We start from the raw sequence: 144179 nt of genomic DNA on the forward strand, positions 1-144179 counted from the left end.
TCAAGCCCATATGGTCACAGATGAAGACAGGTAGTGGAATCAAACATTACAACACCCTGCCTAAACAATTTGTGTGGGTTGATGATGTCAGGAAACTTGTAGATAGGTTGCTGGTGATAGCTGGGGAGGAAAATGCTGGCAACCACAATTTTTACAATGAAAAGGTTGGAATTATGGACATGATAAGCACCAAATTGTCTAATTTTATAGTGAATGACACTAAGGGCATTGGATATCTTATAAAAATTATTAATACTCTAAAGGTAAAGGTAAAAAAAAGGTAAAGTGTTCCCCTGTGCATAGCACCACGCCATGAAGGCGTATAGGGGGTGTGGGGGTAACGCCCTACACTTTCTTGATCCGGTCGTGAGTGGGGGTGATGTGATCAGCATCACGCCCCTGACCGCCTTTACCCCCCAGGGTTTCCCCCAGGTACCCATGTTATTCGACGCTGGGTAGGCGCCGGGGCCGCTTCCACCGTTAGAAAAGTTCCCGGATTTGAACCGGCCGGGGATCGAACCCGGGACCTTTAGCATGGTAGTCAGACGCGTTACCGACTGAGCCACCGCGGCCACTCTACCACCTAAATTTTGGAATATCTCTGAGGGTCGGGTGTTGGTTAATGACATCATAAACAAGCTGCCATTTGAACTACACATTCCAGGCTATCAGTATTGTGGTCCCGGTACAAAATTGGACCATAGATTAAACAGAGGGGACCCTGGTGTTAATCCCCTAGATGCTGCTTGTAGAGACCATGACATAGCATACAACACACATTCTGATCTTGACAAGAGACATGTTGCAGACAAGAAATTAGAAGAGGCTGCATTTGGTAGATTTGTAAGCAAAAATGCTTCTTTGAGTGAGAGAATAGCAGCATTGGGAACCACCATAGCTATGAACATCAAACAAAAACTGGGGTGGGGGCTGTGAATATGTATATAATAAACCTAGGATGAAGGCCAAGGGTGTTATGTATCAGATACCTTATGCAGGTCTTAAATCTCTTAAAACTATTGATAGTCTTTTAACCAAAATGCAGCGCAAGAAAAAAAATTCTTGTCTTGCCAAGGGCCATGGTATGAAATTGTTGCTTAGTACCCCCTAATTAAAAAAAATTACACCAATCTAGGAAAAAATCACATGTGGGTGGATTTATATTTACTATCCCGGCCATCTTAGCAGCACTTGGGGCTGTGGGGAGCTTGGCTGGGGGATCAGCTGCCATAGCAAAAACAGTAATAGATGCCAAGAAGAATAAGGCAGAATTAGATGAATTGAAGCGCCATAATCTGGCCATAGAGAAACAAGGCAAAGGTGTTAAGAGAGCCATGAATAAGTTTAAAAAAAACAAGAGCCGCTTACAAACCAAGATATTGAAGCTTTAATCAAGCCACTGGGCATCAAAAATTTTAGAGGTGTGTACATGTCTGATTCTTTACCAGAACAACCACTCAACAAAGAGTGTGGCATAGTTAATTTGGATAAGTACAAAAATCAGGGCACTCACTGGATCTGTTATCTTAAATATTTAAAAGATGAGGCATTTGTGTTTGATTCATTTGGAGGTGTTCCACCTGAAAATTTAGTAAAATATCTAAAATCAGCTAATCTTTATTACAATAATGCCCGTGTTCAAAATTTCAAAGATGTTAATTGTGGACATCTGTGTTTATCTGTTCTTAGACATATGTCTCAAATAAATAAACCATCAATTGAAGATTTTCAAAAAGCTCCGTGGTATCTGAAACATCATGGGGGTATTCCATCTCACCAGCCAAAATTCAATATTGAAACTTAGATTACATGATGATATAGTGTATCCCAAAACAATAGCTCTCAGAGCATTTTATGGCATGTACTTGATCCCTAATATTACACACCACAACAACACAATTGCAGTTGGTGATCAAAAAATTGTCATCACTCCAGGGCAGTATAATCTGTCTACTTTAAATGCTCAGTTACCCAGAGGTATAGTTTTAACTCAAAATTCTGTCACTCACAGAGTAGAGATTGTGTCTGCTACAGAAACAGTGGATCTGGGTACTATAGGAGAGCTGTTAGGCTTTGAGAACAACACAAAACTTGAACCAGCCATCAAACACACTGCTATTAATATACCTAAATTCTTAGCTATAGAAACTCTAAATATTCACTGTAATGTGGCCGAGGGTATGATCACCAAATCAAATGGCATAGGCACTCACAAACAAACTGGCATCATTGCAACATTCAAACCTAACTCTGAATTTATGGAGCCCATCATCTACACCCCATCACCAACATTATATTTTCCTGTGTGCCATAACAGAATAGATTACATTGAGTTGATGGTCACTAATGAAAAAGAAGAATTAGTTGATTTTGCTGGAGCCACAACAACTGCAATCATAGAAATTAATATTTAAATAAAAATACATACAAAAAAATTGGAAAATATTGAGAGTTATGAGCTACAATCATTCCCCCCAAACAGGAGGACCTTTGCAAATTTAAATCAACCCAACACAGAGATTGAGGTTGATCTTGATGTAGGGGATGGCTTTATACACCCCCACAGAGCAGATCTATACATCAAGTTTGATGTTGTAAAGCTCGATGGTACAGATTATCCGGCAAATTCAAATATAAGATTGGTGGACAATTTTGTGCCACATCTGTTCTCTGAAATTGAGATCAGAAAACATGGTGTTGTTATAAACAGAGTAGATTATCCCGGCATTACCTCTACAGCTTTGGCCACACTAAAATTATCCAAAACCGAGGCATCATACTACAAAATAGGTGGATTTGAGGCTGGTGATAAAATAATATCTAAAAGCCACACAGTATTGTTCCCCATGCGCCTGTTGCCAGGATTCTTCTCAGATTACAAAGATATTATGTGGAAGGGTGGTTTAAGAATTACATTTAGAAGAGCTGCAAATGATAATAATGCTTTGATGAGGTACAGTACATTAAACTCTACAGGAGAAGCTCTGCCTAATACCCTACCTGATGAAGGCAAGTGCATTATTCAGACTATGGAGCTAAGAATCCCGGTTGTTGAATATGAAGCCAGTTATGCTCTTAAATACAAAGCTGATATCCTAAAAAATCCACAGGTGCCTTTACAATTTTATACATATCAATGTGTACAGAAGCCTGCCACTGGTACCTATTATGAATTTGATGCTACAAACTCATTCTCCAGTATACAATATGACATGCCAAATTTTGTAGTGGTACTGTTTCAGACTGGAAGACACAATAATCAGGAAAAAATTCAAGTAAATTTGATAACTGCAACATCAAAAACATATATCTTAAAAATGGCAGAAATGAGGTATTTCCTAGAGAAAATTATAATTTAGACATGTCCAAGGATGATTTCCTCAAATTATATGAAGCATTTACAGCATACAAAAGGGTCACTACTGGCAATACTGACATGTATTACACACCAGATGAATTCAAAGCACAGAGACCCATGTTTGTCATCAACACTTCAAAAAGGAAACAAGTTGTGGTTAATGACAGGACAAACATTAAAATTATCTGTGAATTCCATGATACACTCCCTGATGACACTATATGTAGTGTTATTCTTATAGGTGAAAAATCATATGTTTATGATGTAAGAAATGAGAGAGTCACAGAGCAATTCTAGAAGATTTCTGCATATTACATTGTTTTAGTACTAGATATGCAAGTTGAGCCTGGTGCCCAATTGAACTTAAACCGGAAGTGGACCGGAAGTAAATATGTGTGGGTAGGTGTGGGTGGGTGTGGGTGTATGTGGGTGGGTGTGGGTGGCTTTTTGGCTTAGTTTTAAGTGTATCCAAAACAATATCAAGAGGGGCATATTTTTGACAAGCTTATGGACAACAATCTCACAGATGTAGCTTTTGTAAGTGTAGCCAAATCAATCTGAGGGGGTCATACTTTCACGGGAAATTCCCGAGGGCATTTTTACAAAAATCTTGGATTAGACAGGGTTCCACACTTGAGCAAAAAGATCATATGGGCATGTTGAGCTAGTTTTAAGTGTAGCCAAATCTGCCTGAGGGGGGCTCATACTTTCTCGTCCCAGTAGTACCACAAAACACACTACTTATATATCGTGTGGCCGATATATGGTGTCGGCGGTATATCGTCACAATATTTGGCTATATATATCGTGTCGCCGATATATCTTCACGATATTGGGCGAGATATATCGTGTCGCCGATATATCTTCACGATATTTGGCGATATATGTCGTGTCGCCGATATATCGTCACGATATTTGGCGATATATATCCTGTTGGCGGTATATCGTCACAATTTTTGGCGATATATCGTCACGATATTTGACGATATATATCGTGGAGAAGATATATCGTCGATAACACGATACTGAAAAATATCGTATCTTATCACCTTTGACGATATATATGGCGATATCAAATTTCCGATATCGTCCATCCCTAGTGGCTACCCACAATCATGAGGAAATTTGGGAGCTAGGAATGAGTAGCGAAACCCGGTCATGGAAACCTACAACAACGACTGGGGGTTCGTCGTGCTGCTCACATGTCACCCCGTAACTGGTTGGATGATCTTCCACCTCAGCAGGTGGGAGTGAGCTCGGTAGTCGGTAAGTAGGTTGTTGTGCCATTGCTTATTTATTTATTTTATGTAGTAATGTTACTTCAACAGAGTTACTCTTGGCGCACAGTAACTATAACTCAAGTTACCTTCCAAACACTGTTCTGAAGATTTCTATGAAAATACATAAATTGTGAAATGTACTATTTACCTTTCAACTCAGTGGGCGACATTCCTTCCAATGTAGCTTTCACATGAAAAGTTGTCAGAAGTAGCGTGAGAAGCACAAACAACATAGTCTAGCGCACAAAACAAACTCTCACCGAATCAGAACTAAACTGAAGGCTACTAATTGGGGTAATTTGTTTACTAGTATGATAAAGCATTCATCAAGGATTATCGCAGTAATTCTTACACAACTTGCCGCTTTTATCAACGGAGTCATGCCGTAGCCTCGTCCAACAGGTATAGGAAGACGTCTATCTCTCTCTGCAGGATAAATACCGTTAAGTGTTCTGACTATAGCTAGTGTTAAAACCACATGAAAATGTTTTGTTTCGATTCACTGTAACATGCTGTCGATTGTCAGATGTCAACAGTGTCTGGAATTTTCCTGATTCTCAAAGCCAGCACAAGAACTCCGGTCTATCTTCAACAGATAATAATGTGTTCTACTTCTGTATAATGGTTGTAAGCTTGTTTATACAAGCTGAGCCACGTCTGAGACATTCAACGTGGAAAATAGTACTATTGTAATTTTAACATTTAATAATTCATTGATTAATTTTGTGTTTTGAGTTCACTTTATGCACAGTAAGGCTAATCGGGACTGATCATACAGTTTAAAGTGGGATCCGAACCACTAAGGCTCCACCGTGTATGGAAACCTGTGCCCCTTCATTACAAGGCGACGACAAACATTTAATAATGAAACCACCTTCATGTACTAACCTGATTCCATAAATGATACTTTTATGTATAACATAATATCATTTTTATTATTTTTATTAAATTGACCTCTTTCAATGTTAGGATTTGGCTTCCTCGATGGCGCAGTGGTAGCGTCGTCGCATTGTAATCAAGGGGTCCCTGGTTCTATACCCGGTGGACGCACATAGTGGTACCGATCCCACTTTAAACTGTAGGTCCAGTCCCGATTAGCCTTACTGTGCATAAAGTGGACTTAAAACACAAAATTAATTAATCAATTCAATGTTAGGATTTGCTTGCTTTATATAATCACGTCATATTTCGATAGTAGGATATAGAAAGAAAGTTATGACGCATTAATCAGAGAAATAACAATAGTAATAAATCGCCTTTTTTCGAATGGGTTTGGGTTTTACAACACAAACATTTTATAGCCTAATGAATAACACGATGCCAACTAGATAATTGTTAGAAAACTGATATAAAATAAGACAAAGAATAATTCACAGAGCGTGAATGAAAGTGGTTGTCGAGGATTTCCCCTTGCCAGACCCATGCATCCATGGTAGCTATGGGCGTCCGGAAGGGGGGGGCAAGGGGGGCACCCCCCCGGAAAATAATCTGTACCTAAAATTATATAATTCAGACATAATTTCATTTCAATCACAGTAATTTATGTTAATTATTATAAATTCGTTGAAGAAACATGATAATTTCAGACTGAAACAGTGTTTTTGAGAGTGCATCACTATTTTGGAGGAAAATATGTGTCCTTTGCCCCCCCTGGAAAAAAATTACCTTGCTCGCCCCTCCCTGGAAAAAATCCTGCGGACGTCCATGATGGTAGCACAGACAAAATTTCATCCCTAATCCTTTCCCACCCTAAATATAATACATCTGTAACATCTATACTTTTATTCGATTTTACACTATAAACGATATACAAATAAAATCTTGTATTCATGACAAAGCACTCAGGTGGTCGAATTCTACAACAAAGGTCTACAATAGCTCGTATTTCGGAAACCCACAACAATGGTGTTAATGGTGGTCGAACTATAATATGCTCCCTCCCTTTTTTTTTAGCAACTTACCGAACAGAACGAACAACCAAAACTTACCGGTATTTTTCTCTATACTCCTAGTGCACACTTGGTATATTTATAGGGCAGACAATTCCATGATTCTGTACTGTGGGGCTGAATACATACATGTTAGATATACCGCTTTAGAGGACTCGTAGCGTCGAAACGACGCCTTACGGAGAAAAATGTTATCATATGAGTATATACATTCTGTTCGTGATATGTTCTCAGTGGTACATGAAGACATCATACTTACATATATACAGAGGGAATTCCGCCCTCTTGAAATTCAATTATGTTCATGAACCTTTCCGATTTCAAATTTCATCATTGAAAAGTACTAAAATCACTCACGAGTTTTGAGAAGCTACTTAGCGCATTAATTATTAATAATAGTGTACCGTTGCTCTATTATCTGTAATATTTTAATAAAAATGAATGCAGTACTTAAATACTCATGGCGGTTGAAATATGTAGTGCTTTACTAAGAGCGTACTCAGTGGCGTACTCAGGATTTTCGAAGGGGGGTTGGAGGATACGTATACATTTTGCTACCTTGCCTTTCTTTCTTTTAGGAATACTAGGCCAAAGGAGATGGATGTAGGGAGGGTTGTGACCCACACCAAACTCCCCATAGGCACTGCCAATTCAACGTTAAATTTAAAGAGACAGCACGAGGTTTCATAGAAACAGTTATACTTTGTATGAGCACCTGCTTAAAACAAATATTGATGGGGAAACACGAATCCAACATGTGGATAGACACATGATATAGGAAAGGGTTAAAACTTGTTAGGGTATGATAAAAACATGGCGGCAAACAAGGAGTGCAATTTGTTCTTTTAAATAAAAAGTGGTCATGTGACATATCCAAATGGACGAGAATTTTACGAGAAACACCGCATGTATTTTCTGGTGCTTCAATTTTTGATTATGTTATCCGAGAAGAAACTGGTGAACATCATTATGATTGTGTTGCGTTTTTGTAAAATAATCTAGACAACCAAATTGATTAAGAAGTTTCGAGAATTGGGTATCATCTATCAAGATACCAGTAACAATAAAATCTGTTTTCAAATAACATAGGTGATAGAGTTACCTTGAAATTAAGTATATTATTGTGATTCCTGCCTGTGAACGTTCATTTTTACGATTTGGTTCACAAGAGAGGGGGGTTGTGGCCCCATCAACCCCCCGGCCACGCCACTGGTTTACGGTATTACTTTCCTATATCATGTATCGGACCGTTGTATGTTTCTAAGCAGGCGTTTCAACACTCACGCACCACTAAAAACACCATCACTCCAACAGTATAAAAGCTAACGGTGTGTTGAAATGATGCATACCAATGTGTCTCTCGAGAAATTCTAAGCCATTTAGGTATTTTCCAAAACCTGCTTGCCATTTTAAAAAGTTGAATCCAGATTACGGGCTTCAAGATGGCCACCATGTTGCTAACATATCACACAAGCCCCCTATGTCATGTACCAGACTGTTCTAATTGTGTTTACCCAACCGCCTTTGTTTTAAAAAGATGTTAACGTACTTTTGGACCACCCTGTAACACCAACACCTCCAACACGTTGGTCTGTCGTTGAGAGTCTGGAAATAGTTCTGTGAGATCACGCGGAGGACGCCACCGAGCAGCAAAGGGCAGAGACACCTACGACAAAAGTGTATACTACGTGCAACTTGCGTTCTTTCAATCCTCTCACGAATACAACAATTTTGTACAGATGGCATTCCTCTTCAACAGAAAAAGAAATGATTAGCAGTTTTCATATTTCATTGTTGTAACAAAGCTAAAGTATTATGTGAAAAGGGCATTGTACTTCATATCATTTTACACAATATTCATGTATCTAATACGGTGAGCTCAGTGGCGGCTGGCAGCTAGTATGATGGGTAGTGCTAACGTGATCAAGAAATTGAAAATTTTCGCTAGCATATGTCATAGAAATCTAATGAAAGAGGTAATTTTAATGGAACTTTGTTTACTAAAATTGCAGACAAAAATTCAGAGTTCCTAAGATTGGTTTATTTTACTTCGCATTTGTACTACTTTTGGCTAATCGCGAAGATAAGGATGAGTAAACACTCACAAAGAACACCGATGCCCAGGCCGAGATTCGAACCCGCAATCCCTGGCGTCGAAGCATGCTGTGCGGAGGTCGGCCAGAGTTTCTAGGAAATAAATGCGACTATTAAAATTTCGACGCCTGTCACCTTTACCATTTTTTTGATATTTTTAAATATAATTGGTGTTTAAATCTGGCGTGGGACAGCCAAGTTGTTTAACTTTTAATTTAATATCGTATAGTTCCTTGGAAAACGGTGTATGTAATAATGCATTAATCTGACTCATCTTTACTAACTACCCTTCCTTTCACACACCACCGGACACTTTCACTTCACTAAAAAGAAAAACACTGAACAATTAGACACACCGAGTCGATCGGTATTCTCGCCTTGCTTTGTTTATAATTTGCAACCCCAGCACGGCAGACGGTACATCAACAATCGATGTTACTAACAATATGACTATCTGCTAAATGAACTGTAGATCTACATTTTTTAGAATTCAGTGCAAGAAATTGAATTATATCTCCAAGTGAAATTCTTATACTGATAGATTTTCGGTGTGATTTTTTACAAATATTAAAGTAAAAAATCTCCTGGTGATGCGAATTCCCTTTGATATTTAGGCAGTTCTTTTGTACAGAAAATGGCTTCAATGTTGTCAACGTCAGTTGCAACACATGAGTGTCTGTGTGTGTGAGAGCAAGGGAGTCTGGATGGCTCTTTAGACGCATCTATCTAAATGGTTATATAAATTTGGGGAAGATATTACGTTCGTTCTTGCCAAGTATGCAGGAAAGTATCTTTCTCGCGAATTACTTCTCCAACGAGTATTACAAATCGGTCAGGATTAGTGACTTCTCTGTGAAGTTTGCAACTATGTCAACACAATGCGATAGCTCTCGCGTCGTGCCACGACGCGACCTGGCACGGGTGATTGTCTTATGGCTGCCACTGGGCTACCACCCCACCTCCTCGCTCGTTGACTGCGGAGACTTTTTCATGCCTCCGCGCATGCCTCTGCGCACAGGCCAGAGCCTCGTCAGACTGCAAAGAATGCAGCCTCGGGTGGGCTTCCTGGACGAGAGGTTGATACTTGAGTGCCTTTAGATATGGTCATCAGTTAATTTTGCGTATTAGAGCCGCCGCTGCGCGAGCTGACGCTGTACTTGCGGTCATTGGCGTACGCAGGGGGGGGGGAATCTTAAGGGGCTACAGCCCCTCCCGAAATTTTGACAAGATCAAAATTTTCAAATGGAGCAGAAAATAAGTCAGAATAAAACGAAGTGGTAAATACAAACCTCTCCTTAAAATGACCTCACAATTACCACATTTGTCTAAGAACAACGTTTTTTAAAACGAAAGTTAAAAATGCTAATTACGAAATATTTAATTGTGCATTCCACATCATCTTTACAATTCCAGCCCCCCTAGTTTAAGAATAGTGCTTATCTTTTTTGACAGTCATTCTTATGTTAAAATGTAATTATAAATGCTAAATGTCCTACATGGATGTGTGTACGTGTATTACTGTTGTGTTTGATATTTAAGTCGCTTTTTTCAACGTTTGGCTAATCGCGAAGATACGGATGAACAGTGATAAGATGAGATGAGTGAAGGGAGACACAACCACACAAGCCCCACAGAGGGTTATCCTGGCTGTGGTCTAGGCGCCAGAGCCTCGTCAGACTGCAAAGAATGCAGCCCCGGGTGGGCTTCCTGCACGAGAGGTCGATACTTGAGTGCCTTTAGATAAGGTCATCACTTACTTTTGCGTATGTTATACACACGGGTGCAGGAATATAGATGAAACAAATGGAGAAATTAAATGAGATTGAAGAAATTATTGTGGAGAAATGATATTAAATTATACAATTAGAGCATAAAAGTATGTACAAGAAAAGTTTAAGTACAATCTGAGTGTATAACAGATTTTACACACATCATGTGCTCTCAGGGGTACGCGGGATTTCTTCGGAGGGAGTGCATTCTATTTCGTAATTACCATTTTTTAACCTTCGATTTGGAAATTGTTCACAGACAGAAATTATAATTGTGGTCATTTTAAGGGGGGGTTACCACCTTGGTTTTACCCGAGTTATTCGCTGATTTCATTTCAAAATTTTGATTTTCTCAATATTTCGGAGGGGAGGCTGCAACCTCATCCCCAAATGTGTACGCCACTGCTCTTGGGTCAGGGCCTCCCCTATGGCGCAGTGGTAGCGTCATTGCTTTGTAATCAAGGGGTCCCGGGTTCGATACCCGGTGGAGGCACAAGTGGTTCGGATCCCACTTTAAACTGTTGGTCCAGTCCCGATTAGCCTTACTGTGTATAAAGTGGACTTAAAACAACAACTCAACTCAAGCTCTTGGGTCAGATTTGGTTGGCTTGATTATTTCCACACTTTCGCAGTATTGTTTTGTGCCGTACGTAGAAGTTGTTGTTTTAAGTCCACTTTATGCAAGGATAGGCTAATCGGAACTGCAACTACGGTTAAAGTGGAATCTGAACCGCTATGGGCCTCCACCGAGTATCGAACCGAGGACCTCCTGATTACAATGCGACGGCGTTATCACTACGCCACCGGGGACCCCCGTCCGTAGAAGGATGCGGCTTGTGTTACAGTTGAGTGTGGAAAGTGAAACTCATGCTAATACGCCTGGGATTGGACAACATGCCCATGGGCGACTTGCAAGTTCGGATGTCAATGTCACGAGTTGCGTAACAGGTACAGTCGGTAATCAGCACAAACGTAATGATAATCAAAGACCCAGGGCCAAATCAGTGTTCCTTGACCTTGAAAGTTTCCGGTATGCTACGAATAAAAAAAAGTTAAATAACCCTTAAACGACCATTACACTACTAAGAAGCTAATAATACCAGCACGTACAAAATGACCTAATTTCTTACCTATGCATATTTTTTCTCATTTCTGTATGCACGTATCTAAAAGAAACACTTTCTCCTTCAAAAATTCCACATAGTAACCTTCAGCATGTGACGTGCACACATGCCGCGAGTTAACTGTGACTCCAGACCGCATGGGTGCCAAACCTGTCTTTTTTCTGGCCGTGCGTACATGTGTGAAAGCATACGTGCTTCAAGCAAATAAGTGCGCATATACTAACCATGTTACGAGTTTTTCTGGCGCTTCTGATAATTGGTGAGTGGCATTAATTTCTTACTTTACATTTATTTGTTGTCTCAAGGTGGATGCATGCAGGTAGGTCTATGGGGAATTTTCGTGTGACGTTAGTTGAATACTCGTCGTACGTTTGTACTAAATGATAATTATGCAAAAATACAGAATGAAAACTGAGCTGCTTATGTCAACTTCTTTCATTATAAATATTTGAATTGCATAGCGCTCATTTTCTTAGCGCACACACACACAGAATGTGCGAATTAACGGTGGGTTGCCGGGCATCTCCACCCCCCAAAAAAGTTATATCCCTGGCAAAATAAAATTATTTTTATCCTTGTCAAAGAAAATGAGATCAAACCATGTTGTCTTAAATTTGTAACAAAAGCAATAATTGAAAAATCATTCGTGTCCATTTAAAACTTCCTTGCCGGAAAGTATGCATCCTTGTTGATAACACGACACATTCTGAAACTGGTCAACTTTACCGAGCAGGCTGTTTTCCACTTAAATTTTCATGGCATAGTGCTGATATTTTACATATATTAAAGTGTTCACAAGAAACTTGTAGGTGGGTTACGTGGGCGATAAGTCAAACTTTCGGTTTTACTAGTTCAATAGCTCTGTTTGTGTACGTTTTCTTCAAATGTAAATGTACTAAATGTTTCTAAATTACGTGTAAATATTAAGATTTAATGACCTAGGCTAGAGTTACTGTTCTAAGGTACTTAAAACTGAAAGGCAATAGTTTAGTTCACTAACTCGTAACATAGAGCTACAAATTTGCATACTCAAAAAAAAAAAAAAAAAACTACTACTTTCCGAAATGAGATCACAAATACGTCATTGAATTGGCATCCCACCCCTCCCCAAAGCAAAAAGCTTAATTCGCACAATGCGCACACGAGATGATATCTGTAGAGGAAGATGAGAGGGATTTTCTCCCCTTAGATACTGCATCCCCCCCTATGGTTGCAAACATTTGACTCTTTTGGGGACCTTATGTAATTATAGCAGTTGTCCTCAACCATCGTGTGACCGCGGCCAGGTAAATTAGTTTTTCACATGACGACTGGCCGGTCTCAACATACTTTTCGTAAATACCTTTTCCACGTTTCAAAGTCCACACTAACATAAGTTTTAATAATTAATTGAGAAATAATCGAGAAAACCGTCAAATATAAAATTACATTTAATTAGTTTATAAATCAGTGGACTAATGCAGTAATGTTGCACATTGTAGCTAACCATTAAACTAATTTGTGCTGATTATTATCCATTTTTGATCAAAAATTTATAATATTATTCAGTGTAAAATTGATTATTTTATTATTAAATTGATTGATTGTAATTATGCACAGAAAGGTTAATCTAATCGGGAGTGGATCTAAAGTGTTTATCCGAACCACTATGTGCCTCTGTCTGGGTCCAAGGTTTTCGACACAATTACGAATATTATTCCTTCTCAGAATATTTCCAATGTTACATATTTATTCACAAAAAATGCTTAGAAAAATAAAATAATAAATTCCAGAACCTCTCGCGCCCCGGCGGCTGAGAAACACTGGTTCATAGAAGAATGGGCCTATTCTTGATTAAATTAGTATATTTTACGTCACCTTTCTTCCATGTTAAGGTAATCGCGGAGGTGCGGATGAATCAATGGTGATGAGATGGAGGAGGAGATACTCACAGATGCACATGTGGACATGAGAACACATTCTCTCCTCACCCCCCTTTACTCAGGGAATTTTATTTGTTTTGGGTCAAAGCACCAAACAATACCAGGGGACATAGAATCCAGTCACCTACTTTAAATATGAGCTTCTTAGATTGAAGTCTTTGTTAAGGGAAAATCGACAGTCACTTTGTTTTGACAGGACTGGTAAAATGAACATGTAAGCTTCTCAATAAAAGAGCATTTTTAAAATTTTATAGATCATTTCAGGACATTACTGCATTTTTTATAGAGTACTTTCGTATTTTAGTGTGCATTAAAATCGCAGTCTACGCTCTGTTGTAGAAATAATATAAGGCTTATCGCCTACCATCATGTTCCTTCACTTTGTCTTTATGCAGGGCGAAGTTCAAGAATATAATCAAACGCCAATTAAGTACACGACAATGTCTGTTCCAGCCTCGGTACGATAAGAGGAAAGGTGAACGAAACATAAACTCTTATCTTTGCCGTCTTATGGAAACTCGCTAACGGAACACATTTAACCTTTGCGAAGTAATATTTTCTCCTTAACTTTAATTTAATATTATTATAAAATAGTTAAAATAAAGTTCTAATTAGTAGAGAGTTGAGTACTTTCCGAAAACGTTACCCTGTATATTACACCCGATATTTAACTGAAATTGTCCAAATGCCTTGCATATTTGTTAATTTGCATCGCTATTCTGCTACTTTTGGCTAATCTCGAAAATGAGGATGAATGCATGCATAGGCAAGAGTTACTCGTTCACTTCAAATAATCCACATTCAAATTGAAGAGCATTCACATTCATTAGGTATGTTATTTTTCTGAGAAATGATTTTATCATTATCCAGAACTAAATATTCGCACTACAATCTTGATCTTGATTGTTCGAAGTAACGAATTATAGTATATACGTTTACAGAAAGAAGATGCAAATATTTAGCCTTTATTGTATTGTAAATACTCATGACGAATTGATTTGAGTATATTATGTACAAATTATTCTCTTACTTTATACGGTAACACTTTACTATACCGGAGACGGATTTCTTCAAATTTACAGGAGAAAGTACTTGCGCAAATCATTTTCTGTAGCGTTGTTGATGTTCAGGAATGTAGTTTTGATCCATTTTAATGCGAATACATGTGGTTTTCTACGAAAATCTATTTCCGATGCGCTATTGCTGCTGCCGCCATTTGCTTTCTGCACGAGAGCACAATACGCGATATTGCTTCTGCTACAAGCCGATGTTGTCCGTATATGCTAAACTGGACGAAAGGAGTGCTAATGGAACCTAACAGGCCTAACCTAACCTAGTAGGCATACCTCGTCCCCGTGATGGTTCGTGGGGCTATCGTGAATTTTTGGGCTAACATCAATGGTTTTTGGGGCTGCCCGTAGATGGTTTGTGGGAAATAAGGAACAACAGTAAGTACTCGTTAATGTAATAAATAGACATTATTTTCGTTAGAAAATCATTATTTCACCTAAAGAAATGTTCCGCAATGCAGAATAGTACGTTAGCAATGTAAAAAATTGCGAAATAAATCATTGATAGGTGTCTCCGGTATAGTAAAGTAGTTCCCTTTATACAATGGTGTATCTTTTTTTAGAAAAATTATTTATTAGTAATTCTTCCTAACATTCAACACCTGTGACGACACTAGTGACATCTATCAGCCGAAGTTAACCAACTCCACCTAGACGTGAAAAGAAAATAATTTGCAGAGCTGTTTTTTTGCGATATGGAGACAAGTTAAATAAAGAAAGTCTGGTGGAAACCTGTCATATTTATTTGCCTAGAAGGCGAACAAACTTTTCCTGCCAGATAACAAAAAAACAGCTGCTTTCCTAAATAATCATAAAAAGGGTTACTTTTGCGTAAACAGGCGCTAGAAAACATCGGTCTAATCGGCTGTAATAGAAAAGCGGATATGGAAGGAAGAATCGTACTTCTGGTTGCAATTTTTTGCAATTTCGCAGGTAAACAAGATATACTTTCAATCTTAATTGCGTAATCTATGTAGCTAGATGTGGGGTAGGGATGTGTAAAATAGGTTGCCAAATCTCGGTAATCCCCACACCAATGATCTTATCGTAAAATTTTATGAAAAAATCTCCTCTGTTTAAATAGATATACAGCGGACTCTTTCTTATTCGAACTCTAAGGGGACACGAAATAGTACGAATTATACAAAATTAGAATTAAATTAGCTAAGTATAAGCTTCTAGTTTTTGCCTCAAATGTACCACGTTAAGAATAATGCCTGGGTACCTGGGGGAAACCCTGGGGGGTAAATGCGGTCAGGGGCGTGATGCTGATCACATCACCCCCACTCATGACCGGATCAAGAAAGTGTGGGGCGTTACCCCCACACCCCCTATACGCCTTCATGGCGTTGTGCTAAGCACAGGGAAGCACTTTACCTTTTTTGCCTACTTTCCTTGATCTCTTGTATGTAAAATATTTAGTGAGGAAAGAAGGTCTCTATGTATGCATGTATTGTGTATTTTTCTTGTTTTGTTCCAATTAGATGCGTTAAATTGATGAAGGGGTACCCACAAAGAAGCGCTCGGAAATACTTAGCCTGACTGCAGCTATCATCCTTTATGGCCAAATTTATTAACACTACTTCGTTACACTTCAACTACTTTCAACGTAAATTATCACATACACTTATGTTTGATGATAAGTTGGATGAATTGATTTTGTGTTTTGAGTTCACTTTATGCACAGTAAGGTCAATTGGGACTGGACCTACAGCTTAACGTAAGACCCGAACCATTATGTGCCTCCACTGGGAATCGAACCTGGGGCTCTTTAGTTACAAGACGATGACGTCACCATTGCGCCATCGGGGAGGTTCATTTCATTGTGAAAATACAGTATGTAAGTTAATACCTATAATGTTATGTTTATATATAGATAATATTGTATATACCTTTTTTCATTGACTATAACATGCAAATTTCGATAGTATATATTATGTGATGTAACTGGTGTAAGGTAAATCAATCAATCACAAAGTATTTTACATGTTAGTCCGAAATCGGTTGACTGAAATCAATAATTAAAAAATCTTGCTGCAGGAAGTTTTCTTCTACATTTAATTTAAATAGTAGCGTTGTTAAAACTTCACAATGTGACTGGCTATAGCAGCGTTGCTACAAGTAGCACACTACTTAAGACCACTTGTTTTACAAAACACTCCCTTTTGGTTTCGTTCGGCATTTTCTCTCATTCTGTATTTCACTCGAATACTGCGCCTTTATGTAGACATTATATTTTCTCTTGCAGCGATTATATATCTGCTCGTTGATCAGCGCCAAGGTAAGATTGTGAACTGAATGTTTTAATCGGGTTGCACGGTTAAGTATGTCCCGTACTGGCTTGTGAACTTGACAGTCGAAACAGGGAGAATGTGCCTCATATTAAGAAATTCTAAACTCGAAACTGTTACTCGTGCGTGTTTAACGCTGTGTTCTTTGATTGTTGCTTTTTATTCGAACACTTAACGTCAATTTTGTGGTTCTTTTTAGTTCATTATGACGATGAGATGAAATAGGAACAAACACAATAAGATCAGTATTGAAACAAAGACATTAAATACGTCATATGTGTGCCATGGGCTGACGGGTAAGGTGACCCTCCCACCACATAATTCTACAAGAAATGTGTCATTTTGTACTTTTAGATGTTCTGTACAAAATAAAAATAAAGAGTCCTCACTGAAAATTTAGATCTAAATTGTCGAATACTTATAACAGTTGACTATGCTTGACGAAGTTTCAACTTGAAACTCAAGAACTGTAACAGAAAGAATTGCGAAAATCGGCACAACGTTAGACCATTTCAACACCAATGTAACGGCTTTCAGATCAACTTTCCAGGTGACCTGGGTTTTGCACACGGATCCCAAAATATGTCAATTGACGTCAATGTGCATAATTGTTTCGATTTGAGTGAAACATTAACTGCTTTATTGATTGATTTTTTTTTATTTTACCTACTTTTTTCTCCCACTTTGGGCTAAAGTGAAAGGGGATAAAAAGAAACTGTTGAAAGGACAGTCGCAAACATACATGGACAGAACACAGCGCAAGTTCCACAGAGGATTACACTGACTGCGAGTGTTGACATTTGATAAGATTATAGAGAGAAATATATCAAAGCAAGTTTGCAGGTGGGCACTTGCTCCTCCTGAGATATCTGAAGAAAAACTTCATGTAATTCGAGTGATGAGATTGCAGCTTGAAAACTTGGATGGTGGTTGCCATGAAACTCCCACGACATGACAGCAGAATAAGTGGTCTCTGTGCATCGTGAAAAAGTACAAAAAAAGCAAAGAACTGTTCATCAATAAATTGATAGATGTTTATGGAAATAAAGCAAGTCTAATCCAGTTTCTATTTAAATAGTGGACTCAACTCTGAACTTCAGAACAGCGTCAAAGGTATTTTCAATTCAATTTAATTTTTATGATTGGTGAAAAAATAATGAGACGTATAAGATGAGTTTTTATAACTGAAGGGCAGGCAGTTTGGAGAAAGGTGTGGAAGGAGACAACTTCCATAATTGACAGACTTCATAGAAGAACTTCCCAGTATTATCTGCCAAGAATCTGAATTTGTCTACAACTAACCGAAACCCATTTGTTTCGGTTATAAGTTTTCAAAATGATTTCCTGTGTGCAACTAACAACATAGATCTTTATGGATTTCAGAATACTTCGACATCAATTGATTCCAAGTTCGCTTGAAGTTCGTCCAGTCCCACAAACTCTATTGCTTAACTCTCTCTCCAGTGCGTATCTTGCGTTCCTCCATGCCCGCATCGATGTGTCGTCCTGATTGTCCTCAGTAAGTCTGCTCACGTGATATGGGTTGAATAATCCGTTTATTACGTCTTCATGATAGATTCCGCACGCAAATAATATTTAGGCCAGTAATTACGCTTTTCTAAAGTTTATGTTATATGTCCGCTTAATAGTCTACAATGCTGGCTGAATGTTTTTTCTCATAGACTTTCATTGTAAATGTTACACTGCAATTAACTGAAGCGTCTGGGTGAGATAGTGCCACAATTTTGCACTTGACACAGACTTTCAAGTTCAAACATACCTGCAAATCAGCGTTTACACTTGGAATTTCTTCTGACACGCGTACTTTGTAGTCTAATCCGTCGGGGAAAAGCCTTTCTTGGTAATGTCCATCTCCAACGGACTTTCATGTCATTTCATCTGAAATGTATTGCAAGTGCATGGTGAAAATCAGTGACGGCGATTAGTGGGGACAAGGGGGGTAGTTGCCCCTTCACTTTTCGAAACTTTGCCGTCGCACTATGCTAAACCTTATATACAAAGGGGGGTGGCTCTTTGCCACCTCCAGTTTTGGCATCTTGCCCCCCGGTTATGAAAATTAATCGCCGCCACTGGTGAAAATAAATGTTGCCCAACCGTTTAAATATTAGTTATCCTTACCAAGGAACATGTATAGGTGTATGTATGGATATATGTAGTAGTATATGCAGTGGCGTATTCAGGGTGTTTTTTGAAGGTTGAGGAGGAATTCCACCCTTCCGGTTAATACTACCCCCTGACTTGTTGCAAAATTTTGTCTTTGAGGAGAATGTTTTATTTACAGTGGACTCCTTTTTAATTCTAACTTGAATAATTCGAGCAGTTGTTCATTCCCTTGAAATCATCTTTAATGATACATATTGTTGTTAATTCGATTTTTGGATAACTCGAATTTTTCGTGTCGCCTTGAAGTTGAAATTAAAAAAATAAGCCACTGTATAATACCTTGATGCCTCGAGAGAGAGGTGGTACTAGAATTCCCCATTCCGCTGGAAATTCTTCAAATATCACTTTTAAGAAGAACCGAAGCTTGAGCTTCACCCGAAATAAATCGACCAATCTCTCAAAAAGTATCTCTTACCCTCCTCCTTCTGGCAATTTGGAGGGTTAGGGAGTACCTTCCCCTTCCCTAAAGTAGGATTCCATATGTCCAGTTTTTGCAATCTCGTAGAAAGATGTTTCAATCTACGTAGTCTTCTCAGAGAATTATGAAAAATATTCTATAATCATTAAGGTACTCAAAATACCTATATCAGAAATTCATATTAAACTTACATTGACATCTATAAGTTCATATATATTTATAAGTATGTCCTCTCCTTCCTAGGGGCAGCTGGGGAAGAAGTTGAAGAAATTTCCTCCAATGCGATTGGCTCACAGGGAGAAACTCGAGGAGTGTGCAGAAATGGCAAATCCGATGAACTATGCCCGGATCCAAACATTAAATATTATTTTTATGCGTAAGTACAAATTAAAATTGCTTTTAATATTTAAAGAAAGAAACGTATAATTAAATGCATGGCTTACTCTCATTAGAAAGGTAGCCCTGAATTTATTTCGGAAATAATAAGTGGATTCTATTTATCAAATGGTGATTTTTCACTGCACAGATGATAAAACCAAGAATAACAGTGTAGCTATGAATGAAACTCTTATGTTCCTCTCATGACAAAGCGCATTAGTAAATGTCTGTGAAGATTTTTTACGTATATTACCATGTGGTTTTTAAAACATAGCTGTGCTCAGTTGATAGAATAGAGATGGGGTATTCCATATTAAAGTGCACATGAAAGTATTTTTTTAAAATTAAATGAAATGCTCTAATTTTATTCTATATTATGATCTTGGATAAAAAATCATATTTTACATAATTAAGTTAGAATTGATTGATTGGTGTTTTAAGTCCACTTTATGCACAGTAAGGCTAATCGGGATTGGACCTACAGTTTAAATTGGGATCCGAACCACTGTGTGCCTCCACCGGGTATCGAACCCGAGATCCCTTAATTATAAGGCGACGACGCTACCACTGCGCCAAGAAAGAAGAAGAAGAAGAAGATGCAGTAACGAACGTTTGTTTGTGCTACTCAAATTTGTTTAATTTACTCAGTTTTTGTGTCTATACTGGATATTCCTGTTATAAAACAAATGCAGTAAGTACTGTAGATTATATACATACATGAATCAATCGAAAATAGTAATGTAAAGTTATATATTTAATCATTTCTCGTCGTTCAATACAATGTAAACAAAGAACAGCAGTCTCAACGACAAGTGTAGTCACATCGTTTATACAGCACGATTCGAGCACAATCGTTCGGCATGAATGCGTGTGCGGTGTGTTCGAAACCTGTTTCGAGGCAAGAACTTTTATCAAAAATACAGTGTACCAACTGTGTTAATTGGTTTCATACGAAATGTGTTCAGCTGAAAGACGCAGATGTAGAATTTATAAATTATACGAAACAAGTATGGCGCTGTAAAAATTGTGTAAAGGATAGACGCAGTAGTATATCTCTTGAAAGTGTTTCGGAACCAAATGAAATGAGTCAGCCGTCTATGATGGATGTATACAAACTATTGCAAACGCTATCAAAGGAAGTGGAGGAACTGAGGAAGCAAAATAAAGAGACAGAGCGGGAATTGAGCAAATCATTGGATTATGCTCATCAAAAACTGGATGAAAATGTTGATTTAATAAAAAAAGCAATCCGAGACCATCGCCACATGTCTTGGACAGGTAGAACGGCTGCAAGAAGAGAACACTCAGCTCAAGAAACAACTTCAGGAGACGCAGTTGCAGCTTGATGAACTTGAACAATACGGGAGAAGAAATACAGTGGAAATTTTCGGAATTCCCGAAAACCCAAATGAAGATCCTTATGAAATTGTGAAAAATGTAAGACGGGCTCTAGATATGCAAGTGGAAAATGAAATGATAGACACTTGCCATAGGTTAAGGAAACTTCCCTATCAAAAATCAGCAGGTATTATTGTCAAGTTTGTAAGGCGGGCAGATAAAGAGAAAATTGTACAAAAACGAAAGGTTAAAAGGAATCTTAATTGTACTCATATAGGATTTTCTGGTAATGACAGTGTATATATTAACGAAAGCTTAACACCTCTTCGTAAGACAATATATGGTCAAGCAAGAAAAATAAAACGAGAGAAAAATTATGCATTCTTGTGGGTTGACAGTTCAGGTACCATTAAACTAAGAAAAAGAGAAGGCGACAGGAATGTTTTTGTTTTAAAGACAATTGAAGATATTACTAAATTGGCATGACTCTAAATGGCTTCCCGAAATGACATTTCCATTTACTATCAAAATGTTAGAGGTCTAAATACAAAAACACAAGAGTTTTATGTAAATAATATTGTGAATAGTTACGATATAATTGTTATTACTGAAACTTGGTTAAATATTGGTGTATACAGTAATGAATTGTTTGATGATAACTATAGTGTGTTCCGACATGACAGGATAGAAAATAAGAGAGGAGGAGGCGTATTAATTGCTATTAAGCATAATATAAGATCTGATAATATTATTCTAGACAATAATAGGGATATTTTATGTGTAAAAGTAAACTGAAATAATAGAATATATTATGTAATTGCTGTATACTTCACCCCTTCTTCAACTCTGAATGATTATATATCGTTCTATGGTCTGTTTGAAGACTACGAAGAATTGCAAAACAATAACATTATTGTAATTGGTGATTTTAATCTGCCGAAAATTCTAGATTCCAACTATAACCTGCAAACAGGTGGAACTTGTTACAGAAGTTTGGACAATTTCTTGAATCTTTATAACTTACATTCTATTAACAATATTAAAAATCACAATAGTAGAACCCTAGATTTAATTCTAACAAATGTACATAACAATATCATCGTAAATACGGATGAGATGCCTCTTGTCAAGGAAGATCTTCACCATCCGGCTTTAATATTAAATGTGCATTTTAAAATATCAACAAATGTGTTGAAACGAAATCCAGTCGAAATATTAGATTTTAAGAGGGCAAACTTTTTAACATTATACGAAATGTTACGAGACATAAACTGGGCTCCCATTACTAGCATGTGTGAAGTGGAAGAGACTATAAAATATTTTTATGAAAATGTGAACTCTGTATTTCATAACACTGTACCAAAGAAGAAGGTCCACAGAAAATGCAAATACCATCAGTGGTTTACTGGAGAAATTATTAAAAGTTTAAAACTTAAGGAATATCATAGAAAACGCATGAAATACGCGGATGATAGTAAAACAAAATATAGAGAAACTCGCAAAAAGGCAAAGGCAATTATAAATAAAGCATATCGTATGTACATTAAAGAAACCGTGGAAAGCATTAACAATAATATAAAATCTTTTTGGAACTATGTACATAATAAGAAGGGTAGAAACGCGTATTCAAATCAAACTATGATACATGACAACAGAACTTTACAAACAAATCAAAGTATAGCTGACAGCTTTGCATCATACTTTCAATCTGTTTATGCTGAATATCCTAGCACATACGAAATTACCGACGAAGTTAAATTAAATGTATCTAGTTCACTCACTAATTATGGGATCACTGACAAGGAATATTGGTATGCAGTAAAAAAATTAAAACCGAAAAAATCCAGTGGACCAGATGGAATTGCTCCATATGTAATTAAGGCTTGCGCCGAAGTGCTTCAGAAACCATTATGTTTTATTTATAATTTAATAATGAAGACACAATGTTTCCCCAAGATTTGGAAATTAACTAAAGTCTGCCCAATCTTAAAATCAGGTGAATGTACAAGAATTGAAAATTATAGACCAATTGCTGTAATATGTGCACTTGCTAAAGTGTTAGAACAAATTTTATATGCAAGAATATTCAAACATGTCAAAAACTACATAAGCGATTGCCAACATGGGTTTTTTCCAGGTAGATCTACCACAACCAATTTCGCAAATTTTGTGCAAGATGTATATAATGCATTCTATTGTAGATCTGCTGTACACACAATCTATATTGACTGTGCTAAAGCTTTTGATAAAATCAACCATGATATTCTTCTGCATAAACTATCAGGCTTTGGTTTGACAAATAATATTTTGAATTTACTGAAATCATATCTTCAGGGTAGGAGACAATATGTAACTTACAAAGAATCAAAGTCATGTGAATATACTGTAAACTCCGGTGTCCCACAAGGATCTAATCTAGGACCTCTCTTATTTATTTTGTACGTAAACGATCTACCAACTTGTGTTAAGAACTCACAAATTCTTTTGTATGCTGATGATATTAAATTGTACAAAGTAATTAATGGTCTAGACGATACAATAGATCTCAAAGAAGATATAGATAAACTATATGATTGGAGCTGCTTAAATGATCTCACATTTAATACAAATAAATGCTACTTTATGCAACTAACGAATAAAAGAAATAATTTGAGGTGTACATATTCAATTTGTGGTAAATTACTTCCAGAGGTGAACCTAATCAAAGATCTTGGTGTTTTCATTGATTCTGCTTTGACCTTCAAAGAACACATATTATATATGGTAAATAAGGCCTACAGATCACTGGGTTTTGTTATAAGGAATTCTAGATATTTTAAGAGTATACATTGTATTACAACTCTATATAATAGCATAGTAAGAAGTAGACTTGAATACGCATCCGTTATTTGGTCTCCATTGTATAGATCGTACGAAAATAGCATAGAAAGAATTCAGAAAAGGTTCCTAAGGTATCTATTTTACAAGAAATATGATATGTCCCCACGACAAAATAACGTGAATTATAATAATCTGCTTGACATATTTGGATTTAAGAGTCTTAGTAATAGGAGGAAAATATTAGAACAATTGTACTTGCATAAAACAATTAACGGTGTCTTAGACAACAGCTCCTTTCTCGGTCAAATACAATTCAATATAAGAAAAAATAATCTGCGTAATAGAAATATTCTAACTTCTAAAATTTCAAAAACTCAGAAATATAGAAACTCACCAATAAATAGAATGTGTCACAGTTACAATATCCTTGTTGCAAATAACCAATGTGTAGATTTTTCACTTCCATTTGACAGATATAAAATAATAATTAGATTCAGTGCTATAGAAACTCTGATAGAATATAGATTGTTTAATATAAATGTTACCATTTACAGTGTGCAATATTTGTGAATTACGTATAAACCTCTTGCCTAAATGTATGTAGATAAGTGTATATATATCTCATGCGTTACGTATGTTGTATGTTATATGTATTGTACAGTGGCATCCATGAGTATTACTGTGCAAATTGTCCACGACTATTTTTATTAATTTTTATCTTGCATCCTATGTGTTTCTAAGCGATAGATTTTTATGTATGCTGGTGCAGAAGTTGCCTGCAGCTTGTTTTGAGTTTTCTTTTAATTTTTGAAGCTCTTATTGGGTCAAATAAAATGCACGAACACGGTGATGGACAATTTGTAGGGTAATACTCATGGATCCCACTGTACGTGAATGAATGAATATGTGTTTGTATATTTCCATGTAATTTCTATTGTATTAATCAAACACAGTGTACGCCTTCTGTAATTGGAGGTTCAATCCTCTGTAGAAGTGCAAAGCATAAATAAATAAATAAATAATTAAGTTAGAAGGTAGAAGATATTTTACATATTGTTAGTTAATTTTAACTTTTTGACATACTTTTGTTTTGTATTGTCCACCCGTGACACCAAGAAACATTTAATTTCTTCTTTAACTGTTAAATTTCCCTTTCAACTCCACTAGAATATTAAAAGGTCAATTACAGTCTGTCATTGCCTTAAATGATTTATTTTTTCATAATTTGATTATTCACAGAAATTTAAAAAAATGTACTATTAAATAAATAGGCAGTGTTTTATCTGTCCTACCAATTGTTCAAATTTTGCTATGAATCTGGCTTAAACAACAGTGTTTAGTTTCATAAATTCATTGCACAGAAACTGTAAGAAAAATGTTGCTTAGCTATCAGTTAAGCAATGGAACACCCCAGAATGGAATGCCCCAGATACAAACAAACGGTGAGAAGAGAAAGAATAAGTTGACATAGTTTTCCTTATACCTGTCCATGGACGCTAGCAATTTTCCAAAAATGAAAAAAAAAAAATAATAATAACGAAAATTTATGTCGTACGTCATCGAGAGGGACAAAATGTTTTAAGGTACAGAGAAAAAAATATGTGAAAGAAGCTGTAGAGATTGAGAGAAAGAAAGAGTCATAAGAGATGGAGGGAAACAGAGAGAAGAGAAATAAATAGGAGAGCAGAGGAGAGAGTAAATGATCAAACAGAGAGAAAGGCTGTCGAAAATAAGCAAGAGACAGAGAAAAGGCGTTATAAAGAAACGAGAAAAAGAAAGTAAGGAAGGTAAACATACAAGCGAGGCGGTTAAGAGAGAGAGCGTGAGCGAGAAAGAGCAGAGAAAAGAAAATGGAACGAGAAATGGAAAGAAAATGAGGAAGGAATCACGAACAAAAAGGTACTTACATTGAGAGACTGAAAGTGGAAGGCAGATGTAGAAAAAAACAGAATAAAGGTACAAATACAAGAAAAGAAGGGAAGAATTAGTAGAAAGTTTCTTTTTATTATTCTAGAAGATTAGTTAGTAACCCCTATGACTCTGTGACTGTATGCTTTCTCGTTCATTTAGTTTTCTAATTGTTGTTTCAGAATTCATTGATGTGTGGACTTGCACTGCACAACGTTAAGCGCACAACGAACTAAAAATTCGACTGCTTCACATTTCTAACGAGCTGGGGTGATTCATTCAACAACCAGTGTGTTTCATAACCTTTAAAACTCCTAAAATTTTTAATACATTTAGCCATTTCAGACTTTAACAGTTCTTATTATCTTCAGGAACTCCTCCTTCCGTATTCCCGTTACGGAAGAGAACGTAACGGCGCTGGAGGACTACGGATGGACATGTTCTAAGATCAACACCGTTATCATTCACGGGGGTGGCAACGACGAAACTACAGTAGTTATGAAGCTATTGGTAGACGGTAAGTTATATCCGCAAGAATTTTACAAAGTAATAGATTTAAACGCCTTGTACACGATCAAATAAATCATGAACATGTTCTTGAATTGAACGCTTAAGGGAAATGACGTCAGAGACAACGCCATTTTTCTCATTGGATCAAGGTTCGGTCAAACAATTTCTGTTTAGGAATGGTTCTAATTAACGCGATCCAAGCCTGACTGTCAACCAATCAGAGCACATGCCATTGAAATCGATTATCGAATAGCGGCCTCTAGGTCACGAATGCAGGTGTGATGGCGGCCGCGTGAGATGTATACAATGTATCACTTCACATTTTTAAAAGACGATAACTCTTCAACCGAGAGGTACAGTGGGATCCATGAGTATTACCCTGCAAATTGTCCATGACTAATTTCATTAATTTTTCTCTTACATCCTATGTGTTTTTAAGCGATGGATTCTTATCTACGCTGGTACAGAAGATGTCAACAGCTTGTTTTGAGTTTTCTTTTAATTCTTGAAGCTCTTATGGGGCCAAATAAAGTGCATGAACATGGTGATGGACAATTTGCGCGGTAATACTCAAGGATCCCACTGTACCGGGTGATCCGTTTGAGATGTCAGAACGTTGTAATACAGGGTCCGGCAGAGGAGTTAGATAGTTTTGAAATGTGAATAACACACTTAATTTTTAAAAGGTACAGAAATGTATTACTACAGAAATACAGGTTATTGTATGCCATTTTTATTTCCCACGACAGTTCGTGTAAAAAAAACGATGCCTTCAATTTATTTGTATAGACATTCGAAGGCCTTTTTCCTTTCCTTTTAAATGACCTACGAAAGATCTTGAGTCAGCGCTTTGTCCGTTTAAACAATTGAAAGAAATTCAAATCAACAATCGGCGATCCGGTGAGAAATTGGTGGCCTGCTTAACTGTTTGTCAGCCAAGTAAGCATGGAGCCCTGGAATGTGCAACATCGAGCGCTTGTTGTGGAGGGATTCTTCAAGGCTGGAGAATCTATATTGAAAACGCAGAGCAGCATCTTTTTCAACGTCATTTTCATGTGGCACGCCATGGGTTCCAACACGGCCAGGTGGTGACCTATTCATAGCTGATGCTGTAAATCTGAAGTTCTGCACCCACGCGAGGATAGTGTTGCAGCTGGGTACACGCTATGGCGTGCCACATGAAAATGACATTGAAAAAGACGCTGAGTTTTCAATACAGATTCTCCAGCCTTGAAGAATCCCTCCACAACAAGCGTTCGATGTTGCACATTCCAGGGCTCCATGCTTACTTGGCTGACAAACAGTTAAGCAGGCCACCAATTTCTCACCGGATCGCCGATTATTGATTTGAATTTCTTTCAATTGTTTAAACGGACAAAGCGCTGACTCAAGATCTTACGTAGGTCATTTAAAAGGAAAGGAAAAAGACCTTCGAATGTGTATAGAAGTAAATTGAAGGCATCATTTTTTTTTACACGAACTGTCGTGGTAAATAAAAATGGCATACAATAACCTGTATTTCTGTAGTAATACATTTCTGTACCTTTGAAAATTAGGTGAGTTATTCACATTTCAAAACCATCTAACTCCTCTGCCGGACCCTGTATAAGAACAAAGGATTAAGTTTCGAATGAGTGGAGGTTTACAGACTTCAGCCACATGGCGGCGCTAATGTTGATGGTAACAAAGGTGGTGATCACGGCACATCAGCGCACACAGTATATCGTATGGTATGCGAAATTTTCTAGTATTACATGCATGCTACTGCCGCCACGCAGCTGAAGTCAGTAAACCTCCAATCACTCGAAACTTACATCCCTTGTTCTTATATTACAACAAGCTGCTCGGAGATACGTACATTAACCTCTTGTGTATAAAGGTTTACTTTTCTGACATCTCAAACGGATCACCCGGTATAACGTTTCGTATTAAATGGTTTTAGATACAAAAGAATGGCGCTGATAAGATACATACTTTACAGCGTATACTATACACGTGTGGAAGAATATTTTAGTTTTTTCAATTGTAAACACTTTGCACTCACCATAGATGGTATAACTCGCTGTGCCTTTCGTACTGTATGTATTAGACATTGTAATCGCAAAAGCAAACCGAAATATGTTCCATGAAATGCTGTAAACTACGTACTATCTGCTGTAAGATTTTTTGAAGCATTTACTTATCATTTATGTTAGCAAAAATGTTAATGGAAATGCTTCCGTCTAAAGCGGACTGGAAAAAATACATCAACATCACACTTGTTTCGAGTTTCTAATATGTCCTACTTCTTCCTTTGGAAATAAAATTATGTCTGTTACTGCTAATCGCTATTCGATGTATTTCTTTTAATGCGTACACACTGCCATTTTTTGGTCAAATGTGAACTTACCCAATTTTTCTTTGATGCTGTACATGAGCAATTTCAGACCATTCAAGATTTCCAATAGGAACGCTGTTCAATGACTTTCAATTGCGTTCAATTCAACGAGTTGTTCATGTTTAATTTGACCTTGTAAAAGGCACTTTAGAATCTTTGTGAGGAATTATAACTTCGAACAGAATAGATAGTGATTGTAAGAAAATGAAAATTGATTAATAACCGCGAGGGGCTGAGTAGAGTCCTTCTCTGTTAGTCGCAACCAATGACGTAAGTGTACAGGCGCTAACTGGAAGAATCCATTGACAAGATAGGGGTAACGGCTGTAAGTGGAACAAAAGGGAGACAGGTCAGGCGCTGCTTTCCCTCTCCCAGCCATGCAGAGCACTCTGTAGAGGTGAGTGCGCACACGCAGATCTGCTTGTGCCCTGAGTGAGAAATCAGTGTTCGTAACCTTAAATGAATTACCCTGAAAATAATATAAAGTGTTTACAAACGCAAGATATAGTATCACTGGAATTTCGTAATGAGTATATGTACAGTATGTTAGGTTTAATACATAAGGCACATGCTTTTTATCAATATTATTTGTACAATTTTACTAGACTCACTGAAATGTATCAAATATTTTATATATTTTCTTCCAATAAAATCTAAGATACTTTGAATTCGTAAAATATAATTCGCAAATATGATGTTTGGAATAATAATATTTTTAGGCGGGGTGAATTCAGCAAATATATTGCAAAACTTACCCCATGTTATCCATTTGCATTTTGCTCTTTGAGAAAACTTTCTTGAGATCTTTAACAACAATTTAAGAGGGTAAATTAATAGTTGCATCCGATCACAAGATTCGATCAATGACGAGCCAAGAGACCAAGAATAATACGACAAATGGTTGTGTAAATTGATGCATTTTAAGTACATGCATTATATTGTATGCATTTTCGTTGGTGTGTGTTGTTGCTTTGTAATCAATGAATTCCTAGTGGAGACAAAATGGTTCGGATCCCACTTCAAAACTGTAGACAAACTTTTGCATCAGAATTGAATTCAATAAATAAATAAATAGAACCAGACAAAAAAACAACACAAAAGTTAACTAATGTTTCATATTTCAGGACACTTGGACAACGGTACTTATAATGTCTTTGCCGTCAACTGGATATACTACGCCAGCGGCGCCTGTTATTTTGGGGCGCTTAAAAGCATGTATCCAGTTGGTAAATGCGTGGCCAGTTTTGTGAACGCCCTGCTTGACAAGTGCGACCAGAAGCCGGTTCGCCTGGTTGGCCACAGTTTGGGGGCACACGTCGCTGGTGCTATAGGGATCAGCGTCAGAAACAAGTGCTCAGTCTGGATTGTAGGTAAGCCATATGTATAGGCATATTTAGTTTCTTAACCCGTAACTTGTGGCATATCCTATTTTCACGCTATCTTGGGGGCCTCCTCGATGGCGCAGTGGTAGCGTCGTCGCCTTGTAATAAAGGGATCCCGGGTTCGATACTCGGTGGAGGCACATAGTGGTTCGGATTTCACTTTAAACTGTAGTTCTAGTCCCGATTAGTCTCACTGTGCATAAAGTGCACTTAAAACACCAAATCAAACAACCAACACTATCTTGGATGTATTTTCTACCCCGATCAAAAAACCAGGTGAAATTTTCCAGTCTGTGTAGAATATGGATATCAAATTCATTTTTTAAACACATATTATAGTATTTCATCATTAAAAACATAAAATAAAATTATTTTCTGGAAAGGAAAATACACTGTTAACAAATTTGTACTTCTAGGAATTTCCTGAACATGGTTTTACATCATGATAAACACGAAATTGAAACACATAATATAATAATCAACAAAACGTAACATCAGGACATTGAAGTGTTTATCTTTGCATAAAGATAAACACAATTATTACTAAAAATGTGCCAACTGTTTATATTAATTTTAATATGAGAGTGACGTTAGCACTCGAAACCTTGGAAGACTTTCCGATATTCTCGTAATATTAGATCCAAGCATTTTATAAAAATGACATTATAAGAAACTAAATCCTAATTATTGTACCGAGACCGAGATGGCCGTTTAAAAGTCGAGACGATAACGAGATCAGACACTTCGAGACATATCGAGATGAGGCCTCTATAGAATCGAAACGAGGCTTACTGTCGTAGATTTTGGTAACTTTTCGCATAAACCAAAATACTTTATTATACGACTGATTTAGACATGCCAATGAAGATTTAAGGACAGGTGATATATTTTGTTCATCGTAATAGCAAAATCAATCCAATAGCGGTGGATTTTTAGATCCTTTGCAGCGTGGTTCGCGCATATTGGATAATATGTCTCTTTCGTTGTTTTGTAGAATCGAAACGAAACATCAAACAGAAACAGGTGTCATCAGGTGGCAATGATTCAAAATGTTTTTGTTTCTCAAAGATTTCGGTGTAGAAATGAAGAAAATAATGCCAATGTGTAAGTTAATTTTATATTTTGTTATAGGTTATACATAACCACAAAATACATTTATTTAAATTTCTACTTAGTAATAAATCAGTAATTCTCGTTACTTTTGACTAGCTTATTTCTTTTTCATGGGCATACAAGCACATTAACTTATTATAAAGGAATATCTTTCCAATCAATTTTTCTTACAGTATACGAATATTTTCATTACTTAAAGAAATGAAACGAAAACGCTTCAGAAATCCATAATTCTTACCGGTGAACAGAAAATTAAGGTATTGCTGCACCTTTGGATTTTTTTCTTTAACATTCAGAGTAAAGAAAGAAAATCTGATATAGAGTCATGATTATAGTAACAAATATTGTTGTTTTTTGTTACTACCATCGCTTTTCTGTCACCGCGACGATGAAGATGAGTGATGATTGGAGACTCGCCGGGATTCGAAACCGGAATCCCTAGCGCCTTAGCTCGCTGTGCTAACAACTCCCACACGAATGTAAGCAATTGTAACAAATGTAATTGAGTAAGATTAGTATTAATTTACTGATTCCTGTATCGAAACAGAATGTGTCTGAAGTGAAAGAAAAAAAAACAAGAAAAATAATTTTTATTCGCCCCGAGTATATTCAGAAGAAGTAGGTAGGTGTTCGGGACAGGAATCTAAAATAAAGAACAGTCCCGACTAAACTTGAGAGATCATGGCTGTCTTCGCCCACAAAGCAAAGAATATATTATTGTTGCTTTTCATTGTTGTTCGATGCAGGTACGGATCCAGGGATCATTCTTGATGGGTCACTGGACAACAGATATCGCCTTGATGAGGACGATGCTTGCTATGTAGAGACAATCGTCACCAACTGCGATGGATATGGGAACACGTGCGACATCAGAAGCGGTGGACTTCAGTTCTGCGTGAACGGAGGGAAATTTCAAACCGCATGCGCAGGTATGTAGTTGTATTTATTTCAAAAAATATATATATCCTGGACCCGATGTAGTACATCACTGTCACTAAATTAATCTGGCAAATGGAGATGATTGGTTGTTCACTCACATGCTTGTTTACGTCGCAAGTTGTTTTTCTCGTGTAACCTACGGCCAGTTATCCTGCTAGAACATTAAATAAAAATCAATTACACTCCCAAACATATAGGGTAGGGGCATTGATGGATTTAGCAGGGATGACTAGGAAGTGATATTATTGTTATATCGAAACAACAAAGAAAAAAGGGTTCGAGCAACATGAAATAGCTCCTTTGAGTAACATCGTTTTTAAATCTATCGAGAGTTAACGCAACATCTGGTAGGTCCTCAGAGAATAACATAGTGAAAGAGAATGTAATAAATGTTCATAGATGGAGAAAAGCGGAAGAATTCAACTAGATCATCCTTCCTATGTTTGTGATAATTTCGAATGACGAAGTGAATTCCTAAGCTTACTCCTTTCCTTTTTAATTAATGGTAATCTAATACTGTAGAATAGATGTTGCCTTGTCCAAGTGATATTTTTGTTCGATTCTCGGTGTAGACATTGATGCTCATTATTACCAACAATTCAGCATTTCTATTTATTAGATAAAGAAATAGAAAAACAGGAATTTAGATTTTACATTATTATGTTCTTCATGTATTTGTGTTAGTGGAAGGCAAGAGATCAAAATAAGTAAAAAGTACTGGACTAGTAATACCAATTATAAATTGTGACATCTGTGGTTAGAACTTGGAATTACGGATGCTTAGAGATAGAACTGCAGGAATACAGTGTTAGTCAATTAAGGACGACACCAAGAGCAAGCAAAGATGGCTGGCTAACTTTGAAAACAAAGAAATGAAAACTTCATCTTGAAAAACATGTATTCCTTGTGTGCTCTTCACTATACAAACACTTTTACTTCAAAGGAAAATTTGGAATGCAAACTTGTTAAGGGTCTTCATTCAATACGACTGTAAACTGCATTAAAGTTACATTATGATTACATTATAAATGCAGTACATATATTTTACCTGCCCGCACACAATTATTGGGTTCCGTTTTCATCATTATTATGAAATAAATTTAAAAATGAAAGGCCTTTTCAGTTCTTACGGCGGGCGCTCTAGAAGCTGGCAAGGGAAGTGGGGAGCGGGGAATTCGCCGCAGACCAACCAGACTACAGAGAGATATAACGTGGCGAAAATAAGTACTACGTGTAACTCCTTCTACAGGCTGCTGCGTTTCTTATAGCGCTGGATTGGTCGCTTCCCCGTTCCCGGCTTTAAGCGGAACGCAGACATGGAAGCAGGCCCAAAAAATTATATTTGTACCTCTTCGAAATGATTGATTATGAGTTTTAACAGCCATTACAAACGTACAAAAGTGAGCAACATCAAAGGAATTGCTTATCTGAGACCCACAGAGCTGTTTAATACATGTTTCTACTTGCACCTCCTTTTGCTTTTGGATTCGTCCGCTCGAGATACTAAGTACCAGTAACTGTAACTGAGTTACGTTTTAAAGTTAGTAATCTGTAACTCGGTTACTTTTGGAACAATTAACTCTTAACTGTAACTCAGTTAATTTTAAAAAGTTACTTTTAAAAGATTGTGTTTAGTGATTAATGGCTTATAAATCTTCGCAATCTCTTAACTCTTTGTAAATTGTGTTAAATTAAAATTGGGACATATCTGGTAAATATAGTTGTGAGAGAGTGTACTATATATGATAAATTATAAATCAGAATTTCGAGATGAGGCAGAATGAATAGGGAAAAAATGTGCAACTGAGATTGCATACTAATCTTCTATTCATGCAAGAGAACACCCAACACGTTCCATGACAGGAAAACGTTCATGTTTACAAGGAGGATTAATTTGTATGCGCTCTCTGTCGATTCAGACAGTAAAGGACGACCAGCGAGAATGAATGTAGTAAGAAAGATTCCAGCATGTCAAGGTCATCCAGTTTTTGCCTGATGAAAAGTAGAGCAGGAGACAGTGGCGTAACTGACCCATGGTAGATGGGAGGAAGGGTGCCTCGAGACCAACAAATGATAAAAGAGAGATTGGAAAATGTTGACTTCCTTATATATTTTAAATTGTAGAACATTATTATTAGTTATATAATCTGGACAGCTGCTGTTAACTATTGATGGCCTATAATTATTCTTTACCTGGTTTCAAAAATATATATATATATATATATATTCGTGAGGATATTCTAATGATGTATTTGGGTCCAGAACTTCGTTAGTCCGCAGAATTCAACCCTGAGTGAAGGAGGCTGACACGTGAGCTGCCATCTGCTAAGATCACCCGTTGCATCCCTACGAAAGTTTGAATCTCATCGTCGCGTCCACAAACATCACAAGGAATCCACCCTCACAATAATAAACAAACACACTTTGACCCTATAGATATCTTTCTCCCTCTCTATCGCTTCCATTATTTCTTTTCCCCTTTTCTCCGTTCTAAGCTTCTTTTTTTCTCTCTACCTGCCGTTCTATCGCACACTTTATTTCGTTTATTTCTTCCTCTCAGTCTGTCTGTGTGTCCATCACTTCTTTCTCTTCTCGTTCCATTTAAACATTTGCTCGTATACCTTACGATGACATGTAAACCCTATGTAAGGAGGAATTCAATGTATCTCGCTCATTTCAGGACACGTACAGTTAGTTATTCATAATGTTGTTCGTACTGGGCAAACATATCGACAGAGTCGGATTTGCTAAAGAGTATTTACATAAGGATCAGGGGTTTTGGGACAACGTAATCTTGTCCGATTAAACCAAAACAAAGCTGAAAGGATCAGATAGTGTGTCCAGAGTGTGGAGGAAGGCAAGTACGCAGGACAATGTTGCCAATACAATTCCTACGGTAAAGAATGGTGAAGGATCCATTTTGATCTTTGTCAACTAAAAGAGTTGCAAGTCGTTGGTGGAATCATGTACAAACATGTCTGTAATATTATCCTTAAGAATAACGTGAAAAAAAGTGCTCAGCAAATGGAGTTGCCACGAGTGTTCGCATTCAAGCAGGATAACGGCAGCAAACATACTGCTCAATTCAACAGGGACTGGTTGATTTTGAATGTACCAAAGCAGTTGAAAACACTAGTTCAAAGTTCGGATCTGAATCTGATTGAGCGTTTATGGATATTTTTGTAGAAACGTGTCCATAAACATGAGTGCAAGTCACAAGAACATCTGAAGAGCGCAGTCGCTTAAGATTGAATCACCCCAGACATCTGCAAGACCTTGGTCGCTCTTATGCATAGAAGATGCCAAGCGGTTATTAAGACCAAGGGTTATTTCATCTGGCTATTAAACTGTCACATTTTGTAACATTTTTCTGTTTTTTTTTTCTGTTTTCATTGCAAGTGTACGAACAGAAATGTGACTTAAAATTAGTCTATTACACGAAAATGTATGGCTTTTCTATATTAATAAAGTTTATGGGGGAATAAACGATTGTAAATAAATCACCATATGTGTTATAACTACATGTTGGGAGAATACGTACTGTACTAAGGCTTGTTATAATTTTTGCTTTCTTTTCCTTCTCATAATTCATCTGTACGAACAACATTGTGAGTGACTGTATAAAGAAGACCCAGCATAGAAGATTTTCTGAAAACGTCCATGTCACTCACTTGGGAAGTAAAGTAGGGGAACCCGTCACTGATCGCACCTTTTTGCTTTATCTTTCCAGATAAAGGGGTGAATCTCTGCTCGCATAGGCAAGCCATCTGCTACCTTGTCCATGCTCTAAGGAACGCAACGGAGGCCCCGTACGTCGGCTACAGAACAAGCTTCAACGACTGCTCCGCCGCTGCTCCTGGGACATGTTCCGTATTCAGTAACGGTTCCACTGCTGCCCTGGGTGAAACATACCCTCACAGGTATTAACACAGGAGTTAACTCAATAGCCTCGTCTAGTTCGCTGCAGTTTTGTTTTTACACTATACTCTGTCCTAGCTAACTGTGGAGCAGGCAGACGAAAACAAGTATCTGCGCAAGTAGTGACGAGAGATGGCTCCTCCAATGAACACGTAAGAGGAACGGAATTACGTGGAGTTGAGGAAAGCGAATGCAGTTACCAGCCTTCCCATCAGCATCTACTGCTTCGCTCTGGCCACTTGATTTCCCAGTTAGCTGGGACAGGGTATAGGTGTAGTGCAGGTGTACCCCGGTGTCAGGCTCTTGCAGGGAAATTGCATTCAACCAAGTAGATGAATAGCGGTGTTCGAGCTCAGAAGATTCAACAACTGCCTGTCCGCAGCTTAAACGTGCATTTGATTAGTTAGCACTCACCAGGTGATCATACACCACACATTACACCGCTCCAGAACGTAGTCCAAACACCAAATACACTACTTGACACCAAATCAACAGAGCTGACGAGTCGGTGGTGTACCGTGCAACCAACTAGATGCGCGATTGCGGGGTGAATCAAAAAGTGCGGCGAACTAGACGGGACTAATATGCGTGTGTGTGTGTGTCATTTGTGAAGATAATATGATGAGCAACACTGTCCAGATGACCAGGCGAACCACATAGCCGCTCCATGCAGGGATATTCCTGGAAAGTTCCCACCTGAAATCCCACGGGAATCGATCCCGTTTTTCTTGTGTGTCAGTCAGACGCTCTGCCAACTATAACACTGCGGCACTGATATACCTATATATGTGTTTGTATGTGCATTGCTTTAAAGAAATTCTTTGTACTTCTTGTTCAGTGGTACTCAAATTTGAGATGGCAGCGTTTGATTGGCCACACAGAGTTTAAATCCACTTTATGAACAGAAAGGCTAATTTGGACTGAACCTACAACTTAAAGTCTGATTCGAACCAGGAACCACCATGTGCCTCAATCGGGTATCGAACCCGAAACGAAGCCACTTAATTACAAGACAGCGACGTTACCACTACGCAACCGGGGAAGCCTTTACACAATTTGATTCTTGCTTACTTAAGCTATCAGTACACTACCCAACAGAAAAAAGGGTGATGGCAATGGGAATGTTGTATCAGTGCTAAGAACGATGGCGTACACAGAATAGAAATTGCCTTTTTCAAGGCCTTGTATACAGTGACAAATGGTCTGCATGACAAGAACATTACTGAAAAATATCGTTTGTCTTGGTTGTCTGTGTTGTAAAGAATCATTCATTGTTATAAGGAACATTGTAGTTGTTATTTTTTGGGAATAGCCGATACCGATGCATATGTATTTAACGATAACGGGCGAGACTTTGCCGGCATTTTGGCCTTTCACAGACCCGCAAAAATCCAGCGGGACACTTTCGTCAATATAATTATCCTGGAAATTATGCAAAATTCAAAGTACATTTTTATTTTGTACCAGTTTTGTACGAAAAAACTAATTTTGTGAATTTAATATTCTGATGTAATTGTTGAATATTTTAAAGCAAAAAATCTTGGTAAATTGATACATAGTTATAATGTTAATCGATATTTTGAAAAACGTTTTGTAGCCATTATATTCTTTAAGCATCGGTATCGGTAGTGAGAGTATCGGCATTTGTATCGGTTCAAAGCGGTAACTGCTCAGCCTTAGTTATTATGATTATTACTGGTATAAGACATTTTCATATTACACACTGTTCTCTTCTTTTTCAGCGAGAAGGGTATATACTGCCTAGATATACCCGAAATCGATCTAGCTTGTGGGGCATGAGCCGAGATCAAATTATACATCGCTTCAGTGAAACGCATTTTTGTTCACTTCGACCTACAGTACAAATCACGAAGAGAATTTAGTCATATGCCGCAATGGCAAAGTGTAATAGATGATATTTATATTGAAGTAAAACAAAGCATTATTCATAACCGTTTTGTTGTTTTTGTATGGGAAGTATTTTATTTTGCGTTCCGGTTTATGACGTGATTTCAGGAACACAAGCATGTGGCAATAGATCGAAAAGAAGGATGCCAATATGGAATGTATTGTAGTTTTCTACTTTCAAGTTCAGCAGTATTTAGAGAATGGTCATATTGGGATTGATTTTAAACGTCTGTTCAAAATACAGGTATTCTGCAAAAAAAATACGATCTATTTTGCTCATAGTAATTGAAATCGATATTATTTTCTTTCCGTGCATTTTTTTTTCAGGATCGTTCATTACAGTACACAAGTTGCTAAATAAGACACACATTACCCGAGGAAAAGTACACTTGATTTGGATTGGAAGTGCATATTATTTAAAGTACTACACATCATAAAAGAAACCATCGTTACACTATTTTTAATCACAAAGATTTGTATGCGTTAAGATATTAGGCCAACGTCCAATGGCAAAGATATTAGAAAGCAAATTGCTCATTACTATATTCATTCCATTTCATTCTAGCTACATCCTGTGTTGTATTAAGGTTTGGAATTCTCTTTATGTGAAGCAGATGTCCTCTATTGGCGTTTTATTTCAGTTCATGATCACTAGATTGTGGAAAACAGACTGAATGAAAAATGGTGATGGACAGTTTGCCTACTATTTATTTTGTCGTTGGGGAACAATCAGCAGATAGATAGAATCAGGCAAATTGTCCATCGCTATTTTATTGCTTTCTTCTTCTTCCTTCTTTGTGTTTTTATTAATAGATTAATAACAGGACATGTACGTACTCCAGCACATTTAGGAAAAATAAATATTAAAACTCAAGAAAATTGTAAATGTGGGACTAACAATCCTGATGCTCAACATTTATTTCTAGAATGTCCAATTTTTTCAGATCAACAAATCACATTCTACAAAGGTTTACAACGTTTAAAAACTCCATTTCCAATATCATTCTCATCCATTCTAACAGATTTATCCCCTTCATTAATATGCATGCTGTATGCATATGCTCGGAAATGTAGACTCGAAATATAAAGTGATTTTTATATATATATGTATATATAATTAAAAAAATAAGAAACAGCAAAAGTACAAAAAAGTGAATTATTCATAACTAACTAACTAACTAACTCCCTAGCCTTCTTAAACCCGAAGGTTCATGGCTGCAGCAACACAGGCCTTCCATCTTTCCCTATCTTGAGCAAGATCTATATACTCTTTTCCATCCCTACCGATTTCCCTTAGGTCCATCTCCATCTCAACATTGTCCCTTCATCTTCGTCTTGGCCTTCCTACAGGTCTCTTACCATCAGGTTTCCCAACAAGAATCCTGTAAACACCTCTTTCCTCTCCCATTCGTGCCACATGGCCTGCCCACCTAAGTCTTCTTGATTTAATTATTCTAATAATATCTGGACATGAATACAAATTATGTAGTTCTAAATTATGTAACCTTCTCCACTCACCTGTCTCCTCATCCCTTTTAGGTCCAAAGATTTTCCTAAGGATCTTATTTTCAAATACTCTCAATTTATGTTCCTCTTTCAATGTAAGGGGCCAAGTTTCACATCCATATAATACTACAGGCAAAATTACTGTTTTGTATATTTTAACTTTTAGTTTCTTAGATATTAAACGAGAAGACAAAAGTTTATGAAGAGAGAAGTAACATGCATTTCCTGAATTAAGCCTACTTTTTATTTCCTCTTTAATATAATTTTCATTTGTTAATATTACTCCTAAGTATTTGAATTTGGAAACTGGTTCAAACGAGTTGTTATCAATAATTAGATTTTGATTAATACCTAACACTTGGTTTCGGCCTGTAAGCATATATTTAGTTTTCTCTTTGTTAACTTCCAAACCTATCTCTTTAGCAGTTTTGAAAAATATTTTAGCATTATTCTTAATTGTATTCACATCATCCCCCAGTAAGTCTACATCATCTGCATATGCTAACAACTGAGTCACACCATTTAATTTTAGTCCTTCTTTAGTTTCTTTTACCTTCCTAACAGCATATTCTAAGGCAAAATTAAAGAGCAATGGAGATAATGCATCTCCTTGTTTTAACCCATCATGAATTGTAAATTTGTCAGACATATTAATACCCATACGAATTTTACTTTCTGTTTCACTGGTGCATATTTTTATCATACTAACAAGCTTCTTAGGTATTCCAAACTCTACTAATATATTATATAATTTATCTCTTTTGACCGAATCATATGCTTTTTTGAAATCAATGAATAGCTGATGGACATTTTGATTATATTCCCACTTTTTTTCAAGTGTCTGTCTGATGTGAAAAAATTGATCTGTAGTTGATCTGTTACGTTTAAATCCACATTGATAATCACCTATAATTTCATTAGCATATTGGGTTAGTCTTGTTAAAATAATGTTAGATAATATTTTATATGTTGTTGATAGTAGAGAAATTCCACGGTAATTATTGCAGTTCATTTTATCACTTTTCTTAAACACAGGAACAATTATGGATTCTTTCCACTGTTGATGGATTTCTTCTTTATTTTATTCTTTATTTATTATTATTTATTTATTTATTTATTATTTATTTATATTAAACAAATTAATTTATGAATTTGACATATTAATGAATTTCCACCATATTTAATTAACTCAGCTGGTATTAAATCAATGCCAGGTGCTTTGTTATTCTTTAGCCTTTTAATAGAATCTTTAACTTCAGTCAAGTTAGGTTCTGGAACTAAAGGTTCTGCTGTGTGTACTTCATTCACTTCTGATTTATCTCCTACATGGACATTTAAAAGGTCATTAAAGTAGTTCTTCTATCTATTTAGAATATCGCTTGGGTCAGCTAGAAAATCACCGTCTTTATCTTTTATCAAGTTTACTTTAGGTTGCCACCCCTTTCTAAACTCATTTACACCTTTATATAAATCTCTGATATTTTTATTTTTGCTGTTTGTTTCAATTTCGTTAATTTTGCTTTTCAAGTAATCTCTTTTTTTACTTCTAAACGTGCAGTTTACTTCTCGCTTTATTCTATCATAATTGTTTAGATTTGTATCATCAGAGTTATTTAACCACCTAAGTCTAGCCTGATTTCTTATTTCTATTAGATTATGACATTCATTATCAAACCATGGCTTACTTTTTCTTGGTTTATGGTATCCTATACTTTCTTTAGCTGCTGATTCTATTGCATTACGTATGTGCTCCCAATTCTTAATTACGTCTGTTTCATTTATATTTTCATCATCATTTAAATCCTGCAAAACATCAAATCTATTTGACAGTTTAATTTGGTAATCTTTCTTAATTCTTTCATCAGTAAACTTTCCTGTATCAAATTTTAGAACTTTTAGATTTTGTTACTTATGATTTATCACTGAGAGTCTTTGTCTTAATTTAGCAATTACTAAATAATGGTCACTGGCACAGTCAGCACCTCTATGTGTACGAACGTCAATTACACTAGTATGCCTTCTCTTATCAATTAGAATATGATCTATCTGATTATGAGTTTTACCGTCTGGAGAAGACCAGGTATATTTATGGATATCTTTATGTTTAAAAGTGGTACTTTTTACAATTAGATTCTTTGAGGTTGCAAAAGTAATCAATCTTATACCATTATCATTACTTAATTCATGAAGACTTTCTTTACCAATCGTGGGTTTAAATGTCTCTTCTTTGCCAATCTGTGCATTACAGTCACCTAACAGAATTTTCATATCATACTGAGAAAATTTATCAAAGACCTGTTCTAACTCTGTATAAAAATCATCTTTAGTATTATCATCTTTATCTTCCGTTGGTGCATGTATGTTTATTAAAATAATTTTACACCACCTACCCTGTAAAACTGCATATGATATCCTATCATTAATACATTCTACTGTTTTAAGAGCCGAGATAATTCTATTATTTATAAAAAAGCCTGTTCCAAAATTATGATTTTCAGTACCACCATAGAAAAGAGTATAATTTTTAGTTTTACAATTCCCTTCTCCTGGCCACCTAACTTCCTGGACAGCTACTACATCTAATTTATACTTAACTATCTCACTAACTGTACACTGAAACGCCCCAGGCCGGTAAAGGCTCAGAACATTCCAGGTGCCTAATTTAATATCCTTATTCCTAATGTAGATCTTATCCTTAGTCCAGAGACCTCCCAAAGTAGTCCCCACCCGGAGATCCGAACGGGGGACTATTTTACCTCCGGAATATTTTACCTTGGGAACATCCATGGCCTTATATTGCTGATTCTTGACATGGCTTTTACAGTGCAGAGTTGTCAGCTCTACGCCTAACCCCCAATATGAATGGAGGAACTACTACACAAGACAAACACAAACACATTAGACAGCACAATTACTACACAAGACGAACACAAACACATTAGACAGCACAACTACTACACAAGACACACACAAACACATCACAACTATAACACAATATAAACACAAACACACCACAACTACTACATAATATAAACACAAACAAACTACACACCACAACTACTACAACTACTACACAATAAAGCAGCAGCAAAAATTACATAAATTGTCTCTCAATAGTGCATGCTCCCTTTCCTCAAAACAATTGTTCATGCATTTAAAACAAAATCAATTAAGACAAGTCTTAGTTCTCTGTCTGGAAATTTACAGTGCATTAGAGAGAACAATGATAAGTTGTGAGCGAAGCGAGCAACATAATTTTTGGATCCAGTTTTTTACAGGCTGAAATCAATATTGATTTAATAGGACAAAAATAATTTCACGGGATGCCAACTCATTCTCTCTTTTACAACTTTTGTGCCTCCCCGATGCTCTAATGGTAACATTGTCGCTTAGTGATCAAGAAGTTCCGGGTTCGATACCCAGTGGAGGCACGTGGCACAGTGGTTCAGATCCCACCTCAAACTGCAGGACCAGTCCCAATTAGCCTTTCTGTGCGTAAAGTGGACTTAAAACCACAAATCAATCAATCAATTTTTGAACTTATTTTCATTTAAATCACTTGACTCCCAGGGCCGACTTCCGCAGCCCCTTGCTTCAGTCCTGAACTTGATAAGACTAAGGAAAGCAGGCATTGCAAGCGAAGCGAGCAAGAAAATTTTACTAAAAGTATTTTTATTTGCATAAAATTTGAAGTTGTGGGCGGTATTTTCCCCCTGAAAGTACACTTGGCCGTCAATGTTTACCCCCCTTAGAACTCATTTCCTTCGAAGGTTGCAGCAGGCATACGGCGAAGATGTACTTCCACAATCAACTGCATTTCGGTGAATTATTCATAATAATCGTTTTATGTTTGTGATTCTGATTAATTTGAGAGACTAACTATCAACAGTTCAAAAGAAGAAGAATTCTTTGTGTTTTAGCGAATGGAATTATTGTTCTGGAGCAGATGTTTTCCTATGCTCGTTCGTGCTTTTTGTCTCAATTCAAGAACACCACATGGCGGAGTCAAAAGAATGAACATATGATGCACATAATTAACGCTGGTTTACCACAAACGAGGTATATTTTCATGTAAACTGTAACATGAATTTCACTATTAATAACGAGTTGGTAGATTTCCGTACTACTGTATTAATCACTGTTTTATAAAACCTAGAACATGATATTTGTTTAAAAATGAAGGAAAAATTAGCTACACCTATTTACTGGGATAACAACTTACATTGTATATGTTTCCAAGAAATGAAACTGAACTGCTTTATGAACTGCTGCGTCGGTGTTTTGTTTAAATTCTTGACCTCCTCGTTGTGTGAAACGAAATGGATGAACATGGCAATGGACTATTTGCTTGGTAATATATTTATTCATCCCCCTCTACGGATCAACAGTATAAACGTTGGTAGTGTACATATACTAAGAACATCTTTGGTGAATGCAAACATTTTTGTCACTTCTATAAACACTTCATGTACTCCTAATACAAACGTTGTAATATGAAAATTGACATTTCTAAGGGGAAAAATGTCCAATTTTCCAAACACATATCTAAAAAAATAAATCACCAAACCTGAGACCTTCTATAAACAAACAGTCTCACCGATTCGATGTATCACTCCGCGTCAGCTGATTCATGACCGCAATCATCTGCTGTTACATTCATAGTTTGCAGCACCTATTCATTTTATGTAAAAGCCTTTGAATGTGAGAACCCGCTCTCAAAACATCATACGAATATGCAGCAGCATACATTGTTACTTTCCCGGTCATTCTCTCTTTCATAACCCTTAAAAGTGCAGACACTGACGCATAACTGCACTGGGATACCAACATAACCATTTCTTTTACTGATTTCTCAGGATACCACTGACAGAACGTTACGTAAATATTGAGTAGAATCTGTTTTTCGCCCCTTTTCAAAGGCTGTCCTTGCTCGGAGAACACGGAGACCTTCCCACACGCATAGAACTCGCCATGTTAATTTTCTAAGGACAAGTGAGGCAATATTACTAAGTGGCACTACTTCCTTGCTGTTCACATGATTATTTTTAGAAAATAACCAATATTATAAAATATCATTATGTACACAAATCTCTAAGCTCATTGAACGTTACATGCATATTCCTACAAGATGTTGACACTTATCTTGCCTTGCCATGTCACCAAGTTATTTTACGAAGTGCACTATATTTGGCGGAACAAAAATCGTTATTAACATGCTTGTCAAAATTTCCAACCGCAATAAATTTACTAACTTTCTTAGTCTTGTTTTGATCATCATCAATATATTTATTGGACTTACAGCATTGAATATGGCTGTTTATGCCCATTATAAAGAAAAGAAGCCAAATTTATGGGAAATTATTACTGGTGCAAGGAGATAACCATAAAGGTGAAGCAATAAGTACAAAAGAAGAGCATTGGGTTTAAAGTGAGGCAATGTATCTCATACTACACATTGGCCGTTGTTTTACCATACGTAATGAATCCTGTAACAACGCTGGATTTTCGTGCGGATTGTTTTACTTCTATGAGTTTGCAATGCTTTCTGCATGCACGTGGTCTTGTTTACAGAAGATCTCAGGGTTGGTGATTTCAACATACTGCTCCCTTAGGTCCAAGGGCGAATGGTGAAGATTTGCCCGTTCTCAAGTAGTAATTGCCTCTTGCACTGCAAAGGAAAAAGATAGTACTATTTAATTCAAGCTTGAAAGTAATACATAAAATGTATTTAAATTGAATGTAACATAAGGGAGTGGTACTTATGTACCGTTTTTTTCAATATCTTAAATATGTTTTATGTAGTCCCATATTTTCTTCCAAGGTACTATGTACATTATTTCGTACTTATTTTACGCCCTTTGTTACTTCCATATTCCGTATGAAAATAGCTAACACTATGTACAGTACTCGTAATATGTTCGAATTAGTACACATGCTTTGTCAAGAGGATCTACAAGCTTTTATTCAAAGTTTGCATTTGAATTTTTTAACATCGCTTTAACATACGTTTACGTTGAGCACGATGAATAATATTTTTAGAATTTTTTCGATACTATGTGGCTTTTCTGTCTCTTTATGCTTGTCGCGACGATGAACCTGAGTGATGATTAGATGACAGCGAAGAAGCGATACTCTGAGCCAGAGGAACATTCATGTTCAGGGCAGGATATGAATAAGGAACATTCAATAACGAGATCATGAGTATATCTTTTTTTACTGCGGTCAGCCACTGAGGCGGAACTTTATCCAAGGTCTGTATACTTCCTTATGCATGAGATTACTGCCTTAAGCAATTCTCCTATAATATTTTCCCTTTCTCAGACCTTGTCCTGAAAACATACTTCGATATTGGTCCCAATCCGGCATTCTATTAAAATTCCATATTTTCGAAAGAATTGCAACAATATCTGTATCACTGTCAGGTTGGGTTCATATATCAATGATTTCAAACACAGTAGACGAGTAACTGAACACAGTTTATGAGTCTTTTGTACGTACCCAGTGGCGGCGATTAGGGGGCTAGGGGGATCAGTTACCCCCACTCACTTTTAGCCACTTTTGCCCCTGAACTATGCTAAATCTTATCTATTATCTACAAAGGAAAATATACTGTATTTGCCCCCTCCCCCCAGTTTTGTCATCTTGTCCCCCTGTCCTGTTTTGGAACCCAATCGCCGCCACTCTATGTACCTAATAACAGGGGCCTCTCCAGCGAGTGGGCGAGAGTGAGTTCTAACTCCCACCTTAATTAATCCTTTGAAAGGATAACAAGAATATTTCGAACACGGAGGGACAAAGCAAGAGAGAGAAATACTTAGAAAAGAAGATACAAGAATAGAAAGAAGTGTCATAAAACAAGGGAGGAAGAGAAAGAATCGGAGAGAGATTAAAAAAGAGAAATAAAAAAAGAGAAATAGAAATATGACAAAGAGAGAAAGATGTAATGAAACAGTGAAACAAGAAGAATAGGAAAGAGATACGTAGATAAGCAGAAGAGCGGGGAGAATAAAGAGAGAGAGAGAGAGGTAGAGAAACAACGGAAGATTGAGGGAGAAAGATATAGGTTGATAGAGAAACAGAATATAAAAAGGAGAGAATGGAAAGAATAAGATGGAAAACAGAAACAGAAAGAAAGAAAATGAGCAAAAACAGGACAGAATTATACTACCTATGATCAGCGTAAAAGAATACCTACTATTCCTTTCCCCCTTGAGCGTACCTAATGCAATTCTCTGCCCCTCACAATCAAAATAAAACATGCATATCTTGTATTGAAAATTATCTTCTTTAGTGTCATACTGTAAAGTAAAGTTTCCACAACTAAAATGTGCTATAAAAATAAGTAATACACAATATTCTTATGCATCATTATGATCATTTGTATCCAGTAGCGGCGATTATAGTGCTTGAGGCCTTAGAAAGATCGCTTCGCGGGCTTACAGCAGACAACAATATGGGGGTGTGTGTGCGAGAACCAATCAGGTCCGCGAATGAGCGAGCCCGGTTGCCACGGCTAACTCGCTGCGCCCTTCTGGAAGGGTGAATGACCTCTGCCTCTTGCTACATCGGCCTGTTTGTTCGGCTGAGGAGCAGACGACACGAGAGTATCGGCAATAGTGTGCGAGCGACGTCTGCTGTTAGCCCGCGAAACGCTCTTTCTAAGGCCTTCTGCATTATTCGCGATTAAAATTACCACCTGAGCGCTAGTGTCGCTTCCAATATGGCCGCTCTAAGTAGGATAGATCTTTGTTTACATTCAGCAGTAGTACAAAAGAGCAGCGTGTTGTCATGACTGGTATGGTAGAAAACGTTTAAATTACGCATTATTTTTAAATATTGCGAATGCGATGTGAATTCCAGGTACTCTAACAAACGTGAAGCTGTACTGAGAACGAAGCATTTAATTATAATAGGCAAAAATAACACGGAAAATGCAGACGAAACTATGTATACGCACTGGTTGTCCAAAGCAGTGCTGCATCATCATCTGCACGTCATGTAACTGGGGTTCTCGGAAATTATTTGAAAATAAAGGAATTGAAATTGACCTGTACTTGAAAAGCTGGGACAGGAGAAAATTGCGAACATATCGTTGCAGTTCTTTCTAGAAAGAGAAAGGGGTGTAAGGGGTGATCTTCCACGTAGTACACCCAAATGTCAACCTCACTTCCACGTAGTGCACCCTGGACTAAAGACTAACGAGGCTCTGGCGACTGGCACTATGGCCAGTATAATTTTGTGTGTGTGGTCCTGTTTTTTTGTCCTTGTGTGTGCTGAGTGCCCATTTACAGCCTCAGCTTTTAACAGAAGTCAGAACATTTTAAGATTTTTAGTTATGCAACGTTAGAGTTGTTATTTGTAATGATAAGGGGCTGGCCCCCGTATAATGTGACGGGAGCAAAATAGCCTAAGTGCTGACGCTCCCACAATTTTAAATTCAAATTCAAATTCAAATTCTAGAAAGAGAAAGGCTGGTTTAATAATAATATTCACGATTTCATGACCAGGCTATACTCACTGAAAAAGGACACCGTACTGAATGAAACAGTAACATTAGCATATCCACTTTCTTTCTGGTTACATTTGACATTAATTCATTCTCAAACTATTTTCATCTTCCCTCTTAATCGACTTGCACCTGTTCCAAATTTCACACATACGTAACACCGGTAATACATGGACGCATTGGTTAAGACGCTTCATGATTTTTCGAAAAAAAAAGCTTTATTTATAAAGTACAATTTAAAACTTTACTTTCATGGAAATATATATTTATCTCTCGATAAATGATGTAAGCAGACTCGTGCATTCTTCGTAATTTCCTTCCCGAATTACAGTGTTATATCCCCCATACCAATCTTCTGTCAATTACGTTTTCCCTGATTTATTAACAAATTTCATTTTGTTGATTCCACGGGGTGGAAACACATGAAAACTTTTAATTTGTTCTGACCCATAAAACTATTTAGAGCAAAAAAAAACCTGAACAGTAGACCTTACTTTCTCGCATATTCACCATGCTTTAAACGACTTCAACACAACGTATCCTACTTAGAGTACTTCCTGAAAATCCCGGCAGATGGCATATCGGTTAATTTTAATCGCGAATAGGTGGTTGCGAGAGAGGAAGTCGCCCCCGCCCACCCCCCAGCACTTTTTGCTACTCTTGCTCCTGCACTATGCTAAACCTCATGTATCAAGGGAAATTAAACTGTTCCCCCCCACTTTTAGAACCCAATCGCCGCCACTGTTTGTATCATTTGAAGTACGTACAGAATGGCCCACAAAAAGAGACACGTTGAAAAATCGAAGATAAATACATTATGTGTCGTATGGCATGTAATTTTTCGGACACATCTCTAATGAAAACGCCTGTAGAGGGCAGGCAATGACTGTGGTTCTTATCACGCTCATTCAGGAGAAGCCATGGCAGGGTATGGATGTGTCTCTGTTGAGCAGCGCTACAGTAATCTTTGATTCTGGCGAATCATGAAACGAGTTATGGCAGCACGAAGGATATTTCGGTCCCATCAAAAAATAAAATCTTCCTCGGATCTACAAGAAGTTTGAGAGAAGGTTGTGTTCAGTTTTGCTGTGAAATCTATAAAGATTTGGACCACAAAGTCGTCACTAAGTTGCGTACTCGTATTCAAGTTCTCATTGCCAGTGATCATATTGATCACGGACGTCATGAGGTATAATTTCTACTGACCAACCTATATATAATCAACCTTTTCGCAGAGAAGTTGAACATTAAGTCAAAATTTGAAAGGGTAAAACTACTTGTGCGTCACGTCGTAATACAACTAATAAGAAAAATAATACAAGAATGTGATGATATTTTTTAAAGGATCCTGCAATTAGAGTATTCAAAATACCTTTTATCGACGTTTTCGCCCATGAGAGTGGTGACTCCAGAGGCACACAAACAGCTCTTGAAATCCTCCCAGCTGGTACACTGCCTGGACACGAACCCTGGTTCTGAGACTATGGATTCGACCATGTACTCGTAAGCTCTGGCATGGCTACAAGTTTCTGCAAAGGAAGAAATAGTTGTAACAAGTTGTATCAAATTTCATGAAGTTCTCCATCGCAGTGTCATGTTGTACTGTTTTAATGACTGTAAAATTAATAATTGATGTAATTAAAAACTGTAAAATTCCACTCTGTCCTTCTTCTGTTCTCCCTTACCGAAGTCCGTTTTAGGAATGGTATCACAAAAATAAATGAAGTAGTAATAGGTATAACTGGTTTTTAAGATTATATTGCTTGCTATTTCTTTAAAATTATGCGTGTTAATACAATATGAATCTTACAAATATGCGAGCTCATTCTGTGACATAATATTTTAATTTACTCGAAATTAGCATGTTGTCAACAAAAATTACATTGGATTTGTAGTAGAAGCATCGGGTTATTATGTGTGTGTGTGTGTGTGTATACACACACATACATAATATCCCGATGCTTCTACTACAAATCCAATGTAATGTGTGTGTGTGTGTGTGTGTGTGTGTGTGTGTCTATATATATATATATATATATATATATATATATATATATATATATATATATATATATATAAACTGCTCGCCATTAAAAATGCAACACCCAGAAGGAGTAATCGGAATCGGACGAAATGTGCACAGTGTGTAGAGGAGGGGTGCAGAAGGAAATGATTAGGTGTTCAAGGCCGTCATGCGTCATGTGCGCCTGCTACGCCATCTGGTAAGTGGTACCTGTAGCAGGTTAGATAGGGGCAGACGAGCAGTGAAAGGGCATGGTCGTGAGTGTAGTGTGTTAAAATCGGTCAGCAATGCCACGTTGTCGAATACGGCAGCGATTCCAGCAGGTTTCCAGTTCGATCGCGGCCGAATTGTTGCATACTGTGAATGCGAATTATCCTACCTTGAGATCGGTGCCCGTATAGGACGAAATATATCCACAGTGATCCGTGTATGGAACCAGTGGGTCTAGGAAGGCACTGTAGAGCGACGTAGAGGTTCACAACGTCCGCGTCGGACGACGGAACGAGAGGACAGACATCTGATACGCATGGCCCTTACAGACAGAACGGCCACGTCAACGAGGATTGCGCATGAAGTACAGGATGTTTTACAACGTCCAGTGGCCCCACGAACCGTGCTTCGTCGTTTGGCGAACCGGGGATTTTTTTCCCGGCGCCCACTGTTCCGGATTCCTCTGACGCTAGAGCATAGGTGTTTGCGTCTGAGATGGTGCCAAGACCGTCGTGCATGGATGGCGGAGTGGAATGCTGTAGTGTTCTCTGATGAATCCCGCTTCTGTATACAACATCATGATGGACGTACACGCGTGTGGCGGCACCGTGGCACTAGGCTTCATGACGCCTGCATCATGCATCATCACACAGGGCCTTCATTGGGTATCATGGTATGAGGTGCCATCGCCATAGGTGTTCGTTCGCGTCTCGTACGCATTCAAGGGACACTGAACAGCCAACGGTACATCACACAGGTTCTCACCCCTGTTGCTGTCCCATTAATCCATGCACTGCATAATGCCACTTTTCAACAGGATAACGCGCGCCCCCATGTTGCAAGGAATGTCCTCGCATTTATGGAAGCTAACCACGTGCTCCTGCTTCCTTGGCCAGCACGTTCGCCGGATATGTCGCCAATTGAACATGTCTGGTCCATGGTGGGTCGCCGGCTGGCCCAACTCAGGTTTCCGGCACGTAATGTTGAAGACCTCTGGCACCGTGTGGAAGCCGCTTGGGACGCCATACCGCAAGCAGACATCGATAGACTCATTCTGTCCATGCCTCGCCGTGTTGCAGCAGTTATTGCTTCCCGTGGAGGCTGTACACGCTACTAGCTCCTTGGGGTTATGCAACCATGTTCTACGTGTCACATGTCACACCACCGAGCTCTAACTGTAATCATTTTCTTATCTTACTATGAACTACATATTTGCCAAGTTTCGTGTTTCTATCTCATTTCCTTCTGGGTGTTGCAATTTTAATGGCGAGCAGTGTATATATATATTATAGTGCATGATTGTGTGTAAAATATTCCAATTCCCTGAGGTGTCTATTCCACTATATTAACACAGCGTATTCCAAAATTATTTGAACAATTTCAACTAGTTATATTTTATTCCTAAATTGTCAAATTAAGATACAATTTCACATGCGTGTAATGTAACTGTCTAAGTTTAAGTTCCAATGGTTATCGCGAAGTTAACTCACAAATGCTCAATGTGAGCACTCTTCGTTACTCTGCACTCTACACATGTCAATACTGTAATCTAACTCCATCCAGACACGTTTCAGCATTTTCTGATCAATGGTTTGCACCGCAGCACTTATGCTAACGCGATACAGTTCTTTGCTGGATGATGTTTATGAAATCGTGTATGAAACTGACGTTGCACACTCACGACCAACCTACTATCGCTAAATTCTCTCTCCTCACCACTGGCAGCCATTTTACAACTGGTCAGGCTGGCACCTAGGACCGCCCGCCCCCAAAAAACCTTAAGGATGTATTTCGCGGTATGTTCGATCGATGATTATGTTGCATTGCTCATGGAATGTTTTTATCGTTCAAATCATTTTGAAACACGCTGTATATTACTCTTTCCAAGGTACAAACACTTACATTTCCCTTTAAAATATCATCCTGGTCGTACTATTCAGTAATACAGTATGCCTCATTACATTGTGCAAAAAAATGTAGATATCCTCACAAATGTGTGTAGACTACATAAAATTTCGTGATTACGACCCAACCCTCCCCTTCTTTTGTCTAAGAGTCATTCCAAATTTTGAACTTTCCAAAGAAATATTACTTATCCAATCCCGGACACAACCTGGTTGGCTGTTCCATGCACCGTTGGGGTAAAAGTCGACGTGACCAACAGAGTAAGAAATTCCCTTAATTCCTCTGTTTGTGTGGATGACGTCAACAAATGCAGCGTCTGACGCGTCCAACCTTCCCTCTGGTCCTTTGTGTTCAAATAGAGGTCTGGCGGGATCCAAACCTACAGGATAAAGTAAGTTATATTTGTTAACTTAATAGATTAAATTAGATTCGATTAGACTCTTGTCTTGAGAGTATACATGTTCCTATAATTTATTTGTTGGTATTTTTATAACTGCTGTGATTGGTGGGTGTTTATCGATCACTAGGCTCATTTATCACATTTATTTTTTTTATTATTATTTGTTCCAAGTTTCAGATACAGAATTTGTACCAGCCATTTTATACTGAAAATGTAATAGATAAACAGAAATAAGTCAAGATGGTTTTAGGTTAAAAAAAACAATAGAAAAAAAACAGAAAACCCAAGAAAGTTAAACATAAACATTACAAGATATAAACAATCAAAAGATCTACAGATAGAGTGTAAGTGGCGATCGGAAAGTACTTTGTGGCGAGAAATCGTCAATATTTACAGGCAGTTTATTATAGAACTGAGGCAGCCTGTGGAACGGACAACTCTGTATAAGAGAAAGCCTAGTGGTAGGGTTGTGGAACAATTGAGTGTTTCTGGTCGATCGAGAGGGCACTCTGAATTTACTAAATTTCTGGACACTACACTAGATACTTGTTAGCAAAGGTTAGCCGGTATCACGTTGAAGCGATACTGATACATATATTCACACCGATATTGGTACGTTTTAGCAATTCAGAATTATTCACAATGCTTATAAATATTAGGAAACAGGTATTACATATACATTACAACTATGGTATATCAAAATGCGAACAAGCAAAAACATATAAATACTAAATGGCAGTGGCGACTCAAGAATTTCAATCAAGTGGGACAAGGATTTAAGAGCGCTCGGCTTCGGAAAACGTGGATCAATCTCTCTCTCCTTGTTTCTACATTTCTTTCTCTTGTCTTTATATCTTGTTCTCCCTTTACTTTCCTATGTTTCAGTATCTCTTAGTTTCTGTTGATTTCTCACTCTTTTTCTTCTTCTGTTGATCTGTCCTCTTCATTATTTCTTCCTTTAACCTGAATCTTTATTCCTTACTCAATTTTCTCTTTTCTGTTTTGGTTTTATTCATCCTTATTCTTACTACCTTTCTATCTATTTTGTTCTTCCGTACTTACGTGCATGTGGGAGTTCGTAATCGTAGCTTTACTAAAATGATTTTGAAACTTGCACTCGTTCACTATTTGGTAACCACGGGAGTGGGGTAAGGCTATTTCCTGGGGGGACGTAACCCACCCAGTGATGACGCCGGACTGCGAAAAACTTAATGGATCGGCCACATACTTCAAAAGAAACCCCAAAAATGAATCTCCAGTCACTTGCCTGTGATCCTGGGTATAGCTCCAATGGAGATATTAGCTCCGGCAAATCCTGCCACGTGGGCTCCAAGGCTGTGGCCAATCACGTGGACATCCGAGAGCTTAGCTCCACCGAAGCCCACCAGGAATTCTATCAGACGAGCAACGTAGTCGCCAACGGGTTTCGTTTGCTTGGCAACAACGTTGTACCAAATGCTATCTGCCACTCTAGACCAGTCGACGCCAATCACATTGTAATCTCCTTTGGAGAGATAGCCTGAAACATAGAAGGGACATTTAGTAGATCCTCGATTCTGGAAATAATATCAAAGAGATCTGTACGATTCTACCGGTGATCAATTAAAAATTCATTCTGGGTCATGTATCATTAGATATGATTTTTATTTCTACTAGCTCAGTTGAAATTATGTTATCTATATACCCACTCCACGAAATAGATGTACTGCTGATATGTATTATTCATTTTTTTTACGTTGCTTTTCTGTGACTTTGGTCAGCCGCAACGTAGAGGACAAATGGAGATTGGCTTTATGGTGCTACCCCGCAGGATTTTAAGTTTTATCCCCTGATAGGTTGTAGATTATAAATCTGTATCAACATCCGTTATCTATGCGTAGATTGCATTAGCTTATAGAATATATATAGACAATTACACTAAATTTTAATTACAAATCACTTGTTTGAAGGGAAAGTGTTATCTTGGAAACACATTTGTTTGTTTCCAACTGGAAATGATTCCACGTATAACAAAAGTTCAACCATTCTATTTCATACATCTGGGAAAAGGTAAATTGTAGACAACAAAACACATGGGTAATCGCGATGTAAAAATCATGAGAATATTTCATACACTGAATTTTCTACATTGCTGAAAATTGTTGATAATTGTAGAGAAGACTCATACGATACTTCCCAAACTTAAACATTTGAAATGCACAATAATTATATTTCATTGTTAATCGCAATTTGGTTTACATGGATTGCATAGCCTATGCGTAGAACATCGATTATGGTCATTTCACATCGAAAGTCTCATATCAGATACACTTCCTTCAACAACTTACTGTTTTTGGGGCCCATGACAGATCCATCATCAGCTGACGATCGCCAACCGTGAATAAGGATCTTCGTAGGGTTTGCAGGGTTGAAGGAGGAGTTCTGAAGATTCTTGCCGTCATTCACCTTCAAGATGTATGGCGATGAAGACCGACTCCTGTACAGAAAGGAAAACAAGAGTTGAGCTTTCTCTTCTGTCTATAAGAAACGGAATGAATGAACGGAAACGTTGGCAATATCTTTCCAAGAAAGAGACTAAAACGTTAAAATTTGCGTTTGTTTAGGTATAAACCTTGGCTGCTTAAATAGCATTTACTGAATGTATGACGTTCTTGCACTTACTTTCATGGAGGGACTGCCTTCTTTCCTTATCCGTATTTTGTGTGTGTGTGTGTCTTCCCTCATAATTTTATCTCCCTTTTTTAAAAATCATATTCTATCTCTCTCATTATTCATCCTACATTATCACTCTTTTCATGTTTCTTTTCAACAGTCTCTCTATGTCCTTGCGTCTAAATACTGCAGTTTCCCCTCTGTTTCTGTCTTCGTGTTTTATCTTCCATTTGTCTGTATTCATGTATATTTTCTCTCTTTCTCTCTCTTCTTTTATTTCAATCCCCCTCCCATTTTCTCCGTTTTACTCAATCCTTGCATTTCACTGTGTCTATATATCCCTTTCTCTCGCTTACCAAATTAATTAGGGATGTGCCGATGCCGATAACTGATGTATAAAAATCGGCAGAAATTGACATATCGGCATCGGTATCGGAATCGGCAAAAATCCGATATTTAAACCGGTACAGATTATACTAGAGTTTTACCTTCTAATAAGTTTTATATTCTAGTTTTGTAAGATTTATTGAAAATTTGGTTATGATCCATCATTATTGTAGAGTTTTTGTAATAAAATTATTGCAAACTCTCATTCAGAGGATCAACCTAACACAAAATTGAAAATAATACAGTACATTGCTGAACCAGGATCTGCTGTTGTATTGGAAATTCAAAAGTGAGTATTCAAACGTGAAGCAAGTGCTGAGAAAATACCTGGGCGTACCTGCTGCATCAGTATTCAGTGATTGAGTATTCAGTGTTGCTGAACAGATTTGCGATAAGAGAAGAAGTAGGTTACTTCCTGAAGTTGAATCTGGCAGCAAGCAGTAAATTTCCAACATTAAGAACAGGAATTCATTTTGCATTTCAAAGAACTGTTTGTGTACTAATGTAAAATCTCTTGAGAATCCATGTTCTTCTTAAACGTTCACATAACCATATTTTGTAGATGCAAATGTACATTTGCATCTCTTGAGAATATATATGTATATACATATGATATGCAATACAAATGTGCATAGCAAATTTATATTTGTCATGCTGAAAATAACATCCCATTTCTGTTTAATAATCTTATGTATCGGAATCGGTTAAATATTATCGGTGAGTACATCGGAATCGGTAAATTTTCAGCTTCGTCATATCCCTAAAATTAATGTATGCTGCTTAAATAGCAGTTAAAATAATTTCTTGAAATCATTTATGGACAGATATTATTAATCGGGACTGTGAAGCACTGAAATCAAAGTAGAGACTCCTTGATTATACAGCAAGAGCATTAGTCGCCACATAACCCAGAAAAAAAATGTGCTTTGACCCATAACAAATTAGGGGGAAACTGATTTTGGCTGACCATTGGGGGAGCATTTTTACAAAAGCCTCCAAGTGCTCCCTTCTTGCTCCTTTACTCGCTCCCACCCAGAGAACAAAATCTCACTTTCTCAGGTGCCTGTCCCGGAGATTCGTTCCTTCTCAAAGCATTAAGTTATGTCTTACGTTCTAATATTTTAAAAAATAACTGGAAAATTCTTCATTTCTTAAAATTTAATATAATTTTTATTATATTTAAATATATTTTCAAACATTTTCAATTACGAAAACAACAATAATTTAAAACGTTCCTGAATTATAACAAACCTGTTATTGACAATGGATTGTGAGGTTAAACCTGCGGTACTGACCTTGTGTACAGATGAAATTTGACGTCATTTTCCGGATTAATTTGAGGAACAGGGTATTCCTTGTCCAATCTGGTAACGCGAAGCCTACCCTGTCTGTCATAGAATGCCAGGTACTTTCTTTCCTTGTGCCTAGTGCTTGTGCCGACATCTGGAAGCCGAAATAGTTCTCTTAGTCGATAGGAATACCAATTACATGATATAATCGTTTTTATTTCACTGAATAGTGATATACAGGGTGATCTAAAAGTATGGAGTATATACGTACAGATGGATCAAGTGTTCTGGAATGCGATTTTAATCATCAGTAAGAACAAGGCTTGAAGTAATTGCAACAGAAGTGGTTATGTTTCCTAGTCTTCTACATTAGCGGTTCTTAACTTTTCATTTATCACGAACTATATTTAATTGTCTTTTGTTGCTGCGTCTCCACCACGGATTTATCTGAATATTTGAAGTCATAAACTGCTCATAAAATACATAGGTACAATTTATTACAATAATAATAATAATTGACGTTGTTGTTGTTATTATTATTAGTATTATATACATATGATTATTTCAATAAATATGATTATTATTATTATTATTATTATTAGAACTATACACAGATAATTGCACAATATTATATAACAATAAACAATTATTAGTATCAGAAATATAATAGATCTCGTTGAAAACTGTAACTTGAACTGTAAATATGCTAACTTCTTATGTTATGTTCTTCTGCAGCTTATGTATTTTATTCGTGTAACTTTGTACTTTTGTATTTGACTTAGTGCTGTATTAGGTTTCATACTGTGCTCAACACTTAAAATAAACGATTATAATTATTATTATTATTATTTCAAGAAAACCTGGAAAATGTTTAATTTTTAAATTGGTTTATTCTTAAAGTCTGCTCTGACACCTGGGCATTCTAGGACCGTAAATTAGAAACCACTGATCTAAAGCACATAATCAACTACAGGTCTCAAAACCGCTCCGCGCCGCCGAGAAGAAAACTTGCGTTGCTTCATTTATATGGAATAAAATTAGTTAACGTTCAACATACGGTGTTGCCTACTTCGAAAATCAAACTTTCCTCCAAAAGAGAAATATATTACAGTCACACTTGATCTGATAAGCAAATGGTGATTCCATTTTGTATCAGGCACATTATATATACTGAAAAACAAGAAGATATATTGCCGTAATCCTTCAAACAGATCCAGTTGCATGTATATATAAGATGTGGCAACATCGCAATTTTGGCCAAGCACCTAATTTAGTGTTTCTCAAGTGTAGTTAGGATCGTGAATTCATGAATTCTACAAGGGCCTTCTCGACGGCATGTGTTAACCTTGTCGCCTTGTATTCCAGAGATTCCGGGTACAATACCCAATGGAGGTACACAGTGGTTCGGATCGCACTTTAAACTGTACTTCTAGTCCCGATTAGCCTATCTGTGCACAAAGTGGATTAAAAAACTCAATACGAACTCTACTTGAAAAAATACTTCCAAGCTACAATTTTTCATCAAAAACAGTTTCCGATCTGAATGATTTACCTATATGTATTCAACTTGATGTTTATATCTTTTCCTAGGTCTATATGTGTTATAACAATTCCTCCTGTAGTTCGAGAACTCGCCGCGGCAATCGTAAAAATACCTCCATTATAATTATTAATTGAGCTACGACTGATCTGTAATTCAAAGGATCCAATTATGTCATAAATAGAAAACTATTAACAAAAGTCTACCTGCACATAGCAAGAACGCAAGCAACAAGAAGGCACAGAAGTTCGCCATTCTGCTTTGTTTGCACTAATGGAACATAATTGATATGCAAGCACGGTCTTTTATGCAGAAAATCCTCCTAGTACAAAGTACTATCTGCAAACATTTTTTACGTCAATCTCAGGATTACCATTGTCTATTTTGAATACTCCCTTTCGATATACTGATCTCTTATCTTATTTTATTATATTATCTTATCTCATTTATACATGATTTGTCATAATCTCACTAATTTTTAAACAAATTTTACCATAAAATGATCCGTTTCTCCGCATCACAGATAAGTTTGTGGATCTAGTACTAGAGCAGATCAGCATTCAAGCCAAGCATATTGTTTACACATGATAGAGTGTAATCCACAAGTATGTGGTGAAAAATGCGAATCATTAGAAAGTATTGATGGTAGCCACGGAATACTATGAAGAAACTAGAGTTAACATAGCAGAATCGCTCATGTTAAAGTCTCACTCAAACATAACATAGCCTAGGCTTTCTTGCTCTGTTACTTGGGGTCAGTAGTTGAGGACCCCGCCAAGGACAATTAGTGCACGGGCGTTAATTAATTTGCATATAATTAAGAACTAATTTGCATAATATGAATAAATTTGCATATCATTAGAATACTTTACATTTATGTATTTGCATGTTTATAACTTTTATGAATATATAATTATTTATTTTATGAAAAATATGTATATAGAAGGTAATTAGAGGTACTAAACGCTATGCATATGGTTTTATATTCATTACTGCTAAGTATGTAATGTATAAAATGTTAAAATTAATGTTTATAATATTGAAAATAAGTTTTCTATGGTTTATGAACCGCTATGAACGGTGGTAATGGTACGAAAGAAGACGGTCCCGGTACTCGAACCCACGATATGTAACGGTAATAAATATAGTGCACTATGTAATAATGTTATATGGCATGTAATATATTGAGCGGAGACGAACTATGTATAATGTGTGAGCTGAGTCTGATGCCAGACAGACAAGGGTGAACTCCGCGCTGAGGGTAGACGAGAAAGGAATTTGGGAGATGTGCGGTCAAGGTCAAATGACGTCACAACGTCAGAACAAAGAAAGAACCCGATTGACCAATCAGAACCGGTTTTTCCAAGGTTAACCAGTACGCAATAACAGGGGAAAGGTATGCAATACTGTAGGGCAGGGGAGAGATTCAACCAGACAACAAAGGATGTCTGGTAATGCGCAGCAATGGTCAATTTTTTGAAACTGTGCGTCGCTTTCTTGCTAGAACAGGTTTCTGTCTAAGTAGGCCAAGGTTACCGAGAACACAAGAAAAAAGGATTTTTGGATACCCAATTAGATTGGAGCGAGAACTTTAAATTGAACAAGGAGAACGAAGGGTAAGGGTTTATTATTTGTACTATGAAGAAGGGAGAGCTCTCAGGGACTGGGCCTACAGTTTTCACTATTTGCTTTTATCACGGGGTATCGAACCTAGGACCTTTTCATTATTGATTTAGGTAGTAAACTTATGTTACTGTGTGCTATTTAACATATTATTGAGTTTATTTTTTACCAAACTTTGACTTTATGTCAAACATTTTCACAGCTTATTTTTATTTTTACCAAAATAACACTATTTATACTATTCAGGCAACATTTTTTATTAAATTTTGGATTCACAAAGACATTTTTTCAACTTTTAACTTATTATTTTACAACTTTATGTTAATTTTTACCAAAATAACACTATTTATACTATTCAGGCAACATTTTTTATTAAATTTTGGATTCACAGACATTTTTTTCAACCTTTAACTTATTATTTTACAATTTTATGTTAATTTTTTATCAAAATAACACTATTTATACTATTCAGGCAACATTTTTTTATTAAATTTTGGATTCACAAAGACATTTTTTCAACTTTTAACTTATTATTTCACAACTTTATGTTAATTTTTACCAAAATAACACGATTTATACTATTCAGGCAACATTTTTTATTTAATTTTGGATTCACAAAGACATTTTTTTCAACTTTTAACTTATTATTTTACAATTTTATGTAAATTTTTTATCAAAATAACACTATTTATACTATTCAGGCAACATTTTTTTATTAAATTTTGGATTCACAAAGATATTTTTTCAACTTTTAACTTACTATTTTACAATTTTGTTAATTTTTTATCAAAATAACACTATTTATACTATTCAGGCAACATTTTTTATTAAATTTTGGACTCACAAAGATATTTTTACAACTTTTTTATTTATTATTTTACAATTTTATACCTATTTTTACCAAAATAACACTATTTATGCTATTCAGGAAAGACTTTTAGTTATATTTTCGACACACAAAGTGTGTTTTTTCAACTTCTATCTGTTTATTTCACAAGTTTAGGCTTATTATTACCAAAATAATACAATTCAATCTGTTCAGGAAAGACTTTTAGTTACATTTTCGACACACAAAGTGTGTGTTCTCAACTGCTATCTGTTTATTTCACAAGTCTAGGCTTATTATTACCAAAATAACACAATTCAATGTGTTCAGGATAGACTTGTAGTTACATTTTCGACACACTAAGTGTGTGTTCTCAACTTCTATTTGTTTATTTCACAAGTTTAGGCTTATTATTACCCAAATAACACAATTTCATCTATTCAGGATATTTTGTATTTACAAAGAGATTTTTCAACTTTTAATTTATTATTTACAAGTTTATGCCTATTTTTTACTCAAATAACACAATTCTATCTGTTCAGGAAAGACTTTTAGTTATATTTTCGACACACAAAGTGTGAGTTTTCAATTTTTATCTGTTTATTTCACAAGTTTAGCCTAATATTTACTCAAATAACACGATTTGAACGTGTTTTTTTATTACATTTTGGACACACACACAGACAGATATATTTTCCAAGTTTACAGGATTATTCTCTAAGTTTACTCAAATAACACATTTTAAATGTGTTTTGAATTAAACTTTGTACACACGAAGTGTGTTTCGTCAATTCAAGAAAGTTTTCAAATATATTTTGGATGCAAAAGTATGTTTTGTCAAGTTCTACCCTTTTATTTTACAAGTTTAGGCTTATTATTACTCAAATAACCAATTTCATCTATTCAGACAACATTTTGTTTGTTATATTTTACTCACAAAGACATTTTATCAATTTTTAATTTATTATTTCTCAAGTTTATGTAATTTTTATTCTAATAACACAATTTTAACTATTCAGGCAACATTTTTGTTGCAATTTGGACTTACAAAGAGATTTTTTTAAATTTTTGTATTAAATTTTCTACTTATTGCGTTTTGTATTTCACATTCGATATTACAAATTTCTAAGGTGTGTATAATATTTCAAACTATTTTCAGGGTGTATTTGTTAATGCTTTTGGATAATAACTATTAGGTTTTTGGATGAACTAATGTTAAGAATATTTCAACCAATCAGAAAATGTGTCGTTTTTATTTCCACCAATCAGAAAACGCGTCGGTTTTATTTCATCCAATTAGAAAACGCGTTGATTTTATTTCAACCAATGAGAGAAGGCGTCAGTTTTGCTTATGAGGTATAAAAACTGCGTAAAAGCAAGCAGAAGCTATTTTGAGAAGTATTTGTGAAGCATTGTGTCAGAGAAGACATCAAGTTGTGATTATTGGCCGTGAGTTTCAGACAAAGAACTCAAGAGAAGCTATAATTAAGGTAAATGATTTTTATTATGTAGTGTGTTTTTTAAATAATATGTAAATGCAAATATTGAAACGAGGAAAACGTCAATGCAAACCAAAAAGAATATGCGTAATGTGAACAAGTACTACAACTATTTTTCTTTTTCTCAGGTGCTTCTAATTTTGTATGGGTGACTGAAAGGGACCATTAGTGAAAGATGGCGTCTTCAAGCTCCACAAACAAGGCTAACCACACTGCGGTGAGTACCTCGCAAGAGATTTTACCATTGGAATGTATATTTCTCCACTAGTTTTTTGAAATAATATATAAATCCAGAAAGCAAAGAAACGAAAAAAGTAAATACAGAAATGAATATGCGTAATATAAACAAGTACTACAACTATGTTTCTATTTTTCAGGTGTTCTTATTTGTGTACCTGTGAGTGGAAGGATCTATTACTGGAAATAACGTCAACAAAGTAACCGACAAGGACATGAGTCAAATAATTGCATCATGTCCATGTTTTTCCAATTATATCTATAAGGATTGTGTGTTGGAGACTTTGAAGAGGTATACACCTGGCAAGTATATTATATGCTGGGGATGTTATTCTAAACAAGGCAACCAACTAGCCCACGATTGTGTAGTTAACCATTTCATCATTTTCTACGAGTGTGAGTGCGTATGCTGTAAAGATGAAGATTTACTCTCTGAACGTTATTTTATTTGCCAAGGAGAACGCTGTTTGAATAAATGCCAACGATGTGTTAAGTGGATGGGCGAGAGAATCCAGTATTATTTACAGGACTTGGATAACACAAAACATATTTTTGATTTTTATATTACTAACCATGAGGATGTTGCGGATGCTTTGACGGCACACGAGGTAGAGACAGAATACAAAGCTTTTTATAGTGTGTTATGTGGAATTTCAAACAATATCGAACTAGTGAAAACTCTTATAGATGCTATACGCTCAGCAGAGCTTACTTATGGTAGCACAGGATTTTTGTGAGAGTTGAATAGAGACTGACTAATAACACCGAAATGGTGCAATACATTATTGATGTACAAGGATTTATTTATAACAGAAAATTTATATTGCGTGAGATTTGTGTGAGTTCTACAAATTTGGACACTGTGTATTATGCGCTTGTGAGTGTTCCCGATTATTTCAAAGAGAACAAAGAATCGCGCTGGGTTAAATACAATCTCCATGCATTAATGTATGATATTCCTTGTGGATGTGAAATATACTATGTCCGGAGGGCAGTTAGGAACTTGAACTGTCAAGGTGGTACATTTTTCTGCAAAGGAAAATCCCAAATTATCAAAGATTTGTTTAATATTGATAACATTGTTGATTTACAAACTGTAAACTGTCCATCCCTTAAGAATTTGTATATGTTTCAAGGAGGATTGTGCAAGTATCATTCTGATACTTCTCCCCCAGCTGAACAAGGTTGCGCATTCAGAAATGTTCAAAGACTTGTATGTTGGTACAATAATAAAAATATTAATGTGTAATGTATTTTAGTGCAAATAATAAAGATTTGTGAAAAAGAAATGTTTTCTATGTTGTTATTTAGTTTTAAAGCCTTTATTCAAGGTATTTTCAAGTATTACTGGTTTTTTGGCTGCATCAACACATGGGTTATTTCCATTTGGTTTATTATACGAGGCTACAATCACTATATGTCTATGAGGACTAAAATCCACTGATTGAACCTTAAAGCTTAGGCTTACTACGTATATTGATTAAACACAGGACAACACGAATCTTACAGAGGATTGTAGGAGGCATAGGCCCACACGCCAGAGCCTTATTAGCCTGCAAGAACAACTTGTATGTTGAATTGTGACTGTTTAGCAATAATATTTATAAAGTTTAAATCATTTTCATTAGATTACATATATATTTTGGATTCAAATAAAACACTCAAGTTAAGTTTTTTAAGTTTATTTTTATTTAATATACAAATATAGAATATATCAAATTTACATATATGAAAAGTACTCTACCAAAGAGCAAAAGTCACATAGGGATTACGATTTAGCCGATGCTGAAATTCTTCAATGAGGGATTTGTAGTAAGAGAGAAATTTTTGCCACTGTTTAAAGTTGAGGGTGACTCCACCAGAGATGCTGGTGATTTCCACTTTTATATTTTCTCCACTGCCCTCGAAGGTGAAGTAAAGTTCTCCTATAATGTTTATAGATCTGAATCTGTCTTTTTGTGTGGAGAATCTGTTTTTGTAAGTGTCGAAGATCACATCTGATTTGTAGACGCATGATGGGTACTCTTCTTTATTTAGGACAATGTAATTTTTTTATTTTCTTTTTCATGTTTCAAAATCAATTCAGTGTCTGCGAAAGTACCTCGAATAATGATATTCATGTTGGCATCGATGATGAATGTGGTTTCTGGTTATATGTTGTTCATTTGGTGGGTGCCTCTGATAGACTGCATTTTGGTTTGGTATCAATAAAAAGTTTTAAAAATATGCAACTAGTGCTACAAAAGGAACGGAAATTATCGACAATTTCTGGATTATAACTAAAATTCAGTTTGCCTTTTACATATCCAATATTTACAGACCAACACTAACTAGACTTCGATTATATAAATGTAGCAGGAACTATATTTCTGAGAATCAAACTATATTAGGATTATATGTTAAACTTATACAAAACCAGATTATTCTATGTAAGTATATTTATATTGACTGGATTATTTAACAGATCAAACGGAAAGAAGGCAAAATCCACTAAACGTAGGTGATTGCATGAAAATAACTAGGTCAAGGAGTGACCAACAGTGAGCTGAGGTTATATATAGAGGGTCGCTCTTCATAATTCTTACCTTCGCTGGATCGGCGAAGAAACGCACTTGTGGGCGGTAGAACCTGAATGGGCTCCACCAAGACATCGGAGACTCGAAGCAGATGTCTTGGTGGATGAACCCAAGTACGGTCATAGGCGCTAGGGTCAATTTGGTCATTTCTTCTTGTATGAGGAACCAATTTGGCCAACTTCCCAAATTAACTTACATTGCTTATAACGAATTACATTTGAAGAAAAATTATAATCTCTTAGACTGTAAACATATTTTATATTTAGGCTGCACAAGATCCAATGATAAAATTAAAAAATGGTAACCGCCTAGACAGGTACTTGAACCCTGGACAGATAGGTTAAAACCCTAATGCTATACCAACTAAGATATCTGAGAACAAGGTATTTTTTTTTGAAAAGTTAGTTATGTTAAGAAATATCGTTTGAGAACTCTTTGACCCTACTTGGGTTCATCCACCAAAACATCTGCTTCGAGTCTCCGATGTCTTGGTGGAGCTCATTCAGATTCTACCGCCCACAAGTGCGTTTCTTCGCCGATCCAGCGAAGGTAAGAATTATGAAGAGCGACCCTCTATATATAACCTCAGCTCACTGTTGGTCACTCCTTGACCTAGTTATTTTCATGCAATCACCTACGTTTAGTGGATTTTGCCTTCTTTCCGTTTGATCTGTTAAATAATCCAGTCAATATAAATATACTTACATAGAATAATCTGGTTTTGTATAAGTTTAACATATAATCCTAATATAGTTTGATTCTCAGAAATATAGTTCCTGCTACATTTATATAATCGAAGTCTAGTTAGTGTTGGTCTGTAAATATTGGATATGTAAAAGGCAAACTGAATTTTAGTTATAATCCAGAAATTGTCGATAATTTCCGTTCCTTTTGTAGCACTAGTTGCATATTTTTAAAACTTTTTATTGATACCAAACCAAAATGCAGTCTATCAGAGGCACCCACCAAATGAACAACATATAACCAGAAACCACATTCATCATCGATGCCAACATGAATATCATTATTCGAGGTACTTTCGCAGACACTGAATTGATTTTGAAACATGAAAAAGAAAATAAAAAAATTACATTGTCCTAAATAAAGAAGAGTACCCATCATGCGTCTACAAATCAGATGTGATCTTCGACACTTACAAAAACAGATTCTCCACACAAAAAGACAGATTCAGATCTATAAACATTATAGGAGAACTTTACTTCACCTTCGAGGGCAGTGGAGAAAATATAAAAGTGGAAATCACCAGCATCTCTGGTGGAGTCACCCTCAACTTTAAACAGTGGCAAAAATTTCTCTCTTACTACAAATCCCTCATTGAAGAATTTCAGCATCGGCTAAATCGTAATCCCTATGTGACTTTTGCTCTTTGGTAGAGTACTTTTCATATATGTAAATTTGATATATTCTATATTTGTATATTAAATAAAAATAAACTTAAAAAACTTAACTTGAGTGTTTTATTTGAATCCAAAATATATATGTAATCTAATGAAAATGATTTAAACTTTATAAATATTATTGCTAAACAGTCACAATTCAACATACAAGTTGTTCTTGCAGGCTAATAAGGCTCTGGCGTGTGGGCCTATGCCTCCTACAATCCTCTGTAAGATTCGTGTTGTCCTGTGTTTAATCAATATACGTAGTAAGCCTAAGCTTTAAGGTTCAATCAGTGGATTTTAGTCCTCATAGACATATAGTGATTGTAGCCTCGTATAATAAACCAAATGGAAATAACCCATGTGTTGATGCAGCCAAAAAACCAGTAATACTTGAAAATACCTTGAATAAAGGCTTTAAAACTAAATAACAACATAGAAAACATTTCTTTTTCACAAATCTTTATTATTTGCACTAAAATACATTACACATTAATATTTTTATTATTGTACCAACATACAAGTCTTTGAACATTTCTGAATGCGCAACCTTGTTCAGCTGGGGGAGAAGTATCAGAATGATACTTGCACAATCCTCCTTGAAACATATACAAATTCTTAAGGGATGGACAGTTTACAGTTTGTAAATCAACAATGTTATCAATATTAAACAAATCTTTGATAATTTGGGATTTTCCTTTGCAGAAAAATGTACCACCTTGACAGTTCAAGTTCCTAACTGCCCTCCGGACATAGTATATTTCACATCCACAAGGAATATCATACATTAATGCATGGAGATTGTATTTAACCCAGCGCGATTCTTTGTTCTCTTTGAAATAATCGGGAACACTCACAAGCGCATAATACACAGTGTCCAAATTTGTAGAACTCACACAAATCTCACGCAATATAAATTTTCTGTTATAAATAAATCCTTGTACATCAATAATGTATTGCACCATTTCGGTGTTATTAGTCAGTCTCTATTCAACTCTCACAAAAATCCTGTGCTACCATAAGTAAGCTCTGCTGAGCGTATAGCATCTATAAGAGTTTTCACTAGTTCGATATTGTTTGAAATTCCACATAACACACTATAAAAAGCTTTGTATTCTGTCTCTACCTCGTGTGCCGTCAAAGCATCCGCAACATCCTCATGGTTAGTAATATAAAAATCAAAAATATGTTTTGTGTTATCCAAGTCCTGTAAATAATACTGGATTCTCTCGCCCATCCACTTAACACATCGTTGGCATTTATTCAAACAGCGTTCTCCTTGGCAAATAAAATAACGTTCAGAGAGTAAATCTTCATCTTTACAGCATACGCACTCACACTCGTAGAAAATGATGAAATGGTTAACTACACAATCGTGGGCTAGTTGGTTGCCTTGTTTAGAATAACATCCCCAGCATATAATATACTTGCCAGGTGTATACCTCTTCAAAGTCTCCAACACACAATCCTTATAGATATAATTGGAAAAACATGGACATGATGCAATTATTTGACTCATGTCCTTGTCGGTTACTTTGTTGACGTTATTTCCAGTAATAGATCCTTCCACTCACAGGTACACAAATAAGAACACCTGAAAAATAGAAACATAGTTGTAGTACTTGTTTATATTACGCATATTCATTTCTGTATTTACTTTTTTCGTTTCTTTGCTTTCTGGATTTATATATTATTTCAAAAAACTAGTGGAGAAATATACATTCCAATGGTAAAATCTCTTGCGAGGTACTCACCGCAGTGTGGTTAGCCTTGTTTGTGGAGGTTGAAGACGCCATCTTTCACTAATGGTCCCTTTCAGTCACCCATACAAAATTAGAAGCACCTGAGAAAAAGAAAAATAGTTGTAGTACTTGTTCACATTACGCATATTCTTTTAGGTTTGCATTGACGTTTTCCTCGTTTCAATATTTGCATTTACATATTATTTAAAAAACACACTACATAATAAAAATCATTTACCTTAATTATAGCTTCCCTTGAGTTCTTTGTCTGAAACTCACGGCCAATAATCACAACTTGATGTCTTCTCTGACACAATGCTTCACAAATACTTCTCAAAATAGCTTCTGCTTGCTTTTACGCAGTTTTTATACCTCATAAGCAAAACTGACGCCTTCTCTCATTGGTTGAAATAAAATCAACGCGTTTTCTAATTGGATGAAATAAAACCGACGCGTTTTCTGATTGGTGGAAATAAAAACGACACATTTTCTGATTGGTTGAAATATTCTTAACATTAGTTCATCCAAAAACCTAATAGTTATTATCCAAAAGCATTAACAAATACACCCTGAAAATAGTTTGAAATATTATACACACCTTAGAAATTTGTAATATCGAATGTGAAATACAAAACGCAATAAGTAGAAAATTTAATACAAAAATTTAAAAAAATCTCTTTGTAAGTCCAAATTGCAACAAAAATGTTGCCTGAATAGTTAAAATTGTGTTATTAGAATAAAAATTACATAAACTTGAGAAATAATAAATTAAAAATTGATAAAATGTCTTTGTGAGTAAAATATAACAAACAAAATGTTGTCTGAATAGATGAAATTGGTTATTTGAGTAATAATAAGCCTAAACTTGTAAAATAAAAGGGTAGAACTTGACAAAACATACTTTTGCATCCAAAATATATTTGAAAACTTTCTTGAATTGACGAAACACACTTCGTGTGTACAAAGTTTAATTCAAAACACATTTAAAATGTGTTATTTGAGTAAACTTAGAGAATAATCCTGTAAACTTGGAAAATATATCTGTCTGTGTGTGTGTCCAAAATGTAATAAAAAAACACGTTCAAATCGTGTTATTTGAGTAAATATTAGGCTAAACTTGTGAAATAAACAGATAAAAATTGAAAACTCACACTTTGTGTGTCGAAAATATAACTAAAAGTCTTTCCTGAACAGATAGAATTGTGTTATTTGAGTAAAAAATAGGCATAAACTTGAAAATAATAAATTAAAAGTTGAAAAAATCTCTTTGTAAATACAAAATATCCTGAATAGATGAAATTGTGTTATTTGGGTAATAATAAGCCTAAACTTGTGAAATAAACAAATAGAAGTTGAGAACACACACTTAGTGTGTCGAAAATGTAACTACAAGTCTATCCTGAACACATTGAATTGTGTTATTTTGGTAATAATAAGCCTAGACTTGTGAAATAAACAGATAGCAGTTGAGAACACACACTTTGTGTGTCGAAAATGTAACTAAAATTCTTTCCTGAACAGATTGAATTGTATTATTTTGGTAATAATAAGCCTAAACTTGTGAAATAAACAGATAGAAGTTGAAAAAACACACTTTGTGTGTCGAAAATATAACTAAAAGTCTTTCCTGAGTAGCATAAATAGTGTTATTTTGGTAAAAATAGGTATAAAATTGTAAAATAATAAATTAAAAAGTAATAAAAATATCTTTGTGAGTCCAAAATTTAATAAAAAATGTTGCCTGAATAGTATAAATAGTGTTATTTTGATAAAAAATTAACATAAAATTGTAAAATAATAAGTTAAAAGTTGAAAAAATATCTTTGTGAATCCAAAATTTAATAAAAAAATGTTGCCTGAATAGTATAAATAGTGTTATTTTGATAAAAAATTAACATAAAATTGTAAAATAATAAGTTAAAAGTTGAAAAAAATGTCTTTGTGAATCCAAAATTTAATAAAAAAATGTTCCCTGAATAGTATAAATCGTGTTATTTTGGTAAAAATTAACATAAAATTGTAAAATAATAAGTTAAAAGTTGAAAAAATGTCTGTGAATCCAAAATTTAATAAAAAATGTTGCCTGAATAGTATAAATAGTGTTATTTTGGTAAAAATTAACAAAAAGTTGTAAAATAATAAGTTAAAAGTTGAAAAAAATGTCTTTGTGAATCCAAAATTTAATAAAAAATGTTGCCTGAATAGTATAAATAGTGTTATTTTGGTAAAAATAAAAATAAGCTGTGAAAATGTTTGACATAAAGTCAAAGTTTGGTAAAAAATAAACTCAATAATATGTTAAATAGCACACAGTAACATAAATTTACTACCTAAATCAATAATGAAAAGGTCCTAGGTTCGATACCCCGTGATAAAAGCAAATAGTGAAAACTGTAGGCCCAGTCCCTGAGAGCTCTCCCTTCTTCATAGTACAAATAATAAACCCTTACCCTTCGTTCTCCTTGTTCAATTTAAAGTTCTCGCTCCAATCTAATTGGGTATCCAAAAATCCTTTTTTCTTGTGTTCTCGGTAATTTTGGCCTACTTAGACAGAAACCTGTTCTAGCATGCAAGCGACGCACAGTTTCAAAAAATTGACCATTGCTGCGCATTACCAGACATCCTTTGTTGTCTGGTTGAATCCCTCCCCTGCCCTACAGTATTGCATACCTTTCCCCTGTTATTGCGTACTGGTTAACCTTGGAAAAACCGGTTCTGATTGGTCAATCGGGTTCTTTCTTTGTTCTGACGTTGTGACGTCATTTGACCTTGACCGCACATCTCCCAAATTCCTTTCTCGTCTACCCTCAGCGCGGAGTTCACCCTTGTCTGTCTGGCATCAGACTCAGCTCACACATTATACATAGTTCGTCTCCGCTCAATATATTACATGCCATATAACATTATTACATAGTGCACTATATTTATTACCGTTACATATCGTGGGTTCGAGTACCGGGACCGTCTTCTTTCGTACCATTACCACCGTTCATAGCGGTTCATAAACCATAGAAAACTTATTTTCAATATTATAAACATTAATATTAACATTTTATACATTACATACTTAGCAGTAATGAATATAAAACCATATTCATAGCGTTTAGTACCTCTAATTACCTTCTATATACATATTTTTCATAAAATAAATAATTATGTATTCATAAAAGTTATAAACATGCAAATACATAAATGTAAAGTAATCTAATAATATGCAAATTTATTCATATTATGCAAATTAGTTCTTAATTATATGCAAATTAATTAACGCCCGTGCACTAATTGTCCTTGGCGGGGTCCTCAACTACTGAGGTCTCTGGTAGGCAGTATTTAACATTATTTTCTGCATGGTGCATAGATTTCGTTTCATTTGCCAATAGCTTTAAAATAGTGATTCGACTTTTGTAAAGCTGCATCACTTTCAACGGATTATAACTTTCAGTATATTTTAACTGGCTTACATGTAGTAAGTACGAACCTGAAGGCTTCTAAAGTTTGAATTCTCAAAGAATTCTTTGTCAGCTTATTTTAATCTGGCTTACATGTAGGAAGCATGAACCTGAGAAGTTGAGAAATTATAAGATTTTTTTTAATTCTGTGTTGCAGGCTATCTCTGTAAAAGAGATTACAATGTGATTGGTGTCGATTGCTCTGTTATTGCAGCTAATGATCACTACATCGTTGTGGTTGAGGAAACAAGGGATGTTGGCGACTTCGTTGCTCGTCTCATAGAATTCCTGGTGGCCGTAGGAGGAGCTAAACTCTCGGAGCCCACGTGGCAGGGTTTGCAGGAGCTAATTTCTCCATCGGAGCTATGTCCAGAATCACAGGCAAGTGACTGGAGATTTGTATACTTATCTGTATCACGGAAAAAATGAGCAATCACTTTCACTTTTACCCGTGCTTCTGTTCGACCGTGTAATAGTCGTCATAACAGCCAATAATGATGAGATAACTTAATGATTAATCTGGCCAATCATGATTTCATGTAAGTGCAATATTTCACTATGTCATACAAAGTATCTGATTTTTTTTTAAAAATAAAATCTATGAAAACTTGTAAAATCCTGTTGCTTCTATACAGAAGTGCTCATCAGGACTGTAACGTACACAAACAGGGTGGATTGTTATAGTTTATTATTTGAAGCAATTTTATTGCATATAATTAGAGTACATGTTGTGTGTATGAACTTAAAATCTTTAAAATCCATGCTTCAAAAAACTTACACTGTTATCGTTAGAATTTTATTAAAATAATACGTTTCCTCTATTTGTCCTAAAGGATTAGACCCTGCCGGTCCGCTTTTTGAAATCAAAGGACCAGACGGAAGGCTGGACCAATCAGACGCTGCCTTCGTGGACGTCATCCACACCAACAAGGGTTTGCAAGGAATTTCCTTCTCGGTAGGCCACGTTGACTTCTATCCGAACGGTGCATCTGAGAGTCAGCCGGGCTGTGGTACGGATATGACAGGTAATGTCGGATTTCATACTGCTTCAGTTTAAAAATGGCAGGTTAAGGCCACTCCGTACAGTGATGTCGACCTGGTGATTTCTCACCAAATTTAGTACATGTCTGGTGCAAGAGTTTTTCGTTTTCGAAAAGTGTTTTGGGGGAGAGTTGAATTGTGCAATGCAAAATAGTATTCACACGCGTGGCTTTCCTTTATTCCTTTTGACACAAATCATTCATCCGGTTTCCAGTGAAAAGGAAGATGCTTTGTTTGTTCCATACTTAAGCGTGTTTGAAGAAATATCGAGGTGAAAAAGAGAGAGTAGATATGATCAATTTCATCGTATCATCGCTGATCTTCACGATCACCCAAAAGGGGCGGAAATGTGAAGTAAAATAAATCAAATCAATCACCAATCATAAATCAAATCAATGGTTAAATGCATGGTTACACTTCTCGCGCAATTGATCTGAATACTGTCCGATAAGCTTCTCTATTTGATATGTGATGCCACAACAAGAAAACTGTGGGAACATCGAACTTGGCCAATACACCTTCTTGTAACAAAACCTGTGCAGAAACTGTTTACATGTAACGTTATCATTGATAGGTCATACATCAAGGTTGTAAATGCTTCTCTTTAAACTCTCACCACATACTATAAGAACAATATGTTCACACGTAGTGTCAATACATAAAGTAAATTAGATTTGATGTTTTTAGCTTTTTTGTTGTGTCACACATTCAAAAAACTGGACTTTTGAAGATGATATGGATCATAGAAGGTTCAGGAACAGATGAATGACCTTGAGCTGCCCGTTTTCGAGATACAGTTTTAATCAAATAACTTTCTGTTTCAAATTTCTTTGCAGCGTCGTGCAGCCATGGCAGATCTTACCAGTACTTCACAGAGTCCATACTCTCAGAACCAGGGTTCGTGTCCAGGCAATGTTTCAGCTGGGAGGATTTCCAGAACGGTCTATGTTCCACTGGAGCAACCACCCTCATGGGCGAATACGTGGATACAAGGTAAAGGATGGATTTATTCGGAGTGCAAGTACAAGCATGTTTGATTTGAGTGTTTACATAGGAGTTTGAGTTTCGGAAGACCCTGTTTATATAGATCTTTGCAACTTAATAATGACACAAGAAAAGCAGAAAATCCAAAACACATGTTTAATATTAACATCTTCAAGTGTTTCAATACGTTTTCAGAATATTCTTCCCGTTTTGTCCAATCTTACTTAAGGGGTGATATTGGGGAAATTATGATTGGATAATAGGGGGATAATTATTACGTATGATAATGATAGCTTCTCAACAAGTTTTGATTGATTGATTCGTTGATTAACTTAAACGTTTTGGGTTCTTCGGCACGTATGACCATTTTGCATCCTTCAGTGTATAAGGGGAAAAAAACCTTTAATCTAAAAACTTTACCCTATAATTTAAAAAAGGGGTCTAAAGAACCCCTAGAAAGGTTAAAAATGTAAGTTGTAAATTGACCTAATTAGGACAAACACAACACATTAAAATACGTAGAATAGTCTCAAACCAGGGTTTCAGAGCGGAGCGGATCAACGCTCCGGCTGTTGCCCACGCTCCGGAGCGAGGAGCGAGATTGTAAGAAATGGTTCGCTCCGCTCCGAAGCGGAGCAGCGGGAATCGGAATATTTCTCGCTCCGCTGTGCAGCGAGGAGCGATATTCTAAGAACTTGTCCACTCCGCTCCGGAGTCGCTCCGGAGCGCTCCGAGCTTGGATAATACGAGTGTATACAGAAAACTAACGATCAAAGGTTCCGAGTACATTAGTAATTTTGTTTGTGGAATTTGTACGGCATTTGAACATCGCTCGTTATTGTTGTTATAAATTTGATTATTACTAAAGCTAGCGCCACGAAAACAGTCCAGTCAAGATCACGTCACTCACCTACAGTGTTGTCAATAAGCAAGGAATAATCCTTACACAATACACTAAGGAAGGCACAATCAACCGGATACGTACAACGCGCAATGTCTCAACTGTGAAGCGTAGAAGAAGTGTGGCAAACTTGGAGGCCAGGGGTGTGGAGGAGCCAAGGGGAAGCTTCGAACTTCACAGGACTGTTTTCGTGAAGAGAGCGATATTATTATTATTATTATTATTTTCATTATCATTTTTACTACTTCAGGGGACAATATATTTCAATAGCAGGTGTGCCACCTGTGGTTTTATAAGTTGAGAGAATGGAACCACTCTCTCATTTCCTGCCACCAGGGATCGCGACTGAAACTCAATTCGGTTCAACTTCTGGTTCAGGCTAAGCACTTCGGAATATCAGCCTGACGTTACAGTCCACGCCGAGGGAGAAGTGGGTTATTCCGGAATATTGGTTCGAGTAACACTGGCGAAACTACTGCAGAGAATCCATTCGACCTTCTAAAGGGCACGAGTGCGCAGAGGAAAGGCGAACCAAAGTGTACGGAGGAAGATAAAAGGCAGACAGGTGTTCATGCAAAACACTCGTTGGTCCATGATTGCCATATCTAACTTTTTTTAAGCTTGTTATATATGATACTTTGAATATAGCGAAAGGGGAAAGTTTAAAGTAATTGGAAATTCAGGTTGCTAATTTTAACTTTCGATTTTTGAATGTATGAAGTTGAAAATTGCAATCATGCTTATTAATGTTACCATAAACAAGGCCAATTAGGAAACGTTTTAATTTGAAATAGAGTTGTCATATCCTGACACTAGAAAGTTGAGAACCGCCTTAACCAAAAATGTAGTTTGCCATATTTGGTTTAATTTTATGAAGGTATAAAGTCGAAAATCGGAATGCTGTTTGTATATAGCCGAACAGGGGAATTTAAATAATATGAAATACATGGTTGTCATGGTTTTTTTCCAATTTTAAAGGCAGGAAGTTAAAATAGGTATTTAATGGTTACATACTATACTACTGCAAAAATTACAAAATATGGAACTTATAAAAGACAGACATGTCTGGTTGCCATATCTAACATTTCAAGTTTGTAAGCAGTAACCTGGAAATCGGCATGGTGGTTATAAGAAAATTGGAACATTTTGGAAAACGACGAATGGAATGTTGCTATATTTAACTTTCTGAGTCTAGAAAGCCAGAAAACGTATACGTATAAAATTAATATTTTTTAATGAGTGCGTTGTACACAGCAAACTGAAAGCAAGTTTTCAGTAATGAACAATGTGTAGTCAACAGATAAGTCGAAACAAGATGTATAAACCTTAATAGTCGTGATAAACACAAAATGTAATATTACCTACTTGGATAGCGGCATGTCATGAATTTTATGGTTTCATTTTCAAAAACAGGGCTGCGAGCAATACGTGCCTCACTGATGGCATTCTATTTTATTTTTGTTACTTAGCGTTGAATTTTGGCCATTTTTGGCTAATCGCGACGATGATAATGAGAGAATTGATGAATGTGTACTGACAAAAAAAACATGATATAGAGCGCCGTGCCCCGATAACATAGTGGTAACAACGTCGCCTTGTAATGAAGGGGCAGTGGGATTAATACCCGGTCGAGGGACATAGTGGCTCGAATCTCACTTTAGGTAGGATTTAAACTGTAGGTCAATTCTCGATAGCGTATTGTTGAGTCTTAAATCCACCAAAAGTCCATAACAAAAGGCATTGTTTCAACATATGTTGAATGCATAATTGCAATGTAGTGTATATTGTGATAAATTAATCCTTAAGCAAATATTAATTTGTAATTCTGTTTAAGAATAAGAGACTTCACTTTCCTTTACATCTATTCACAAGAGCATAAAAATACAACTTGGAAATTCATATCCAAATGAACAACCTCTTATTCATATCTTTTACGTATATGTGTATGTGTGTTTTCTGAAATCTGGCAAAGTCCTAGTAATATATTCACTTCATAAGTGTATATTACATATCATAAAGCATCATTGGGTATTCAATATCAGACGAATAAGGAATTCCATGGGAATATTTCTGCGATTTCGTGGATGTGAATTCAGCTCTCAACGACAAATGGTGTTGGTTTGACCCGCGTTAATGTCATTGGTGTTTCCTTTGTGTTTGTTTCTCTATCACAGTATATTTCTTTCCCATAGTCTCGGTGTCCTATTTTTTTTACCGACTTATCTAGGATTTGTTTAAAATTAAGGATAAAGAGAAATATACGATTAAAAGCAAGGCAAAGTTAATAGTCCGGAAAATACAAATTGAAACTTATAACTACTTAGTTGAAATGACAATTGGTTTATTACAATTATAGAAATAACTTGATCGAAATACTTGGTTTTGTTTTACATACATTTTTGTAATTCTTCTTGTGCACCTTTCCATTCCTACTTGAACAGGTAGACTATAAATAAAAACTGGGCATGATTTCCTTCAATTCATTATTTCAGTATAGACCTTCCATGATTCTCGAGGCTTATGATGCATAGAACTAACAATGAATGATTTTCTTTGTTGTTCTTGTATATTGATATAATAAATCTAGTCACCTTATAATTCCATTAACCGAGACTGGTTGGAATGATTTCTCCATACGCATGGACGTCCGGAAGGGAGGGGGCCAAGCGAGGCCACGACACCCGGAAATGATAGTCAATCAAAACGTACATATTTTACGCATATAATTTTATTTCAGTCACAGTAATATATGTTAATTATTGCAAGGGCGTTGCAGGAACATGATAACTTCAAACTGAAGAATTTTTTTAAAGGGAGTAATACTATTTTGGGGAAATTCTGCCTCATTGTCGTCGTCCCCCCTCCCTTAGAAAATACCTTGCTTGTCCTTTCCTGGAAAAATCCTGAAGACGTACATGTATCAGCGGCGTTAAAAATTTCATTAAATGTCCATATATCACAGTTGACAAGCACATATAATATGCATGTAATGATATAAGAGAACACAGCTTTTAAAGGCTTCTTTTTATGACAGTGAAGAGAAGAACAACACGCGCAAGTAAAGCTTTTAAAAGAAAAGAATCTAGCCAGAATTGGTGTAGCATAATTCTAAAACTGGCAACACTGGATATGTCTGGCAAAGGCGATGTCTCTCAATGGATGTCTCTACCATGTACGAATAAGTCGGACGCAACGTACAGCGCAGCGAACGAAATTCTCAACCCTGAAGGCACACACAAGCAAGCTAAGTACCAGTTTGACACTCCTTCCCTCTTGAAACGGACACAAGACCAAGGCGCTAGCCGGTCACCTGCAAGGAACACGGAATACGGCACAAAACGAAGCTGTTGTATAGGGGAGGTGGGTCGGACAAATCCGCAAAGCAGAAAAACTGATTGCTTGAAATGATTCGTAACCCATTCAACACATAACATTCAAACTCTTATATCTAAGAGTCACAATACAAAATAGTACATCTCAATACAGAAAAACTATTTACGTAATTCATATTTCAACTGAATCAAATGAACAATTTACGTACTATAGCTCTCTCTCTCTCTCTCTCTCTACACCACAGAAAATGATTGGGAAACGGAAAGGGCCAGATATAGCCTTCAAGGTCAGCGGCCGCCAGTTGGAGTTGCGTTCAGTATAGACGGGGCTAATATATGTGCGTGTTTGTGTGTGTGTGCGTGCGATCGAGCGAGCGAGCGAGCTATTCTCTACACATCACATTGCAACATGCCATGTAGTCGTATGGGGGGGGGAGGAGGGGATATATATGACTCACACATTCATAATCTCGGCAATTTGTGAAGATAATATGATCAGCACCACTGTCCAGATGACCAGGCGAACCACAATAGCCGCTCCATGCAGGGCCTTTCCTGGAAAGTTCCCACTTGAAATCACACGGGAATCGATCCCGTGTTTGTCGTGTGTCAGTCAGACGCTCTGCCAACTATAACACCGCGGCTCTGGTATACCTATATATGTGTTTGAATGTGCATTGCTTTAAAGAAATGCTTCGTACTTCTTGTTCAGTGGTGAGATGGCAGCGTTTAATTGGCCACACAGGGTTTATATCCACTTTATGAACAGAAAGGCTAATTGGGACTGAACCTACAGCTTGAAGTGTGATTCGAACCAGAAACCACCATGTGCCTCAATCGGGTATCGAACCCGAAACGAAGCCACTTAATTATAAGGCGGCGACATTACCACTACGCCATCGGGAAGGCCCTTACACAATTTGATTCTTGCTTACTTAAGTTATCAGTACACTACCCAACAGAAAAAGGGTGATGCAAATGGGAATGTTGTATCAGTGCTAAGCGATGGTGTACACAGAATAAATTGCCTTTTTCAAGGTCTTGCATACAGTGAAAAATGCAGGTCTGCATGACAAGAACATTACTGAAAAATATAGTTCGTCTTGGTTGTCTGTGTTGTATAGAATCATTCATTGTTATAAGGAATATTGTGGTTGTTATTATGAGGGAATAGCCGATACCGATGCCGATGTATTGGTATCGGGAAGTATCGGTTGCATTTTATTTAACCATAACGGGCGAGACTTTGCCGGCATTTTGGCCTTTCACAGACCCGCAAAAATGCCGCGGGACACTTTCGTCAATATACAACTAATTATCCTGGAAATTATGTAAAATTCAAAGTAAATTTTTATTTTGTACCAGTTTTGTACGAAAAAAATAATTTTGTGAATTTAATATTCTGATGTAATTCTTGAATATTTTAAAACAAAAAATCTTGGTAAATTGATACATAATTATAATGTTAATCGAAATTTTGAAAAACGCGTAGTAGTCTATTATATTATTTAAACATCGGTATCGGTTCAAAGCGGTATATGCTCAGCCTTAGTTATTATCATTATTACTGGTATAATACATTTTCATGTTACACACTGTTCTTTTCTTTTCCAGAGAAAGGGGTATATATTGCATAAATATACCCGAAATCGATCTGGCTTGTGGGGCATAAGCCGAGATCAAATTATACATCGCTTCAGTGAAACGCATTTTTGTTCACTTCGACCTACAGTACAAATCACGAAGAGAATTTAGTCATATGCCGCAATGGCAAAGTGTAATAGATGATATTTATATTGAAGTAAAACAAAGCATTATTCATAACCGTTTTGTTGTTTTTGTATGGGAAGTATTTTATTTTGCGTTCCGGTTTATGACGTGATTTCAGGAACACAAGCATGTGGCAATAGATCGTAAAGAAGGATGCCAATATGGAATGTATTGTAGTTTTCTACTTTCAAGTTCAGCAGTATTTAGAGAATCGTCATATTCGGATTGATTTTAAACGTCTGTTCAAAATACAGGTATTCTGCAAAAAAAATACGATCTTTTTTGCTCACAGTAATTGAAATCGATATTAGAAAGCAAATTGCTCATTACTATTTTCATTACATTTTATTCTAGCTACATCCTGTGTTATTTTAAGGAATGGAATTATCTTTATGTGAAGCAGATGTCCTCTATTTCAGTTCATGATCACCAGATTGTGGAAAACAGACTGAATGAAAAATGGTGATGGACAGTTTGCCTACTATTTCTTTTGTCGTTGGGGAACAATCAGCGGATAGATAGCATCAAGCAAATTGTCCTTCGCTATTTTATTGCTTTCTTCTTCTCCTCCCTTCTTTGTGTTTTAGCGAATGGAATTATTCTGCTGGAGCAGATGTTTTCCTATGCTTGTTCGTGCTTTTTATCTCAATTCAAGAACACCACATTACGGAATCACATGAATGAACATATGATGCACATAATTAACGCTGGTTTACTACAAACAAGAGGTATATTTTCATGTAAACTGTAACATAAATTTCACTATTAATAACGAGTTGGTAGATTTCCGTACTACTGTAGTAACCATCGTTTTTTTAAAACCCTAGAACATGATATTTATTTATAAATGAAGGAAAAATTAGCTATATTTATTTACTGGGATAACAACTTACATTGTACATGTTTCCAAGGTATGAAATTGAACAGGTTATGAACTGCTGCGTCGGTGTTTTGTTTCAATAATTGACCTTTTCGTTGTATGAAACTAAATGGATGAACATGGCAATGGACTATTTGCTTGGTAATGTATTTATTCATCCCTCTCTACGGATCAACAGTATAAACTTTGGTAGTGTACAAATACTAAGAACATCTTTGGTTAATGCAAACATTTTTGTCACTTCTATAAACACTTCATGTACTCCTAATACAAACGTTTTAATATGAAAAGAAATTGACATTTCTAAGAGGAAAATTGTCCAATTTTCCAAACACACATCTAGTTAAAAGTATTTTTTTGTTCTTTATACTGCTCCCGCAGCTCCAAGGGCGAATGGTGAAGAATTGTCCGTTCTCAAGTAGTAATTGCTTGTTGCACTGCAAAGGAAAAAGATAGTACTATTTAATTCAAGCTTGAAAGTAATACATAAAATGTATTTAAATTGAATGTACCATAAGGTACCATTACTTATGTACCGTTTTCTTCAATATCTTATATATGTTTCATGTAGTACCATATTTTCTTCCAAGGTGCTATGTACATTATTTCGTACTTATTTTATGCCCTTTGTTACTTCCATATTCCGTATGAAAATAGCTAACACTATGTACTCGTAATATGTTCGAATTAGTACACATGCTTTGTTACGAGTATCTACAAGCTTTTATTCAAAGTTTGCATTTGTATTTTTTAACATCGTTTTAACATACGTTTACGTTGAGCACGATGTATAATATTTTTAGATTTTTTTCGATACTATGTAGCTCTTCTGCCTCTTTATGCTCGTCGCGACGATGAGCCTGAGTGATGATTAGATGACAGCGAAGAAGCGATACTCTCAGAGCCAGAGGAACATTCATGTTCAGAGCAGGATATGAATAAGGAACATTCAATAACGAGATCGTGAGTATATCTTTTTACTGTGGTCAGCCACTGAGTCGGCACTTTATCCAAGGTTTGTATACTTCCTTATGCATGAGATTACTGCCTTAAGCAATTTTCCTATAGTGGAACCACGAGCAAAACAACCTGCGCAGACCCGCGACTCCTGTCCACCGTACCCCCGCGAGTAGGGAAGGGGGAGAGTGGACCATGCTTCCTTATGGTCCGAGGTGGAGGGAAGAAGGGAAAGCTGCGCGGGGACTTTTCGTCCCAAGGTTTTTTCCTTGTGGTCGATCTATAGAATATTTCCCACTCACTTTTAGCCACTTTTGCCCCTGCACTATGCTAAATCTTATCTACAAAGGAAAATATACTGTATTTGCCTCCCAGTTTTGCCATCTTGCCCCCCCCCCCCCCAACCCACGTCCGGTTTTGGAACCAAATCGCCGCCACTGTTTGTATCATTTGAAATACGTGCAGAATGGCCCACAAAAAGGGACACGTTGAAAAAGCAAAGATAAATGTGCCGTATGGCATGTAATTTCTCGGACGCATCTTTGATGAAAACACCTGTAGAGGGCAGTCAATGACTGTGCCTCTTATCACGCTCATTCAGTGAGAAGCCATGGCAGACTATGGGCGTGATGTCTCTGTTGAGCAGCGCTACAGTAATCTTTGATTCTAGCGAATAAAAAACGTGTTATGGCAGAACGAATGATATTTCGGTCCATTAAAAAATACACACTTCCTCGGATCTACAAGAAGTTTGAGGGAAGGTTGTGTTCAGTTTTGCTGTGAAATCTATAAAGATTTGGGCCACAAATTCGTCACTAAGTTGAATACTCGTATTCAAGTTATCAATGCCAGTGATCATATTGATCACGGAACGTCATAGGGCCTCCCCGATGGCGCAGTGGTAGCGTCGTCGCCTTGTAATCAAGGGTTCCCAGGTTCGATACCCAGTGGAGGCACAAGTGGTTCGGAGCCCACTTTAAACTGTAGGTCCAGTCCCGATTAGCCTTACTGTGTATAAAGTGGACTTAAAACAACAACTCAACTCAACTCAACGGAACGTCATGAGGTGTAATTTCCACGGACCAACCTATATATAATCAACCTTTTCACTGTGAAGTTGAACTTTAAAATTTAAAAGGCTAAAACTACTTGTGGGTCACATCGTAATAAAATTAATAAGAAAAATAATACAAGACTGTGATGATATTTTTTAAAGGATCCTGCAATTAGAGTATTCAAATTACCTTTTATCTACGTTTTCGCCCATGAGAGTGGTGACTGCAGAGGCACACAAGTCGTTGTTGAAATCCTCCCAGTTTGTACATTGCTTGGACACGAACCCTGGTCCTGAGACTATGGATTCGGCCATGTACTCGTGAGCTCTGCTATGGCTACAAGTTCCTGCAAAGGAAGAAATAGTTGTAACAAGTTGTATCAAATGTCATGAAGTTCTTCATCACAGTGTCATGTTGAACTATTTTTAAAGACTGTAAAATTAATTATTGATGTAATTATTAACTGTAAAATTTCCCTCTGTCCACCTTCTCTTCTCCCTTACCGAAGTCCGTTTTATAAATGGTAAAAATGGACTATATCACAAAAATATATGAAGTAGTACTGTAATATAGCTGATTTCTAAAATTATACTGCGTGCTATTTCTTGCGTGTTAATACAGTATGAATCTTACAGATACTAAAATGTGCGCGAGCTTATTCTGTGATATAATATTTTAAATTACTCGAAATTAAGATGTTGTCAACAAAAATTGCATTGGATTTGTAGTAGAAGCATCGGGATATTATGTGTGTGTGTGTGTGTGTGTGTTTAAAATATTCCGACTCCCTGAGGTGTCTATTCCATTATATATACACAGCGTGTTCCAAAATTATTTGAACAATTTCAACTCGTTATATTTTATTCCTAAATTGTCAAATTATGATACACTTTCCCATACGTGTAACGTAACTGTCCAACTTTAAGTGCAAATGGTTATCGCGAAGTTAACTCACAAATGCTCAATGGGATCACCCTTCCTTACTCTGCACACATCAATACTGTAATCTAACTCCATACAGACACGTTTCAGCATGGTCTCATCAATGGTTTGCACCGCAGCGCTTATGCTAAGGCGATACGGTTCCTTGCTGGTTGATCTTTATAAAATCGTGTATGAAACTGACGTTGCACACTCACGACAAACCTACTATCGCTAAATTCTCTCTCCTCACCACTGGCAGCCATTTTACAACTGGTCAAGCTGGCACCTAGGACCGCCCGCTCCAAGAAAAAAACTTTAGGATGTATTTCGCGGTATATTCGATCGATGATTATGTTGTATTGCTCATGGAAGGTGTTTTTATCGTTCAAATCATTTTGAAACACGCTGTATATTACTCTTTCCAAGGTCATACTATTCAGTAATACAGTATGCATCATTACATTGTGCAGAAACATGTAAATATCCTCACAAATGTGTGTAGACTACATAAAATTTCGTGATTACGACCCAACCCTCCGCTTCTTTTGTCTAAGAGTATATATTTAAAACTTGTCAACTTAACTTTCGGTGCTGAAAGTGATGATCATAAAATGTTTCAGAAACCTTTGGAAATCCGGCCAGATTAACGGGTTCAAAATATATTTAAAAAAAAAACGTTCCAAATTTTGAAGTTTTAAATTAAATATTACCTGTCAGATCCAGCCCACAACCTGGTTGGCTGTCCGATGCACCGTTGGGGTAAAAGTCGACGTCACCAACTGAGTAAGAAATTCCTAGAATTCCTATGTTTGTGTGGATGACGTCAACAAATGCAGCGTCTGACGCGTCCAACCTTCCCCCTGGTCCTTTGCTTTCAAATAGAGGTCCGGCGGGATCTAAACCTGCAGGATAAAGTAAGTTATATTTGTTAACTTAATAGATTAAATTAGATTCGATTAGACTCTTGTTTTGAGAGTGTACATGTTCCTATAATTTATTTGTTGGTATTTTTATTACTGCTGTGATTGGTGGGTGATTACAGATCACTAGGCTCATTTATCACATTTATTATTATTTTTTTTTTATTTGTTCCAAGTTTCAGATACAGAATTTGTACCAGCCATTTTACACTGAAAATGTAATAGATAAACAAAAATAAGTCAAGATGGTTTTAGGTAAAAAAAAAAAAAAAACCTAAGAAAGTTAAACATAAACATTACAAGATATAAACAATCAAAATATCTACAGATACAGTGTAAGTGACGATCGGAAAGTACTTTCTGGCGAGAAAACGTCAATATTTGCGGCAGTTTATTAGAGACCTGGGGCAGCCTCTGGAACGGAGAACTCTGTATAAGAGAAAGCCTAGTAGTAGGGTTGTGGAACAATTGAGTGTTTCTGGTCGATCGAGAGGGCACTCTGAATTTACTAAATTTCTGGACACTACATTAGATATTTGTTAGCAAAGGTTAGCCGGTATCACGTTGAAGCGATACTGATACATATATTCACATCGACATTGGTACATTGTAGCACAGTGACGACTCAAGAATTTCAATCGAGTGGGACAAGGATGAACAAAGTATGTATATTTACGAGCGATCGGCTTCGGAAAACGTGGATCAATCTCTCTCTCCTTGTTTCTACATTTCTTTCTCTTTTCTTTATACCTTGTTCTCTCTTTACTTTCCTATGTTTCAGTATCTCTTAGTTTCTATTTATTTCTCACTCTTTTTCTTCTTCTGTTGATCTGTTTTCTTTATTCTTTCTACATTTTCCTCTCTTTAATATCCTATTTCAGTGTCTCTTCGTTTTTTGTTTGTTTCTCACTCTTATTCCTCTACTGTTTACCTGTCTCCTTCATTATTTCTTCTTTTTTATCTCGATCTTTATTCCTTACTCAATTTTCTCTTTTCTGCTTTGGTTTTATTCATCCTTATTCTTACTACCTTTCCCTCTATTTTATTCTTCCGTATTTACGTGCATGTGGTGTACGTAATCGTAGCGTTACTAAAATAATTTTGAAACTTGCTCTCGTTCGCTATTTGGTAACCACGGGGGTGGGGTAAGGCTATTTCCTGGGGGGACGTAACCCACCCAGTGATGACGCCGGAAGCCAAAAACTTAATGGATCGGTCACATACTTCAAAACAAACCCCGAAAATGAATCTCCAGTCACTTGCCTGTGATCCTGGGTATAGCTCCAATGGAGATATTAGCTCCGGCATATCCTGCCACGTGGGCTCCAAGGCTGTGGCCCATCACGTGGACATCCGATAGCTTAGCTCCACCGACGCCCACCAGGAATTCTATCAGACGAGCAACGTAGTCGCCAACGGGTTGTGTTTGCTCGGCAACAACGTTGTACAGAATGTTATCTGCCAGTCCAGACCAGTCGACACCAATCACATTGTAATCTCCTTTGGAGAGATAGCCTGAAACACAGAAAGGACATTTAGTAGATCCTCGATTCTGGAAATAATATCAAAGAGATCTGTACGATTCTACCGGTGATCATTTAAAAATTCATTCTGGGTCATTTATCATTGGATATGATTTCTTACTACTACTAGCTCAGTTGAAATTACGTTATCTATATACCCTAACTAACTAACTAACTCTCTAGCCTTCTTAAACCTGAAGGTTCATGGCTGCAGTAACACAGGCCTTTCATCTGTCCCTATCTTGAGCAAGATCTATATACTCTTTTCCAACTCTACCGATTTCCTTTAGGTCCATCTCAACGTTGTCCCTCCATCTTCGTCTTGGCCTTCCTATAGGTGTCTTACCATCAGGTTTCCCAACAAGAATCCTGTGAACTCCTCTTTCCTCTCCCATTCGTGCCACATGGCCTGCCCACCTAAGTCGATTTAATTATTCTAATAATATCTGGACATGAATACAAATTATGTAGTTCTAAATTATGTAACCTTCTCCACTCACGTGTCTCCTCATCCCTTTTAGCTCCTAATATTTTCCTAAGGATCTTATTTTCAAATACTCTCAATTTATGTTCCTCTTTCAATGTAATGGACCAAGTTTCACATCCATATAATACTACAGGCAATATTACTGTTTTGTATATTTTAACTTTTAGTTTCTTAGATATTAAACGAGAAGACAAAAGTTTATGAAGAGAGAAGTAACATGCATTTCCTGAATTAAGCCTACTTTTTACTTCCTCTTTAATATAATTTTCATTTGTTAATATTACTCCTAAGTATTTAAATTTGGAAATTGGTTCAAACGAGTTGTTATCAATAATTAGATTTTGATTATTACCTAACACTTGGTTTCGGCCTGTAAGCATATATTTAGTTTTCTCTTTGTTGTTCCAAACCTATCTCTTTAGCAGTTTTGAACAATATTTTAATATTATTCTTAATAGTATTTATATCATCCCCTAAAAAGTCTACATCATCTGCATATGCTAACAACTGAGTCATACCATTTAATTTTAGTCCTTCGTTAGTATCTTTTACCTTCCTAACAGCATATTCTAAGGCAAAATTAAAGAGCAATGGAGATAATGCATCTCCTTGTTTTAACCCATCATGAATTGTAAATTTGTCAGACACATTAATACCCACACGAATTTTACTTTCTGTTTCACTGGAGCATACTTTTATCATACTAACAAGCTTCTTAGGTATTCCAAACTCCAATAATATATTATATAATTTATCTCTTTTGACCGAATCATATGCTTTTTTGAAATCAATGAATAGCTGATGGACATTTTGATTATATTCCCACTTTTTCTCAAGTGTCTGTCTGATGTGAAAAGTTTGATCTGTACTTGATCTGTTACGTTTAAATCCACATTGATAATCACCTATAATTTCATTAGCATATGGGGTTAGTCTTGTTAAAATAATGTTAGATAATATTTTATATGTTTTTGAGAGTAGAGAAATTCCACGGTAATTATTGCAGTTCATTTTATCACCTTGTTTAAACACAGGAACAATTATGGATTCTTTCCACTGTTGAAAGATTTCTTCTTTATTCCATATTAAACAAATTAATTTATGAATTTGACATATCAACGAATTTCCACCATATTTAATTAACTCAGCTGGTATTAAATCAATGCCAGGTGCTTTGTTATTCTTTAGACTTTTAATAGCATCTTTAACTTCAGTCAAGTTAGGTTCTGGAACTATTCTGCTGTGTGCACTTCACTTACTTCTGATTTATCTCCTACATGAACATTTAAAAGGTCATTAAAGTAGTTCTTCCATCTATTTAGAATATCGCATGGGTCAGCCAAAAATCACCGTCTTTATCTTTTATCAAGTTTACTTTAGGTTGGCACTCCTTTCTAAATTCATTTACACCTTTATATAAATTTCTGATATTTTTGTTCTTGCTGTTTGTTTCAATTTCGTTAATTTTGCTTTTGAAGTAATCTCTTTTTTTACTTCTAAACATGCGGTTAACTTCTCGTTTTATTCTATTATAATTGCTTAGATTTGTATCATCAGAGTTATTTAACCACCTAAGTCTAGCCTGATTTCTTATTTCTATTAGATTATGACATTCATTATCAAACCATGGCTTACTTTTTCTTGGTTTATAGTATCCTATACTCTATTTAGCTGCTGATTCTATTGCGTTACGTATGTGGTCCCAATTCTTATTTACATCTGTTTCATTTATATTTTCATCATCATTTAGATCCTGCAAAACATCAAATCTATTTGACAGTTTAATTTGGTAAACTTTCTTACTTCTTTCATCAGCGCCCGACCCTGTGGCCGAGTGGTTAGCACGGGTTCGAATCCCGGTCGGGCTTGGTTGTTTGTGCATGTTCATTCATCAATTTCATTATTTCATCACTCATTCCCATCTTCGCAAGGCACAAAACGCGAAGTAAAATAAACTAAATCAAATCAAATCAAAAATTCTTTCATCAGCAAATTTTCCTGTATTATATCTATATACCCACTCCACGAAATAGATGTGCTGCTAATATGCATTATTCATAATTTTACGTTGCTTTTCTGTGACTTTGGTCAGCCGCAACGTAGAGGACAAATGGAGATTGGCTTTATGGTGCTACCCCGCAGGATTTTAAGTTCTATCCACTAATAGGCTGCAGATTATAAATCTATATCAACATCCGTTATCTATGCGTAGATTGCATTAGATTATAGTATATATAGACAATTACACTAAATTTTAATTACATATCACTGTTTTGAATGGAAAGTGTTATCTTGGAAACACATTTGTTTGTTTCCAACTGGAAATGCTTCCATGTATAACAAAAGTTCAACCATTCTATTTCATACATCTGGAGAACGGTAAATTGTAGACAACAAAACACATGGGTAATCAAGATGTAAAACTCATGAGAATATTTCATACACTGTGTATTATACATTGCTCAAAATTGTTGATAATTGTAGAGAAGACTCATACGATACTTCCCAAACTTAAACAATTGAAATGCACAATAATTATATTTCATTGTTAATCGCAATTTGGATTGCATAGCCTATGCGTAGAACGTCGATTATGGTCATTTACGCTAATTTCACGTCGCTAGTCTCATCTCAGATACACTTCCTTCCACAACTTACTTTTTTTGGGGCCTATGACAACTCCTCCATCAGCTGACGATTGCCAACCGTGAATAATGATCTTCGTAGGGTTTGCAGGGTTGAAGGAGGAGCTCTGAAGATTCTCGCCGTCATTCACCTTCAAGAAGTATGGCGATGAAGACTGACTCCTGTACAGAAAGGAAAACAAGAGTTGAGCTTTCTCTTCTGTGTTTTAGAAACGGAATGAATGAACGGAAACATTGGCAATATCTTTCCAAGAAAGTGACATAAAATGTTAAAAATTTGCGTTTGTTTAGGTATAAAACTTGGCTGCTTGAATAGCATTTACTGAATGTATGACGTTCTTGCACTTACTTTCATGGAGGGACTGCCTTCTTTTCTTATCAGTATTTTGTGTGTGTCTGTCTTTTCCCTTATACTTGTGGCATCTCAGCTCATAATTTTATCTCCCTTTTTCAAAAAATCCTATTCTATCTCTCATTACTCATCTCATGTATACATTATCACCCTTTTCATCTTTCTTTTCAACAATCTCTCTATGCCCTTGCGTCTAAATACTGCATTTCTCCCTCTGTTTCTGTCTTCGTATTTTCTTCTTCCATTTGTCTATATTCATGTATTTCTCTCTCTCTCTCTGTCTCCTCTTATTTCACTCCCCCTCTCTCTATCTCCGTTTTACTCAATCCTTGCATTTCCCTGTGTCTATATATCCCTTTCTCTCGCTTACCAAATTAATATATGCTGTTTAAATAGCAGTTAAAATAATTTCTTGAAATCCATTTATGGTCAGACATTATTAATCGGGACTGTAAAGCACTGAAGTGTGGCCCTTCCGGAAATCAAAGTAAAGACTCCTTGATTATGCAGCAAGAGCATTAGTCGCCACATAACCCAGAAAAAAAAATTGCTTTCACCCATAACAAATTAGGGGGAAACTGATTTTGGCTGACCATTATATCCCATTGGGGGAGCATTTTTACAAAAGCCTCCAAGTGCTCCCTTCTTGCTCCTTTACTCGCTCCCACCCAGAGAACAAAATCTCACTTTCTCAGGTGCCTGTCCCGGAGATTCGTTCTTCTCAAAGCATTAAGTTACGTCTTACGTTCTAATATTTTAAAAAATAACTGGAAAATTCTTCATTTCTTAAAATTTAATATAATTTTTATTATATTTAAATATATTTTCAAACATTTTCAATTACGAAAACAACAATAATTTAAAACGTTCCTGAATTATAACAAACCTGTTATTGACAATGGATTGTGAGGTTAGACCTGCGGTACTGACCTTGTGTACAGATGAAATTTGACGTCATTTTCCGGATTAATTTGAGGAACAGGGTATTCCTTGTCCAATCTGGTAACGCGAAGCCTACCCTGTCTGTCATAGAATACCAGGTACTTTCTTTCCTTGTGACTAGTGCTTGTGCTGACATCTGGAAGCCGAAATAGTTCTCTTAGTCGATAGGAATACCAATTACATGCTATAATAGTTTATATTTCACTGAATAGTGATATACAGGGTGGTTCAAAAGTATGGAGTATGATGAATTGGGAGAATAAAAGTAGAAATATCAATTTTACTGAAACATCGTCCTGAAGATCGCCCGTTGAAGGCTCATTCACCCCAAATTCCACCGGATGCAGAGCCGAGCAACAAGAATTTTCCACTCGGCTCTGCACAGTCAGCAAGGCAACGGCCCTCGCCAGCGGTGAGTGCATCTCCAACTATAACTTTCCACCTGCACCTAGGGATACCCCAGGTGAACAGTTGGATGTGCAAAGTCCACCACTTCATGACACAATTCCAATGTATATAACCCTTCACAATTACCAGCAAGCCGATCGACGAGACCACGATAACTGCCAGCTGAGAGATCGCGACTTTGAATCATTAGCCTAAAGCCAACCCGAATCCGGAGAATCAGTGCTCTGTTAATTAAGTCGCCGTATCGCCAGCCGCCTCTTATCGCCGCCAATAATCTCTCCAGCGGGCACCCGTCTCCATTCCGACCGTCGCAGACACCAGAAGCCGAGGTCCAGGACAACGAGCAAGGGGTGAGTAGCTTTCAAAGACTTAGGGTCCCAAAAATCCTTAATCCGCACCATTCAGGGTAAAGGTGGTTCAGCTAGATCAAAACTAAAAACCTATCTTATTTAACTGAGCTACGTCCCGGCGTGACTCGTTCCCGTGCTATACCCGACGTCACGCTACAATACAGATGGATCAAGTGTTCTGAAATGCGATTTTATTCACCAGTAAGAACAAGGCTTGAAATAATTGCAAAGTCATAAACTGCTCATCAAATACAATTTATTACAATAATAATAATTGACATTATTTTTAGTATTATTATAAAATATATTATTCCAAGAAAACCTGGAAAATGTTTAATTTTTAAATTGGTTTATTCTTAAAAGTCTGCTCGGACACCTGGGCATTCGCGGACCGCAGGTTAAAAATCGCTGATCTAAAGCACATAACCAGCTACAGGTCTCAGAACCACTTCGCGGCGCCGAGAAGAAAACTTATGTTGCTTCTATTCTATGAAATCAAATGAGGTAACATTCAACATACAGTGTTGCCTACTTCGAAAATAAAACTTCCCTCCAAAAGGGAAGTAGACTACAGTCACACTTGATCTGTCCAGCAAATGTTGATTCAATTTTGTATCAGGTACATTTAAAGACGGACTGCAAAACGAGAAGATATAGGTATTGTCGTAATCCTTCGAACAGATCTAGTTGTAAGCATATATAGGATGTGGCAACAGCGCAATTTTGGCCAAACACCTAATTTAGTGTTCCCGAATGTAGTTAGGTTCGTGAATGCATGAACTCTACAATGAGGGCCTCCCCTACGGCATAGTGTTAACGACATCGACTTGTAATCAAGGGGTTCCGGGTACGATACCCGGTGGAGGCGCACAGTGGTTTGAATCGCACTTTAAACTGTAGCTCTCTCTTTGCATAAAATGGACTCAAAACAAACTGAATACGAACTCAACTTGTTGAAAAAATATTTCCAAGTTACAATTTTTCCCATCTGATTTACCTAAATGTATTCAACTTGATGCTCAAATCTTTTCCTAGGCCTATATGTGTTATAACAGTTCCTCCTGTAGTTCTGGAACTCGCCGCGTCGAGCGTATAAATAAATACCTTTTAATTGAGCTACGACTGACCAGTAATTCAAACAATCCAATTATGTCGTAAATAGAAAACTATTAAGAAAAGCGTACCTGCACATAGCAAAAACGCAAGCAGCAAGAAAGCACAGAAGTTCGCCATTCTGCTTTGTTCGCACTAATGGGACATAATTGATATGCAAGTACGGTCTTTTATACGGTAAATCCTCCTAGAACAAAGTACTATAGGCAAACAATTTTCTCAAGATTACCATTGTCTTTTTTGAATACCCCCTTTCGATATATTGATCTATTATCTTATTTTAAAATAGAATGTTATTCTTCCCACGCTAAAGCCAAACAATTTTTATATCAAGTACATTATTTACCTACCAGGTGATAGTACTCAAGATTTGCAATATCTTTTGTTTCTTAAGGACCTTGAATTTATTACCATTGCAGTGTACTTTCAACATTCAAGTACAATGGTGATATTTATCTCACCTCTGTCAGGAAATTGATACAAACTTTAAACAAATGAAGGTTATACTTACAGTTATGACACAGCATCTCGGAAAATGACGGAGATTTGGCTATTTGTCCATCTATAGAGAATGACTTCCACATCGCTTAGCAATTTGGTGCTCTTTATGAGCTTTGCGTTTCATCCAGTTCGAAGATAAGTAATTTCATTGACATTTCCTTGTTTTGAAACTCAACTATAGTTTTCTCACATAAATCTTGAATCTTGCATTAACGTCCTTCACTTCCCATGACATATAGGGTCGTTCAAGTCAAACCGGTACTTTTCTGTTATTCAGACTAACGCAATACACCCAGACGTACCGAACGGAGCGCTAACGTCACAGGCAACACGAGTCACTTGTTAACAAAATATCGGACAAGCCTGTGAGTGGAAATGTGGAACAACGTGCTGTGATGAAATTTATTTTGTATGAACGTGTAAAACCGAGTACAAATTACAGAATACTTCAAGCACGGTACGTTGATGATACTCGAATGATGGAAACTGTTTAAAGACGGCTGTCCATCAGAGTAAAACGGTCTAGCAGTGGAGGTCTGGACCCCTGTAGGAAGTTTGTACAATCAACAGCAAATGAATTAGGAGAAAAAATATTTCCTCGACGAAAAATGAGTTGGCAATGCTGCGAACACCGAGGCAATCTTGATAAGACGCTTGAGGAGCGTCGAGCAAACTTTCCTGAAAAGCACAACTCAACTCCAGTATCGAAGGTCATGCTTCACGTGGATTGGCAACTTTCTGGAGCATGCTGTCTGTCTACACAATTCTCCCCAAATGCCTGTTTGAAGATAAACCTTCTGCTCGCATTTTGTTTTTCAAATGTAGTTCTGACGTTGTAGTAATTTTACAATTATTTGTATTTGTTCTTATTTTGCTTTGATTTTATGTCACCTTTACAATTAATCGAAACTATGAAGATGGATGATAATGAGATTAAATTGATGAAGAGACCGTCAATAACTCCCGGTCATGAACTGGTATAAAATTTGTAATTGCTCAGGAGTATTTTTTGTTCTGTTCATGACTAATACCTGCTTTCGGACACTTAATTTATAAGTGACACCCTTCGTTCGGTGGGGACAAGCCACGTATTGTTTGAGAGGAGGGACACATCTCGTTCATTTACTAGATACAATCATGGACTATACTTGAAATGTAACGTGCTAAACAATACTTTCGGAGATCAGTTGGACATAGCAATTTTGATATACAAGTTGCATTTTCTCTACTTATTCATTATGCCTAATAGATAATCTCGCAACAACGCAAAATGTTTTAAGTGACTCGATTTGATTTGATTTGATTTAGTTTATTTTACTTCGCGTTTTGTGCCTCTTGGCTAATTTGCGAAGATGGGGATGAGTGATGAAATGATGAAATTGATGAATGGACATTCACAAACAACCAAGCCCGACCGGGATTCGAACCCGGGACCCTTGGCGTCGCAGCGCGATGTGCTAACCACTTTTTTTTTTTTATTTGAAACTATTACATATTATTGTACATGTTTACATTTTTGTCATTATAAAGTTAACATTACATTTAGGAAATTTGCATATAACATATCTCTTTTACAACGAGGGATCATTTGGTATTCCTGGTGCAGGTGATTGATAAATTGGATGTGAAAATCTTGTTGCCTATATATGGATACAAAAAGGGCATATTGGCCTAAGAGCCATTGTACACTGTGGCGTTTCGTTCTTGGATAATATGCAAAGGAAGGATACAAAAGAATATCTACTGAAATGTTACGTTCTGATGTACGACAAATTGTACTCACAAGTTTTTTGATATATAACCATGATTTTTGGATTATTTGACATTCACTAAGCTTATGCACTAAATTATCTTGTACATTACATGTAGCACATATTGGAGTATTTACTAATTTTATATCATAAAGTTTAACTCCAGTAATGAATATTTGGTGTACAATTATATACCACGCTGATCTGACTCTTAACTTAAGGTGGCGGGCCTGTATATTATTCCATACTTCCCGCCAATTGACTCTTGGATTCCGATCTACAATTTTACACTGTTTTTGTGATAGTGAACACAGTCTTCTATATATTTTTGACGTCTCTTGCGTTGGAAGGATTGGAGATTGTATTAAAGCGTAACTGATATCCACTATTGTATTCTTAAAATACCATAATCTGTCTGGCAGTCTTGTAACATCAATGGGGGCCTCCAATTGAATGTTGTCCAAGGCGTGTCTCAGAACTTTACTAGTGAGGCTATTTGGGTGTTGAATCAGTGTCGTTACATCAGCTTGAATACGTAGAGCCTGGCTTTTATATTCCACGTTTACAAGGTTCATTCCCCCTTCTGCATAGGGTAAACAAAGCGTTGCGTGATTTACACGCAAGATTTGACCGTTCCAGACAAACCAGTTCACAGCACTCTTGAGCTTAAAAATATCCAGTTGCCTCAACGGGAGGATTTTTGCTACATACCACACCTTGGAGAGAGCGTACACCTGTACAAACGTCACTCTTGACTGTATACTAAGTATTCGAAATTTATTCATTTGTAGAACTGCTTTAACACCATTTATCACTCTGTCATAGTTTAACTGGATCATTCGTTGAAGGGAGCGCGCGAAAATTATTCCAAGTATTTTTATCGATGGAACAACATGAAGTTCTCCGCTCTGAGGGTAAGTTATATCCGGGTTTAAATGCATAAGAGTTGATTTTTTCTGATTTACTGTGAGCCCTGAAAGGGGACCAAATTCCTGTAATACTTTAGACGTCGCAGCAATATCAGACTGCGTATTTATTAATATATTGACATCATCAGCATAGGCCAACACCTTTGTGTTTATAGATTGCATGGTGATGCCTTGTACTTGCTTTTCTAATGCAGAAAGGAGGGGTCTCAATGAGATACAGAAAGCTATCATCGATAATGGGTCACCTTGTCTTACTCCCTTGTGAATAGGAAGTTCTCTTGTCATAAATCCATTTATTTGTATTTTGGATGTTGCGTTACTATAAAGGCTTTTAAATGCTGACAAAAAATGTCCACGTATACCGTACTTTTGAAGCACATTAAATATGTAATCATGGTGTACCGAGTCAAATGCTCGTTGAAAATCTATTGCTAATATAGCATTATCATGGTTATTGCTATTGACTCTATAACAAGTAAGCACTTCACGAAGCGTTTGTAAGACATTTGTAATTTTCTTGTTCATACCAAAAAACATATTGTGTATCTCCAACTAGTTTTTCTACATAAGGCATAAGTCTGCCTAGCATACAGCGAGAGAATATTTTATAATCAGTACATAAGAGGGTAATGGGTCTATATTGACCAACTTCAGTGGGTTTCACACATTTTGGTATTAAAACTATAATCCCAGTATTTGAGGATTTTCCCATTTTATACCTTCGGAACACTGCATTTATCCATTCAGTTAGTGTTTTTCCCATCAACGTCCAAAATGTTTGGTAGAGTTTGTTTGGTATCCCATCCAGACCAGGTGCAGAAAACGGCTTCCCTGACTTAACCGCACGGAATACTTCTTCGCTTGTGTAGTCGTTATTTAATTGCTCACGTTCCTCATCGTCAAGGACCTCGGACAAGGATTCCAATTTATTCGTCAAATCTACATTATGTGTTATTGGTTGGGAAAATTGATTCTCAAAATAATTGTAAAATCTGTTACGTATTTCCGGGGCTGTTGTTATTTTAATTTCAGAATTGTCGTTTATTTCGCTAATAAATTGTCTTTTCGCATTGTGTCTTTCTTGCAGCACATGGCTTATAGATGCAACCTCTTCTTTATCAAATTGGGGGAGTCTGCTGCGAATTTTTACACCTTGTCGTCTTTCAGTTGTCATCCTCAGCAGTACAGCTTGTACACGTTTTACCTCTGTTTGCACTTGTTTCCCTTCAGTGGCTTCATGAATAAGTTCACGCAGCACACGGTAATAAAAATTATATTTATTATTCCAGTCACTAGAACGTTCCTTACAATAACTAAGACAAAACCGTTTTATGCCCGGTTTAAGAATTTCATCCCACCAGCGAATTATATCACTTTGTCTGGTACGGTGTGCTTCCCATACATTCCATTGGTCCTGAAAGGCTTGTTGGAAATTTGCACCTGTAAGGATAGAAGCATTTAATTTCCAGTAGCCATACCCTCTCGGTACTATTGGTATATCCACATTTATCGCCATGATTACGGCACTATGGTCTGAAAAACAGGTGGGTGTTATACTAAGTGACTTGATTTGTTGGCGTAAATGTGGTGTTACATAAAATCGATCTAAACGGGAAGCACAATTATTACGAATGTACGTGTACCCTTTCTGTCCAAAATATTTGTCATTCCATACATCTGTAAAATTAAACCCATTTACTAATTTTTGCAAAGAATTGGAGGTATTAAAGCCAGGTCTTTGGTCCTGCGGATGCAGGACACAATTGAAATCGCCCGCGCAAATTATATGTTCTCTTGTACCCTGCATTTCAGTAGCGACATCCGTCGCAAAAAACGCATCCCTCTGTTTCCTAAATTGTGTCCCTGAAGGTGCATATAAATTATATACCCAAACATTAGCTATTTTTGCTGAGATAATTCTACCATTGGGATGGCACATCACATTTGTAATCGGTACGGTGTTACGTACTAACAGGGCTGTTCCCGTTGCTTGAAAAGTCGCATTATTATAGACTAATATGTTTGGGGGGAGGTTAAATGCTGTTATTCCACATTCTTGAAGAAGTGCTATATCTAAAGATGATTGTAGGAAAAAATCTCCTAGCGCCTCCTGTTTAGTGAAAGATCGCATTTTGTTAATATTGATCGTAGCTAAACGGAGAGTAGTCATCGTATATACAACTAACAGAAATTTAAGAACTAGGATTACCCAACACTGTGAATTATACATTTTGCCCCGAGGACACTAACATTCGTACACTGTTTTTCCACTCACTTCCATGCACACGAAACGTAAACCTTGCATATGTGCACGGTACCTCGTGTAAACACGTGACCAAGCATCATATACCTGTACTCATTTTACACATGCTATTTCTGACTTTCATTTTTACTTGCACCCACACATTCACTAGACACACTAGGGGAAACACTGAATTTGGATCCGATCACAGGTTGTAAATCAACACTCGGGGCCAAATTTGTCACACTTTGGGATCTGGTTATACGCACTGGGGAGGGGGCTATTGCCTGCTGCTTCACGTTCTTCTTGTGGTGGGGGTCAGGTGCCACATTTTGTTGTACTTTTTTCTTCTTCAACTGCTTCTGTTCCTGGAGTCTCTTCACATTTGATTTTCTTTTGGCATTGTCCTTAGTTCCTGTTGTGGTTTCACCAAGCTGAACCTTGTTTTGTTGATCTTCCAGTTTATGGGATCCTCCTGCTTCGTACATGTCAGTCTCCATTTGAAGATTACTCGTAGTGTCAGACTCGCGCATCGCTTGATCAGTTGTTTCCAGACTGTCAGTCACCAACACGTTATCCCGTACGTCACTGTGGAGGTTGTCTAAAGATGCCACCTCTTCCGCCCACGATGTGCTGTGGATAGACGCAGGTAGAGGTGTTTCCTTCGTAGGGTCCATTTTGTGTTCTAAAACATCAGCTTTTTTCGGCTCTATTTGCAGATTTTTATCGCGTTCATTGTTCACACTTTTTTCGTGCAACTGCATTGGAATTGGCAACACTGTAAATTGTGTGTCAGCCTTTATATCCGTCTCGTGCGCTGAACGTTGGCTAGGTGGTCTATGTACCTTTGCTGCATATGACTGCTTAGGCTGGATATCTACAGGAGTAGCACATGCTCCAGTATTATCTTGCATCACTCGCTCACCCATAGCACCACGTCGGTGTGGACAAAACCGTGCTGTGTGTTGAGTGTCTTCACATATTTTACAGGTAGGTTTCTGTCCATAATATGTTACCCAATATTGCATGCCCTGTATTGATACATAGGACGGGATTGGCTTATTCAGAACCATTCTCACCACCTTAATGCCTGTACGAGTTTTATAAATATGCTCATCCGAATATCGCTCGTCCACCGGAGGGGTCTTAATTTCACCATATTGCGCAAGCACTGTACGGATATGACTATCGGTTATTTCCATTGGTATAACATGTAGTCTCACTAGTGTAGTTGTCCTATCAGCCAAATCTAATCTAATTTCATGTTCATCATCCTCATCACAATACACTAACTTCCCTTCAAATTTATTCATTAACTGTTCGCCTAATAGACGCGTCACTAGCTTAATATATACGCACTTACGGTATTGGTCCAGTTCAATACTTAATACCTGGTCTTCAGTCAAGGCAAGAGTATCCCGTATCCAACGATGAAGCATCAGCGATGATGGGCACTTCTTCACACTTGAAAACCATAACTTTAGCGTATTTACACGACGGATTTCCATTTTCCTTCAATTTAACAACTTTACGTGACTTGAAAATTTACGCGTTTCGCGTCGTCTAGCACGCCAGAGTCCCGATGACTCACCGGTTCACGAGCAGAGGCACGGCGATGTTGCTCGCACGGGCACTTCCGCGGAACTCCAACCACTCGGCCACAGGGTCGGGCGTTAAGTGACTCGAATTCACAATGACTAATATATACTGGACCTACATATTTTAAATGCAAAATCTAGGTGACGAAAATATGCCTCAACACGAAATGAAAATGCAATATTAATTCAATACACTAAAAAAGCTAAGCAAAGCAGACTTTTAACAACATTACGCACGTAACATTTCCATCTTCTAACAGGGTTTTTGTTGGAGTAAGATTCACATGGCGTAATAGGATTATCATTCACTACAAAGCAATAGCTATGAACATGAGATAAACCTGAAATGGGGGGTTAGAATTCACCATAAGAGAAGTGCAGCAGGTAAAACAAAACACATATGTATGGAAGAGGTGTGTAAGTGTAAGTTTCTATGTGAAAATTGACTGAGTGGTAGCACTAGACGATTTTACGTCAGGGATCCTAGGTTCGAATACCGGTCTGGGCATTGTTGTTGTTTCTGAATGTTCTATTTATTGCATCTTCACTCATCATCGTCGTCGCGATTGCTCAAAAATGGAAGGAAAGCGACGCTAAATAAAAATAAAAATATATGTGAAAATTAGAAGGTTAATTAAGAGCTGATAGGTAAAATATACTCTATGAGCGATGTTCGATAGAAGTTCTGTTAAGATGTCAAACCTGTAAGAAGCAAATAGCGAAGTTGTGTGAAGGATTGAAGATAAGCTTCGATAACATGTTCACCTGGATTGTCTCGAGTTGAACCAGTAAATGGGCGATGTTTAATCCCCAAGGCCATTCTGCAAAACGAATGCCAAAAGAGGTTCGTGTGTGGATTTGGTCAGCATGAAATTGTTGGGTGATGATAAGTGAATGGTATTTTTTTCTGTTTTCGTTATTTTACATTGCTTTTCTACCTCTGGATCTTGAATGACGAATAAATTCATTTGGTGAACTGATAAACACAAAAAAGCCAACCCCGTGGCTAATTGGTTAGCGCACGCACTTCGAAGTAAGGTGAGGATGTGTCATTGTCTGCATCCCACTTCCATCTATCACATCTTCAACCTTCATCATTGCGATTATCCGAGAGTGGTAGGACAGTGAAGTGAAATAACAAAAATATCACCCTCGGTGTCGATTTCAAAGTTTGAAGTATTGCTGTTTCTGTATTCAATAGCGGCTCTAGATTGTGACGTGAAATGCTTCTGATTTTATAAGAAATGGTAAAACGAGAAGAGCGATAGATATTCCTCTATTTTCAATTTTCTCTAAAACTATTTTCCCCGACTGTGGTGATAATGAATTCTATGTAGTATGAGAAATATACTTTAAATTAATTTATACTAATTTATTCATATGCAACTGATTAAGAGAGCCTCCACGATGGCGCAAGGAAATCGTCGCCGCATTGTAATCAAGGAGTTCTCGGTTTGATGCCCGGTGGAGGCACTAGTGATTCGGATTCTAGTTTAAACTGTAGATCTCGTCCCGGTTTTCCTATCTGTGTATAAAACTCAGACTCAGAACGATTAAGAACTTTTCGAAATATTCTGTCTGTATCGGAATGGCAACTTTCTTCAGAACGAAAATGAATTCGTAAAGCAATAATACGCACAGCACCTCTAATTACCCACTGCCATTCAACACGCTACTATTCGTAAATTCAGAATTATTATTTTAGGGTTCAAATTCTGGCATCTGAAAGAGGGACACTTGGCCCCAAAAGTTTCAGGTTTGTTAACATTTACTAGTTAAGGATATTTTTGTGAAGCTCCTGGGACCTGAGGAACAAAAATATAGATATTTTAAAATGATTTCTCAAATTAAATGTAGAAATTATGCAGCACACTAGCCCAGGGACGCTATAGCTTATTCATGGGATTGGAAAACTGTCATTTCCGCCCCCCCTCCTCACTAAGCTGTATATTCGATTGACTTAGATTCGAGTGTTAATATTGGTTATGATTATTGGTAAGGTGATAAGGGGTTACATCATTCATTGAAACTTACGGAACTACGCTATTGGTTATACAGTATAAAGAATAATAATGACAATTATCGTGCCTAGCACTCTGATTACTCTACTGGGAAGATAATTTACACCTGTAAGTTTTCCGAGACAAATACCCATTTCACTTCGTATGACAAGAATCGGCGATGAAATTTCTTAAGTAGAAATTCAGTAGCATTAGTTTACCTTAACTTCCGCAAGATATGAAAAAATTCCGTTTTTGAATTGTTGGATCGTAATGTCGTGACCATTCCTGATATTTTCCTTGCATATCAACGATATTTTTTTGAAAGTAGGGTTAGCAACCCTCAATTGAAGACCAAGTGAATGACTTGCGATGTGGTAGTCGGAAACCTCGCCAGGACGAGCACTCGTTCATTGGAGCTACGGAGTCAAGATGCCATACACGTCTGAAGCTACTCGTGGATTGTTCGAATGTGGCCACACAATTTCCGATATCGCAATAGCCATTGGAAGGCATGAAAATGTTGTTCGTCATTGGATAGAGCGTTTTCAACATGAAGGAGAAGAGGGCCTGAAAACAAGAAGGAAAACAGGGCGCCGCAGAGTGACATCGGGAGAGCAAGATGCTGCTATTGTGGAACACATTGCAAATCATCCATTTACTCCAGCCAGTATTGTTGCCAGACATTTACAACTGCAGTGTTCAAGTGATACAATACGAAGGCGTCTACAAGCTGCGGCATACGGCACAGAACACCAGCGAAGAAAGTGCAACTCACAGCGCAACACGTAAATGCTCGTCGTGGGTTCGCTTTACAATATCTACCCATGACAAATGACTTTTGGGAAACAGTAATTTGGACTGACGAGAAAGTATTTTGTTCGGATGAAGATGGCCAAATTAATTTGTGGCGACCGAACAGAACTCGTTATGATTCAAGATATGTTAGTGGCAATCGGAGAAGTGGAAGAATTTCAGTGGCATTTTGGGCGTGGATCAGTGCAGCTGGTGCAGGAGATATCGTAGAAATATCCTCGAGGATGGATTCCGAAGAATATATTAAAGTGCTTGAAGAACATATGCTACCGACAGTTCGCGTTATTTATTCTTGGGAGGAAATGCCCATCATCAACTTCGTTCATGATAATTGCAGTATCCATACGTCCAAAAGATCGAAGCAATGGCTTGCACATCACCCTGACATTCAGCCATTCGAATGGCCAGCAAAATCACCAGACCTCAATCCAATTGAAAACGTATGGTTCATTATGGTGAGAGAATGGGAACCTGGCTATGAAAGAACAAGAGAACGATTACGTGGCCATGTGTATGACGTATGGAGAACTATACAGAACAGGCCACGTATTTGTCATAGACTTGTTGAATCTATGCCCAGAAGATTACGTGAGGTAATCGACAACAATAGCTGGTGGACTCATTACTGAACACACGCCAACATTATTTGAAACATTGAAAATCAAGTTTATTTTTTGTTTGTTTGAATGAGTGTGTCCTTTCTTTCTTTCTGTTTTCCCTAGAGACAATATATTTATTTTCTTTGAAACATTTTGAACTCTGATTTTTACAAGGCTGCATTAATTTAGCATGTGACACAATGGTCTCAAAATATGGTTTTTCAGTTTGGAACAGGCAAACTAAAGTCGAGTTTGCAAAAGCAAATACATTTTTTTCGCCCTTGTAACTCATTGTTTCTTCCAATTATCGAGTGATTTCTTTGCTTTGCGTTGCTCTAGGTCACTCAGTCGCCATTTTTGTTTGTGAGCATATACTATTTTGATTGAAGCTTATCCTCTATCCTTTCATCATGCAACTTGACTATGGGCTTCAGGTTTGACATCTTAATAGAATTTCTATCAAATATAAATCATCAACTTGAAATATATTTCACTTACTAGCTCCTACTTTCCAAAATTTGGTATGTTTGGTTTTCTGATGATACACGTGATATCGTAAAATTTGAATATGATAGATATGTATTTTATACCTATGGAGATTACTTGCTTACTTTTGTATCTCAGATCTCTTGTAATTACCTACAAATTATGCGAAACAATACACTAAACATCCTCTTCCCCCGACCTGTTTTCAAGGATCGATCCAGCATCCACCTCACAGAAATTTCCATCTCGATCATTGCATATCAAATGAGTGTGGGTCTTCGTGAATCTTCCCTGTAATGCAGATCCATAATTTGCTCTAGAGCATGTGAAGATAACTGAAAGCAATACTTGTGTATATCATTTCAATTTTGAACTATTCATTCATCTATTTACTTCTTTCATTGTGGGAGGGAGACTGGCAGCCGGGAGATAGGCCAAGGCCCTTCCAGGGCTGTATAGCCACGTTTTTTTTATTTACTTCTTTCGGTCCGGGTTCCATACCAAGTGGAAGCACATAGTGGTTCGGATCTCACTTTACAACGTATGTCAAGTCCAGATTAGCTTTTCTATGCAAAACGTGGATTGAAAATATTACTTAGTCAAAATTTGTGACAGTTAGTTACTGATCGCAAGTTGCATTGTTGCAGAATATGCGGATACTAGACGTGTTGAAAGCAGAGATGTTCATTTGGAATGAAACTCCCTCACCCTCCGAGATCACAGTAGCCCTCACCCTCCGTGAGGGTGAGGTCTGCCCTCACAAGGGTGAACACATCTGGTTAATGAATCACGACGATGAGGATGAGTCATGATATGATAAAAGCACAAAAAAAAACAATGCCCAGGCCAGTATTTTTTAAAAAAAAAGGAATACACCTATTCGGTAGTATCCCCCATCATTCACACATTTCTTAAACTTTCACACATGTCAATTTTTACTCTAATTGTTTCTCGGATATGAACGAGATGTGCCTCCCCAAACGCCCCGTCAATCAAAAATCGGATTCTCCCTGACGAACACATTTTGGATCTAATACCACTTATAAATTAAGTGTCCAGAAACAGATATTAGATATGAATATACAATGAAATACTCCTTAGCAATTACAAATAATTATAAGCTAACTCGTGGCCGAGAGTTAGAACGATGTGACTAAATTTCCGCGCTCTCGCTTCCGAGTTCGAGGCCTGGTCTCGGCATGGAGTTCTATCTCTGCAGTGTTTCCTTATCAATTTAATGTAATTATCATCCATCCTCATAGTTGCAACAAATTATAAATGTGTCATGGTTAAAACAAAGAAAAATAAGAAAAAAATATTGTAACATTACTGCAATGTCAGAACTACGTTGGCAAAAAAAAAAGTGAACACCAGATCATTTTCAAACAGGCATTTGGGGAGAACTGTGTAGAGGTAGACAGACAACATGCTCCCGAAAGTTGCCAATCGACATGACCTTCGGTACTGAAGTTGTGCGTTGAGAAAACTTTGCTTGAGGCTCCTCAAGCGTCTTATCACAAATGCCTCGGTGTTCGCAGCATTGCCAACTCATTTTTCGTCGAGAAATTTTTTTTTCTCCTAATTCATTTGCTGTTGATTGTACACAGTCACAAAAACGCCTTAGTTTGATCGCTAAAGGTGTTCTGTTGCTACAAGACAATGGACACCTACGTACTACTCACAACACGATTTGCACACTACAGGAACTCTGCTTGGAATTACTGCTACACATCCCTTTACAGTCTTGATCTAGCTTCAGGCTATCTTCACCTCGGAGGCCAGAATTTCAGCAGTGACGAAGAGGTGAAGCAAACAGCTCGATCATGAGTCCTGAGTATATTTCTACGCTGCTGGTGTCCAAGCACTAGTGAAACGCTTGGATATGTGCATTAGTGTAGGGAGGGAAGGGAGGTGTTGCATCGAGAAATATATTTTATTCCATACGTCCAAATGTGTTCCCTTATTCTGAAAAATAAAAAGTCCAGGTTTGACTTGAACGCCCCTTGAATTTCTTTAAATAGGCGACATACAAACGATTGCTCACGAGAAACAAAATCCTTTTAGTAATTTGGGCATATTAGCTCAGAATTACCAAAACATTTAGTCTAAACTAACCAATTTTGTAAAGATTGTGTTTACAAGAAAGCTTAAGAAACGGGTTTTGTTAATTCAAACAAATCTGTTTCTTCTGTGTAACTTTAAACACTCTGTCTCGTCTCGATAAGCCTCGTTCTTGTCATCAATCATTTATTTAATTTGACAATACGCCACTGTTACCCAGTAAGAATACACGTACATCTTGAGGTTATAAAAGGAGTAGCGTGTGACGTCAAAACTAATATAAATTGATGTCATTGATCAGTATTCTTCTCTATCTTGAATCTTTAATGCTATTGTCATATCATGGAAAATGGAAATTACCGGTTTTAAAATAAATGTCCTAAACATGCCGTATTTCCCCATACATATGATTGTTATCTGTTTGCTGAGTTTGTGAAAACATCTTAAGGCACCCAAAATTTGAACTGTGTCATGTTATGTTTTGTACATAAATCTATGAGCTGCATACTGAACTTATTTAAGCTAATCTAATCTACCATATCATCAATCCAAGGTACACATTTTATCAATAAAATATTTTAGTAGTTCATCCTGTGACTATCTAAATTCTTTGATATCTTTGTTTAGACACCTGAATCATGATAATGTTTTCACCATTCATCGTGAAATGAACAGTGCTGCTCCTTAAAACATCCCAAGCATGCTTGGCTTGAAATCTGGGATGCTAGCCACTATATTTGACGGATATCTTCTTTCGTAAGGCCAGTCACAGCCACTGCAGAATGAAGTCAAACATCATTGTAAATAAAAATGAAACCTTGTCCGATAGCTCCACGAAGCGGGCGAAATGATTGAGATGACCTCAGTACAGCATCAGAATAAAAAACACTATGTTTTTTGTGACTGTTCTTTCATCAATTTCATCTACTCATCCTCATCTTCGTGATTAGCCAAAAGTGACAGAAAAGCAACGGAAATAGCTTATAATTACATTTCTTTAAATTTTCTACAGAGTGAAAGAGAATGATGATATTTTTACGATCCCTGGCGACAATACTTAATTGCTTTCCAACTCGTCTGATTCGAAATATTTTGGTCAGATTGATAACTGAAATATATTGAATCTCTTGATTCCCACAAGGATACTAACAATTACATTTATGGGATAATTTCTGTGTCCATATGTATTTTATTTCAAATTGATTTGCAACACTGTACCAAGGTTATTGTCGAATGATACGATTATGATCAGTATCATCTTTGATAAGAAATTTCTTTGACAATTTGTACGATAAGGAAGATTAAAAAAAGACAAGCAATTGAAAAAAAACATGTTTAGGAAAAGAATGACAAAGTTGAAATTGAAGTAGAGAAACTTTTGAGATAACAATTACTATCAGAACACTCTAAAGCTAATAATGCTTACAATACGTTCTGATTTCATATAACCGAAAACACAACAGAATGACACGCTTCCAACTTTTCATATTCCTTGTGTTTGTACTGTGTGCAGGTATGTCTTTTTTTCAAATGTTACTCTATGCCCAGTGACTTACTAGAAAAGTAAATGTGTAAACGATTCCATTAGACGAAACGTTATTCTTTCATCATTATCAATCATCTGTGTAAAAGTTTAGAAGAGTATTAATATCAACAGACATATTGACTATTGGTAAAATACGTAATTACTAATTTGCAAGATCATCAGTTAACCTTATAACCCTGACTTCTATTGGGATTTGAATCAATTTCTTTATCTGTGGGTTATATTTAGAAGGTTATCGATTTAGCAAATTGAATCCAACATGGTGGAAATTGAAATTTATCATGACCATGTTGCACCGATTGATTGATTGCTTTATATATTAGCTTTTCTGCCACTTTTGGCAAATCGCGAAGATGAGGATGAGTGATGATGTGATGAAGTTGATGAAGGAACATTCACAAATAACACCCATGTCCATGCCGAGATTCGACATACCACGTTGTGATAATCCCTCCACCAGGGAGGTTGAGTACTATTCTTATTGGGAAGCAGAAATTATCATTAATGCTTCACTGAAATTCGCCCATTGTCAACATCCCGGGTGGAGTGGTAAGGGCAGCGCGCTACGATGCCAGGGGTCCTAGGTTTGAATCCCAGTCTGGGCATGGGTGTTCTTTGTGATGATTGTGGTCATACCGTTACTTCCTATTGTAGAGCTGTAATGCCCCTTGGGAAGTTGGCACACACATCATAACACAACCTACTTTATAACCAAATATGACGTTCTTTTATTCCAAACGACTGATAACGTTTTCCAGGCTTGTGCGCAAGTACAAAACTCAAAGGAAGGAAGTATATAGTATTCTATGATAGAAAGGGGGAGCTACGTGTCACCAGATTGGACAAAGAATACCCGATACCAAGAATTGATCCAGAAAACGACATCACGTTTTACCTGTACACGAGGTATGTATAAGAGTTTTTAAAATCAATATCAGTTTATTTTAATAGTTATATTCAGTAAGTTAGAGACACGGCAGAAAATATCATGTTAAGTTCAACCACTGGATTTATACAATACGAGATTCAAGGACTGAAGAAAAAATGTCAGAGAAACACGTGCAAATAAATTGAATGAAAATAATGATGGACGATTACCCTATTATTACATTTTGAGTCGTCTGTACTATTATTCTGTATATTTATTCAATTTCAGCTATATTTCTCTCTCTCCCTCTCTGCAGACCTCCGTGGCGGACTGTTAGCAAACGGCGCTCGCAACAACGCCAGGGGTGCCGGGTTCGAATCCCAGCCTAGGGATGAGTATTTTCTGTGAGTGTCCCTTCATCAATTTAATTTGGCGATAATCCAAAAGTCGCAGAAGATCCAAGTAAAATAAACCAAACCTACCCATGAAATCCTCTCACTCTCTATCTGTTTCTCCTCTTCCCTCCCTCTTTTTGTTTATCTTCTTCTATCCCTGCGAATGCTTTTTCTAATGTAGTAGTAACACTACCTACTTGTAATCAAGGGGACCAAGTTCTATCCCTGGTGGAAGTTTATTGCACAGTAGTTCAGGTCCCAGTTTAAATTGTGGGTCCAGTACAGATAAGATTCTGGGCATGAAGTGGACTAAAAACCAACTTTGCCCTCTCGTTCTTTATCTACTTCCCTCTCCCCTATCTTTCCATCTGTCTCCCTCCCTCCGTGTGAGTGTGACAACAAAAACAAATTATACGTTCCACTGTAAAAGTAATATCCAGTTGACATAATTATCTTGCCCAAATCCAATTATACTTGTATTTGTTCTATAGGAGTCAATCATCGTCTCCATACCTCTTGAAAGTCAATGATAATCAAACTCTTCAAGATTCAAGCTTTAACCCTGCAAATCCCACAAAGATTATCATCCATGGGTGGCATTCCACAGCTGGAGACAGTGTCTTCATAGAACCAAAGAACAGTTAAGTATTCCCACGAACTTTTATATCCAGATTAATTAGTAATAAAATGTAAATTACAATTTATGTCCGATAGTATAGCTTAATAATGTCTTAATTTGAAATAAAGTTTACGAAATTATTCAATAGTACTCCCAGAAAGCTTACTAGTGGAGGGTCATTTTGACTTTGGCTTTTACGTTCATATCTATGGCAGTAACGACTGGTGGTCTTAGTGTGCACCTCAGCATTGCATCCAGAAGAAGAGCTATCACCTCTCATACCCGTTTTTGCATACACAATGAAGCTAATTGTAATGGCAATCTGCGTGTTTTGCATTATTATTTCCGAGTGTAACAGGGATAATGTAATTTTCGAAAACAGGGGAGAAAGATCTTTGATGTTCACTTACTCTTCAACAGTATACTACGAGTATATATATTTTATCTCGATTTAATGATTTACGTTTTAATTTCTTCGTGGTACATTGCAAGCATACACTGTACACATAGTCCTGTACGGCATATCGTTTCGTGTCTAGCATAAAAGTCCAACGAACAAGTGCTATATTTATTAATTTATTATACAAATATTTACACTGGATAAAGATTAAGGCAACGAACTTTTGACCGCGCTGCAGAGACAGGATAACAATGCAAGCGTCTGATTACACCATTCATCTTCTGCTGCTCATGTAGATTTGAAAACTTTACAATAGCGTCAGAGGGTTTTTCTCAGTCGACCCGAGAGATCGACAAAAGGCGGAAATGATAGTGAAGAATGGAAGCAAAGCAAGGTGAAGTGTTGTGGGAACATTTGATGTTATGAAGGATATGGCATTTCTTGAATGAACACAATAAAAATTAATAGCAGCACAGCTTTATTTTGGTGTGCATGTGCGACTGCGCCGCCACAGATCTGTCCATAAATTGTTTATCTGTTATGCATGATTTGTCATAATCTCACTAATTTTTAAACAAATTTTACCATAAAATGATCCGTTTCTATGCATCACAGATAACTTTGTGGATCTAGTACTAGAGCAGATCAGCATTCAAGCCTGTTTACACATGTTGGAGTGTGACCCACAAGTATATGGTGTAAAATGGGAATCATTAGAAAGTATTGATGGTAGCCACGAAATACTATGAAGAAACTAGAGTTAACATAGCAGAATCGCTCATGTTAAAGTCTCCCTCAAACATAACATAGCCTAGGCTTTCTTGCTCTGTTACTTGACGTCTCTGGTAGGATGTATTTAACATTATTTTTTGCATGGTACATAGATTTCGTTTCATTTTTCAATAGCTTTAGAATGAACACATTAAAATAGATATTCGACTTTTGTAAAGCTGGTTCACTTTCAACTGATTATAACTTTCAGTATATTTTAACTGGATTACATGTAGTAAGTACGAACCTGAAAGCTTCTAAAGTTTGAATTCTGAAAGAATTCTTTGTCATTTTATTTAATCTGGCTTACATGTAGGAAGCATGAACCTGAAAAGTTGAGAAATTATAAGATTTTATTTTTAATTCTGTGTTGCAGGCTATCTCTCTAAAGGAGATTACAATGTGATTGGTGTTGATTGGTCTGTTATTGCTGCCAATGATCACTACACCGTTGTGGTTGAGGAAACAAGGGATGTTGGCGACTTCGTTGCTCGTCTCATAGAATTCCTGGTGGCCGTCGGAGGAGCTAAACTCTCGGACTTCCACGTAATTGGCCACAGTCTCGGAGCCCACGTGGCAGGGTTTGCAGGAGCTCATATCTCCATCGGAGCTATGTCCAGAATCACAGGCAAGTGACTGGAGATTTGTATACTTATCTGTATCACGGAAAAAATGAGCAATCACTTTCACTTTTCCCCGAATTACTGTTCGACCGTGCAATAGTCGTCATATCAGCCAATAATGATGAGATGACTTAATGATTAATCTGGCCAATCAAGTTTCTTGTAAGTGCAATATTTCACCATGTCATATACAGTATCTGATTTTAAAAAAGAAAATCTATGTAAACTTGTAAAATCATGTTGCATCTATAGAAGTGCTCATCAGGACTGTAACTTACACAAACAGGGTGGATTGTTAACGTTTGAATATTATTTGAAGCAATTTTATTGCAGATTAGAGTACATGTTGTGTGTATGAACTTAAAATCCTTCAAAAACCCTACCTCAGAATACTTACACTGTTATCGTTAGGGAATTTTATTAAAATAATACGTTTCCTCTATTTGTCCTCTAGGATTAGACCCTGCCGGTCCGCTTTTTGAAATCAAAGGACCAGACGGAAGGCTGGACCAATCAGACGCAGCCTTCGTGGACGTCATCCACACCAACAAAGGTTTTCAAGGAATTTCCTATTCGGTAGGCCACGTTGACTTCTATCCGAACGGTGCATCTGAGAGTCAGCCGGGCTGTGGTACGGATATAACAGGTAATGTCGGATTCCATGCTGCTTCAGTGCTGTCGACCTGGTGATTTCTCACCAAATGTATTACATGTCTGGTGCAAGAGTTCGACGTTTTCAGAATAGTATTCACACAAGTGACTTTCTGTTGTAATAGCTTCATTTCTTTTGACACAAATCATTCATCCGGTTTCCAGTGACAAGGAAGATGCTTTGTTTGTTCCATTCGTAAGCGTCTTTGAAGAAATATCGAGGTGAAAAAGAGAGAGTACAGGTTGTAACGGCCGGATTACTGGTTTTGGTAATGTGTTAATTAATTGCTGGCAGCTACAAGGTGTAGGGTTAAGTAATATGTTTCCATGAGTGTACTTTTATGTTATTATTGCATGTAAGTGTATATGCTTATTGGATTGTGCTTTGCTGGATGTTAGATTCCCCTGTTTTTTACCTCCCCGGTTGGGGTAGCTAGCTGTCTTTCAAAGGACCGTTGCAGTGAAATTTTCCAACGCTACGGGGTCCACGTCCAAGGACGTTTACCCCGACTATAAAAAAGGCCAGTGGGCTTTAGCAAAAAAAAACAGTGTTTCCCCATTGATCGACGAAAGAGGAACGTCTCCTCAAGTTTAGTCCACTTATGGTGGCTAGACTGGATATAATAATGTAGCATTTCATTAAGCCAACCCCTGTTGCTGTCCCAAGTCCCCTTTTATAAAAGCTTTGATTATGTTGATATTTCCGTATTGATTAATTGATGCCCAAAAGAAAGAGTGAAAGCGTAAGGAAACGCATTGGTAAGGAACGGAATATCATTTAAGCTGAGAGTAGGCCCGCAGAGATAGTTATGCTAACTCTGCGGTAAAGGAAGTGCCGATGGTTAAGCCATAGGTGCGCAATTATATTGACTTAGAGATTTGTTAATTTGGTCTATGCAAGACACACATGGAAACGCTATGTAATATATATATATATATATATATATATATATATATATATATATATAAATACGTATAATAATAAACCAATATATCCTACTAGAATGTTATGATTTCAAGAACTACAGTACTGTCCATTTAACCAGTTCTATATTCACTTGCTGTACATATGTAAACGAACCAGGGACAAAAAAATATGTTATTGTGTAACCCCCCCCCCCTTTTTTGTAATTCCGGCGCAAATATAATCTGCTCGCTTGGCACCCAGGATGAGGTGAAAGGAGAGAGTGAGGGATTAAAGTAGGAAGGAGGAAGAAATCCAGAGGGCCGGATAGAAACGAGGGATAGGGGGCCGAACTTTCACAAGGTAAACTTGTAATTCTTTCGTGGCAGTTTCTACAGCTAAGTATTGTTTAGTGTAATATAATATTAACCATTTATTTCTAACTAAAATTTGGTCATTTTAATACTGTACTCGGTTCAGAATTACAATGATATAGGCGCAACGGACAAGTGGTTAGCGCAGCGCGGGCTGGGCGATCTTTGTGAGTGTCCCTTCATCAATATCATCATATCATCGCTGATCTTCACGATCACCCAAAACTGGCGGAAATGTGAAGTAAAGTAAATCAAGTCAATCATAAATCAAATCCATGGTTACACTTCTGGCGCAATTGATCTGCATACTGTCCGATAAGCTTCTCTATTTGATATGTGATGCAACAACGAGAAAACTGTGGGAAAATCAAACTTGGCCAATACACCTTCCTGTAACAAAACCTGTGCAGAAACTGTTTACATGATTTGATGTTTTTAGCTTTTTTGTTGTGTCACACATTCAAAAAACTGGACTTTTGAAGATGATAAGGATCATTGAAGGTTCAGGAACAGATGAATGACCTTGAGCTGCCCGTTTTAAAGATACAGACTTTAGTCAAAGAACTTTCTGTTTGAAATTTCTTTGCAGCGTCGTGCAGCCATGGCAGATCTTACCAGTACTTCACAGAGTCCATACTCTCAGAACCAGGGTTCGTGTCCAGACAATGTTCCAGCTGGGAGGATTTCCAGAACGGTCTATGTTCCACTGGAGCAACCATCCTCATGGGCGAATACGTGGATACAAGGTAAATCGTTTAAGTGTGTTTACAATTTAGATACCTTACATTTCCTTTCATATGAGCTTCACCCCAGCAGTACGTATATTTATTTTCCTTTCTTAGAGCCTAATAAACACCATTAAATGATTACAAGATTATTGTACTTTCCACAAAAGTCATTTTGATATCTACAAAATCCTTATGTACATTATTCTATATATTTTTTTTCTTTAAAGTGACTTAACACCCGACTTAAATCTTGATTGAAATCGATCCACCTTGGTTAGAACCGATATTAATGGAACCTTTCTCGAACTCATTCAAAGCGGGGCGTGAGATTTAGGTTCTGGGACCGAATTGCTAAATGTTAAAGATAAATCTGTTCCATTTACACAATAAGAGAATTCATTTACAGTTCCTGGACTATTGAACTCGCTGGCAGTACCCTCTGTTGACCAAGAAATGAATTACGGGGTGTTGGGCTGCGATGACCTTTCCAGTGTCAATAGTCGAAACGAAGCATAAGGAGTGTTTACATAGGAGTTTGAGTTTCGGAAGGCCCTGTTTATATAGATCCTTGCAACTTACTAATGAAACAAGAAAAGCAGAAAATCCAAAACACATGTTTAATATTGACATCTTCAAGTGTTTCAATACGTTTTGAGAAGATACTTCCCGTTTTGTCCAATCTTACTTAAGGGGTGATATTGGGGAAATTATGATTAGAAAAAGGGGGATAATTATTTCGTATGATAATGATAGCTTCTCAACAAGTTTTGATAAATTGATTCATTGATTAACTTAAACGTTTTGGGTTCTTCGGCACGTATGGCCATTTTGCATCCTTCAGTGTATACGGGGAAATATCATCTAATATAAAACATTTACCTTATGATTTATAAAGGGGTCTAAAGAACCCCTAGTAAGGTTAAAAATGTAAGTTGTAGATGGACCTAATTAGGACAAACACAACACATTAAAATACGTAGGAGAGTCTAAAAACTATCTCAAAAACAGTGTAAAAGTCCTGTTCTTCTCTAAAAGCTAAAAATATTGGCTAAAACACTGTCGTCGTCTCCAAACATAGCTGACAAATCGTTGAGAAGGTTAAAATTCTGTGTGAGGTTATTTAAATCCGCACATCCGAGAAGAATGAGTTGAGCAGTTAATACAAAGTTGCAGGTACGGCACAGCGTTTTCTTTTCGATCTGAATTATTTATGTTTTTAACCCTACACCTAAAGTTACTATGTTCGCTTATAACAATAGCAAATGAAGGAGGAAAATTGTTGACTCACGTGCTGATGCATCGAAACTCGATGATTTTTCGGTAGATGAGTGCATTTTGACTACTATCCAGGGTTATTAAAGGTCCAGGAATTTTAAATAAATTCAATTCCGGTCCAGGAGAGAAAATCAGCAAGCGTAAATGGATCCTCGACCGTAAAGAACCCTTTTACGTTTAAAGTATTTCAATTCGGTCCAGGAACCTTTTTCAGGCTCAATTTAAATACGGTACAGGAACCTTTTTTCAATGAAACAATACGCAATGTGGACCGAATTTAGATTGTGCAAGCAAATGGTTTCGGTCCTGCAGAGGAACCCAATAGAACCGATTAGAATTTATGGGTACCTTGACCATTAACAACCCTGCTGGTATGGCGAGAAGGCAGTTTTCGTTTTCTTGCATAAACAGATGAATTGTTTCTTTACAGCGCTGCAGGCAACTATTTTCTTAGAACAGGCAGCTCCTCGCCATTTTCCTTAGGAGCTGAGGGAGCCGAATGAGGAACAGAATGGAACGAAACGGAACATACGGACCGGGCCTTGTTTTAACAGGTGTGTTTGACGTCTCACGAACTGTTCGTATGCCATCACTGAAAATAAAATTTACACAAATACAAGATGAATATGTTTTGGAGATGTTCTCAAAATAGTACGTATTATTTATTTGTCTTATTTGACAGTTTTAACCTGTTCTCTCTTTTTTTTTTTTGCTTAATCGTGATGAATAGAATGAAGTGTGATCACATATAATTAAAGGGACACTCACAAAGACATGCCAATACTAAATACGGGATCTTAAAATCTTCAGATACAAAAAATGTAATAAATACGAAAACAATTTAAAAGCATAAATATTATGTGCATTGAACAACAGTATTTCCTATTTATAAACAATGTCAGGAAAAAAAATATGGGAAGCATTTTGTAATGTGGGTCTTCGTACTCGAATAAGCATTAAAAATGGTTTCTTTATATATTAATTTAAATGTAATTTATATCTGTACAAATTTATCTCTCACCGGACAATGCAATACTGTGGTCCATATATAAACAAAAATCTTACAAACATTTTCTTGGAATTGTAAGAAGTGTTCAACAGTGTGTTAGTTGACAGCGTTCTGCGTTTGAAATTCAGCGTGTGCCCCCCACCCCCAACTTTCCCCCGCCGCGCATTACCCTCTTAGAGGGGTGGGGCACAACGAATTTTTAAAAACGCCATCATTCGACTCGTTTTATGTTTTCATGTCTATGCGTACAACACTGTTTTTACGATTTATTCTTCGTTTCGAAAATGGTAGCCTGTTGTATTGTAGACTCATTGAAACCGTAAAATAGTTTCTTGGGCGCCCATTCGAAAACCGTTGACAACTAAAACATTTTTCTACAAAAAATGTTTGAAATTAAGAAATGTCACTCGACACCTCTTAGCTTCTTTTTTGTAGTTTGGTTATTTTACGTCGCTTTTCTACCATTTTGTCTAATCGCGGCGATGAGTGATGATTAGATGAAATTGATGAAGGGAAACTTAAAAGAACACCCTCAGGCAGTGACTCGAACCTGAGAGCTTTGGTGGCAAGATTGAAAGTTGAACACTTACTGAGCGAGTCGGCTCCGTATACCATTTCACATGCTTGAGAATACCCACCCATGTGTCATTTTATTCGCCCCATACATTTTCGTGAGGCGAAGTTGTTAGTTTATGAAATTATTACCCGTTTCGAAATTATTATCATTTTACGTGATACAGGGCTACACTGCACACACACATACTCATTCATTCACAATCAAGAGGTCCCGGGTTCGTTCCCTGGTGAAGGCTCATAGTGGTTCGGATCTCACTTTAAGCTGTAGGTCCAGTCCCGATTAGCCTTACTGTGCATAAAGTGGACTTAAAACACCAAATCAATCAACCGATCATTCATTCAGTTTAACGCCCTCGTCTTGTAATCAAGGGATCCGGGTTCATTCATTTCAAATTGTCGAGTCGATAGTGGTTAACCTTCGATGTCGCCCTCGAAGTTCCCTGGTTCGATTCCCGGCCTGAGCATGGGTGTTCTCTGTAGGTGTTGTTTCATCAATTTCAAATTGTCCTTACTCATCGTTAACCAAACGTGGCAGAACAGCTAGGTAGTAAAAATAACAAAAATTCAAATACAATTTTTTTTAATTAAAAATTAACTGAAAGTGGATGAGGAACGGGAAGCTCTGACGACCCCAGGATCCTAAATTTCTGCACTCTGAGTTCTTTGGGGGGTGGCGAGGGATAGTGGCGAAAGTGACTTGTCCTTACTAAAGCCATACGGTCAGCACCTAAGTCAATTTATACTCAGAAACTCATCAGGGTGGAAGGGGTGTATGGCTCTTTCAAGAGCCACCCAAATGCGAACCTCTCTTTCACACTGGACTGTTTTTTGCTGACTAACGAGGTTCTGGTGTCTGGAGCCAGTATAATCCTATGTGGGGTTCGTGTTGTGTCCTGTCCATTTATATTGTGATTGTCCTTTTATCCATTTAATCTTATCACCGCTCATCCTCATCTTCGCGATTAGTTAAAAGTGGCAGAAATGCGAAGTAAAATAAATAAAATCAATCAATCGGTTATCAGGGCTAGTTTATTTACATACAATCTGTTAGAAGGGCTTAACCAGTCTTGATTAGGCAGTTTTTACGCAAATTCGCCTTAAATCTTGTCGAATTCTGCAACATGGGCATTGGAGTACGCAGCAAGGTCCGTTAACTTGTTTACCGCCTGCTTTTGGGGGGGAAACTAGCGATCTGCGAACCTCGGTACGCAGGATTTTTTTTTCGAAGAAAGCTGGAATTGTAAAATGGATATTACAGAGCTGCCTTCTGGGAGAGGGGGGGCCTTGATGCACTACAAAATATAACATAATTATAATTGTTAACCTTTGTCTTATGGGCTGTTCAAAACAAAAAATGTAATGCGAGTAATTTGCTACTTTCATTTAAAATTTTTGATTTTTTTTTAAAAAAAATCGGAAGGGCCTGTAGTCCCATCAGCGCCCCCCCCACACACACACACCCCTCCTCTGCATGCGCCAGTGAACATGGTGTTCGAAGCCCGCATCTAAGATTACAAAAGAAATGATAAAGTAGTATTGCGATATTCGAGTCTGTAATATGTCACCATACGCCACTGTCTGTTGCTAAGTGCGAGCGAGATTTCCGGTCTAATACTAGACGTCCGTGCTCAATTACCTCACCTGACACCATTAGATTTGTTTTCAGGAAATTTCCGAACTCTTTGTCGATTTAAACCAGTTATACAAATAACTTCTGATCTTTGTAATGTACATTGAAAGTACAAACATTGCGTTTCACCACCCGCGAGACGTCACATGAATATAGCCTCGAATGCAGTGACCTCTGAGGTGTAAGAGCAGAAGCACAAACAGAACCTCTGGAATATAGAAGGATTAGTCACACTTCGGCGCTATGGCAGGTAAGGTTGGATCTGTGCTACGTAGAAAAGGCCAAATGAGTCTTTCAATGTTCCTTTTAAACTCGATGATTAATTTGTAAATTTTGCGTAGTATAAGCAACGGAGTTAGCGGTAATACGAATTACCTTTGAAGGAAGCAATAGATGACGCTCTACTGTCAGTTTCAATTTTCGTCGTTCCTAAATGTTTTAGTGTGTGTTTAAGTAAAATTCTCGTAAGGCAAAATTAAGAATATTTGAGATTGATAAAGTCTTACTATGCCCTTCGTATAATGCTGGTGTGCACACGGTAATAGATATCAAATGAAGCTGTCAAAACCATGGAAAATAAACATGCACATAAAGAGTAATTATAGTGTATTTTTACAATTAGTTGTTTTAATTGGAAGGATTGCGTAGACAATACTCATTGTATTGCTACAGTTTATAAAGTATTGACTGAATTTAAGTGTGCTGTGTATAAACATCGCTTGATTTTGAGTTAATGATAGAGTTGCAGTCGTGTTGTGCTCCATTCTTACTGCCCACTTTGATCTTTGTCAACACATGGAAAGGTCTAAAACTTCCAACATCGCATTTCGTTGCTTTTGAAACAGATTCATAATCTTACTTAGTTGACAGGATTTAAATGTTTGTTCTTGCCAGAATGCGTGTAATTGCATAGTTTTTTTCCTTCGTATTGCAAAGCAAAAATGACACATGTCGACAAATTAGGACATTAGAAACGATATGCGTGGATTTCAGGTTACGTATTTTGAGCATAGGCGTACGCAGACAAACGTATTTGGGGGTGCCTTGAGGGAAGTTTCAATTGCCTATCATGTAACTTTACGTTCCTTTTTAACGAACTGTTGAAGATGAAATTTTACTATTATAGTCTGAGTATTCGTTATCACTTTAGCACAGGGTTTCCTATCATTGTGACGATATTCATATTTAAATAATGAAAGTAAACAATTGAAAATCAATATTGATGCAGAATAACCAAACTAAAACAAATGTAATACAACACAAGGCTAAATCTCTGCAGTTCAATGTAAAAACTTGGTTAAATCTACTATGTCCACCAAACTAGACAAAAACTCATAATTACTATTGCAGTTATTAAAACACTATTACTATCACTTTATAAATTGTACAAAGCCTTTCCATGAATCTGCTTCAATTTTTTCTTGTGGGTGCGGTTTCGGTTATCTACTTCAATATTATTGTAAATAAAACAAATAAGCCTTAAGTTGAAGGTGGCATTAACGATAGCTGTGTTAGGGAGAGAAATAAGTGCGGGAGCTCTGTGCGGTTTATAAAGTTAAAAACGTCCAGTACGTGGTTACAGATTATAGTAAACAATTTCGAATTGTGTGGGAGAGAGAGAGAGAGAACGGATTACTTTAAATGAAACTAAATTCCTTCCTTTTTAATAATATTTTCATTATTTTGATGTAGTTTCTACCTTTGTTAGGTACCCATGAACCCCTGGCAAGCACCGTGCTCACGCCTATAATTTTCTTTGGTAAAATTTTCGTATCCGCAAAACGTATTTCTTCAATTTTACAGGTGAAAGTACTTACCGAAATAAGTTTTTACTGTACGAAATTCTTGGAAATGATTTTTTCCCCCTCGCTTAATTTTTTTTCCGGTAAATCATGTAATTTTCGATATTAATTTCACTATGATGCACGGAATCTGTTCCCTTGATGTCAGTCTACTACGTGAACCAAATTTTTGCGTTCGTTTCATGACGTAATATCGGGTCAGTGTTTTAAACCACGCGGTTTTGTAACTGTGTAACAGTTGTAGAACTTAAATAAATGAAACAATTTTAACTATATTTGCCTTACCTAACCTAACCTTGCCGTGCATGGTTCGTGGGGTTTTCGAACCGGAAAAATATTTTTCTGATTTTAAAAAATAATTTTAACTGTTTGCCTTACCTAACCTAACATTGCCGTGCATGGTTCGTGGAGATATTTATGAATGGTTTGTGGGGCTATCCGTGCATGGTTCGTTGGGTTTTCGAACCTGGAAAAAAATACAAAATGAGTAACAGGAAAGTAGGTATTTTTTATGAAGAAGGTTGCAACACTGCATAACCACTAATCACGGACAACGTAGTCAAGATTTCTCCAACATATCGCGTGTAACGCAAGCTAAAGCGAACAAACAAAAATTTGATTATTTGCGTGGAAAAAACGAAATGACACCTTCAACAATCCTTAGGAATGCAGAATACGTAAGTACCAATGTGAAAAATAAGAAAATAACTGAATTTGAGACGTTCGGCGGTTACTGAAATTTTACTCATACACAAATACGGACTCGAACCCAGAACCGATAAGATCTAGATAAAATCATATCAATACAGGGCAAGTGCAACATTAATAATCCGGATATGTTCGCTTCTTCTACGTTGTTTATCTTCAGCTTTGAAATTCGACCTTTCTAGTTGTCATTCAGCTAGGGACTCGGATAACATTGTGTAAGTCTTGATAACTGAGGCAGCGGGGCGATAAGGCGTTCCGTTGTTTGTTCTTGGCAGGTCTGTATCTGGGCAAGAGTAAAGACCAGTGGCTTTAACGGGGAACAAGAGGATTTATAAAATTCGTCCCCTAGGCTATCCTTTGTTTTGGACCTTGCCAACATTATTATTGATTGATTGGTTGAAATTTTTTGTCAATTTTATGCACAGAAAGGCTAATCGGGACTGGACCTACAGTTTAAAGTGGGATTCGAATCACTGTGCCATGTGTCTCCATCGGATATCGAACCCGGGATCCCTTGGTTAAAGGGACCAACATTGTTATTAATATTGTTCTGAACAGTTTTGTTATGCATGCTCTGTACTAAAAATACTTGTAAACTTTAAAATCTAAGCACATAGCATTAAAAATTATTCACTAAACTTCGATAAAACAGTACACTTAGATTTAACAAGAGAGCACTCACTAAAGAGAGTTTCCTTCTGGCTTTTATGGAGACCTGTAGCCAGAATTTTATATCATCGGGGACTTTCTCCTGATCACCAGCCGTCATCTAAAGGCGAAATAGTGTGGGTAGAAGCGCTGAAGACGAATTTCTAAGTATATTACAACGGATTATACGTACAAGATGTTTGGTCCTGCTAAGGAAGTAAATTATAACTATAATAATAATTATTAATATAGTAATTACAACTATACACTATTAAATTTTGATATTTGAAGGATTTCGAGGGGGCTTCAGCCCCCGATCTATCCTCCTGTCTACGTGACTGCTTTCATGGCAGCAATTTAGACTAGACTGTGAATTTCTTGCAGGACATCAGCATTCGCTGTGAAGGATGCCAAACTGGAAAGTCTGCTCGACGTTGAATTTCTGAGGCAATGTTAATGTTTTAGGACTGAACAACAGCTCTCCACTGGCATTTCAGAACAATCTTGATTTCAACAGTCAATATCCCTCCACTTGACTTAAAAATGTTAGCATTCAAAATATTTACGTTAATTTTCTCAGAGGAAACATTTCCTATATTCAAGCACAGTTACGTAATCTCCTGCGGCTTCCTTTGCCTCCCCGATGGCGTAGTGGTAAAGTTGTAGCCTTGTAATCAATGGGTCCCTGTTCGATACCCGGTGGATGCACATAGTGCTTCGGATCACACTGTAAACTGTAGATCCAGTCCCGATTAGCCTTTCTGTGCATAAATTGGACTTAAAAGCAACTCTGCTTCCTTTGCAGTCTGCCTGCCATACAGACTTGCACTCAGGTTAAAATACAGTACTGAAAATAGGGTTATGGTATAAGAAGTTATTTAAGAGCTAGAGTCGTTTTCACGTTCGGAAGACACAATGGGCTCTTATGGGCAATGCTTTTCTTATGGGAAATACGAGCGCGCTGTTGTCAAATTTCTGGATTTACAAATTTAGCTTAAGTAAAATCGGTACCTGCAGTTTTCAGGAAATTTTGTAGAGAATACGATGGTGAACACAAAAAACTGGTAACTTGCTTACACAATTTTAGATAAATTAAAAACTTAAATTTTCTGTGAAAACACAATTTTTACAGTTTTCATTCCTAACGTTGAAACATGCCGTAAAATTGAAGCTTTCATTATGAAAAAAATTGACACTGTTTAATTGTCATAGGTGACGGTGGTACTCAGAATTTATCAATACTTTAAAGCATATTTGCATTAAAAAGTATTCAAATAAAGTATGTGGAGATTTCTTATATTCGTGCAGTAGAAAATGTCGTCGCTGGCCATTTTTTGTTCCGTAATTCCAAGTAAAAACTTCCAGCGACAAAGTTGTGGAGAAAATAATGAAATTATTTTTTATAACCACTCAAAGGTTCCCAGAAATATTACTTCCATGCATTTGGAGTTTCTTTTTAACCCGAACCGCGCGCGAAGTAAGGAGCCGTTGTCTGGCGATCTTGAGCTGACAAACCGCAGCATTCCGGCTAATCACCACCAAGTTTTCGAGTTCTTTTATTTCCATTCAGTAAAAATATGAACTTCATGCTGTTTGTTATAATAGAATTGAAATTACTTAAATTTAATAATTGACAATTATTTCCAATGCTGCTGTTGTGATCAACATTAGTGCTGTCGCAAATACACGTTGTTTTCGTTTACATTACTGTCGACATTAATACTGAAATGAAGATCACCTTTCAGTTTCCAACGTACACATAAATTCATAGACACCATATTAACCCTTGAAAGGCTTTCCAACACGTGACAAAATATGGGGCTTCAAGATAGAAATATGACATGCCTTGCTTGAGTCATTCACGTCTTATCAGTTCACGTGGGCCATAACTCATTTGTTTGTTTGGGTTGCAACTTAATCTAACCCATGTGCCAGGTTCCCCTTACTTGAGTGAGAGATCTGTTTTGGTATGTTTAGACTTTTTCCCTCTCTCGAAAAAGTGTTTTCAGTTGTGTGATCGCTGTGATTTTTACTCTTTCTTAAGAAAAACTAAATATGCTGACCAAGGCAGTAATTTATTTTATTAAAAACATAAACTAACGTTTCAACCTTCTAGCAAATATAAATTACTGGCTTGGTCAGCATATTTAGTTTTTCATAATCATGGAAACAAGGCTTAATGGTGTTACTTTTTTAAGTGATTTCTGAAGTGTCATATTCGTGCATTACACTCGCGTGTGTAGTGATCGCAATGGATCATAGTAAAAAGGGTAACTGTAACGTTCACAGTATAATATTAATATTAATAATTACATATAATTATCATTATATATACAAAATATGTAACACCTTCATTGTGAAGGTAGGTCAACATTTCCGGGCGACATGAGCTAGCGCTGTATTGGCAACACTGTGCGGTTTCTCCATAAGCGCCGTTCTCTCTTCTGAACGTGAAAACTACTTTTTTTTCTAGAAACTACTTGCTTCTACCTCCATGGAGTAAGCAAGTAAAAGTACATCACATGTTGTTTTATTTCGCTAATGTCTCGAGATGAATCGATAACAATGTATCGGTAAGTATCGATTGAAATTTTCTCAACGATACCTTACGATATAATTGTCTTTGAGTCGCTAGAACTGCGGTCAGGAGCAGCATTTGTCCTTTTGAAAAGTACGTTCACCCTTGTGCTGGGAATCAGATGATTAACAAGATCCAAGGCATGGGTAAAGTGAAACCTGAATAGTCGATAGTCTGTCAAGACTGCCCCCTTTTAGATTCAATTTTGTGCACTCCCCCTCCCCTTGGACTTTGCAGGCCCAGGGCTATAGCCTATTGGCAAATCCCTCCCTGACGGTAATCAATTTTCTTAGTAGGATCTCTTTCGGATTCTTTCTCTTTTCCTCATTACCCATAATCTTAATCTCTCCCTCTATTTTTCTTCTCTTTATATTTCTCACCCTCTTCGCTATCTTCATTTATTTCCATGTTCCTTATTTCTTGCTCTGTTTTTCCATAGTTCCTCCAGTTCCTTTTCTTTCATACATTATCTGATTTGTTCCTTTTTTACCTCAGTTTGTTTCTTTGCTTTCTGTTTTCCTTCGTTTGTCTTCATTCCTTCCTCAGTTTCTCTTTATCCCCCTTCCTCGCCTATGTATTTTTCCCCTCCGTATTTTTTTCTAATTTCTGTTTTGTCTCCCTTTCTATTCGACTTTTCTTTCTTCGTCTGTTTCTATATAGAAATGCGTATCAATTTGTCTAGTTCTTTCTCTTCCCTTTTCCTTTATCCTTGTTGCTTTTTATTGTCTAATTGTAATTTGTTAGTTCTTCAGCAAATAGTAGTTCTTATTGTTTCTGATTAATTTAGTAAAATTTATGAAACTGTTAAAATGAAATATAGCAAATATAATTCTTTGAATGGAGGTAAATTGCATATTTGGAGATTCTATGATGATAATTCCTTTCCAGGTTCTGTGCTACAAACTCTGTTTATTCTGAGCCTGAGTTCAGCTCTCCTCTCGGCGTATAAAGAAACTGAATGGAAAACAAAACTGAAGAACTCTGTCAACTATTACTGTAAGCAGATGGTGAGTAGCAGTGACGTTCTCAAATATTTCGTAGAGTAAATATTCCCTTTTACCAAAGTATTTCTATATTTTACAATTTTCTCCTGTACATTTTGTTTCGAAATTTTGGCTTTCCTATGTGAAAGCAACTCTAGAATCGGTGGTGATCTTGCAGCTGTAGGTACATAACTTTGATCTTTTCTATGGCGTGGAGACTGTGGGGGTGGTTTTAGTAGAACACTTTATTATTATACCCGACATTCAGTTTCAGTCAGTACTATTAATAATTTTCACTTTGCGTGCAAGATGTCGGTCAATTTAAATTGTTTGATTTAAAACTTAATTTGTTATGGTATTATTCCTTTACCACACTACTTCAAACGGTGGATCCCTAGAGATTTTCTGGCGGATGGTCACGAGGATTTGAGATAATTACAGGTGGATTCTATATTTGTGATCATGGTCTAACCATTCTTAACCCATCTTTCTTTCCGTGCCCTTAACATTCTTTGCTTGTTTAACCCTCTTGATTTACTGATTCCGAAAAAATCTCTTTGGGTAAGCTAAGACTATTCCACAGTGGGCTAGTCTTTATCTTCGCCCACCCTATGGTGGTGCAGTCCACTTCGAATTGTTCAAAAGAATTATTTGGTGCAGTTCCTAGTGGGATTTCAGGATTTTTCACATTATTTTCTCGATATAAAGCTGAACTATAATGTATTATTCATCTATGCAACTGATATTGTGTGTTCCATGGACACTGGCCTATGCAAGAGTTTCTTTTCAAAGGGGGATGGAACAGCAAAGGTGGATAGTACATAGCTGAGTTCTGCGAGTTTCATAATTACCATTTTTAATGTTCATTTTGAAAGCTGTTCAAATTCCAAAGAAATGAAGGGTTGTTAAAGGTCCAGGGACCCATAAATTCTAATGGGTTCTATTGGGTTTCGCTGAAGGACCGGAAACCTTTTTTTCTCGCACAATTTAAATTCGGTCCAAGTTGGTATTTTTTTCATTGAAAAAAGGTTCCTGGACCGTATTTAAATTGATCTGGTAAAATGGTTGAATTGAAACACTTTACAGATAAAAAGGTTCTTTACGGTCCAGAACCAATTTACGCTTGCTGATTTTCTCTCCTGGCCCGGAATTGAATTTATTAAACATTTCTGAACCTGTAACAATCAGGAGTCATTTTAAGGCGGGGTTTCAGTTACCACTTTGATATTTCCCGAGTTATTTACTGCTTTCATCTGAAAATTTTGATATTCTGAAAATGTTGGGATGGGCTGTAGCCTCATCAGCACCCTCTGCGTACGCCAGTGTCCATGGGATGAGTGGTTCCCTCTGAACCACCCTAAGAACTAACCACCTCAACATTGCAATTTTTATCAATGTAGTTGGTATGTTGAAAACCACAAGAGCTAGGTTTGTAATGTAGTTATGAAAATATTTTAATTGTTTCAGGAACCATTGTCATGGAAAGCCTGTGGGACCACTCCAACGATGAACCTGGATTACCTTCCTCCTGGTGTTGCAGGTTTTGGAGAATTTCCGTGGCAGGTAAATACTCTTTGGCTATATTAGCTATTCAAAATTTCGAAGCACAGAGGTTTTCATAAATCCATTGTTTCAGTGTTGGCTTTGCTACAATTCTTTACATATTGGAGAAGGAATATTTTAGTAACTCTTTTAGGTTATGTATATTTGCTAAGATTTTCTCATCTTTTTTGCTCTGAAACATGGGCGTCATTTGGGACCTAATTTCTTTTGGGGAGGGGGGAGGAATGGAAAAGTTCTCCATCTCATAAAAATAGCATCCAGGATTATTTAGTTAATTTAGTTAATTTTCAAATTCAGGAGGTTATCAAAAGTAATTTTAACTTGTAAGGTTTAATAAACATGAATATTTGGGGTGGGGGGCTAGTCCCTGCCCGGCCAAGTTACGCATATGCTCAGAAATATAGCTACATTTATTGTTTTCTTATCCGCTCTTTCGAGCTATGGTGGTAAAAATGTAGAAAATAAGGGTTCTCGATATTAGCTTCGTGTGTAAACCCAGGCCTGTCCGTTTGGTTTTCTTTACCTGTCTAGATATCTTAGAAAATGACTTATATTACGGTTTCAGAGTAATCGTGGGGCCAGTCTTTCCTGGCAACAAGTTCGGTCAGAATGCAACCTGAACCATTCCTTCTCCCCAAAATAGGCAACGATTAGACTGGATTGTTCAACAAACTAACACACTATTCAGATGTTTTCCAGTGAGAAGAGTTTTAGTTATGGATTTGAAAGGTCGTATCCAAAGTCAGTGTTACACTGCGAAGGGTGCGAAACACCACGAGTGGTTGACGAATGAGGATCAGTGGCGGATCCAGTAATGGCACTTGAAGGGGTGATTTTCCAGTGGAAGTTCATTATAACAAATATTTACATAGTTTTTACATAAACAACGTATACCACTACTCTGTGGTCTACAGGGATTAACATGTACAGGGGTGAAGTATGGATACTGGTCCGAGTAAATGTTTTTCTTCAATCATTACCCACTGCGATACGACGAAAAGCGTGAGAACAGAGAAACAAATATACAAATATTTTCTTCTAGAATCTTGTCGCACCTTTTGAGACAGTGTAAATTAATATACATAAAGCGTTAGGGTCGTTATTTATGTATTTACTTTTGATTTGAAATGTAATTATTACCAGAAGACTTCAACACACAATTAGGAACATATAATAATAATTTACATTCGGCATTAAAATATTTACAACATATCTTAATAACCATCCATGGTGTTCTACACTAATTAAAGTATAGCTTACATATAAAATACTGATACAAATAAGATATACATTACATATAATGCATATAAATACCTAGCCTAGGTACCTAGGTGTGGCGATCGCCTCCAACCGAACTCCTCGTAGATGCGCGCTAGTTAACAATATAGGAAGACTACAAAAGAGAGAGGATGAGACACATGGAAGCGAGCTAACGAAAGAGTAATAAAGAAATATGAAGAATACGAAAAGAAGTTGATGTGTGGTGGATAAAAATAAAACTAGAATAGAGGATAAGTTAAGGCGATTTGTGAAACTACATGCATGATCTTTCAAACATGTCCGTTCTTCGGAACCCACTCAGAACCTAAGTAACCATCTACGCAAGATTCTAATCCAGAGCTTTTTCTACGATGCAGGCAGCCGTGATAGACACCAACGAAGAAATGTTCATATGTGGAGCAACACTTGTAAGCCCGAGGCATGTACTGACCACTGCTTCCTGTGTGAAGGACAAGCCGTCTAGTGAGCTGACCGTGAGGCTAGGGGAGTGGGACATCCTGAGCAACGACCACCCGGCAGAAGTCTTCAGCAACGTCGAGTTGCCTGTCTCCAAGAAATACATCCATCCAGGTTAGTCTCCTCCATATACAGGATGATTCACAAATAACTAAAATCTATCTTCCTTAAGGTTGAAAGGAAACTTATAAGCGCGAGTAATTTTTCACTATAGCCTCACCTTTTTACAACTAGGTAATATTTCCTAATAGCATTCGTCAACTTCCGTGGAGGTGTGGTTACTGAGCGGGGTACGTTACCAGACGTCCACGTTCGAAACCTGGCATGAGTATGGGTATTTTTTTTCTTTTTAGTGTTCTGCATCGATTTAATCTCATCACCAGTGACGGCGCTACAGGGGGGCAGGGGAGGCGGACGCCCCCAGTCAGATACTTTGCCCCCCGTCCGGCCACCAACTGAAGTTAATGAAATATCAAATAATAAGTTCATTTCTAAGAGTATGGCAAATATCACCTTTTCTAAGTGGTGTATTCTGCATGATATCACTTCTCCTGCCTTTAATACCAACATAACTACTAAATATACATTTGTTTTAGTATATATACGGTATATGTGTGTGACTTACGTTCAAGATTCGAGCGCCGCCATGGACATAGGCGATTTCTCATTCATTTACTATGTCCTGTAATCGTCCGATTAACCTAAGTTTTAACGAGTTTTAAGAACTGGAAGAAAGCGTTGAATGTGGATTGTTTTAAAGCATCACGAACATTCTGAGGACCACAAAATATTATCTGTAGAACGGGTAAATTATTCTAATCGTGGGTCTTTAGTGACAACGCTATTTAGTAAAATACATTAAAGGTGACTCAAGATTTGGTTGGTTGGTTGGTTGGTTGGTTGATTTGGTGTTTTAAGTCCACTTTATACACAGTAAGGCTAATCGGTACTGGACCTACAGATTAGTGTCCCCACCGGGTATCGAACCCGGGACCAAAGTTGATCCAAGAAAACCGACACCACATGTCAGTTCTTGTGGATGCATTGCGGGTTCTTACTATCAGCGACTTGATTTTCGAGTTGATGAGTCTGAGGCAAACCTTAACAAGGGAATTTCTTCGATACTCTTGAAGTTAATTTGAAAATGAGGGGATATTATTCGGAAATGTATTGAACTTGAACCTTAAAATGCAAATTACACTCAAAAATTTGATTCAAAACAAATTAATCTGCGTAATGTCCACACTTATTCTCAGCAAAATAAGCCAGGAAGTGGATCAGGTGTAAGTATTCGCACTGATGTCAGATGAAACAAAAGACATTGCGAGAAAGGAACATGACATATTTGTATCGCGGGCAGGTAAAAGAACGCTTTTTAGGATTTCACTCTTCAATCATTATATGCAGTTTCGCTCTTTCTCGTACATATCAAAATCGAAGAACTTCTTCCCAAGAACTCCATAGGTGCCTGTAAATGTGTAGCACAAACATACGTTGGAGTGGTAGAGTGAGAGGTGTACCAGGGTCGAAATATTTCTTGAATTATGAGATAACTGTAACCTTTTTCAGATTTTTATTCCTTTGATAACGTTTCCCTGAAAGGTAAAACGCAGATTTTGCCCAAAACTCTTCAGCGTTACGAAGATGGAACAAAAGTAGTCCACTTAATGTTTTTTTCTTCGAAATCCTAGGAAAGTGTAAATTGATATTTCACAAGGTTCACACTCTAGTTGTATTCTCTGTAACAATTCCAGTTCCCAATGCAGCGTGTGAAAGAACCTTTTCCTTTTTGAAACCTTGAAAAGCTTTGCTCGAAACAAGATGCTGGATACCAGCTGCCTCATTTGGCTGTCCTTGGTATTGAGAACAAATGTCAAGTCCTGGACGTACTGAAGGTAGGCAATGTGTTCTCCAAAGCACATACTACAGCAGAATTCTCCTACAGGAGAATTGCACTTCACTAAGTGACTTTCGTTGTTTCTAATACTTAAGAAGATTCATATCTTCCAACGTCATGTTTATTTTGCAAAAAAATTAAACTCTTCGAAACATTTTTTTCGACATTTATATTATTATCTTATAACTTTGAATATTTATATCAGTAGTTTCATCTCAAGAAAGACGATGAATTATAATATTATAAATGTCTTCCAGTACGGAAATAGGCTACTAGAAACAACGCAACTTGCGACAGTTCCCACGAATAAAAAAAAAGAATTAATGCCTTTATTAAAGCAAATCATATGGAGATAAACTCGTAATCAAGAAGTAAATTTAGGTAACGTTCACTCGGAATAAAATACAAGCTCAAAACACCATACATGAATACAGTATAATGATTATAATAATAATAATATATTATTATAAGCATTATTACGGCAACATAACTTCCTTATTTCAGAACGCAATAAAACCCATGTTATGAATTAGAATTGTTGAATTTTTTTTTTACACTGTAGGTACATATCTCAAGTTATGTTTCACACAGTTTTGAAAATCATATCAGGGAGGTGACGCCCCCATTGTCCACTGAAGAAGCCGATTTCTTGCGTTCTTCATTACCCGAACCAGCATATCAGCGGGAATGTTGGCAATTTCTTGACGGATGTAGGCCTTCAGGTCTTGGAGGGTCCTTGGACTGGTAACAAACGCGGGATTACAAAAAAAATAGCAAGGTGGTCAAATCGGGGTAGCATGCTGGCCACTGGCGATAACAGAACATCCGTTCGTAAAGTAGGCCTCGACGGCAAACGCACGCTCCTCACTGTTCCAACGCATGATGACTGACCGGGACGCAAACGAAACTTTAGACTCGCGCCTGTCGAATGAGACCACTCCCGCCCCGCTACGACGTCTGCAGGTTGCATGGCGCGCATTTCAAAAAAGGAAGTTACGTTGCCGCACCCTGTATATAATATTTACATATAATGTTTTTTTAATTTTAATGTGACTGCCCCAACAATATTTTGTCGCCCCCCCCAGTCATTTTTCACTGCTCATCACTCGTACTTGGTTCGTAGTTAATCGAAACTTCTGATTCGATGCAGTTATAATGCACTAAAAGAGAAGTGAATGGAATGTTCTTTTGTAATGTAATCCAAATTTAATACATTTTATTCATTTGTGTCTTTACTTTCCATGTATTTACCGGTTATACCTCTTTAATATTTATTAATATTCTTGTTAATTTCTTCGTCTGGAAAAGGTTCTCTCAAACTGCAAGTAAATGAGTAACGAACAATTAGGTAATTATGTAACATGGCATTTGCTATATTCCAGAAAAAGAGGAAATCACATTCTAAACCTCAGGATTGTCTAATTACACTTTACCAAATCAGTAACTTACTATCCGTGACAAAAATATTGAGCCCTCTGTTTGCGTGCTTGTAAAATTGAACTCCGTGGGTGGAAGAAAGTCAAATATACCTCATTGGAAAGCTTCAAGTATCTATTTTTTAATAAGTCCTCTATAAATTATTCTTCGTTGCATTTTTGTATTATAATGAAAAATTCACTAAAAAGTGTAGTTTTTTCTTCCAGTTTGCAAGAACGGGGAACTTAACGTCATACAGTTCATAATCCACAATTGATATAATATTGAGATTTTTTGTACGTGAAGACGGATTGTTCTTGCATCTCTGTGGAAGAAGTCAAATACAGATCTTCACTGTTTCAAAAATAGAAATTTTAGGCAAACGTGAAATCTTGAAATGCGTAATTGCAAATTAAATTAAATTGTAAAAAGCCGTTTATATGACACATTTGATCCAAATCCAGAAGTTTAACACGTGTATCTCAGGTATGACCACAGATATAAATTATTATTGACCACTCCTAATAATGTAAACGCGCGGATGACGTATGGCGAGATGCGGCCAATCTGACTCCGCGGGCTGCAGGTGACTTGCACAGTGTTGCCGCTTCGCTGCAGCTTCACGGTCCACGCCGTGGGAATAGTGGAAGTGCCAAAACATTGTTGCAGTGTAAAATAATGAATAAACAATTTATCATATTATGATTGAAAGAAATTGTCTTTGTATACTTTAGTAATTGTTATATTTTCTAGCTTTTATCCAATCTTTATACGAACGTCATTTTCTCCGTATCTGTATCATTTTATGTCGCTCATTTAAAAAGAGTAAGTGCAACGATGAGCTTGATTTGATGAGGGCAATGAAATATCTTACAAAATATTCAAACCCGTGACTTCTGGCTTCGCAGTCTCCTCTGTATATAAAAAAAAAATAACGTGCCTGCGATGTACAGCAACAGCAACTTCATAGTAACAAAGGAAAACTGTTATTACGTATGTGTGAGAGTTCAGGCTATATGTTAGGAACGCAGAGTGATAAAAGAAAATCTGCATTCGTCAATTACAGCATCTGAACAATGCTTATCTGTGCACAACAATTCGCTTTGTAACCGAAACTTTCGGCTTACTTTCATTGTCAAAGCTGCTGGCTGAACGCAGAGTTTAAGGGTCTGCCGGCGGCGTGTGGCAACAAAGCGCACTTCCTCCTAGCAACGAGACTAAAAACCCGCGAGCCGGTTGCCAAGAGAGACAATTGTCTGTAGTTTTCAATTCGCAGAATATGAAAAGATAAGCCATAAACATTTCATTTTTATTACATGCTCGTTTAGATATGCATTGCATCGCCATTGGGCTGACCATTACAGAGATTGCAACACTGTTATTAAACATTAATATTGGCTGTTCCACAAATGATAGCAACATTATATGTGGCAGAGATATTTAAACCTAAACAAGCTTCAATTACAAGAAATTTCATATTTTTAAGACTGGTTTTCAAGAAGCTACACACGATTGAATTCGACTTACATAAAACGCACACAAAAAACTACTGTTACGAACATTTTTGTTTGAATAGAGAACAGACAGATCTAAAATCAATTTGTCTTTTTTTTTTAAAAAAAAAAAGTAGACACTTGTAACTTTCCAATGAGGTATATGTGACTTTTTCCCTCCCACGGAGTACAATTTTACAAGCACGTAAACAGAGGGCTCAATATTTTTGTCACGGATAGTAGTTACGTTCATAAGAAAGTTTACAGAATACCTGAATTTTATCTAATCGGTTAATCATTTAAATATGTATAAAAACCTGATGTATTTTAGTTCACCTTCAGTGACTGGTGCATTTAGTAGACTTACTTTTATACTAGCTTAAGCTTGGGTAGCCTTGTAATAGTTAAAGTTAATCATTACGAGTTGGGAACTTTTGGTTCGAACCTGTTGACGACGTGTTACTTAGTGACTGTCAGCAATTGGATAGAGCTCTCGCATTGCTTTTGCAATTACGCTAGATACTTATTTACTGATTATCAGAACACTGAAAAATTTCGCGAATAGTCTTCAGTCTCGTACAAATCGAAAGTTTCTGAAATTGTATGAGCTGAAAACAATTTCTAAATGGTTTCTAGAAACACATAATAAGTATGCGAACACGTGTGTTCAGAAATTATATTAGAACATGGCATATTTTTTGAAGAAACTCTGGATATACATTATATTGCACCCTATTACTTGAAGACAATTTCAGTGCGTTTAAGTGCTCAGTTTTAAAATGAAATAGAAATGTTTTAATTTTCAAATCACACAGTTAAATATAAATTTAAAGATAAAAATTAGGAAACAATTGCTAAACTGAATCTTCTACAGTTTAGACTTTATGAATCCATAATTCTTTAGTGACATACATTTGCAATGGTTTACAAAACAATGACAAACGTTAGCGAAACGTAATGCTTCAACTACTGCCATCTGTGGTTTGATTTACAAAACATTCGGTTATCTTTTTTCCATTTCAGAATACAATACATCATCTTGTGATGACTCAGAAGGCTACAACCTGGCTCTTCTGAAGCTGAAGTACCCAGTATCCTTTGAGAACCACCCTCACGTGCTTCCTGCGTGCTTGGCTCCTTCCACCTTTCTCAACTACACGGACTGTTGGGTGGCTGGGTGGAACCAGTCCCCACTGCTCAACATACAGGTGAGTCAGTCTACAGTGGAACAAACGAAAACAAGTGCCACAGATATAGATATATTGTAGATACTATAATACATTTATCTGTGCTACGAGGGTCACTATTTATATTTTGAGCCTAACAATGAAAAAACAGGAATTTGGCATTGCTTTATTGTTTTTCGAAGTATTCTTCTTTATGGTCAATACACTTTTGCATTCGTTCGAACCATTTGTCAAAGCAGTTTTTCCAATCTTCTTGAGACACCTCCATAATATGGTTTTTGAACGCATCAACGGCGTCTTCCGCCGACGAAAATCATTGTCCACGCAATTTATTCTTGACATTCGGGAACAAGAAGAAGTCATTGGGTGCCAAATCAGGACTGTACGGCGCAGGCACGTATCCAGGAATTCCTTTCGGGGGGGGCTCAACACCTATTTTTTAAAGGGGTATAGTAAGAACCTCACACTTGTATGTTTAAGACCAGTGGTGGCAATTGGGTTCAAAAACGGGGGGGGGGAGGGTGGTGCAAGGAAAGTTTATTTTCTCTTGGTAGACAAGGCTTAACATTAACAGGGCATAATATTGAGGCAAAGAAATGGCGAGCAACTATCCCTTAAATCGTCGCCACTGTAAGGCTGTCATTTTAATCAGATCGTGAAATCTGAACATTTTTTACCACTAGACTCCTCTGTTTCCATGCATTAACATTGTGTGCCGGAACCATCTCAGTATGTGTGTTTGTCCATTTCTTCTCATCAGGCATAAAAACATCTATGGTGTATTTGAGTGTTTTTTACGAAGCTGTTACACATGCATGGGATGGTCAATCCACTCGACAACGCGAGATTCAAATTGTGGGCTGCCAACTGACGCAGACAGCTCTCGAATATTTCTCTCTGATTCGAGCCTGAACACCACTAACGTGTCTTGTCCTCCAATGTTTGCAGCTCTTATAAAAGCCGAAACCTACCAAATTGTTCAGATTCAAGCCTTAGCATTCACAAGTGTTCAAAAATGACTGTCACAGCTTCCGCTGTCTTGTCATAGTTATATCGGCACGAAACAAAGGAAGTCTTCTCGAATACAGCTGGATCACGAAACAATAAATGCACAATGAAACCTTTTGTTCCCAACACATCTAATGTTTCGTCTCCCAGTATGATCAAATGCTTATTCATTTATCTCCAGTGACGTGCCCAAGGGAGGGTTGGTGAGGTCATAACCCCATTTGATCCAGTATTCCTTTTCTTTAAAAAAAGAAGAACGTCAAAGACAGGAAAAAATTGGCAAAATCAGGACTGACCACCAAAAATAGTATGCGTAACCCCTCTCCCTTCCGAAAATCCTGGGCACGCCACTCTTTATCTCGGACACATTTTTTAAAATCAACTCACCAGAAGTTTTTATCATTCCGTATTGGAGATTGAAGTAAGATGCGTTCTTCCTGCAGTTTTGGATATGATCCTTTGCGGTGCTGTCTGCCTGCCTTCACACCTAACCTTAAAAAGGCCCTAATTTTCCATCCTTGTGACTTCGATTTTGAAGACTTAGGAAGGTTTCAGACCGAAGGAAAAGGCGATAAATGTCCATTGGAATGGGCCAATCAACAGCAACGTTTCACACCGCAGCGACACAAAAGGCCTCACAAACCTAATTTCGAATTGTGAAATCCTCAGGCGACACGGTGTGAAATCTCCCATATTAAGCCACTGTCATTGTCACCTCGAAGTAGTAGCTCTTGTTGACCACAGAAGAAAAAAAAATCTCCTCAACCGGTGGGAATGCTCCTCAGTTTTATTTTGTCTCCTATATTTTCTGTGCTTGTTCACTATACAGGCAACACCTTACGATTTCATATACACAGGACATGTACTATGTAGACATTTTAACGAAAAATCGGTTGAAGTCTAGGATGGCTAGGTAGCTCAGTTGGTAGAGCCCTGATTCGGGTCCTGGTAGAGCCTGCAATTTCCGCCTAAAATGTCTACCTCTACATATGCAACATCTTCTTGCTTTCTCTTCTTGACATTCATAAAATTTTCGGCTGTCTCTTTATGGTAGTTAAGTGTTTGAATGTGTTTCGAACCCAGTAGTATTTTTTTTATACCATGAAATTCTCGGACTGCATATACGAAATTTAGTTCTGGCAAAACTAAATCATCACTCAAAACTATGATTTTCAGTTGATCTATGCAGCTTATTTCTGTTTTAATAAACCACTCCAATATCCGGTACTGCTGAAATATTCACTTCAGAGAGAGAGAGAGGGGGGGGGGGCTTGATCTCTTCAGCCCTCGACCCGAACTAGCATTACACTGAGGTCCCAGAGGTTCTGCAGTCGTCAATGTCTTCATTTTCCGAATCACTATATCTTATAAAGCAACCAGAGGACGCTGACTGATCACTAATCGAAAAATTGAATCCGCGTATTTATATCCTCATTATATTCTAGAACGTTCCTCAGATAAAACGATTCGTTAATATTGCCAGTAGTTGACTCCTTCTCTCATTCAAGAACGTACCCTCTCCCGCCTTCCAGAGATTTGATATTACAACGAATCGCCCTACGTGTGGCGCTACCTTTGTTGTGCAGCTTCCAAATGCTGACAAGTCTGTCTCTACATAGTGTTCAAGTGCGCTGCGACAACACCGAAAGCGCAAGAAAAGTTTACGTGCAATATTATGAACAACATGGTTATAGAACATTCTCCGTCTTGCCTCGATAATTGTCTCTCTCCTTAAATCATCGTCACATTATTATAAGCCAAAAACCTAATTTTATCTATTAAAAAATAAAAAATAAATCTGGGGGTGGCTCGAGACACCTCAACCCCACCTTGCATACGTGCTATTAACAATAACAGGGTTATATAACATTCTCCTCTTGTCTCGATAATTATTTCTCTCATATTTATAAATCACATTATTCAAGACGCCAAAAATCTAATTTTATCTAGTGTAAATTGAAAAATTTCCTGAGGGGGGGGGCTCGAGCCACCTCATGCCCACCTTCGATACGTGCTATTAACAATAACAGGGGGTATAAAATATTCTCCGTCTTGCCTCGATAAATTTCTCTCCTTAAATTATTTTCACATTATTCAAGAAGCCAAAAACCTAATTTTATCCAACTTAAATTGAAAAATTTCCTGGGGAGAGGGTCGAGCCCCCTGTGTCCCATCTTGGATACGTGCTATTATAAATAACAGGGTTACGGAACATTCTCCGTCTTGCCTCGATAATTATTTCTCTCCTTAAATTATTGTCACATAATTTTATTTCACACCACAAGAAACCAAAAACCTCATTTTATCTAGTGTAAACCTAAAACTTTCGGGGGGGCTCAAGCCCCCTAAGCCCCCCTCTGGATACGTGCCTGGTACGGCGGATGACCCATCAATTCGATTTTTTGACTGTTCATAAAGTCGGTTGTTAGACGAGATGTGTGACAGCTGGCATTGTCTTGATGAAGAATGATCCGACGGCGTTTGTTTGTTTTCCGTATTTGACCGAAGACCTCTGGCAAACAAATTGTTGTGTACCATTCAGAGTTGACCGTTCTACGTTCCTCTAAAGGCACAGTTGCCACATGACCAGTTTTCCCGAAAAAACAGACTACCATTTGTTTCGATGTGCTTCGAGCGCGAACAACTTTTGTTGGATTGGGTTCACCTTGAAACACCCATACAGTCGACTGCTGTTTACGTTCCGGCTCATATGCATATATCCATGATTCGTCACCTGTTACAATCTTATATACGTCTTTTGAAGCACCACGATTGTATTTATTGAGCATTTGTTTGCACCAATTGACGCGAGCGTCTTTTTGAGTTTTTGTCAAATTGTGTGGGATCCAACGAGAACATACCTTTCTCACAGCTAAATGATCATGTAATATTTGATATATGCTGGTGGAACGAATGCCTATGGTTGCCTCAATCTCACAGTAGGTCACATGACTATCTTGCAGTATAGGTTTTGCACAGCATCAATGTTTTCTTGAACAACAACTGATTTTGGACGACCTTCGCGAATCTCGTCGGTGAGCGAATGGCGGCCACGATTAAATTCGTTATACCAGCGTTTCACAGTGTCAAAGGATGGAGCTTCATCGCCAAATGTGGAAGTAAGTTGATCGATGCACTCTTGTCTTGATAGTCCACGTCGAAAATCGTAAAAAATCATCGCACGAAAATGTTCACGAGTTAATTCCATTTTATTGTTGTGGCGCAATCTCCAAGGCAACATAAAGAACACAAATCAAGCTATTGACAAAACATTTGAAGTACGTTATGGTCAATAATGCCAGACGATTCCGTGCAAACGTCAAATCGCGCCTAACTTCAATCAGTGTTGCCAAGGCTCAAAATATAAATAGTGGCCCTCGTAGTACTTCCCAAAAAGGCTTTAACACCAACAATGCACAAGGTTAGGCACTTCGATGACCGGGTGGTTTTTCCTTCTCTCGACAGTGGAATTAGTCTTCTATAGACAGAAAGAGCTTAAAAAAAAGTCACGTGACTAGTTATTAGGCTGGGTTTTGTGCTTCGGCTCCACTGTGGGAATAAGCTTTTTGACTTGGGGTATGCACTCGGTGGCGTATTTGTGACTTTATTTAGGGAGGTAGGTTTTTCTGGGTAAGCAAATTCGTATACATGTTACCAATCGGTAAACTAAACCATTGCCTTGCGGTTTTAAGTACCAGTACTCAGAACATTCTGTTGCCAAATTCAACGTAACTAAAAGTTTCTTGTGAGCACTTTAATACATGTAAAATTTGAGCACTATGCCATGAAAACTCAAGTGGAAGACGGCTGCTGTTGGCTTGGTGAGGTTGGCCACTTACAGAACGGTGCGTCCTTCTTTAATCCACAAGGCTGATTACTTTTCGGGAAGGAAATCTCTGAGGAATGGACCATTAATGGACATGAATGATCTTTCAGTTATGTTTACCATGGGCGTCGCCAGAAATTTTTGCAGGGGGGTCGGGCAAATGATAAAAAGTTGTATAGTAGAAAAATTATAAGTATTATCACAGTTATAAATATCATTATACAATAATAAATATTATGAACTATCAAAAATAAATTTTATTCGAAATAATATGTAAATGGGGAGACTAGATCCACCAAACGAGTGAATACCAGCACAACTACTTTCCATTATTTATTTTGCTATTTTATGCAGTTAATATCTATCTAAAATGCATTTTGATATTAACATTTGCACGTCTCGTTCAAGAAAAGACTTTCAATGTTTGGGGGAATTTATTTTTCATAAAGTTTGTTGTGACCTACTGTAATTACATGTATTAGAATTTTGAAATCTGTGGAACTATTTGTTCTTTAGATGAAATGGTAGAATATATCCTTGTTCATGTATTTTTCATTCAATGTTTTCGATCCAATGCATTTTTACATTTATTATTCTGTTTCAATACTAACTAAATGAACTTTATTTCTGTTCTTAACAATGAGTAACAAACTTTCGGCTTTCATGTATCTTGAAATCAACGATGTCAATTACCAGGGGGCTCGACCGACCCGTTCGACCCCCCCTTCCCCTCTCGACGCCAATGTTTGTTACATAGTTAAGACATGGTATATTATGTGCTTTGAAATATTTTTATAGGGGGGATAAAATCTTTTGTGTGGGGGGAAATCCTCTGCACCCCGTTAATTCACACACTGTTCGGCACATCGCAAGTTCTAGAGCAAAGTCGCAGAACAATAATAACACATCCTGTACTAGTACTTATACAGAACAATTCAATTAATTTTAACATTTTTTTTCAGATGTCTCCACTTGACGGGAAACAGAAATGCAAAAAGCCTAAAAGCGAAGAGAAGAAACATGAATCTGCCAAAAATAAGAATACTGAAGACGAAAAATCCAAGAAAGGCAACTCCAAAACGTGCGCAGTCATCTCCAAAATCCTGGACGAGCTGGACAAGTCTTTCCCCAATCCCTGCCTGAAGCAAGAGAAGGAAAGATACGTGTCTGCATGGCACGGACGGGCGTCGGGGATCGAACCCAAGATCTCCAGTCGGCTGCTGAGTAAAGCAAGGGTCGAGGTGCTGGAGTGTGAAGATTGTTCTTCGCGGATGTCGAAGGTCTATCTCGAACTGGAACCGGAGCAAGTGTGTGCCTTCGGGAAAGCATCTTCACCTTGCGTGGTAAGTTTTTACGTTTGTCTTTTATAGTGAAACACATGCTGTATTGAGCAAGTATAAAGACACGCCTGTCTGCATTGTCTACGCCTATAATGGGCGTAGATTACATTGGCTCATACGTAGTTCAGTCTACGTAGATAATATAAACTACACCAAGAATTAATTTAAAATTTTGTTTTGAAGGAAACTTGCTGGTTCATTTCGAGCTTTAAATAATCCTATTTACAACAAAACATTTTCGCACTCTTACAGTCAGTTGTAACAAAGACAAGACAGATGGCAGTAATGAGGTAGAAGTAATATTTTTCTCAGTTTCTTAGTGTTTCATAAATTGAATTTGTTTCTCAGTGGAACAATGTACGTAGTTTTAAAGAAGAATACTTCCAAAATCTGAACAATTGAAACTCGGGATAATTCAATTTCACTTCCACAGTCACATTTATCCTCTTTACAATGAACTTTATGGATTATAAAATCTACTTGTATCACAACGCAAACAACTCACGATAATTTTTACTCGTATTTGTTTCTTTCAAATTCTACAATAGAAGGACAATGTCTAATTTGGTTCAAGTGCAGAGAGAGACAGATGTAGGGGAAGGTCCTTTGTGTCCGTCACTGACAATGACTGGAATAGGAAGTTGCACTTAATATTTTTCCTTAGCTTCACTAGTCTTAAGTATTGAATTATTTTCACAAGTGCAGGACTCCTTTGTCGATTATGAAAATTCAAACTTTCAACTTTTGAGCGTTCGAACACTAACATGGTAACAATTGGCTAATGGAATATGTATTCTCCAAAGTAGTTTTAAAAAAATCTTAATCGATTACGACTGAATGTGGAACTTTATACGTGAACCAGGAGATTGACAGCAGGATGAAAAAAGTCTTGTGATCAAACTTGTTAAGTATACTTTCTATCTTGCCACCAAAGTTCTTGGCCTGAAATTCCGTTGTGGGCATGGGTGATCTTTATCAATTTCCTCATCTATCATCCGCTTTGTCACGATCAGTCGAAAGTGGCGAGAAGCGACACTAAATATCAAAAATACATATAGTTTAATGAACATCGCGATTAGTGTCATTTATTTTTCAATTTGAGATATAATTTAAAAAAAATATTTTGTTTCCAAAAATAATATTTTGTCGCAGGAGCAAGTCTTTAGAAATGTTCATTCATTCTAAGAATTTTATTTTGAAACACTAAAGAATTTGTACAATTTCGATTTGCCATATTTTCCCCCAATCTAGTTTACTAACGAAACTAGGCTCTCTCGTATCGATGTTGGACTTCGTTCTCGTTCGAGGCGAGACCAGTTATACTTGTAGTAGTTCAAATTCCACTTGAAACTACAGGTCCAGTCCCGATTAGCCTTTCTGTGAATAAAATGGACTCAAAACAATAATTCAGGAGCCGCGGAGGTCTAGTCGGGATGGCGTGTGACTGAAATGCGGAAGACCCGGGCTAGTTCCCCGGGGTGGGTGATCTAGGGTCGGAATTTTCCTGGCCTTGTTCCCGCATAAAATGGCTTCAGGGATCACCCAGCCTCAAGTCAATGGATACTTGTGGCAACCCTGTAGGGTAAAGGCGGCCGGAGCGTGGTGCTGATCACACCACCTCCAAAATGGCAGATAACGTGAATATGTGGTGCCCTACCCGCACATCCCCTAAATGTGCCTTCATGGCACGGTGCTATATGCACAGGGAAATTTATAGAAAATAATAATTCAATTCTAGCCCTGAGTTCCATTCGCATGGTACTATAATAACGTAATAATGCTTAATTGATTAATTTACAAATGTGTGTGCATTTTTATTTGCCTAGTTTTTATATGGCTGATCATCGTAGCCTCATATTGAAGAATTTTGTGTATTGCAGGCAGACATTGGTTCATCGGTAGTCTGCAGCGTTTCTCACATGAACTACAAAGGAGGCCAAAAGATGGCAGTAGCAGCACTTATTACGCATACTTACAGATGCTCAGATGAGGAATCAACCAAACCAATACTTGCACTTAATCTAGAAAAAGGATTTGATTTTATATGCCGTACTATTGAGTGAGTTTTTAATGCAGCTATTCTTCCTCCATAGCATTGTGACATGCCATGTTTGTTAATGTAAAATATTTGCTTTAAATAAATGTTAATTGGAAAAGTATGAATAAATTAGTAACATGGAAATCATTATAATGAAATTCTAACTTTTGCTTTCATAATTTAGTCCTTTGACACCACATCGTAGTTAAATATATCCTGTTCCTAATCAATTCCTATCATTTCAAATCACTAGTCAAAATATTTGCATAATATTCAAATACCGACATTCGGAATACAAGTGGCGAGGGGGCATGTCTTATTACTTTATTTAAAAGTACATTTAAATATACTATGACCAGTGGCGGCGATCAGGATGGCGAGGGGGTGCAGTTGCCAGCCGCTTTTTGCTACTTTTGCCATCGCACTGTACTAAACCTTTTGTATAACAGGAAATTAAACTGTCCTTGCCCCCCCCACCAGATTTGGGAACCAGTCGCCGCCTCTGATTGACATTTGCAATAACAATAACGTATGGTGAAAAAAATTTGCACAAAGTTTGCAACCCTGCGGAACTGGCAATATTGAACACTGACACAGCATTTGAGCTGTGTTGGATTGTACGTCTACCAGTTATGTAGTGTGAAGAGCAAGAGAAGGTTGGTGTAAAAACAAGTCAGTATGGAGCTGAAAGAAGACGACCGTCGGAAAATGATCGTGCAATATTGGACAGAGAATCGTGATGTTCGAAAGTCCGAGCTTGTGAAACATTTTTAACGTGTAGGATTTTCCCGTCGTACGGTTTATAATATTGTCACAATTGAAGAAGGTAATCAATGTGGAAAGAAAGCCGGGCAGTGGACGGAAGTCGAAGTTAAATGAACCCAGTGTGTTGCAACAACTGCGACGTGTTACTGCAGATAAGGTGGCAAAATCCTACCGTGAGCTTGGTAGGATGTTTCAGTATGATAAAAACACAGTGAAGAAAGCATTACAGAAGATGGGGATACGGAGATATAAACGAAAAACTATGCCAAAAGTGACAGCAACAAGTTGTCCAGAAACAGCGTGTACTAACCCTTGTGACAAAAACGTTCACTGCAACAAATGACGTGATTTGTATCATGGACGATGAGACTTATTTCACCCTAGATGGCAACGAGTGGCAGCCAAAAACCTACTATGATCCTGGAACTGCTGCCGTGCCCGATCCAGTGCGTTTTGCTGCCAAAACCAAATTCCCACAGAAGGTGTTTCTATGGCTTGCCATGAGTGAGAAAGGACTGTCGAAACCTCAGTTTTTCAAGGCTGGCCTTACACTCAACGCCGACCGGTATGTAAAGCTCTGTTTGCCTAAAGTGAAGCAGTTTATCAATGAATACCATCGTGGGGACAATGTTTTTTTGGCCAGATTTAGCCAGCTGCCATTACGCTGCACAAAGTCTTGCGGCCATGGAGCACTTAGGTATCCCTTACATATCCAAAGAACAGAATCCCCCTAATGTTCTCCAACTGCGGCCCATTAAAGATTTCTGGGCAAATTTAAAGCGGATGGTGTATGCCAATAATTATCAACCACGAACCGTTGCAACCCTCATCCAACGGATCCGCAGATGCATGCGCGATGTTGATCCATCAACATTTGCTCCATCTATGCAGAAAGTGCCCCAAAATTGTCGCAAGGCCAGCAGACTCGGAGTGAATGTGTTTGTTCATTGATGTTCAGATACCACCCTTGTACGAGTGAAACCAGCACACGAAATACATCTGTGCGTTTTTGCCCTTGACCACTGCGTTTTCTTTTTGTGCAAATTTTTTTCACCATACGTTACCCACCGCTTGAAGTGGAAAATGTTAGCTATGATATTAGCTTTGGGATCGGGGATTCTCCTATGGTTTAACATGGTGACAATGTTAAACTGGACTCAACTCTTTAGCCTTATTAAACCCGAAGGTAAACGCTGGGTATTAACTATGTCTATATGGATATTTTTGAAACATTAAACTTGAAAATCGTGCTCTACATGAATGTTCAGCACGCGGAAAAGTTAGAAAGGTGCGAGAAAGTTTTTTTGTACGAAGTGAAAACCAAGAATAAAAGGCAGGGTTTTAGTAATTTGGAATGATTTTCGATGTGGGTATTTATCGGACCAAAAAATTAACAATAATTTTTTAAGCATTTTAATGGATTGCAGACTATTT

General features: G+C 37.1%; 6 protein-coding genes across 7 annotated transcripts; 4 read left to right on the forward strand and 2 right to left on the reverse strand.

Annotated features, from left to right (window-relative positions):
- Positions 1 to 11700: 11700 nt before the first annotated feature.
- On the forward strand, positions 11701 to 38086 carry LOC145988331 (phospholipase A1 2-like). Its single transcript, XM_083123198.1, has 7 exons — positions 11701 to 11833; positions 19703 to 19835; positions 26275 to 26420; positions 29915 to 30160; positions 32032 to 32214; positions 35955 to 36144; positions 37885 to 38086. The coding sequence occupies exons 1-7, from the start codon at positions 11800 to 11802 to the stop codon at positions 37940 to 37942; spliced, it is 990 nt and encodes a 329-aa protein (XP_082979324.1). The 5' UTR covers positions 11701 to 11799; the 3' UTR covers positions 37943 to 38086.
- Positions 38087 to 45148: 7062 nt separating this feature from the next.
- LOC145987992 (pancreatic triacylglycerol lipase-like) lies at positions 45149 to 55496 on the reverse strand. Its single transcript, XM_083122832.1, has 6 exons — positions 55381 to 55496; positions 54928 to 55076; positions 53868 to 54119; positions 52388 to 52579; positions 49435 to 49591; positions 45149 to 45224 (listed from the first exon to the last, which is right to left on the reverse strand). Exons 1-6 carry the CDS (start codon positions 55494 to 55496, stop codon positions 45149 to 45151), a joined length of 942 nt encoding a protein of 313 aa, XP_082978958.1.
- Positions 55497 to 57037: 1541 nt separating this feature from the next.
- LOC145987993 (pancreatic lipase-related protein 2-like) lies at positions 57038 to 73858 on the forward strand. The gene is made up of 4 exons (XM_083122833.1): positions 57038 to 57044; positions 71978 to 72205; positions 72654 to 72845; positions 73698 to 73858. Exons 1-4 carry the CDS (start codon positions 57038 to 57040, stop codon positions 73856 to 73858), a joined length of 588 nt encoding a protein of 195 aa, XP_082978959.1.
- A 6858-nt stretch (positions 73859 to 80716) lies between these two features.
- LOC145987994 (pancreatic lipase-related protein 2-like) lies at positions 80717 to 92602 on the reverse strand. Its single transcript, XM_083122834.1, has 7 exons — positions 92476 to 92602; positions 90522 to 90669; positions 89253 to 89401; positions 85848 to 86099; positions 84375 to 84566; positions 82930 to 83086; positions 80717 to 81165 (listed from the first exon to the last, which is right to left on the reverse strand). Exons 1-7 carry the CDS (start codon positions 92522 to 92524, stop codon positions 81093 to 81095), a joined length of 1020 nt encoding a protein of 339 aa, XP_082978960.1. The 5' UTR covers positions 92525 to 92602; the 3' UTR covers positions 80717 to 81092.
- Positions 92603 to 106812: 14210 nt separating this feature from the next.
- LOC145987995 (pancreatic lipase-related protein 2-like) lies at positions 106813 to 115044 on the forward strand. Its single transcript, XM_083122835.1, has 7 exons — positions 106813 to 106900; positions 107692 to 107839; positions 108688 to 108836; positions 110363 to 110614; positions 111064 to 111255; positions 113128 to 113284; positions 114972 to 115044. Exons 1-7 carry the CDS (start codon positions 106852 to 106854, stop codon positions 115042 to 115044), a joined length of 1020 nt encoding a protein of 339 aa, XP_082978961.1. The 5' UTR covers positions 106813 to 106851.
- A 2888-nt stretch (positions 115045 to 117932) lies between these two features.
- On the forward strand, positions 117933 to 142101 carry LOC145988333 (uncharacterized). Of its 2 annotated transcripts, none has more exons than XM_083123200.1 (7): positions 117933 to 118006; positions 124381 to 124499; positions 125943 to 126038; positions 127676 to 127889; positions 133605 to 133789; positions 139565 to 139945; positions 141823 to 142101. In XM_083123200.1, exons 1-7 carry the CDS (start codon positions 118000 to 118002, stop codon positions 142003 to 142005), a joined length of 1185 nt encoding a protein of 394 aa, XP_082979326.1. In that variant the 5' UTR covers positions 117933 to 117999; the 3' UTR covers positions 142006 to 142101. The 2 variants fall into 2 exon arrangements, with proteins under 2 accessions (XP_082979326.1, XP_082979325.1); XM_083123199.1 differs by lacking the exon at positions 117933 to 118006 and adding an exon at positions 118324 to 118351.
- Positions 142102 to 144179: the final 2078 nt, after the last annotated feature.

This window comes from Lepisma saccharinum, chromosome 5, assembly GCF_977018435.1.
Source record: "Lepisma saccharinum chromosome 5, izLepSacc3.1, whole genome shotgun sequence".
Taxonomy (NCBI): domain Eukaryota; kingdom Metazoa; phylum Arthropoda; class Insecta; order Zygentoma; family Lepismatidae; genus Lepisma; species Lepisma saccharinum.

Excerpts from the sequence above, each read along its gene's own strand:
- LOC145988331 (XM_083123198.1), top strand. The coding sequence starts at position 11,800 with ATGTTACGAGTTTTTCTGGCGCTTCTGATAATTG. Across the intron at positions 26,421-29,914 it reads TATGAAGCTATTGGTAGACG|GACACTTGGACAACGGTACT; the intron begins GTAAGTTATATC and ends TTCATATTTCAG. Across the intron at positions 30,161-32,031 it reads GTGCTCAGTCTGGATTGTAG|GTACGGATCCAGGGATCATT; the intron begins GTAAGCCATATG and ends TGTTCGATGCAG.
- LOC145987992 (XM_083122832.1), bottom strand. The coding sequence starts at position 55,496 with ATGAATACAGACAAATGGAAGATAAAACACGAAGACAGAAACAGAGGG. Across the intron at positions 54,120-54,927 it reads TGTCATGGGCCCCAAAAACA|GCTATCTCTCCAAAGGAGAT; the intron begins GTAAGTTGTTGA and ends TCTATGTTTCAG. Across the intron at positions 45,225-49,434 it reads GGCGAAAACGTCGATAAAAG|TGCAAGAGGCAATTACTACT; the intron begins GTATTTTGAATA and ends TTTCCTTTGCAG.
- LOC145988333 (XM_083123199.1), top strand. Across the intron at positions 126,039-127,675 it reads TTGGAGAATTTCCGTGGCAG|GCAGCCGTGATAGACACCAA; the intron begins GTAAATACTCTT and ends TCTACGATGCAG. Across the intron at positions 139,946-141,822 it reads AAGCATCTTCACCTTGCGTG|GCAGACATTGGTTCATCGGT; the intron begins GTAAGTTTTTAC and ends TGTGTATTGCAG.
- LOC145987995 (XM_083122835.1), top strand. The coding sequence starts at position 106,852 with ATGACACGCTTCCAACTTTTCATATTCCTTGTGTTTGTACTGTGTGCA. Across the intron at positions 106,901-107,691 it reads TGTGTTTGTACTGTGTGCAG|GCTTGTGCGCAAGTACAAAA; the intron begins GTATGTCTTTTT and ends AACGTTTTCCAG. Across the intron at positions 108,837-110,362 it reads CTTCATAGAACCAAAGAACA|GCTATCTCTCTAAAGGAGAT; the intron begins GTTAAGTATTCC and ends TCTGTGTTGCAG.
- LOC145987994 (XM_083122834.1), bottom strand. The coding sequence starts at position 92,524 with ATGGCGAACTTCTGTGCTTTCTTGCTGCTTGCGTTTTTGCTATGTGCA. Across the intron at positions 86,100-89,252 it reads TGTCATAGGCCCCAAAAAAA|GCTATCTCTCCAAAGGAGAT; the intron begins GTAAGTTGTGGA and ends TCTGTGTTTCAG. Across the intron at positions 81,166-82,929 it reads GGCGAAAACGTAGATAAAAG|TGCAACAAGCAATTACTACT; the intron begins GTAATTTGAATA and ends TTTCCTTTGCAG.
- LOC145987993 (XM_083122833.1), top strand. Across the intron at positions 72,206-72,653 it reads ATGTCCAGAATCACAGGCAA|GATTAGACCCTGCCGGTCCG; the intron begins GTGACTGGAGAT and ends TTTGTCCTAAAG. Across the intron at positions 72,846-73,697 it reads CTGTGGTACGGATATGACAG|CGTCGTGCAGCCATGGCAGA; the intron begins GTAATGTCGGAT and ends ATTTCTTTGCAG.